This window comes from Chlorocebus sabaeus, chromosome 1 (assembly GCF_047675955.1).
Source record: "Chlorocebus sabaeus isolate Y175 chromosome 1, mChlSab1.0.hap1, whole genome shotgun sequence".
NCBI classification, from domain to species: domain Eukaryota; kingdom Metazoa; phylum Chordata; class Mammalia; order Primates; family Cercopithecidae; genus Chlorocebus; species Chlorocebus sabaeus.
In genome coordinates this window covers 115863258-116006012 of record NC_132904.1, presented here as the reverse complement: position 1 = coordinate 116006012, position 142755 = coordinate 115863258, and the positions used below count along the sequence as shown (strand labels likewise).

At 52.8% G+C, this 142755-nt stretch overlaps 1 protein-coding gene, 2 long non-coding RNA genes and 1 other non-coding gene across 4 annotated transcripts; 1 reads left to right on the top strand and 3 right to left on the bottom strand.

Annotated features, from left to right (window-relative positions):
- Window positions 1–40349: 40349 nt before the first annotated feature.
- LOC140712964 (uncharacterized) lies at window positions 40350–51206 on the bottom strand. Its single transcript, XR_012094832.1, has 5 exons — window positions 51104–51206; window positions 49969–50122; window positions 46323–46413; window positions 43162–43273; window positions 40350–40543 (listed from the first exon to the last, which is right to left on the bottom strand). It is a non-coding gene; the product is annotated as an uncharacterized lncRNA (long non-coding RNA).
- On the top strand, window positions 50316–118994 carry NECTIN1 (nectin cell adhesion molecule 1). Its single transcript, XM_008021207.3, is given in 7 exon segments — window positions 50316–51298; window positions 101045–101404; window positions 101962–102164; window positions 102166–102265; window positions 102601–102718; window positions 104522–104673; window positions 114513–118994. Coding segments are annotated over 7 exon segments (1560 nt in total). The 5' UTR covers window positions 50316–51219; the 3' UTR covers window positions 115061–118994.
- On the bottom strand, window positions 65322–69854 carry LOC140711501 (uncharacterized). The gene is made up of 3 exons (XR_012092752.1): window positions 69727–69854; window positions 66713–66836; window positions 65322–66130 (listed from the first exon to the last, which is right to left on the bottom strand). It is a non-coding gene; the product is annotated as an uncharacterized lncRNA (long non-coding RNA).
- A 4644-nt stretch (window positions 118995–123638) lies between the features above and the next one.
- On the bottom strand, window positions 123639–123744 carry LOC119626690 (U6 spliceosomal RNA). Its single transcript, XR_005242835.2, has one exon. It is a non-coding gene; the product is annotated as a U6 spliceosomal RNA (small nuclear RNA).
- Between the last annotated feature and the right edge of the window lie 19011 nt (window positions 123745–142755).

Genomic DNA, 142755 nt, shown 5'->3' with positions numbered 1-142755 from the left:
AGCGAGACCCTGTCAGAAAGGAAGAGAGACAGAGAGAGAGAGAAAAACCCTGTAAAAGAAGGAAGGAAGGAAGGAAGGCAGGAAGGAAGGCAGGAAGGCAGGAAGGCAGGAAGGCAGGAAGGCAGGAAGGAAGGAAGGAAGGAAGGAAGGAAGGAAGGAGAAGAGAAGAGAAGAGAAGAGAAGAGAAGAGAAGAGAAGAGAAGAGAAGAGAAAAGAGAAGAAAAGAAAAGAAAAAAAAAATCAGACTAGAGCAACCTGTCAAGGTCAGATCATAGAGGGTCTTATACGCTGGGCCAAGGAGTTAGGTTTTGGACTGGAGCAGTGGCTGATGGGAGCTGGGCTTTAGAAAATCATCCTAACAGCAGCAGGTGACATGCACAGGTATGGGCGATGGGAGGGGCTCCTAGCAGCTAGGGGAAAGCTCAGGCAGAGGTCAGAGCCAGGCGGAGGCAGCAGGACTGGAAAGGAGACAGTATGTGGGAGGGATTATGCGGGAGATAGAACCCTCAGGTTTTGGCCACTGACCAGAAATGAGAAGTGAGGAAGAGGAAAAAGCTTGGAGGCCTGGAAAAGTTTCCAGCTTTCTCTCCCCAGCACAGACTCAGGAAACCACACACATGGAGTCTCAAAACACCATGAGACTGTGTCTACCCAGCACAAAACACCTGGGAATCCCAACATTCAGAAAGGCCCCAGATGCCATGTCTCCAAATATTGGGATAGTCATTCTGCCTTTTATCTAGATGCTTGCAAAGGTCATAGGAGTAATCGAGCTTCCTTGCCCCCTAGCCCCTTCCTCCAGGGTCCCCCCATGCCACTGTGCAGGGAGGCAGCAAAGAGCTGATGTGCAGGCAAAGGGGAGACCAAGCCCCTGCTCTCATCAGAGGCCTCGCTGGTATTTTTAGTGCCGCAATCAAGAGCAGGGCCCGCCTCTGGATCGGCTCAGGCAGCCGGGGCTGGGCAGGACTGTTAAAAATGGAACAGCACATACTGCAATCAGTGGTGGCAGGCGAGGGGCACCCGGCAGGGCAGCAGCTGTGGCATCTGAAGCTCTTGGCCCTGGAGTCTGGAGGGGATTTGGGGGAGCAGCCTCTGCAGAGCACGCTGGGCTTCCATGCCCCGATGCCCTGGCACTGCTTCTACCCCTGCCCTTCACGGTGCCAGAGTTCCCATCCCTCGCAATGCACGCCCATTCTTTCCCTGAAGACCTCTCTGAGATGCTCAACTCCAGAGCTCGGGTGCCGTGGGTGAGACAAGGAGGGAGCACAGGCCAGTGATGTCAGCATGGAGCATGGAGGGGGTTGGACAGAGTGAGATGCCTGCTTCCCTGTTCTCGTGGGAAGCAGAGCTGCCCTGAGAGCCCCTGCCAGAACTATGTCCCTCCCGGGGCAGCAAGGCACAGTCAGCATCCCAAGACAGCAGCAAGCTTATCATGCTACAACCCAGGAGGCCTGGGTTTTGAGCCATTTCTGCCACTCTGTGACGGCTCTGGGGCCTCAGGCAAGTCACTTTCCCTCTCTGGACTCCATCACGTTATCTGTAAAATGACAAGACTGAAGTGCAGCACAGATGTGACAGATTCTCTGCGCCAACAGCAAGCTGAGTGCAGAGTGACAGATACTTCCGAGGCCTGCTCACACCGCACCCCTCCAGCCCACAACAGAGAACGTCCAGCGATGGGCAGAGCTTGGGGCCTGCAAGGGGGTCTGCCCTCGCTGCACCCCTCCAGAGCAGGAGCCCTTGGACAATCTCTAGAAGAGGGACAGGATGGGATGGTTCTGTCATCACTATCCGGCCCATCCAGGAGCTGAGAGAGCTCTGTGGGGTGAAAAGAGGACACGAAAATGGGTAGGGATCACTCCAGGACACTGAGTGACCACAGAGGAAGGGACTGTAAATGCCGAGCCTCATTTTGCAAACACTGGAGCTACAGTCGAGCAGACAGGGCAAAACGTGACCCAGCCAGACCTGGGCCGGCTCGGAAGCACGCACAGACATCTGAAGGCAGGAGCCACATCGGCTTTTTTGATGCTACCCTTGGAACCTGGATCCTTCAAGTGCCCTTTCCACAGAGGCCTCAGGGTCCCAGTTCACGCCAGTGGAGCCCTCAGCCTCCCAGGCAGGCTGCCTGCTGGAAGGAGGAGTCTGGTGGTGTTTATTGAATTTGTGTACCAGCATAAATCTGTGTCGACCTGCCTCAGAACGGTGTTCAGATGGCAGATGTGCTATCTTGGGAAGCATGTGTCCCTGCCTGTCCAGGACCTTTCTACTCCCCCAGCAAGACAGATTCAGGCCTGAATCTGCCCAGGCACCAGCTGGGCACCTCATGTGAGGAGGTGCCTTGAGAGGTCATTCCTTTCATCCCTCAGCCTCACACCCCTGGCCACAACTACACCAAGTCCGGGTCTTCTTAAGGACATGCCGTGCACAAATGTGCTCTGTATCTGGTGGGCCCTGCAGATGTTCAGCAGCTGGAAGACTCCCTGCTGAGCATGAGAAGCCCGCTATTGCCTTCCCTGCTGAGGTCAAGTTGAGCCTGTGATCCTGGAGCTGGCGGCAGAAGAAAAACTCCAGTTCACCCTGCTTGTCTTCTGGCTACCCTGCAGGCACCAGATCCTTCCACTTGGAAGGTAGGGAAGTCACTATATCGGTACCCACACCCAGGGTGTCCAGACTAGAGCATCCCAAGGCTGGCATGTGGAAGAGCCACATATGTCACCATGGTGTGGGTGGGTGGTGCATCTCATGTTTCCTCAACACCTCTGAAGGCGGGATGAGAATCTGCCGTCTGACAGCCTCGGGCCCCACAGCCTGCGGAAGGCTGAGTTGCACACCTAGCACTGCAGATGGCTGGGCTAAGTGAGGGCTGGAGGAGCAGATAGGGGTGCAATGGGCATGCTCAATGCTGCTCGGCCTGGGAGATCCAGCAATGTCCACCTCCTGGAAGCAGCAAGAGAAGAGTTGAGCTTTTTACCCCCACCATGCCTGGCCTGCCCTGTTGGGCAGTGATGAGATTGGTCATGATCCTCTGAATTTGGGGAGGCTCTCTGCCAAGGGCTCAAAGCCCCCCAAAAGCTGCTGGAGGATCAAGAGAGGAGCTGATTGGGACTGAAGAGGGTAGATTTGTATCAGCCCAGAGTCAAGGCCCAGCAGCTGGGAACAGGGAAGGTGGCAAGCAGCCAGGCCATGTCATCATCTGCCAGAAAGACCTCAAGGGCACAAGAACATTCTGAGGGCTGTCCCCCACTGGAACAAGATCTGTGAGTGATGTAAAGCTTTCTGGCAAAGGCAAAGGAAGTTTCCAGACCACCAGGACCAAAGAGAAGACCTGCAAAAACCGAGTCTGTTCTCTCAGCACCACCCCAGTCCAGAGCCCTCTCCCTGTCTAAGACCATGGTGAGCACAGCAGGATAGCACAGTGGCCCATTGTCTGTAGACTCTCAGATGCTCCTGGGCACAAAGACCCCATCCATATGGCCAACAGGAGGACCTGGATCCCAAAAAGACCTTGACAGGCTGGGGTAGCAGTTCACATGTCCCACAGTAGCAGAGAGTGGGAAAGGGACAATTATATTCTTACGAAGTTCAGCTGCACCATGAAATAGAATGAGGTCATGTCTTTTGCGGGGACATGGATGGAGCTGGAGGCCATTATCCTTAGTAAACTAACATGGGAACAGAAAAGCAAATACTGCATGTTCTTAAATGATGAAAACTCATGGACACATAGAGGGGAACAAAACACACTAGGGTCTCCTTAAGGGTGGAGGATGCGAGGAGGGAGAGGAGCAGAAAAAAAGAACTATTGGGTACCAGGCTTATCACCTGGGTGATGAAATAATCCATACAACAAACCCCATGACACAAGTTTACCTCTACAACAAACCTGCACATTTGTTATAACCCCTGAACCTAAAATAAAGGTTAACAAATAAAAATAAAGCAGGTTAAAAAAAAGTTTGGCTGCACAAGTTACAAGAAGGGCTAGAGCCCATTTCTCTGCATGTGGAAAATAGACTCAGGGTTTGGTTGAAAGCCAGCTTGAGACGCGGTAAGAACATGGTGAGGCCACTATCATCTAAACATGGGAATCTTGGGTGGGGCTGCACTGCTAGAATATTGGCCAGAAGGAGCAAGGTCAAGGCCTCGTGCCTCTGAAGTTCCATGCTCAGTCCCGGCTCTCCCACCATAAAGGAGTCACTGACACCCCCAGCACCTCCGCAGAACAATGAAAGCATGTGGGGGAAGAAGCTAAGGTCATGTCCTGTATTTAATTTTACAAACATGTGACTCTGTATCCTGAGCATTCTTTCAAGTCCCCAGCACAACTATTAACTCACTCTACCCTTGTGAGGCAGGCACCATTATCAGCCCACTTGGGGGGATGAGAGGCTAAAGCACAGCAAGCTGAAATAACTTGCTCAAGGTCATCCTGCTAGGAAGTTGTGCAGTCAAGATTCAAATCTGGGAAATCTGGCTCCAGAACACATGCTCCAAAACCCACACTCTGCTGCCAGCCTCATAAGAAGAGCTTAGCAAACAATGGGGAGTCTTCACCCTACAGTGGGAAGAGGCAGTGGCAAGCAGTGGGGCAGCCCATTGCAGATGTAATGTGTAGATTCTGTTCTGGGTGACCCAAGGCAGCAGCCTGGGCACTGGGAAGTGTCTGGGGAGGCCAGATTCAACTCTATGAGGAAGGAGGGGTACGACTCATTTTTGCCTCCACTCTGTGCTATTTCCAGGGTTCCCATGCCCTCCCACTGTCCGGGTTTTTCCTTGGGTCCTAGGGCAATTGTGCCAGCCCCAGATTTTTCTAGGGATCTCTTACACGTTTGTTTTATCTCCCCAACTGAACTGCATGTACTCTGAGGCCAGAGACTGTGCTTTAATTCTCTCCAAAGTCTCTCCCACGGTCTACTTCCACACTAGGTACTTGAAGGACTCATGGAATCTCAAGGTGGGAAGTGACTTCCTCAAGTTCTCATGCTCCATTTCTCATCCATGCAGGATTCCCCTTTGTGTCAGGTCAGCTACAAGAGTGTATTAACTTTGGTCACCTCCAGTAATGGAGAGCTCAGTACCTGAGCTCAGTACCTCACTCAGGGTACCTGTTCCATCAGTGGGTGCACAGTTCCAATTAGAATGAGAGTGTCTCGATATTCTAGGACAGCTTGTGGAGGGGGGTGGTATGGGAGGAGGAAAGGATGATGCAAGTAGAAAGGGGGGCCATATAGGCTAAAATCTTTTATGCAAAAGAAAATATAGCACCTTCTATTTGTGGGAACCCTGAGATAGCAGGTTAGAGCCTTCTGGTGCTACAGAGAGGAAGCAGAAATGATCCCCCATCCCCTTCTCAGGAGCAGGTGACAGAAGCAATGAGGACCAGTCCCAGCGGATGGCTACAGACTGAGGAACAGCAAAGATGAAGCAGGAACCCAAGATTCTGCCTCTTGGGGCTTTCTAACCTGTTGATACCCAGAAAAGAGGCCAGGGGTGACTCTTTGTGTGCCACGCACTCAGATGGCAAGTTCTCAGAGCCAAAAGCTATTTAAACGTGCCCTCCACCCTACCTGGGGCTCCTGGAGCACTGTGAAATGAGATAGGCTGCAAGCAGCCAATACACCATGGATTCTGAGAATAATAATATAAACTGGCTCACTAATACATTTTTCATATTGAACACACATTGAAATGACACTATTTTGGATACATTGGGTTAAATCAAATATATTATTAAATTTTTAGAAGACCATTTTAACTATGGCATCCCCATTGTGGAACAAAGACAAAATCCCTGTTAGTTCTAAGGGGTCAGAGAGTCAGCACCCGGACGTTTAGGAGAGAGATGGCTCACGGCAGTGTGAGGAAGGGGTGGGGCGATGGCCTTGGAGAAAGCATTGAAGGCAAGGGCAGAGATGGGCAAATGTCAAAAGGGGGCCATTCATGGCATGGGGGAGTGAAGTGCACTGAGAAAACTGGGCTGGGTGGGGAAGGAGTTTGCTGGTGAGGACAGGAGAAAAGGAATGGGGTGATATCTCTCAATGGGGGCCCGTCAAAGGGCCTGGCTTTGTCCCCATCCAGCTCCATCCAAACTTCATTCTCTGTGGCCTGTTTCCTCAACATTCAGTCAGCAATTAGTCATTGAAGAGCACCTGCCCCCGGCCAGGCCATCTGCTAGTTGTGAGGGGAACAGCAGTGAGATCTACTGGGTTCCTGTCCTCAAGGAGTTCTCAGGGGGATAGTCAAACAGGCAGAAGACTTCTGTGCTTGTGCACTGACTTTCCCAGACCCAGGACCAGCCATTTCAGCCCTGGCATCAAGTCCATGAGTCTTCCTCAAAGGAACAGACCAACCCCTAATACCCCCTCCTGCCTGCAGACCAATCCTAGCCAGCCAAGTCTTCTGAGAGTCTAGTCTTGAAAGCCCAATACTCTCTGTAGTCTGGGGGCCCACACCTGGGAACTCTGGGCCTTGGCATCCATGACCACCAGGCCTGCAGCCTGGTGGGGGCACCAAAGGGCATGAAGAGCCTCCCTGCCTTCTTAGGCTCTGTCCAGGGTGCTGAATTCACTGAGCTGACTGGTTTCTCCAAAGGAGAGCAATACTGCTTGACTCTGCTACCCAACCCAATATGCCTCAAGAAAACAGAGCCCACGGACCGTAGCCTACATTCTCACATCTGCCAGATCTGGGTTCCCAGACCTATCTCCTCTGACCTAATTTCTCCTTCAACCAAACTCACTGAAGGACCAAGCAACAGAGGGCAGGATGACAGAAGCTGGGCTCTGCCCTCTCCCCAGCGTTCCAGCTTGATCCAGAGGAAGCGACAGAGGCAGGAAAAAGCACCCGTGGGTCCTCCTGAGTTAGAGTCTGTCACTCATTTACATGATTTCTTGGATTTCTCAAAAATACAAGGGGAAAGGAAGACCCCACTGTCATATCTTACAAATCAGAAATTGGGCTTGGAGTTCTGCCTGTATACTAGTAATTCAGCCATACACACTCTGCAGCCCACCCCACCACACACGCATGGGCACACATGGACACAATGAAAGGGACAGAGGAAACAGCCCATCATATAGAGGTCGCCTCGGTGTCAGAGGCTTTGCCACATCCCTGACCCAGTCAGTAGGGCAGCAGTCCATTCCAGTCATGATGACAACAAGACCCATCACTTAGAGAGGAAACTGGGCAAAGCTGCTCGGAGATGGTATTGGAGAGGCTGTCCTTGTGGCTTAAATCTCCTTCACTAAAGATTTGTGCCCTTATCACCCCCACATCTCTGAGATGCTCAGTGACCATGGCCTGCTTCCAGAGTAGAGTAAAAGTGCAGCAGGAGAAATGGAAGCTGGATATGAGACTGGCCTCTAGAATGGGAATCAGAAGAGGCCAGGTTTGCACGACCTTGAGCAAGTCAAGTTTCCTCTGGGCCTCCATCTCATCCTGCTAGTAAAGTGAATGATTGCTAGGGTTCCTGACAGTCTCATCCTTTGGCACATGCTGTTCATGTTGGTTCTGATTTGCACGTTGTCAGCATGCCCAGCTTCAGAGGGCAAGTCCATGTATAACTCTGAAGCCTGGCACTCTGACAACATACACATCAGAACCAACATGAACAACATGTGTGCCAAAGGATGGCAAACCTGTCTGCTGGAAATCAGCCTGCCACTGCCCTCTATGGAGACACGGGAAGAACACTGCCTTCCTCCCATCCCATGACATCCCACAGCATCTCTCTATGTCCATTGTTAAAGGAGAACAAACAAAAGAGCCTGGCACAGTGCCTGGCTCATAGCAGCTGCTCCAGGAAGACCCAACTCCCCTCATGTCTTGAATGTTTATCTCTTTTCTTGTAGGATGATGGAGACAGGGGAAGTGGAAAGAGGAGGGAAGAACAAGGTCAGGGAGGCTGGGAGAGTAAGAGGGACTATAGCTGCCATCATTAATCACCTTCCATCACAACCTGCATCTTGTGAATCAGCATCTGTGATGCTGATAAAGGCTGCTGGAGGGATGGAGGTGACACAGTCACAGGCAGGATGTGATTGCATGGGGGAGGAGGCAAGGTTGAGTCCTGCTTTCAGGGCTTAATCTCAGTTGGATACACACACACACATGCACACACGCACGCACGCACAAACATTGCCATTCCACAGGCTGCAGAGCCCCCTCCTCCTGCTGCCACCCCATCTGTGCTCAGGCTGCAGCCCCCTCTGTCTACTCCCCATGGCCAAGAGGACAAGGAAGGCAAATGCTGATTAATATTTTGCACATTAAGAATTCTATGAAGCCAGTCCCATTAGAGAAGCAGAGACTGTGTAATGAGGCAAACTGTTGTAGTGGAAAGTACATGAGCTGGCCTAGGACACATGTGCCCCCTCCTAATCCTCACCCAAGACCTGCTTGCTGAATGAGTAGGCATTGATTTGTTCCCAGTAAAACTTGCTGCCCGCTAGCTGTGTGACCTTGCACAACTCACATCTCCTCTCTGGGCCTCAGTTCCATCATCTGTGCAATGACTGGGTTGGATTACAAGATCCCCAGAGCCCTTTCTTGTTCTAAGAGTCTGTGATTCTCTGGTTCTATAAGCTATTTGCATGTCCCAGCAGATGGCCAGCAGCAATAGTCATTGGTAGAGTTGGTTCCCATCAATTCCCTGTAAGAAATGAGCACATACAGCAAATGCTCTTTTTGGCTCCTATCCATGCAACAGTTTATAATAAAAATTCTGAATTATCAACTGTTTTCATTATAAGCAAGGAAGGGGAGAGCAGAGAGGCACAGAATTGCAGGTGGACTCTTCACAGCTCTTCTGTTCTGCTAACAAGGAGCAAGTACCTACCACTCCTTCTCATCTTTAAACATCCAAACACATTCTCTCTCTCTCTCTCTCTCTCTTTCTCTCTCTCTTCCTTTCTATCTCTCTCTCTCATACTCTCCAGAGTAGTCTATTTTCTCTCTCTCCCCTTTTCTCTTTCAAAATAAATGAATGAATGAGTGAATGAATGAAGTTGAATATTGTGATAGGCAGAATTCTAAGATGGCTTCAGGATTCCTGCCTCCTTGTGTAGATGCTCTACCACAATCCTCTTTTTTTGCTGTGTGGGTGGGCCTTGTGAGTATGATGGGGTGAGGTAATTAAGGTCTCAGCTCAGTTTATTTTGAGTCACTTAAAAGGAAGATTATCCTGGGTGGGCCTGGCTTAAACAGATGAAAGCTCTTAAAAGAGGAACTGACCCTTCCTGAATGGAGAGAGACAGAGTCTCCTGGCGGCCTTGAAGAAGTGAGCTGTCAGGCGAGAGAGCCTGCGAGAGCTACATGGTGGGAAACTCTGAGAAGCTTCTAGAAGCCAAGAGAGATGGGATGACAGCCAGCAAGAGAATGGGACCTCATTCCTATAACCACAAGAAACTGAATATTGCCAACAAGCACATGAGCTTGAAAGAGGATCCCAAGCTCCAGAGAGGAGTACAGACCAGCCAACACCTGAACAGCAGCTTTAGGAGATCCTGAGCAAGAACCCTGCTGACCTGAGCTTGGACTCCTGACCCACAGAAGCTGTGAGGCAATAAAATGGATGTCATTTTAAGCTGCTGTGTTTGTGGTCATTCCTTACTCAGGCATAGAAAATAAACACAAATATCTAATCAAAACACCACCCAAATAGCATCTTCTAATGGGACTTTGTCTGGATCCTCTCTGACGCCAAGTACAAGTGCTCTGCCGTCCCTGCTGTTTGGGAGCTAACCAGGACCCCTCCCTCCAACCCTAATTGCTGAGACTAGGCCACAAAGACAGCAGCTCCTCTACCCAGGGCGGGCTGCCTTTTCCCACATGAAGGCGATGACATCTGTCCAGCCCAGTGCCAACACAGGATGGCAGAGACTACCCCAGGGGACAAGTGCCCTTCCACTTCTCCCGGCCAATGTGGTGATGGCAGGCAAATTACTCTATTAGCTTCCAGGCCAACTGACAGCCAAGCCAGGCGGTATGTCAACAGCCTCCAGGAGGGTGTCCCACTCCCACCTTCCACAGTGGAGCACCTTAGCACCCAGTTCAGAGGCCTGCCCTCTGCCCTTCCTCCTCTGTGTCCTCCCTCCTGCCCTCCCTCTCTGCTTGACCTTTGGGACACAAGCCCTCTCTGCCTCTGCCTGCCACTTCTGCCCTAGCGCAGCAGGAGTCCTCAGCCAATGTGACACTGAAGGGCAGGGAGCAGAAAGCCAGCGGAGGCTTTGGAATGTCCTGTACGGAGGCCCTGGGGAGCTCTCTTTGGTTAGGCTTCCAGAAAAGAAACCTCCTGTGGGTGGAGCACATGACCTATCCCCTTATCCAAGCATCTCCCCCAGCCCTCGCCCTTCCTCCTATGTGGAGCCCAACTCCTTCACTGATTCACACAGGATGAGGGTGAGCAGGACGAACTTCTGGAGGTGAGGAAACCTATGCACAGTTCCCAGGGCCCGGAGTCTTCATCTACCCACTCCCCCGTCAACTGAATATGGCAAGAGGGCTGCTGTCCCCCAGCCCCTGAGAAAGACAGCTACTAATTACGCCTTCCCCTAGTAAGTAGCCCAGAACTTTTCTGTTTCCCTGCCTTCCTTCTTTCAATCTTGGTCCCACCTCCCCATGGAGTCAGATAAGAAGTGAGGAATGGGACTAGATGGGGCAGTGAGGTTTCTGAAAGCTTAACCAAAGACAGATTGAAAGACCCCTACAGTTTATTCTTTTATTAAAAGCAGAGAAACTGCACTGGCGTTACCTCCAGCCACTTGAGAAACAGGGGTACAGGGGAAAGGGATTGGTTCATAAGCCACTGACCCTGAAAAAGAACTTCCTGGGGCTGATTTAGTGCCCTTGGGGCTTGTTTGCACATGTCTTCTAATGCCCCACCTCAGGCTGAGGTCCTGAATTCATAGCCACCCCCTACAGTGACCCTAGGCCCATCCATACCATGTCCATTCCCTCTCTGAACAGAGGGGCATTTTCCCTTCCCCTGCATTTTGCACAGGCTGGGTCAGAGCTTCCTAAAGTATGGTCTCTTGATGATGTAGATCAAACTCTTCTAGGGGCCATGTCAAAGATACAGATTCCTGGCCCGTTTAATAAATGCTCCAAGTAAGCCTCATGCACACTAAAGCTTGAGAGCCCTGTCTAGTTTCTCTGCAGCCATCACTCTCATACTTTGCTACCAAGTAAATATTTAACAAGAGGGAAAACCATGTACGAGCAAGATCATGGGTTTGACCCACTTCATAGGTTATCTGGTACCGGGCAATTTACTTAACCTCTCTCTCGAAGCCTCAGCTTTCACAGGCATAACCTGAGAACATCCACGTTTCTGTATTCTCAGAAAGATTAAAATAGCATCTATTCACTCCACAATTATACATTGAGCTCATACTCTGTGCTAGATGCAAAGATGAGCCTGACAGTCTCTGTTCTTCTGGAATTCAATCTTGTAGGAGAGCAACACATAAAAAGTAATTAATTAAGAAAACAAGAATTTGTCAGCTAATACAAAGGGCTGTGCAAATAATTTATAATAGTGTGATGGTAAACTACCAAAGTTCACTCAAGAAGAAAAAAATAAGCTGAATTGTCCTGTATCTATTAAACAAATTGAAATTGTAGCTTAAAATCTTCCCATGAAGAAAACCTCAGACTCAGATGGTTTCACTAGTGAATTCTAACAAACATTTGAGGAAGAAATAATACCAAATCTACACAAACACTTCTAGAAAATTAAAGAGGAGGAACTACTTAAAAACTCATTTTATGAGACCAACATTACTCTGATACAAAACCAGACAAAGGATGCAAGAAGATGATGGACTGATATCCCTTATAAACATAGATGTGAAAGTTCTAAACCAAATTTTATCAAATACAACTCAACAACATATAAAAAGATAATACATCATAACCAAATAGGGTATATCTCAGGACTGCAAAATTGATTTAACATTCAAAAATCAATCATTTAACTGGGTGTGGTGTTGCGTGCCTGTAATACCAGCTACTCAGCAGGCTGAGACAGGAGGATCACTCAAGCCCAGGAGTTTAGGGCTGTAATGCACTATGACTGTGCCTGTGAATAGCCACTGCACTCCAGCCCAGGCACCACAGTAAGACTCATCTCTTTAAAAAAGTCCGTAACATAACTTGCTATTTTAATAGATTACAAAAGAAAAACCATATTATCACCTCAGTAGATGCAGAAACAGCATTTGACAAAATCCAACATCTATTTCTGATTTAAAAAAAAAAAAAAAAAAAAAACTCTGAGCAAACTAGGAATAGAAAGAAATTTCCTTAAACCAATAAAAAGCATCTATGTCCTTCTAAAGTACAGTTAACATCATATCTAATGGTGAAAGACTGACTGCTTTCCCCCTAAGATTAGGAACAAGGCAAGGATATCTGCTCTCACCACTTCTATTTAACAATATGCTAGAGATTTTAGCCAGTGCAGTAAGGCAATAAAAAGAAATCAAAGGTATCCAGATTAGAAAGAAAGAAGTAAAATTATCTTCATTCACAGTTGTCAGGAGAATCTGTGTAGAAAATCCAATAGTGGGTAGGAGTGGGGCTACAAAAAAAAAAGGAAACTAAAGAAAATCAAATAGAATCCACAAAAACTAATAAGCAAGTTTAGCAAGGTTGCAGGATATATGCCCAGTAATACACATAGCAATTGTATTTCATCACCAACCACTTGAAAATTGAAACTTTAAAAAATATCTTTTACAATAGCATCATGAAGTATGAAATACTTAAGGATAAATCTGACCAAAGATGTGCAAAACAGGTACACTGAAAATTACAAAATATTGCAGAAATTAAAGAAAACCTAAATAAAAACAGAGATATACTGTGTTAATGGATCAAAAGATTCAATATTGTGAGAACATCAATTTCATCCAAATTGATCTACAAATTCGATGCAATCCCAAAGCAAAATCCCAGCAGGATTTTTAATTGAAATTGACAGTCTGATTCTAAAATTCATATGGAAATCCAAAAAACCTAGAGGTACCAAAACAACTGTGAAAAAGAACAAAGTTAGAGGACTCATACTACTTGACTTCAAGGCTTATTAGAAAGCTACAGTAACTACAGTATTGTGGTATTGGCATCAAGACAGACAGACAGGTTCATGGAACAGAATAGAAAGACCAGAAATAGGCTCATACCTGTCTGGTCAATTGCTGTTTACAACGGTACAAAGGCAATGTACTAAAGAAAGGACAACCTTTCAACAAATGGTGCTGGAATAATTGGCCATCATATGAAAAAAAGAACTATCCGTACAGCATACCATATATTCATAATGCAAAATTGTTTTGTACGATAAATGTAAAATACAAAAGTTAACTCAAAATGGATCATATACGTAAATGTAAATCCTAAAACTAAAACTATATAAATTCTAGAAGAAAATCTTCATGACCATGAGTTAGGCAAAGATTTTTCAGATACAACACCAAAGCACAATCTATAAAGGAAGAAATTGATAAATTAGACTTCAAGAAAATTAAGAACTTCGTTTCCTTGAAAGACACTATTAAGAGAATGAAAAGACACACCAGAGACTGAAGAAAATATTTGCAAATCACATATCTGATCAAAGACTCGTATCTAGAATATTAAAAGTATGTCCTACAACTCAATAGTAAGAAATCAAACAATTTCAAACTGGCAGGCAAGATATTTAAAGAGACATTTCACTAAAGAAGATATACAAATGACAAGCAAATGAAAAGATCCTTAACATTATTAGTCATTAGGGAAATGCAAATTAAAACCACAACGAGCAATCACTACATAGCCATTAGAATAGCTAAAGATAAAAAGACTGACCATACCAATTCTTGTCAAGCATGTGGAGGAATGGGAATTCTCATACATATAGGGATGCTGGAGGGAAAGTAAAATAGTACAACCACTTTGGAAAACAGTACGGGCAAGTTTCTTAAAAAGTTAAGTATGGCCAGGTGTGGTGACTCACACCTGTAATCCCAGCACTTTGGGAGGCCAAGGCAAGCAGATCACTTGAGGTCAGGAGTTCGAGACCAGCCTGGCCAACATGGCGAAATCTTGTCTCTACCAAAAATACAAAAATTAGCTGGATATGGTAGGGCATGCCTTTAGTCCCAGCTACTCAGGAGGCTGAGGCAGGAGAATCGTTTGAGCCAGGGAGGCGGAGGCTGTAGTGAGCTGAGATGGCGCCACTGCACTCTAGCCTGGGAGACTGAGTGAGACCCTGTCTCAAAAAACACAATTTTAAAAAAAGTTAAGTATAATACAGCCCTTCCACTCCTAGGTATTTACCAAAGAGAACCAACTTATACACAAATGTTCATGCAGCCTTATATATAATAGCCAAACCTGGAAACAACCCCAACGTTTATTAGCTAGTGAATGTGGATAAACAAAATGGTGGCATGTCCATATAATGGAGTGCTACTCAGAGACGTAAAGGAATAAACCATCAACACATACAGCATGGATAAATCTCTACTGTGCCGAGTGAAAAAAGCCAGACCTTCCAAAATAAAGAGGACATCTTGTACAATTCCATTTATATGAAATTCTATTAAATGCAAACTAATCTATAGTGACAGAAGGCAGATCAGTGGTTGTGGGGGCTGGTGGGTGGAGAGAAAGGGAGGGATTACAAAGATGGATGAAGAAACATTTGGGGGTGATGGCTATGCTTGCTATCTTGATCATGGTGATAGTCACAGGTATATGCATATTTCAAAATGTCTCCAATGCAGTGTTATACGTCTGTTTACTGTGTGTCAGTTATACCTCAATAAAGCTATTTTTACAAATGCAGTGATAGGATAGAGTGTCTGGTGACCACCTTAGATTATTCATCAGGGAAGGCCTCCCTGAAGCGATGACATTAAGCTGAGCTCTGATTGACAAGAAGTAACAGCCAAGCGGGGGTCTGGGGAAAAGCATTCCAGGCAGCAGGAACAGCACATGCAAGGCCATAGAAGATGAGAAGGAGACTGGCCTGTTTGAGGAAGAGACAGGTTCATATCCAGGCAGGGGCAAGTGGTGCAAGGCAAGGTCAGAAAGGCAGACGAACCCAGGACAGTGGGGCTTTGCAGACCAGGCAGGAGATTTGGTTTATGTTCTAAGCAGGTGAGAAACCACTGGGTGGATCCTAAATAGAAGAGTGACATGATCTGTTTCTGATTATTTGGAGTTTTAAAAAATCATTTTATTTCGTATAAAAGGCATGTATTACCTACTAAAAATAAAATACATATTTAAAACCAGATCATTCTCACTGTCATACAGAGAATACACTGCAAATGCATAAGAGTAGAAGCAGGAAGCTCTGTGGAAAGGCTACTGCAGTCACCAGACAGAAGAAGGAGGCTGGGGCCAGAGTGGTAGCAGTGGAGGTGGGAGGAGGTCTCTGAAATCTGGTTTTGAGATAGGGTCTAGAGCACATACTGGTGAGTGGGGCATGGTGGAAAAAGTGGGCTTCGAGGCTGGTCCTGCATATGTGTGTGCACCTGGTCTTCAGGACGTGGCTGCCTTCTGACCTCCATAGATCCTCTCCATTGTTTCCTCCCCTCGGCAGCCCAGAGAACGTGGGACATACCGAGAATCCTCTGGCTCATCCACTTGTGATTCATCATGTCTTTCTCCCTCTCTGGACAAAGATCTCTTCTTCCTACTGCAGCACCTAGTACAGTGCCTAACGCAAGGCACGCATCCAACACCTGTTTGTGGAATAAGCAAGTGAAAGGACGAATGACTGATGAGCTATTAATAATTAACTCATGGGAGTGAGGGAGGTAAGGAAGACATTTCCACCTGCTCTGGCCTCAGTGTTAGACTTTCTCCTGCCCTGCCCCACCCCCAGTTACCTCCCCGTCAACTTCAGCAGCCCCGCTGCTCTGTCTACCCAGAAGCTGCAACCGCATGGCAGGCTGCTGGGCAATCAGTGCTGGCCGGCTCCTGCCAGCAGGCCCTGACCTAGTTTGAGAGCCAGTCGAGGAGGATGATGTCACAGAGAATGCAGCTCCTCAGACTGGGGCTTAGTGAGCTGGCTCTGAGGCTGGATTCAGCTTAAATGTCAGAAATTTGGATAGCATGCTATCCACAGGGATATCAGAGAAAGATGCAGACAGGACTAAGGGCAGAACTAGTAGCACTTTGGAGATACTGTTCTCTTCTGGGCACCTGAATCTGGTTTCCAAACCCTTTTAAGGGCAGCCTGGATTGTGCGCTGTGAGACCTGTCTCCCACGTCCCATGGGGAGGTGTCAGAAACACTGGGGAAGGACCAGGGGGATGGGAAGAGCTCCTCAAGTACCTCTCCAATGACTTCAGTCATTATTGAGTTTGTGAATTCAAGCATTTTCTGGCCAGGTGTGGTGGCTCACACAGTGGTTGAGGAAGGAGGATCACTTGAGGCCAGGAGTTCAAGACTTGCCTGGGCAAAATCGAAAGACCCTGTCTTTACAAAAGAAAAAAAGAGAGAGGGAGAGAGAAAGAAGGAAGGAAGGAAGGGAGGGAGGGAGGGAGGGAGGAAGGAAGGAAGAAAAGAAAGAAAGAATAATTTTTAAAAATGTATTTTCCAAACATTTAAATATCCACAGGGCAGGCCAAGCACAGTGCTACTGCTGTACTGCTGAGTGGCGGGGTGGTTAGGACATCGCCTCCACTCTCAGTGGCTCACTATCGAGGGTCAGAGAGAAACATCAACAAAAAAAGCCAAACCACAAGCAGTTAATTGTTAAAACAAAGAGATGAGCCTAACTGTGTGGCCAGCTCAGTGGAGCAGAAGCCTGGGAGACTTCTCAGTGGAGGTGGATCTCAGAGGAGAGACAAAGAATGCGTGGAATCTCTCTCAGTGGCCAAGGGGTACAGCCAATCCCAGCAGAGGGGTCAGCACAGGCCAAGGTCTCAAGAACCAAGGGAGCATGGTACATGAGCGGCAGCACAAGTTCATGGCCAGAGAACCGCCCTCGTGTGGGGAGGAGGGAGAGGTGGGCTGCACAGGAACACAGGGAACATGACGCCAGACAGGCAGCGAGTGCTGTGTTCAAACGTTCAGATGTCGTTCTGTCAGCAACGGGGAGCTAGTGAAGGGTCTGGAGCAAGGAGGAGACCTGGACAGCGTTCTAGGGTGTCGGCAGCCTGGTGGATGCTGTGGGGGCCAGGGTGTAAGATGGGAGGTGGGGGCGCTGGGGAGACCTGTGTCCTGGTGGGCAACCGTGAGGTCCAGAGCAATAGAGCTAGAAGGGAGGGCGCTGGGCAGACCCTGTGGGGCAGCTCTGGCCCCTGCACTCTGGGGCTCAGCTTGTGCCCAGCTCATGCTCTCTGCTCCCACCCATCACTCTGCACGCTGGGCACCCCACAGAGCCCAAAAAACCCTTCCCTCAGGGGTATGAACATGGGTCCTTTTTGCCCTCCCTTTGCCACCCCAACCTCCAGCCTCAACTTGATGCTGTGTACGGAGGAAATGGGAAGAGTTGCAGAGACAAAACAGGAGATGAGCAAGGTGGAGTGGGGCCCACTGTGGTAGGAATGGGCTGCCAGGTCTCCCTGCAGGCCTAGGAGGGTCTTCTTTCAGAAGCAAGGTCTGAGGTTCTCCCCATTGCAGCCCACCCTTGCATCCGGGCTTCTGCTGAGCACCACCTTTGAGCTGAGCCCACGTACAGGGGTCCTCAAGGCTTGGACTTTTCCCCACTAAACAATGAAATAGGAGCCTGGTCCCCCGGGGAGGCCAGATGAAACAGTCGAGGGAAAAGGCATCCCACCCCCGCCCCCAACATTGAACACTCATCCCTTTGGAGTGGCAGCTCCCAAAGGCTGGGCATCCAGGAGGCCCTGACTGCATCCCCAGGGATAGAGAATGCTTCTGAGTGGTCTCAAGCAGGGGGAAGGGAAAGTGGGGCTGAATCTCTTAGCTAGAGGGAGTAAGCCCTGAGTGCCCACTTAATGCAGTGTGACACCCAAGCCCCCGAGGCAGCGTGAAGAGTCCGCAACATAGTAACTGACTCTGACATCTCCCTAGTGCCCTTGGCATGCACCTTCCCAGCCTCCTCTACCCCAGGATCCCGGAAGGTCAGGGCCAGCCAAAGGATAGCCTTGAAGCCCCGCCGTGGTCCAGGAGGTTTACATTCCAGGGGCCGGCGTGCACCTACACCTGCACAGGTGGGTCGGAGAAGGGGATTCTCCCAGGTCTGTGAGTCAGCTGGGGCAAAGGGAAGGAGTGCAGGTGGGGCAAGAAGGCAGATTTCAGGGTGAGGACAACCGAGGCAGGTGAAGAAAGGCAGTTTGGTGCCATAGAAAAAGCCCTGAGAGAGAGGAGCCCAGGTCTCATCCCAGCTGGGACACTCCCTTGGGGTAAATCACCTAACCTCCCTGAACCTCAGTATCTCCATCCATACCATAGAGAAAATAATGTTCCCACCACATAGGGCTCTTGTGGAAAACAAAGGGGATGATACACAGGAGAGGCTCATTGAAAAGGAAATGCTGGGCAGGCACGGTGGCTCACACCTGTAATCTCAGCACTTTGGGAGGCCGAAGCGGGAGGATCACTTGAGGTCAGAGGTTTGAGACCAGCCTGGCCAACGTGGCGAAACCCCATCTCCACTAAAAACACAAAACAATTAGCCAGGTGTGGTGGTGCGTGCCTGTAATCCCAGCTACTCGGGAGGCTGAGGGGGGAGGCAGAGGTTGCAGTGAGCCGAGATAGTGCCACTGCACAAAAAAAAAACTCCAGAAAGAAAGGAAGAAGAAAGAGAGAGAGAGAGAGAGAGAGAGAGAGAGAGAGAGAGAGAGAGAGAGAGAGAGAAAGAAAGAAAGAAAGAAAGAAAGAAAGAAAGAAAGAAAGAAAGAAAGAAAGGGAAAGAAAGAAAGAAAGAAAGAAAGAAAGAAAGAAAGAAAGAAAGAAAGAAAGAAAGAAAGAAAGAAAGGAAGAAAGAAAGAAAGAAAGAAAGAAGAAAGAAAGAAAGAAAGAAAAGAAAAGGAAATGCTAAACAGAGGTCAGTCCAGGTTGTGAAGGGATGAAGCTGGAGCCTGTGACAGTATGAGCCACCAGGGAGTGGTGGCTGGAGGCAGCCGGGCTAGGCAGCAGGACCAAACTCTCCCTCCAGCAGACAGAGGTGGTGGGGGGTGCTTGCTGAGACTGTCGTGTGGGTCTGGCCCCATTCCCTACCTTGAGGCCTGCAGGGGCTCAAGACTTTGGGCGAGTCTCTTCCCATAGTGTTTCTTAGCCTTCACAACTGAAGGAGCAGGCAGAGATTAGGCAGGGGGTACCTCAGGGCCACAAACACCCCACCCCTGACCCCACTCACCCTGAGCCTTTCTGGTGAGCAGCTTTAGAATCCACTTTGACCTTCAAGAATAAAACCATCCTTCTTAACAGAACCACTTGATGTGTTCCATTGTATCAAGTGGAACCAAGTAACAAAGCTGAGTCCCCATAATGTCCTATGATAACAGTAACAATCATTACTAGCATTTGGACGCCCTGTAGAATTACAAGGCACCTGCCTGTTTAATTGCCTCCCTTAATTCTCACTGCAACCCTAGAAGATAGGTGGTGAATTATGATCCCCATTTTTCAGTTGAGGAAATGGGGGGTTCAGAGAGCTAAGTAACTGGCCTGAGCTTACACAGCTGTGCAGCAACAGAGGCAGGCTCTGAGCCCCTCTGGAGCCACCATAACCCCGTATGCATCGCTAACGCCCCTGAGGTTCCTCACAGAGCCCTGCAGATGCTTCATCTCCTAAATAGAGAGGATCTGGACTGGGAAGTGGTGAAGCTTCCAGAGACCAGCATGGGCTCCATTCTGTCTGTCTGAGCTGTGCAATTCTGCTCCTCCTGGGAGATGTAGGGAGGGAGGTGACCACACCCCCATGTTGCCAGCCGGCATCTCCTAGGCACCTGCTGTGCGTGGGGTGTTAGGGAAGATGCCTGCAATATGGGGATGAGTGCAACACAGACAATCAAGGACAAAGACGGGAACTGTGGGATGCAGACTCACAGCGCTTCGCCCCTTTGCAGCATCTAACTCAGGCCTCGCGTTTCATAGATGAGGAAACCGAGCGAGGTGCAGACAGGCTTCTAGAGCAGGGTAGGCAAACTTTTTCTGTAAAAGGCCAGAAACTAAATATTTTAGGCTTTGCGGGCTGCATATACGTCTCTACAGCATATTATTCTTTGATTTTTTTAAATAATCCAACCTTTTAAAAATGTAGAAACTATTCTTAGCTTAAGGGCTACACAAAATAGGCTGGTTACAGGCGGAGTTCTGCCCCCAGGCTACAGTTTGCCAAACTGGGTTCTAGGAAATCATGTAGCCAGTTGCTTCATGAGCTGGGGTTCATTCAATCAGCCAGCCAATATTTGGAGCACTTGCTCCAAGTGCTGTGCCAAGACCTGGAAGGAAACATCACATGCTCCATGCCCTCAAGCTGCCTGCAGTTTGGTGGGGGAGACAGGTAAGCAAATCATATCACCTCAACGCATAGTGGAAGGCTATGCAGGACAGGACACCCAGAGGAAAGAAAAGCGAGCTCTTTGGGGGTTTTCTGTGTGCTCCCTCCAATGAATGGTGGCACGGGTCAAAGGCTATCACAATCTCTGTGTACTTATCTGTGCCGTCCCCGAGTCTGTATGTTACATAAGGGCAATGACCTGTGTCCATTTGTCCACTACACTGTTCCCAGCACCTCAGAGAATGTCTAGCAATAGCAAGCAAGCAATATGTGCCGAAGGAAAGAACGAATGAGTCGTACAACGAAATAGCTAGAGCCCTCAGTGCGAAGGTGGGGTGTCTGGTGAGAGCTATTAGAGGAACTCAAGAGACTGAGGGATTGCTCACTCTATCCCCCTTGATTGTTGAACAAAGTATGTTTGTGGGGCCTGGAAATACAGCCCCGGACACCAGAAGCCTTCTTACCGCTCTGTTTTCTCTCCAGCCCCCTCAACCCTCCTCCCACCCTGGCCCTCTTTGCTGACTCATACAGCAGCCGCTAATCACACCCCAGCCAAGCGTGCTTAATTAAGCCCCAGTTACCCACAGCTTCTGAGCAAGAGGAAAAGACGGGACTCCGGTGGCGTGCCCATCCAGAGGGAGCTGGGTCGGGTGTGGGATTCGGGGAGATGCATGTGCATGACAGCGGGGCACTCACTGGGAATCCGGTAGTAAAATAACAATAGCTCATATTTATAGAGCAGGTACTCTGTGTCAGGCATTGTGCTAATCCTTTCTGTATATTGACTTAAACCTCCTCATAGCAAATTTATGACATAGTATTACTTTTAATTGCAAAAACCGCAATCACATGTGCACCAACCTAATACTACTATTACGTCCATTTTACAAATGAGGAAACTGAGGCTCAGAGAAGTTACATGACTCACCCAAGGTCACACAACTAGTAAGTAACAGAGTTGAAAGGACTCCCGTTTTCCTGTTTTCCATAGTAAGGGGAAGGGAGTGTTTAGAGCGAGGAAGGCAGCTTTGTCCAAAGCCCTGACCCCACTATCTGGTGACCTGGGCTCCTTCTGATAGCAAGACCCATCCTGACTCACACACAAGGGGGCAATTCCATCTTTATCTCAACCTACATTTATCATACACCTACTATGTGTCACACTCTGGGGACACGAGTCAAAGAGACGAAGTCTCTCCCATAGGAAACTCACAGGCCAGTGGGGAAGCAGCACTATAACTATGCTGGGCCTTTAGGGTCCACTGGTGCCCACGGATGGGGCAGAGGCCAAAAAGTAGCATGCATTGCATTCCTACCTGTGCCAGACGCCAGGGATGGCACATCTTTTACCTTTCCTTCATAACCTAGAGTATATGTATTTTTGGTGTGATTACTCCACACTACACCATATATTCCATGACATGAGCCAAGTATCTCAGGGTATGGCACAGTATTTGGCATGAAATTAGTGCTCAGTAAATATTTTTAAATGAATGACTGAATAAAACATAGCTCCTGCCCTCGTGGAACTTGCTGTCCAGGCAAGGAAATCAAGATATAAACAGATGATTGCAACGTGGTGTGATGAATGCAACAGGAATGAGAAGACAGCCTCCATCCAGGGAGCTGTGCAAGGCATCCTGGGAGAAAGATGCTGAGGCCAGGTCTTGAAGAAAAAACAGTAGCTTCCCAGGGATATGGGGATGAAGGGCCCTTGGGGCTAAGAAGACAGCCCTCACAAAGGCAAGATGTGACTTAGTGGAATGAATAAGTGGATATACTGCTTGTTCCTTTCAGAAAAAAGACTGAGCTGGGCACAGTGGCTCACACCTGTAATCTCAGCACTTTGGGATGCTGAGGCGGGAGGATAGCTTGAGGCCAGGAGTTTGAGACCAACCTGGGAAACATAGCAAGACCCCCATCTCTACAAAAGCTAAAAAAAAAAAATCCAGGCATGGTGGCATGTGCCTATAGTCCCAGCTACTTGGGAGGCTGACATGGGAGGATCACTTGAGCCCAGGAGGTCAAGGTTGCAGTGAACCATGATTGCACCACTGCACTCCCACCTGGGTGACAGAGTGAGACCTCATCTCAAGAGAAAACAAAAGAGAAAGAAAGAAGACTGTATGAGCGTCCAGGTCTGAGTGGGTTTGATCTGCCTGGGCCTGGGAATCTTACAGATGTGGCAGCCTTGCCCAGGACAGGACACCTCATCCCAATGCTAGGACACATACCTCTAGCATGTGGGTGCATGGAGAAACTCCACGTGGCTTCGTGGGGCTGAATTATGGGTGGGGGAGGTGAGGTGGAGGGAGGTAAAGAGACACAGCTGGAGATAGGCGCTGGGCCCAGATCCCAGGGGCCCTGACTGCCATGCCAGGGAGATTGGACCTTGTTCCTTAAGCAACAGGGGTTACTGAAGGATGCTGAGCAATCGAGCATGTATTCAATTTGTGTTTTAGAAAATGGCTCTGGCACGAGTGTGGAGGTTGGGTTGGGAGAAGATGAGCTTGGGGACAGGTACACCAGTCCGGAGGCTGGCGAGGGACTCAGGTGCTTTCAGTGGGCAGAGCAGTGAGGATAGCAGGCAGGTGAGGAGAGACACAAGCGTGACATGGAATGGGCAGAACTGAGTGACCATTTGGCTGTGAGAGAGGAAAGAGGTCATTTAAGCTCTCAGAGTCTCAGTCTCTGCCTCTATGAAATGCAGATAAGATGATCTGCCCAACGGAGTCATTGTGGTCATTCACAGAGATAAAGGCTAAAAGGCCTGACCAGGGTCTGACAGGTGGCAGATGGTCTTTTCCTCCTTGTATCTTGCTGTGCCTTTATGCCATGTCTTATGCTTTTTTTTCACTTTTAAAAAATTGTGGTATATACAGTATAACACAAAAATACACATAACATAAAATTTACCATCTTAGCCATTATTAAGTGTACTAAATACATAATGTGCAACCATCATTACTCTCCAGCTCCATAACTCTTTTCGTCTTTTAGAACTGAAATTCTGTACCCATTCAATGATCATTCCCCATTCTCTCTCCTCCCAGCTCCAGGCAACCACTACGCTACTTTCTGTCTCTATGATTTTCACTACTCTAGCTGCCTCATATAAGTGGAATCATACCGTGTTTGTTCTTTTGTGACTGGCGCTTTTGCTTGGTATACTGTCCTAAGGTTCATTTATGTTGTGAGTCAGAATTTTCTTCCTTTTTAAGGCTGACTATTCTATTGTAGTAGGGACCACATGTTGCTTACCCATTCGTCTGTTGATGGACATCTGGGTTGCTTCTGTGTTTTAACTATTGTGAATAATGCCGCTACGAACATGGGTATACAAATATCTCTTCAAGACCCTGCTTTCAGTTCTTCTGGGCATATGCCCAGAAGTGAAATTGCTGGGTCACATGGTGATTCTATGTTTAATTTTTTGAGGAACTGCCATACTGTTCTCCAGAGCAGCTGCACCATTTCACATTCCTACCAACAGCGCACAGGGGTTCCAAGTTCTCTACATCCTCACCAACACTTGTCATTTTGGGTTTTTTTGCTAGTAGTCATCCTAATGGGTGTGAGGCGGGCCACGTCTTATATTTTTGCATCACGCAGTAGAGTCAAGCTCAGAAGAAATGAACAATACTGGCATAGGTGGGCAATGTCCCCAAGGCTAGAGCAGCATTCACAAGCAGAGGCATGTGCCCTGGCAGCAAGATGGGGTGTCCTGTCCAGGGCAAGGCTGCACACATCTATAAGATTCACAGGCCCAGGCAGATCAAACCCACTCAGGCCGGGCTGCTCATACGCCATCTTCTTTCTGAAGGGAGCAAGCAGTGCGTTCACTCTTCATTCCACCGAGTCCACTGGGAAAACAGAAACCACCCTAGGCCTTTCAAGCAGAGGGATTTAAACAAGGGATTTGGTTGTACAGGTAACAGAAGAGGTAGAGCAACCCAGATTAGCAACAGCAGGGAGTTGTCCCCTTCCTGGGGGTGGAAGGAGGCAATGTCTCTAGGAGCCTCGATGCTGAGGTCATCAGACAGAAACTGGAGCCACTGCAGGCCCCCTACAGGGAGGTGAGCGGTGCAGGACAGGGCTGATCAGCAGAAGCCAGAGGAGACACAGATAACTGCAGGGACATGGCCTGAAACAGACAGAGGGAAGAAATATCCTGGCTTTTCCCCTCCTCCCACGATCCACCTTCTTCCAGTGCCTCCTCTGATTGGCTGAACCAATCTAAAAGCCAGAAGGTAAGGAAGCCTGGGAAATGCAGCTCCCAGCAACACCAGACAGGGCAGGGAACAGGAGACAGATCTGGAGCCACCGGCAAGTGATCAGCCCACTCATTCATCCTTTCACTTCCTCATTTGTTCGGTCAACATTTGTTGAGCACCCAGGTGCTGGGGACATGATGACAAACAAGAATTCTGGGTCCTGTCCTCACCAAGTTTAAGGCCAGCAGTGCCTGGACCGTACCCCTCACTGCCCACCCCTGTTGGCCAGGGGCACCCTGTCACCTAGCCTGGGGGCAAGGGCTGCTGCAAAGCTTCTGGGGACCCCTGGGAAGCTCCCAGGGTACAGAGAAGATGGAGCTGGGCTCTGCTTAGGCTGTCGATGTGGTGGAGCAAGGAGCCCAGCTGGCTCTGCCTCCTCCTCAGCTGAAAGCTCAGCTCAGAACACAATGTCTCCAAAAAGAGAAGAAAACCCTTAAATCCCACTGTTTGTCTTTGGAGCCTGGGAAGCGAGGATCTAGTGAACATAAAACGTGCGGGCTGCTCAGAAGTTGTCTTTGAAACCTCCCCAGGCCGGCTTTGTCAAGGAGCAGCATTGCCTTTCAAAGCTGCCGGGCTCCAATCTCCCCTCTCCCCTCTCCCCACTCAACCATAGCAGGCAATGGCTAATCAGCGGGAGATGTTAAACGCTCCCTAATTCGCAGAAGTCCCCAGGCTTCTGGGGAACTGGTAGCAGGGCCAGCGAGCTGGGTGCCTCCATTCCTGCTCGCCCTGCCTCACACCAGTCTCACCTCAGCCCGGGGCCCTCTGAAGGCTGCTCCTCTACATGAAGCTCCCTCCTCCCTCACGCTGGCCTGTGCTCAAACACACCTCTGCTTCCCAAGTTGTGTCTTCTCCTGGAATCTGCCTCTTCCAAGAAGACCTCCCAGACATAACACACAAGTGATGACCAACCACACCCTGGGTCTCCACCCTCAACCTGGCTTTTCTCCACATCCCTCCCGCTGTGTCCAGGCCCAGGGGCCCCTCTCTGGTCACCACTCAGCATAGCCTCCCTGAGGGAAAGGGTCTCCCCCTTACCCCCAGATGAAGTGAGCAGGTGCCCCTGGCCAAAGGGATGGGCAGTGCTGGGCTTTAAGCTTGGCGAGGATGGGACCCAGAATTCTTGTCATTTTCTCCCCAGCACCTGGGTGCTCCAGAAATGTAATGAATGAGTGAGGGAGTGAAAGGCTGATCATCTGCTGTGGCTCCCAGATCCACTGCCTGCTGTTCCCTGCCCTATTTTGTGCATTTCCCAGGCTCTCTTACCTTCTGGCTTCTGGATCCCTGATCCCTGAGTATTTACGCCAGCCAAGGGGAAGGACAAGTGAAAAAATCCATGGCTTCACCACACAGACATCCACAGATAGGCAGTCTGGCCCAGAGTCATGACCTGACAGTGACGTACTTTCTGTGACCTTGGATAAGGCACACCTCTCTCTGGGCTTCAACTCCTCATCTGTAAGGCAAGGGGGTTGTACTAGACCAGCAGTTCTCAAACTGGGATGTGCGTCAGAGTCACCCAGAGAGCCTGTTGAACATGAGTCACTGGGCCTACCCCCAGATTACTGACTCCACAGAACCTAAGAATCCGCACTTTGAAGATGTCTTCAGGTGATGCGGATGCTTCTGGTCTCGGGGACTACACCAGGAACCAGTGGGCTGGCTGGCTGGATTTTAAGCCGTATTTGTCAGAGTTAGAAAGGGCTGCAGGATGCTTGCTTACTCACGGGTATGTAGAAGTGGTCATGGGGGTGAGCGTGCTGTGCCAAGCTCCTACCCACCTTAACACACGCATTTTGGCTTTAATCAGTTGTGTTTGTTTGCATGTGCAGGTAAGCGTGGTCAGAGCTGAGATTCCACACATGAAGTGAAATGTTTGGAAACCTGCTGACTAGGCTAGAAGTCAGGTGGTCCCTTCGAGCACTGACATTCCAGGGTCCTGTGATCACTCCACACCCCTCCTGGGCTGTTCCTACTTCCCTTTTCTTTCTCACAGCCAAGGAGGGGGTACAGCAAGAGCAAGACTCAGGATTTGGGTCTTTAATCTTAGGGGAGGGGGTGTGGGGAAAGATGGAGAGGTGGGTCATTGTCCTAGGTCACTGTCATCAGTAGGTACATTTCAACCCAGCGACGTGCCATGGAGTGAAGTGGGGTGAGCACACACTGCAGCACACACAAGGAGGCTACGTCCCACCTGAGATGGGGAAGTTCCTAGAAAACCCAGAGTAGCTAAAGCCGCATTTGCATGTGCATGTGTGTGTCTGCATGCCTGCACATATGTTGTCCGCATAAACAAATAAGTCACAGAGAGGGAGATTTTAATTGGAATGATCAGGGTGCAGCTAGACTCTAAAGTAGAAGTCTCCTAGATGCTCAAAATTTTGGAATTAAACTAAAGACCTTTAATTCCAAACTGACATATCTGATGAAGAAACTGAGGTTCTTCTGGAGCAAGAACCAAGGTTTCTGACTCCTGAGTCCAGGCTCTGGCCCCTGATCTAGATGGATGTCAAAGTCTCTCCCACGTACCAGAATGACATCAGCTGAAATCAATGGATCATGGCAAATGGACAAAAATTTTCACAGAAAAGAATCCAAGGCAAACAAACTCCTTTCCAGCCCTACTTGTCCCCACCCACATAGCCATTCCCTGGCCAGCTGCTCCCGCGGCTGCCACTTCCAAGAGGGGGCCTGCCCAGCTCCGTACCCAGCTGGGAGAGCCTGCATGGAGGCTGGGAAGGGGACCCAAAAGGTTACACAGACTGAGAGGTCAGTAGCAGGCCTGCTAGAGCCCCCTCAACAGTCAGAGCTCACAGGCAGGCAGAGGGCACTAGGCAGTGGGGAGAGAAACAAGAGAAGAAATAGCACAGACCCTTTAAAGATAAGTGGGGTTCTCCAGGCCCCAGAGCTGTACATGGATTGGAGTGAAAGACCAGAAGACAAGCAGCTAAGAAGCAAAGGGAGGGACAGACTGAGGGTTGTGTGTGCATATGTATGCCTGGGTGCCTGTGTGTGACACACAACAGAGTGATTATCAGATCGGGTACCTGTGTTTATGCAAACCTAAGAGAGACCAACAGACAGCAGAAAATTATGGAGGCTTAGGAAGAAGACACATGCACACACACACACACAGAATGAGAGAGAGAGAGAGAGAGAGAGAGAGAGAGAGAGAGAGACAGGCTGGATGTGGACAGGGCTGGGAACAGAAGAGCCAAGGGGAGCACCAGGAAGTGAAGGGCTGTCAGAGTGAGCCCAGTGCAGGCCTGTTTTTGTCTGTGATGGCAGGCTATGACAGAGGATGATGGAGCATGTCTGTGCATGTGTGCAGTGTGGGTGCATGCCCCAGTAATCTGGAGAGTGAGAAGACCATGGGCACCCTGCAGTCAACAGCCCACAGGACTGGACACCCCCAGAAGCATGTTCCTATACTTCTGGGGCAAAGCTTCCCCACTGTCCCTTTCTTCGGATCTTTTCTAACAGTCCCCCTACTCCCAGCCACTACCCAGGTCCTCTCCTGCCTTTGCCTCCCACACTTGCCACCCTACCCCTCTGCTAGGGAGTTTCCTTCTTCCTCCCCAGGGGTTAATGTCACCGGAATATGACAGTCCCAGCCCTGGGACAATGATCTCTGCTTTGGGGAGAATGGATGGCATCCCAGTTGGTACAGCTCCAACCCTAGCCCCCCACCCCCACCTCACCTGTTTCTGTCTCCAAGCAGTGGATCCAGTACAGACCTTGGGTCCTACAATCCTGACATCAGAGTTCATCTCTGCCTCTTATACCACACGACCTTGAGCAAAAGGGCCTTCTCAAGCCCCCATTTTTTCTGTTAATGAAGAAGAAGAATAGGGTTCTTGTGAGGATCAAATGAGCTAATGAGTTAACAAATGTGAAGCCCCTGGCATTGTGCCAACCACAAAGTAGGTACTTCCCTTTCTGGTCTCTTTAAGTCATGCTCCAAGAGGGTAAGTTTCTGTTAAAAATTCCCAGGGGCTTCCCAGGTAGCAGCATCTTCTTGAAATCCTGAAGGTCCAGGAACCAAGCAGCTAGGAAGAGAAATGTGGAGGGGGATGCAGAGAGGGAAACAGGCACTGCTGGGGACCGATATGACAGGAACCAGGGACCAGATGAGTAGACTCACCTCCTCAGTCTTCTCCTGCAGTGACAAAGAAGCCCCTGCCCTATCAGCAGCACCTCCAGGGACACAGGAGGCAGAGGTCAGGAAGGGAATTCAGGGGATGGTGTGCCCATGCCCCGTCTCCTTGCACTTCCTTAATTCCAAAAAGAGAGAGCCAACAACCAGCCCCAGATTAGACAGATCTGAGTGCACAGTCACCCCATACTGCTCAGCACCTGACTGGGAGGAGACGGGAATGGGAAGGAGACTTTCTCCAAAGGGCTCTTCATGGGCCTCCTTTCCCTGTTTAGACGATCGGGAGCCAGGGGTGTCCTGCTCATCAGCACCATGTGGTCTAATGCAGAGGAGCCACACCATTCGCTCCCTCCCCAGAACTCATTTGTCGAGAGCAGCATACATGATAAATATACAATGTGGGCCAGGTGCGGTGGCTCACGCCTGTAATCCCAGCACTTCGGGAGGCTGAGGAGGGTGGATCACTCGAGGTCAGGAGTTCAAGACCAGCCTGGCAAACATGGTGAAACCCTGGCTTTACTAAAAATACAAAAATTAGCCAGGTGTGGTGGTACGCACCTGTAATCCCAGCTACTCAGGAGGCTGAGGCAGAAAGATCACTTAAACTCGGGAGGTGAAAATTGCAGTAAGCCGAGATCGTGCCACTGCACTCCAGCCTGGGTGACAGAGCGAGACTCCATCTCAAAATAAATAAATAAATAAATAAATAATAAATAAATAAAGTGTTTTATTCGTTCCTTCATTCCTCTAAGGAGGCAGTAGAGCACAACAGCTAAAAGCATGGACTCTGAAGCCAAACTGCCTGGCTTGAATCTCAGCTCCACCAACTGATGGCTGTATTACCTTGGGCAATTTACTTAACCTCTGTGTAGCTCAGTTTCCTCATCTGTAAAATAGCGACAATATCAATAGCTACCTCATAGGGGTATTGTGAGGTTTATATGTGTATGTCAAGTGCTCAGAACAATGGCTGACATGTAATAAAAACTAAGCAAGTGCCAGCTGCTATTGTCATATACTCGGTCATCAAGAAAGTATTGAGCACGTATGTCAGGGTCAATTCCAGGCTCCAGATCCCATAATGAATCCTCTAGATGCAGCCTCTGCTCTCATGGTGCTTACATTTTTGTGGGAGAGACAAACTTTCACTACTCGTGTAAAAATAACAAACCGTGACGAGAGCTACAAAGACCAAGGATGCAGAGCCCTGAGGACCTGTAGGGCACTAACTGAGATTTGCAGGTCAGGGAGGAGCTCTTGGGGGTGATACATGTCCCTGCCAGGTCTGACTATCCTGAGGGTGCCATCAGCATCAGCAGACACCCAGTGGGGACAAAGCCCAGCCTGTGCCCTTCACAGGCCTGGCCACAGCATGTGTCTGCTCACACCCTCAGTGTGAGAAGCCCAGGCAACACCAACACTCCTACATGCTATCTGCCACCTGCCACTGCCCCACTTCTGGGTCCCAAGGTGGCCTGGGAACAGAACCAGGATTCCTGCTCCGAGTCCTCACATTATCCAATCAAGAGCAGGCACTCTCCCTGTGGGATTTCCTGGCACAATCTGGCCACCCTGAAGATCCCAGCTCCCCCTCAGGAGTCCCACTACCTCCTGTAGAGACTGTGCTCAATCTGACCCCCAACCAGGAAGATGAAGCAATGGATTGTCCAAGGTGCCTTACAGTTCGTTCAGCAAATGTTTCCAGGTGTCTCATTCTATCACCACAACTTCATGCAGTGTTTTGATTATTACTCTACCTATTTTACAGGTGAAAAAACAGACTCAGAAAGGATAAGTTACTTTCCCAAGGTCACAGAGCTTTTAAGTGGAACAGCTAGGACTCCAACCCAGGTCTGCTTGATTGCGGTCTTTGAAATAACATGAGTGACTATAATAATAGCTAATCCTTCTACAGCACTTTCTACGTGACAGGTATCAGCCTATAAACTTTATATGTTTAAATCATTTCATCCTTATAATAACCCTATTAGGTAGGTGCTATTGTTATTCTCATTTTACAGTTGAGGAAACTGAGGCACGGAAAGGCTAAGCCACCTACCCAAGGCCAGTTAGATGAGGCGTGAGGCAGAGTCACCATGAGGAGAGTCAGAGAATGGTGGCACTGGGAACGGCCTTAGCAGCCCTCAGTCAGAGGCCCGAGGGGAGGACAGGACAGACTTGAGGCTGTGGTGGAGCAACCCTGCACCCCCGGTGGCACCTGCTGCTCCACGCACTGCCTCTCTGACCATCCGTCTCCAAGGATACAGGGGCCTAGGTTGCCCTTGGAGTCTGCCATCCCCTCCCCCTTCAGTTTGCCCACACTAGTGAGGGCACGGGCACAGCCTTGTCCCACTCCGTCTCCCTTCACCCAGCCCTGTTGCCCCCATCAGGAGACAGCCCTCTGCAGCAGAGTCAGGTATAGCCAAGAGTCCAAGGCTGTCCCACCCACAGTGGCAGAAGAGGCGAAGGAGAAGGGTTGGCTCATGGCCAGCTCAGAGGCCTCAGGAAGGGTGGTGGAGAGCAGCAGAGAAGCCCCTCCACTCCACTCAGGTCTCTCTCTCCAGGTGACCTTGATCCGGCACAGTGGGCCTATCCTAAAAAACCAGGCCCCAGAGCGGGGCAAAGGGCACCCTTGCAATATCATAGCTTCCACCCAGAGAAGGGTGCAGACCACGACTCTCCCTTGTCCCAGATACCACTCCCCTCCCCCACCCCAACTCCAGAGACACCGCTGCCCTTCTCAGAGCCAGTCCCTCTCCCAGGCCCTTTTCTGTCCTTCTCACCACAGCTCAGGAAAGGGCGTGGGGTGAAGGACACGGGCAAGGGGCAAGGATTCAAGGCAGCAAAGTACTTAGGAAACTAGAGAATTCCTCTGGCTTTTGTCTTTTAACCAATGGCACCATCCTGGCGCCGCCACCTGAAACTCATGGGGGTCTCCGCCGCTTTGGCCTGCATGCTTTCTATGAGCTTAGCCACCTCTTCCCTAGCAGGGAGGGGAATAAGAGGAAGGTTTGTTCAAGAGCTGCCCCTGGCCGGGAAGTGGAAAGACCCCTCCAGCTGGGCCAGGCAAGGTAGAGCGGAGGGAGAGAACACAGGAGTGGAGGCAGCACGTGCCACAACCCATCAAGGTGACCCTGGCTGTTTCTCTCCCTCCTGCAGGTCCCCAGACACAGCTCTCCAGAGGTCTAGTGTAGAGGACAGAGCGAGTGCACAGACAGAAAGGAACCCTCAGGGCGAGGCTGGGAAAAGGCCCCAGGATGGGAAGGCAGGGCAGACGGTTGGTTGTGGAGGGGCTGTAGGTCCCACCTTCAAGTTGCACTGAAGCACCTTGAGGAGGCCTTGTGCTGAGCTGGCTTGTTTCTGCCTCCCAGCTGGACCACAAAATGGGAGGAAACATCCCACAAAGTTGCCAAGCTGCCTCTGTGGCCGGAAGTGCTGCCAGGGGCTGCTGCTTCCCTCTCTAATTGCTCTTAATTTCTATGATTTGCAGGTCTCAGGCTCACGGAGGGCTCATTCCCCATTGCGATGGATGGGCAGGCACAGTCAGCCTGGTGAGTCAGCCCCTGCAGGCTCCGATGTGGCCCAGCCAGGTCCTGCAAGGTATAGGGCACCCACCTTTCTCCTCCTCTACCTGGGCCCAATCCAGAACCCTGGGCCACAAGCCCCCACTGGAGCTCCATCCTTTCTCCTGTTTCACCTTTACAGGAGGGTCCCGCAGCCTTTCACACAATAATAGGATGAGGAGAGATGATGCACTTGGGACCTGGGCTCAGGTTGGAGCTCTGTCATGTACCTCTGGGAGCCCCTCCTAGGGCCTGGCATATAGTAGGTGCTCAATAAATACAATGATCCTCCACTGCACCACTGACCTACAGGGGACTCGGCCTTCTACCATGTGAAACTTGGATATCTCCTTGTGACAGTGACTGAAGTACAACTGTGGAGTCAGGCTGCCCCTATTTGAATCCTGAATATGCGACTGTCAAAGTAAACTTGGGCAAGTTACTTAGCTTCTCTGTGCCTCGGTGTATTTATCTTTAAAATGGGGGTAATAACACTACCCACCTTACATCCATCTTTGTGTGAAAAAGTTCAAGTATGTTGTGATAGGCAAAATAATGGACCTCAAAGCTGTCAGCACCCTCATCCCCAGGACCTGTGAATATGTTGCCCTGAGTGGCTAAGGGACTTTGTGGATGTGTTGAGAGAATGGCCCTTGATATGCAGAGAGGATCCTGGATGCTCTAGGTATCCCCGACCTAATCACATGAGTCCTTAAAGCAAAGACCCCATCCTGGCTGGGTTAGAGAGACAGGTGATAACAGAAGAAGCATCTGAGAAAGAGATGCATCATTTGCTGGCTTTGAAAATGGAGTGGGGAGGGGAACCACAAACCCAGGAAGATGGTGGCCTCCAGAAACCAGAAAAGGCAAGAAAGTGAAATCATCCCCGGAGCCTCCTGAAAGGAACACAGCCCTTCCAACATCTGGATTTTTGTTTGCTGGTTTGTTTTTGTTTTTGAGATGGAGTTTCACTCTTGTAGCCCAGGCTGGAGTGCAATGGCACGATCTTGGCTCACTGCAACCTCAGCCTCCTGCGTTCAAGTGATTCTCCTGCCTCAGTCTTCCAAGTAGCTGGAATTACAGGCGCCCGCCACCATGCCCGGCTAATTTTTTGTATTTTTAGTAGAGACAGGGTTTCACGATGTTGGCCAGGCTGGTCTCGAACTCCTGACCTTGTGATCCACTTGCTTTGGCCTCCCAAAGTGCTGGGATTACAGGCGTGAGCCACCGCGCCTGGCCTCACGTTCTGGATTATTAGCCCAGTGAGACTTGTGTCAGACTCCTAACCTACCACAGAGCTACACGATAATACATTTGTGTTGCTTTCTGCCATAAGTTCAATGTATGAAGTTTGTGAGAATTTGTTACAGCAGCCACAGAAAACGAATACCTATGTGTAAGCACTTAGAGCGGGGTCTCTGGCACACAGTAAGAGCTCAAGAAATGCCAGCTCTCTGTTGTTATTATTATAGCACTGCGGTCACACAGGGGAGAGGACATTCAGTTGCTCCACTCCAGGGCAGTTTCTCTCTGGTGTGAACTCCTCAGAGCCCACAGCTTGCTTCACTGGGTACTGGAGACCGAAGGCAAGACCAGGGGGCAGGGACATCCTCAAAACAACACGTCACTCAGCACAGCCACTACGTGGGTATCAGACAGATGATCAGACTCCTGCCGTCCCTTTCTTCTAAAGAACAGGAGTGTGGGCACCCTGGAAGAAAGGGGTGGGAGTGCCTGGCACAGGCATGATGACATTCCTATAGCTGTCAGTGCAGAGAGGACAGCCCCGGGGCTTAATTGCACCCTATCCTATCCTCACACAACTGGGGCTGCCAAGGAGACAGAGTGGCTGGGGCAGGCGTGGTCATTTAAATGGTTTGCCATCCTAATATCGTACCTGCTGGGCTGTGGGGGGATGGGCAAGGCCTACAGTAGGAAGGACTTCGAGTCAGACAGAAGGAACGTGGGATTCCTCAGAGGATCCAAGAGAATGGGAAGGGCTGCTTCTGAACAGCCGTGGGCTGGCAGTGGGGCCAGGCAGACAAAACGGTCTCCGGAGGCTCAGTCCTTGATGGGTTGTGGGACCCCCTCACAGAGCAAGCCCCTCCCAATGCCCACTCCCACAGTCCCCTCACTCTGTCACCCCCCAACCAAGTGAAAGGGAGGCTTTGCCCCCACAGAACCCCCAGCCTGCCCACCTCCCCTTCATCCTTGCAGAAGCCTTTCGTCTCGAGTTTTCCTCCTCAGTGACCCCCACATCCTCCCTGGCTACTGGGGGGCCTCAGAACTCTGTCCCCAACAGATCTTCTACCTCTGAAGGCCCAGTGAGGTCCAATTTGGTGACTCCTCATAGTCCTTAGTCCTAGGGTAAGAGCCTTCACCTCAGACCAGACTGAGTCCAACACAGACACCAGACTGTCTGCAATACCCACAGGCCCTGCCCCAGGAGACAAGGGCCACTGGCATTAGACCTGTGCGCAAGAGCTGCCTTCGACAGCAAGTTCCCTGAGGGCAGCATCCATGCCTCTCTAGTAGGCCCACGGTAGTAAGGGAACAACCACTACAGAGCCTGCAGCCTCTCACAGAGGGCCCCGGAGAAAACCCAACCCCTTGCCATTTCCCCCAAGAGGGGAACTTGGCAGAGAGAGCCACTCCAAAGAGACCACAGGAGTGAGCAAGGCTGGGGAGCAGGAGAACCACCACTCCCAGGGGTACCTTGAATGCAGCCAAAGGGCCCACTGTCGGCATGGACCCGCCCTTCTCCCCACCAACCTCCCTTGATGCATTCCCACTGCTCTCTGCCCTACCTCCACATTCATGGACCACAGCACTTCTCCCTGATCCTGCTTCCATAGCCTTTATCCTCCACCCCCGAACTCACAATCTCACTTTCTGCTAAAGAAACTCCCCTTTCCATCTCCCCTCAACTCCAACTCTAATCACAGGGCCACTGCTAGTCCCTGTGATAACTTTGTGCAAGTTAGAAAAAGTGCCTCTTTCTCCAGGTGGATGCAGGCCTGATGAGAAGAGCATAGACTGGATTTCAGCCCCCAACTCCTTCTTGGCCAGGTGTCCTTGCACAGTGCACAACCTAGCCACCTGCACACAGTAACCCAGTTTGACAGACGCAGGGAGTACACCGATTGAAGGGCCTCGATAGACAGCCCAGCCATGGAGACTCAGGAGAGTGGACTAATTTATCCATGGTAACAAGGCAAGCTGGTGGCACAGTCAAGGTCAAAGATCCAGGTATCATGACTCCCAATCCAGTGCTCATTCTGTCTCCCCACTCCACCTACATCTCACTCTTGGGAACAAATAGCAAACCCAAGAGAGCAGAACCTGTGAAAGCAGCGCCTGGGGAAGCCTTCTTGCACTAATTAGAAGAGAAGTGATAACCTCATCTCAAGCACTGTCTAAACATAAAATTGAACATAAAACTTTCTGAACCGTGTACCACCTAACCCTTGGCTGGTGTGGAACGTAAATACAGATCGTCCCTATTTATTTCCCATCTACCAACCACATTAATCTCATGCTACTTCATTGTGAGTATGGCCCCTATGTCTGTCTAGGCCAATATATCTGTCTTGGCCTGGAAGCACCCAGACGGAGTTTCCAGCTTGCAAGGAACCCCTGAGCACACTAGTGCTGAGAAGATGGCTTTTCATTCAGGCGAAGGTGAGGGCAACGGTGATGAAGAAGAAAGGGGATGGGAGGGGAAGGAAAAGGTGGGGCGGAGGAAGAAGAAAGGCAATTCCTGATGTCTTAATTTCATATCCAATCTTCCCCGTTGCCTCTAACACCACCAAGCTCTGCTTCCCAGAAACGGTGGTGAAGATACACACACATGCCTGTGCATTCTTACTTCTCTCTGTGTTTTTCTCTCTGTCTCCATCTCTCTCTCTCTGGGCAGTGCCTGCAATATAATGTGGTGATTAAACTCAGGCAGAGCCAGGCTTCCTGACTGTATATCAGGCGTTGCCACCTCCTCGCTGTGGGACTTCAGGCAAGTGCCTTAACTTCTCTGTGCCTCAGTTTTCTTTTCAACACAATGGGGATAACAACAAACATGACCTCATAGAGTTTCATGAAGATTATGAGAGTGAATATACGTGCAGTACTTAGTACAGTGCCTGGTTAAGAAGGTATTCTGTAAGCACAAGCTGTAACTATCTCAGGGTGCTGTGTTTTTGGCATCTCGTCCTGGCCCCTTTTTCATGCATTTGGGATGGGGGTGGGGAATTGTCCAGGTTGCTGGCACAGTTTCCAGCTCAGTATTCTAACAGTCAGCAGAGATGGGCTGCCTGGAGAAGAAGTGAGCTTCCAGTCACTGGAAGTGATCAAGCAGAATCCAGATGAGCATTTGACATGGATATGGCAGAACAGGTGAGGAAGGAGGGGGAAGGCCTCTTGCAAAATTCCTTCCTCAGAGCCTGGGAATGTGTGAGTAAACCCACATCTCCAGGCACCTGCATGGGCACAGCCTTGCCCGCAAATGAGGACACATGTACAGGGGCACACTTTCTGCCCTGGCATTGAGGAGCAAGAAGTGTTATAAACCAAGCAAGCCAGCACCCCCACCTATGCTCTCCCTAGCCCCCAGCCAATTCCTGTGTGCACACAGGCATCCAGGTGGCGAGCGGAAGCTTTGAGGGTGGTACCAAGTATTTATCACTCCTAGCTCTCTTTTAACGGGTACCAACTGCCAGCCACACCCCAACCACCACAGCCCAGTTATGAGGCAGGGCTGGGGGCAGGAGGCAGGAACGGGTTAGATAGTAGGGTGTTCGTTCTACTTCTGATGTGGGTGGACTGATAGGGAACCTGGGAAAGTCCTGGCCTCCAAAGATCAGGGTGCCCAGAATTCAGGTGTTGTGGGAGGGAAGGCCTTTGCCCATCACGGAGGGAATTAAGCAGGCATTTGTAGAAGGGCCAGGCACCCCACCTCCAGCAAAGGCTCAAATTCAGCTCCACCTTCAGGTCCAAGCAGCTTCCTTTAGGGGTAGGATAAGAAGAGGGATTGCGGAAATCCTTCCTGCCTAAACTCTCCTGCCCTGGCCTTCTCCTCTCCTCGCCGCACCGCGCACGGTCTCCAGCCCTCCTTCCGCTGGGAGCCGCGCCCCCATTAGCCATTCCGCGCTGATAAGCTCGCGCGGCCGCACACTCAGACCCTCCCTCAGCCCGCGATGCATTACTGCATCTGATTTGTCTTTGCAGCAGCTGCCACAGCAGTTCTTCCTTCCTAACAATATTGGCTTCGCCTGATATTAAAAAGGGGCCGTAAGTGCCACCGAACATCTTTGCTGGGGAGAGGAGACCGCACACTAGGGGGATGGGGAGGCGGGCCCGCCCCGAATGAGCCTTTTGCTGCGGATTCATCCAAAGGCCGATGGGCCACTGGCAAAAATTAGGCAGGGGGTGGGGCGAGGGGTTAGGGAGGAGACGAGAGCCAGGAGGGGGCGAAGAGACGACATCCGGGAGGCGGGGCTTTCCCCCAGGCTGGCTCGCCCAGCCCTACGCCCCCTCGCACCCCTGCTCACCCACCCCCGGGCCCTGCGGAGTGACAGGCGCTGCAGGAGGCGGGGTGTGCCTGTGTGTGCCTCTGTGTGTGTGTGCGCGTGTCTCTGTATATGTGTGCTTGTGCCTCTGTGTGTACCTGTGTGTGCCTCTGTGTGTGTGCCTCTGTGTGTGTGTGTGCGCCTCTGTGTGTGTGTGTGCCTGTGTGTGTGTGCGTGCCTCTGTATATGTGTGTTTGTGCCTCTGGGTGTGTGTGCCTGTGTGTGTGTGCCTCTGTGTGTGCGTGTGTGTGTGCGCGCGCGTGTCCCCCCAGCCTTCCTACCACAACTCGGCCGCTCTTCCCAATCAATGGCCTCTTTGTGGAGGAGGGACTGGAACGACGTGTGCGGGGGAGGGGTGGGAGGCCGCCTCCTGGGCACCCGGCGCGCCCGACCCGAGCTGACAGTCGTGGGGCAGGGCTCCCAGTACCCCAGTAAGAGTACACTCCCCCGAGGATCTCCACCCTCTGTGGACCTAGAGAATGGGGCCGACAGAGGCGGTGGCTAGAGCCTCCCGGACTCTGCGCTATGGGGCGGTCGCAGGTCCCACACCGGAAAGCACCGGGACGCGCTCTCCCCGGCCCACGACCGCTAGGTGGCGCCGTGCCCGTCCCGCCTCCAGGAGGCCCCGCAGGGTCCCGGACGCCCAGGGCACCTGGGCGTCGTGGGGAGGCGGAGAGGAGGTGGAAGCAGCATTCCCGCAGTCTCATTCATTCGTCCATTTGTCCATGACCATTAAATTGGACAGTCGGACAGAGGGACAGGTGCACATCCTTCTCTTGAAGGTCTAAATGCCCAAACCTCAGAGAGACTAGAGAGATACCCCACAGGAAAAGTGAATCATGCCAAAGGCCAAGCAAGAGGTATATCCAGTGCACTAAGTTCAGAAACAACCGTGGAATTCGACAGCACAGAACCCTGAGATGGGTTATCTTGACCATTCTGTGCCAGACCAATCAGATGGGGAGAGCCATTCATTCCCGCCAGTGCCAGGCCCTGGGCTGGACTTCGGACACTCAATTGTGACCTGTCCTCGGGGAGTTTATGGACTAGTGGGGGAGAAAGAAATCAGGCAGATAACTACACAAATAATTCCCTAGCTACAGCTGTCTTGCACATGCAGGTATAGAAAAAGGGAGGAAGAGTCAACCCTCGCCCTGGGTTGCCTGCTCCAGCCCTAACTAGGGTTGGAAGTAGGGGTCTTTGCCTTATGAAGAACACAAATCACTTCCTCTTAGTTCAAAATAGAAATAAGAGCAGCGGTCCAACATCTGAGGCACAGTCAAGGCAAGAGTGACCATTTTTCGGGGGTAAACTGGGGACCACAGGAAAAGAGCCTTGAGACCAAGCACTTAATTCTATGTGCAGGGCATGGTGCATGATTACTTCTTTAACCTTTGGTCCACTCTGTGGAGTGGATGTTAAGCCTACTTTACAGAGGAGGAGACTGAGGCCCAGGGAGGTAAGAGACTGGCCCAGAGTGCCAAGAGCTAGTTTATGACAGAGCTGGAACTGGACCCTATAACTGCCTCAGGCCCAAGTCCCATACCTCTTCTGTTATAACAGCCTGCCTCTGGGACCATGTCTGGATGTCCTGCTAGGGCCAGAGCAGTAGGGTGGAGGGAGATGAGAAAGAGAAAGGGGCTGGGCAAATGAAGAAGCCTCCAGATTGGGGTCCTCGTCACCACTCCCAGCTCATCACAGCCAGCCCTTTCTCAGCATCTCCTGACCCAAGCACCACCCGCTTAACATTCTGCTCAGTTTCCTCTGTACTCCGACTCCAAATGTTTATCAACACATGCTGTAATGTAATCAGCTCCTGGGAAAATACACACCAGGTAATGGATGCTGATAAGAGTGTCAAACAGATGTCCCTTCCCTGCCCCTCCCTCCCAGCCAGAGCTGGCACACCCAGGAGGCTGGGGAGGCATCTCTTGCCACACCACCCCTCCAGCCCTGGCAGTGGAGGCATTCCTCCAGAAGCTGCCCAGGCAGGCGACAGGGCCTGACCCTGTGGGGCCCAGCATTGTGCCAGGCACTGTGCCATGGACTTTGCACACCTCACAATAGCACTGTAAGTTTGGTGTTACTATTCCCATTTTGCAGATAGAGAAACTAAGGCACACAACAATGATGAAACCAGAGTGAAGAAGTAGCAGCATCAGAAGCAGATTAAGGGGCCATCACTCCACCTCTCCATTCATCATCAGGCCACCTCCCCACTGAACATGGCCCTTTGAAGGAAGCTGCCCTCATTACCGTTCTAAGTTGTTGGATCTAGGCCTGTATGGACTTGGCAGGTCAGGTGGTGGAGGGCTTGCAACCTGTTCCTCATGTCTGGCCCAGACAGGTAGGAGACAGGGTCCTGAACCTGTCCTAAAGGCTCAAGCAGAAGAGGGAGGCTCCCACTAGGCATGTGGGAGCAGAAGGGAATCCAAGTGAAGGGGAGAGCCTTCTTTGTCCTTTTCTCCTCCCTTTTTCTCAAATTAGAGCTTAAGGACCCACACATGGACCTAGACAGAGGGGAAAGTGCACAGAGTTGAGGACAGCCCTGATGGAACAGGATCCCCCCACCCTCAGGACCTTCTAGGACCAGCTGTCTGAGGCTGGGCAGTCCGAAAGGAAATCGGTATTTGCTTTTCCCTCCAACGCAGTCAATTGCTCCTTTCATCTGACAGGGAGTTGTAAATGAGACTTTATGGGATTTCTAATGATGGCGGTTTCCCTTTATCAGCCTCCAATTCCCACTTCTCAGCTGGGGTTGACTCGGGGAAATGTTTTGACCAGGAATCAAGAATCTAGCAGGCCCCTGCCCTGGCTGCTGCTTTCTGTAGTGAGGACTGGAAGTTGTCAAATAGGCATGGGAAGCTCACTACCGAGAAGTCAGATCTGAGTTTCAGGCCACCTCCCAGATGGCGAACTTCACCCCTCTGGCTTCTGTTGCTTCAACCGTAAACCTGGAGTAATAATGCCTGCTCCACCCACCCGTCTCACAGGGCTGCTGCGAGGATCAAATGAGATTACAGGCCTGAAAACCCTTTGAAAAATATGAAGCAATCATCCACCTTGGTTTTGCTATTATTATTATTGTGGTGGTGATTGTGTGTAGGTGCAAATGGGAAAGCACATTATGGCAACCTGCATGTCTTTGTGAGTGAGCTTGTTTGTGTACATGGAAGTGTATGTGTCAGTTTGTGGAAAGGTGGAGCTCTTGTGTGTGCACCTGGGTTTAAAAGAATGTATGGGGCAATGTGTGTGTGTCTTGTGAGTGTATCAGTAGTGTATCAGTATATGTGCACATATTAAAGTGTCTTAATATAATAATAGCATGTTAAAATAGAATATAATAGTCCCATGTGCCAGGCATTGTGCTAGACACTTGATATGGATGCTCCTTTTTAACTCTTGTAATGTGTTTGTAAAGACATGAGGAGGGGTCTGGGCCAGTATAGGTGTGCAGGCATCTATGTGAGGCTGTGTATAGAGCACTTGTGACATCCATGTGTCAGTGGTGGAGGGGCCTGTCTCTGATGAAGGTAATGGCATGTAAAGTAATGCAATGCCTATTCATCTAATCTAGGTAGCAGGGAATCTCTCCATGTGCTCACCTGAGTTTCAATGAAAGGATGGGCATAAATGTCAGTGAATCTGAATGTGTGTGCGCATACATGTGTGTACATTCACATGCATAGGGGTGCACACCGGCCTCCCTGTTTCTAGGCCGATTAGTATAATTGTTTGTTCATCGTTAGCTGCCTGGGTTGCGTGAGCCCCTGGCATGCCCTGAGCGCCATTGCCACTCAGCCATCAAACCCACACAGACACACTGTGGTGACAGCAGCATGCTTGGGAGGGAGTGCCACTCTGCTCTCTGGAGTCACAGTCTGTACCAGGCAGCAGACCCCTGCCAGGGGAATGTCCAGATTGACTACACCAGGTTTGGAGCTGCAGAAGCATTCCACAGATGGGCTAGGCTCAGAGCCTTACAGCAAGACAGACAGAGCCCAGAGGACCTGGGCCTAACAGGCAAACCAGTGCCTGGACCAGGAATGCCATCTGAGCACAACACAGGTTGGGGCTGCTGAGTGGCCAGGTATAAAACACGCTCACTCTGCTACAGCCCTACCGTGCACGGCTCCCTGCCACCCTCAGGATAAAGTCCAAACTCCATAATGCAGCACAAAAGCCCACATGACATGGGCAGGTGACTCCCCAGGCCCTCTCTCACACTCTTCTTTTGCACCACACCAGCCAGACTGAACGAACTACTCTCAGTCCTTCGGAGCACCCAGCCTCTGGGCCTTCTTGCTGCCTTCTCCTGTGCCCGATTTCTCTATAACATAACATCCCTGGCCAGCCAGTCCTCACCCCTCAAGGGGGCTCTACTCATCTCTGCAGGAACACGTCCTGACCCTTCCTGACCCCTAGACTAGGGAAGGGTCCCTGCCCACCTGACATTCCCGAAGTCCCTAGCTTTCCCTGCTGTCCACTTCCTTATGGATCCTTGCCTCCCCCATTAGACTTGGGTCCCAGGAAGGAAGGCAGTGTGTTGCAGCCGTTCACGGAATATCCAAATGCGTAGCACAGATCTGATTGTAGGTGGCCCATACATATTTCTTGAATGAATTATTGTTAAAAGCCAGTTGTGAGAGACCAGTTGTCTTAAGCTCTCCATATACAAATCATAGTATCCATCCAGACAGGCTCTTGGTCTCTCAGATCTCAAGGCTGGGGAGAAACACCCCTTTCCCCACTCCCCTCCTCCATCCCACCCCACCAGTGATAACCATCATCCCCAACAGGTGTGAAGATGGCATACACAATGCTTTTACAAAGATCCTGGGAGTCGCCAGTGTCATCTTACAAGTGAGGAGACTGAGGCTCAGAGAGGTATTAATAGCTCATTAATAGGGTGACCAACTTGTCCCACTTTGCCCAGGACCTTCCCAGTTTTAGCACTGAAAGTCCCGTGTCCTGGGAAACACCCCCTCTTCGGCCCCAGGTAAACTCCAGGTTTCATGGTTAGTAAATGGCAGGTCCAGGACTCAAACCTAACTCCAGAACACAGCATCCTCTCCCTTGGTTGCCTCCTGGGCAGCATGTGGTCTCATGTTCCTCAGAATTCAGTTACCTGCATGGGCATTTTCTACCCTCTGGATGTCACCTGCGGGCCACTTGGCAGCCTCCTGGATCAACTCTTTCTAGAAACATGTACTCAGGACATACAGGGCATTAATATTAACCTAAATCAAATATAATTCAAAAGCTCATTTCTTCAGGAAAAGCACTTTATATAATATAGAAAAAATTAAATCTATTATTAAAGTAGCCTCATAATGATATTTAAGTAAATTTTAAATAAGATAAAAACTCTTTACCCACAAATTATTTTCATTTCTCCATGTCGCCTTCACGTTTTCTTTTTATAAGTGTGTATTTTTACAGAATTATAATGCAGTCTATGGATAATACTTGTTCTTTTCACTTCACATTATAGAAGTCTGGGTTGGATTTTCCTCATTTGGGATTCTCCATGTCATTAGCATCAGTCATTAGCCCAGATCACGGGGAGTCTGGGCTCAGGACTGCCTCCTTCCCAAAGCACTTCTTCTTCAGCAGGGATTCCTAACTCAAGGCCCCAGCTGGGCTTCAGCAGGTTGCCATGCAAACACTGTCCATGTGCGTATGTGCAGTTTTCAGGGAGAGACACAGCACTCATCGGATCCCGAAAAGGTCTGAGACCCAAAGGGTCAAGACCCACAGCTCCACAGCCCCAGCCTCACGTCCCCACTCCCAGGCAGGCGTCCACCATGAGCTTTTTTTGCTGGGCTTGGGCTGATCCAGGAACTCTGCTCTTCCCTAACAATACCTTCTATTTCTTGGTTTCCACATAACTTGCAAGAAAAATCTGGTTCCTCTAGACAAGTAGTCCACCCTGATAATTATCCTGACTATAACACCCATCCCTGGATATAAGAGCATCATCAAAGGGAGGACAGTGTGGGTGGGAGGTTGAGTATCTTCCTTTCTCAAAGCCCTTTTCCCTTTTGTCTTTCTACATAAGGTATGCTCCACACAGAAGCTCCACTCCGTCCCTTCCCATCTTCATGACCTAAGCTCTCTGGTCTATGTGGACCCTGGATGAAACCCTCTTTTCAGTATCACTGTTGAGCTTTTAGTGCTCCCATCCCTTATCAGGAATGCTGCCTCTACTCACATCCAGAATTCTTTAGGATTTGGGATGTCGTGATTCACAGGAGTATATTGAGGGCCTTCTGACCAGATACAGGGCATAGACCAATTTCCCTTCTTTCTGGAGAGTTGGATGGTTCCAGATGGAACTGGGGCCTTCCTATCACCGCTCAGAGCTCAGCCCCAAATGCCATGCAGATCACTGGGACACCATAGCCCACAAGGGAGAGGCTGGTGTCTGCTAACCGTCTTGGCAGCACTTCAACACAGTGGATCATTGGACTGGGGAGTGGGTGCAGCTGTGTGTAGTTGCTCCATCCCCAAGAGCAATGGCAGCCAAGGCTCTGCAGTGATCTCCGTAGGAATAACAGTAATTAAATGTTGCTAAGCGCTGTGGGATACAGAGGCACCATCATAATCACCACAGCCACCAGCGTGATGATCATAGTAATTAGGTGCTGTGGCTTCCCATCCACCCTGGGAGCACTGCCTGAGGTGAGGTTGCCCTCAGGTTAGGGCAAGAGGGTAGCCATGCCAGGTGGGTCCTCTTTGGGGTTGGCTAAGGCTTTAGCCATACTTTCTTCATGGGATTCCTCTTCCTTTCCTCTCCCCTTGCCCTCAGCCTCAACTGACACCAGGGTGAGCACTGGGGACACAAAAGGGGATGACCCCCATCCAGCATACCACTCCAACATATCTTCTCCTATTGACAGATTTCAGGGGATCGGGGAATCTTGGGGAATTCTTAATGGGGTTCCTCTCACATCAAAGTGAACTTTATTAGCCAATTTCTGAATGACACAGAGGGGCCTGGGACATGGCCGGGAGGGGAAGTCATTATTGTATTGACTTTGGGCCTTTTCCAAGCCCAACAGCTGCCTCTCTGAAAGAACCTGTGGAAGTCAAGGGAGGGCTCAGAGGAGAGTTTCCTAGGAATGGCACCTTCCCCAGGGCTGATCTTTTGTCTAGTTGCCCCCTCATTTCTCCAGCCCTGAGGTCAGTGAGAAAGGTGAGCCCAACGGCCTGCTCTTCAAGTGGGCTGTCATTCCTGCAGTTATCAAATCTCAGGGCCAGGAGGGAGCGTGGAACTCACTGCATCCATGCTCCATGCCAGGGCAAGAAGCCCATGCACAGCATGCCTGATGAATGGGCCTGCAGCCTGAGTCTGAAAAGTGACTGAGAGGTCAATCCATTGTCATTCAACTAAGATCCCTCAACAGTCTTGCCTAGACTAAACTGAAATCTACCTCCTCCAAAAATATGACTATTGGTCCTGACTTTTCCCTATGAAGACACATAGATGATGCTTGCTCCTTTCTCCCTGTAGATTTTGGAAGCTTCGTAGTCATAATCCCCTTAACATGCCCTTTGGCTTTCTCAATTGTGAAATCTGAAGCCAGCTTCCAACGTCTCTCTGCAGATAACTTCAGCTCCCACTGTACCGCAATGACCTTATTATAAACTTCCACCTTCACTACTCCACCCCAAAACTTCTACCTTCACTATTCTCTTCACCTTCCCTCCAGGCTCGGAGAAAGATGGGTCTTCTCCTTTCCAAGGCTGACCCCTTCCCACCCTCAGTGCCCCCCGACCCAGGGCTTGCTCCATAAATGACAACCTATTTTACTTCTTACACTTGCTTCTCCACTCCCTCACTGTCCACTAGCTCTTCTCCTTCTGACTACAAAATGCTCAGTAGCTTTTGATGAAAAAGGAGAAAATAAGCCTCTTGGTCTGTCTTGCTAACCCTCTCCAAGCTTCTCATCCACCTTGCTCATTCCGTCCACCACCAAACTTCTCAAAAGCAGAGAGGACACCTGCTGCCTCTGATTTTTCACCTTCCAGTTGCTCCTCCTCCCACTTTGATCTGGGTTCAGCCCCTGCCTGGTCACCAACATCACTCTCTCAAAGGTCACTGGTGGTTTTGCCACTGCTTCCAAAGACCCCTTCTGATCCCCACCTGCTTTCTGCGGCATCAGACACTGTTAGCAACCTCCTCCTCCTCCTCTATTAAATCCTCTTCTCACTTGGCTTCCATGACAACCCTCTCTCCTCACTCCCCTCCTCCTTCACTGACCAATCATCATCTGTCCATCCTACCCACGTTGTTGCCAGATTAATCTCTCGAAGCACAGCTCTGACAGCTCCCAATAAGTGCTCTGTTCAGAAACCTTCCATGGCTCACCACTGCCTGCAAAAATAAATAAATAAATAATAATGGAGTTGTAAAATCATGCAACTATATGTAATTCATAATATACAATAATCTGTCAGGTTTTCACATCTTTTTAAGCAGCAGAATCTTCAGAATCCATTAAGAGATATCTTTCTCAGAAGCCCAATTTTCAAGCACATGAAAACACATGCTCTTTAAATGTGGCTCCTATTGAGCCCAGGAAATTCTAGGGTTTCCAAAACACAATTGGAAAACCAGTGAACAAATTAAACTCCGCAGTCTGCAGATGAGATAACTGAGGTCCAGAGAGGGGAAGTGATTGGCAGACAGTGGCCACAGGATGTGAGTTAATCAACACATTTTCATTACAGCCTATCAGGTACCAGGCATGTCCTAGGTGCTAGAGATATAGCAGAGAACAAGAGCAACATGATCCCTGCCCTGGAGGAGCTGACAGTCTAATGGGGAGTGAATCAGGCACTATAAACCATCACTAAAGTGGTCCCAAGTATTCAAAGCCTATAGCAGGGGACGATTGGAAATCCCAGTGGCTCCTCATCGAAGCCTCGGAGCAGGGTGAGATGAGGCTGCAGAAGCAGGCATGGGCCCTTAGGCCTTGTTGAGGACTTGACACTGGTCTCAGAGTCTGGCAGGCCAAGAAGTCATTCCTGGCATTGCGACTTGACCATCGGCATTTGAAAATAACCCACTGCTAAATGTAATGTATCCTGGATTAAATTATGGAACAAAAAATAGACATTAGTGGGAAAAAAACCTGGGGAAATCTGAATAAATTCTGTAGTTCAGTTAATAGTATTATACTAACACTAATTTCTTGGTTTTCATAGATGTACCATGGTTCTATAAGATGTTAACATTCGGGGAAGATGATTGAAGGGCATATGGAACTCTGTACCATTTTTGCAACTCTATTGCAAATCCAAAATTATTTCAAAACAAAGCTTATAAAATATATATAAACCATTTTCAGAGAGGGGAAAACTGGATGTGGGGAGACAGATGACAATAATAATGATGACTAACACTTAAACAGTTTTTCCTGTACACCAGGCAGTGTTCCATGCACTTCACATGTTTGGCTCATTTAATCCTCACAACTTCAAGAGGTAGGTGCTGTTATTTCTCCCTGTTTTACAGAGAAAGAACCTGAGCACAGAGAAGTTAAGTCACTTGCCCAAGGACACACAGCTATTGGGTGTCAGAGCTGAAGTTTAAGAATTCCAGGCAGATTAGCTCTCCAGAGTTCCATGTGCTGGACCATTACATTTTACTCCCCACCTCAGTGCAGACTGGCTATACTGTCAGTATTGTAAAGACCATGAGTGCAGAAGAGGAAGAATCAACAGAACTGGAATATGGTGGTTTAGGAAGAGGTAAGAAGCAAGAGTGACTCCGGGGCTCATAGCTTAAGAGCAGGAACCAAAGCCTGCTTTCCTGCTGCTTGGTCCTGTGTTTCTTCTTGTCACTAAAGGAAACCTTCTGGTCCTTTTGCATTCTGTTTGTGCCTACCTGTCCCTTTCTCTTAGACATCCCTAAAACACAAAACAAACTGGACTGCCTGCTGTCCTAACACAGGTGACACCTCTTCCACCTCCGCGTACCTCCATGTTTTTGTACAAGCTGTTCCTTCCACCTAAGATTCTCTCTCCTGCCTCCTTTGGTCCAAATTTGATCTGCCTTTCAGGGTCTCAGTTAAATGTCCCCTCCCCCAGCAACATTCCCTGCTTGTTTAAAGATGATGAGTGAACAACCATACTATATCACTTACTTGCTTCCATCTTCTCCACCCAACCAATCCCCGGGCAGCCACATCTTCCCCGCTGGCCGCACCCTCTTTGGAAGCTCATTTAAGATCAGAGGATCAAAGAAGCCTGACCTAAAGATGGAGAGGGTGCAGCTGGGCACAGTGGCTCACGCCTATAATCCCAGCACTTTGGGAGGCCAAGGAGGGCAGATCACCTGAGGTCAGGAGTTCAAGACCAGCCTGGCCAACATGGCAAAACCCTGTCTCTACTAAAAATACAAAAATTAGGTGGGCATGGTGGTACACACCTGTAATTCCAGCTACTTGGGAGGCTAAGACAGGAGAAACTCTTGAACCTGGGAGACAGAGGTTGCAGTGAGCTGAGATCACGCCACTACACTTCAGCCTGGGCAACAGAGCAAGACTGTCTCAAATAAAATAAAATAAAGATGGAGAGGATGGGAGAGTAAGAGCAGGGAACAAGAAGACATTGGTACATCTGGGATTGCCCCTTCAAACCCATGCCTTCAGCTCCTCAATGTGCCTGGCACAGAGCTGAAGGCCACCACAGTGAATTCAATTCCACCCTGGCCCTTAAAGCACTCAGCAGCCAGATGGGAGATTCTTGGCTGCCACAAACTAAATTTCATAGCGTGTTCCCCAGTGTAAAACCCTCCGGGCATGATTCACCAATCTGCAGGCCTCTCCTTTCCTCAAGTCTTAGGCTCAGCCTACCATCAGTCAACCCTTTGTGGGCCCCCGTTGTGGGCCCCCTACTCCCCTGACTATTGCTTACCTTCATTCCTTTCCTCGTGCTGACCCTCTACCTTAAATCCAGTGTCTTTTATGTCTCTGCCCTCCAGCACTTACCTTGGTCTGACAGATGACTCACAGAGACCCTGTGTTCCCTTCCCTGAAGCCTTTACACCAACTGCACCCCAGGCTAAACTGGGTACTTTTTCTGTGACCCACCAAACCCACACAATCCCATATCAAATATTTGTTTACAACATCCGTTTCTAGGTCTGTCTTCCCCCTCCCCCTCAACTAGATTGAGTTCCTTTAGGGCAATGATAATGTCTCTGTATCCCCAAGCCAGGCACTGTGTTTTGATACAAAGAAAGCCCAGGTTACATTTGTTAAATGTAAAAGACCATACAGTGAGTGGGTGAGTGTTCATGAGAATGCCAGATCTGACTACTTCAGCGAGAAACCGAGACACTCCAGGGCCGGAACCCAGACAGTGGGAATATGGTGCTGTCTTTGCCCCTTCTACAGTGAAGAACCAGAATTTACATGTTATCAGAAACAGCCACTTCCCCTCTGCTCCTGCCCGCCTAGAGGGCTGGGCAAAGGGTAGAGGGAGCAGGGTCCCGCCAGCGTCTGGGGAGAATTCAGCTCTCCTTAGTGGGAAACTCTGTCTGTCTTCCTCCCCCAGGGGGAGGGGATGGGGATAGAAGGACCAGAGCAAGGGGAACAGGGCAGGCCTGGAGGGCGCAGTCGCCTTGGCAGAAATCCTACCACACCCGGATGTGGTGGGTGGTGAACGGGATGGGGCGGAGAGTCCCTGCCCTGCCAGGGACACTGACTGGACGATCCACTTTAGCGGGAACCCCACAAATCTCTCAAAACTAAGGTCCTGGAAACTGGAGGAGAGCTCGGTTTCAGGCTCTGTTTGGGCAAGTGCGGGGCGCGGGGTGCTTCAATTTTTGGGAAAGGAACCCCCGAAGGGAGCAGGGATTAGAAAAGAAACTCTACCAGAAACCTCAGTGGGCCCGTCTCACCCACTCATGCCCACCACCGACTTCTCTGGTAGCTCCCCGTCGCCCTGCGCACCGCTGCCTCTCCGTGGAGCCTCCAAGTGGTGCAGAGGAAAGGGATCTCCGGAGACGGTTCTGTTGTGAGCCCTGCCACGTTCCGCCCCGGGCGGAACTCTTCTTTGGGCCTTTGTTTCCTCGCCTGTGAAATGGGAGCAGGGTGGGAACAGAGGACTTGCAGAAGCCCTGCCAGCTCCGACGCTGCTAGCCGGGATTCTCCATCCCGCCCTCTCCTCCACAGCCGTCCCCAGACCGGTCCTAACTCCACCCCCACCCCCTGCGCCTCGGCTTCGCCGGCCGCTAGGGGTCACTGCCTGCCTTTGTCAGCGGAGGAGGAGGGCAGCCCGCGCTCCAGCCGGCTCCCCAGCTGGAAGGCGGCCGAGGGGCAGCTCCCGAGCGAGGGTCCTGAGCCGGACCCCGCGGCCCGCGCTCGCGATCTGCCTCTGCTTCGGTCGGGAAGGCGCGTGCGCTCGGGCTCCGACCGGGCCCCGGTGGGCGCGCATCGAGGCCAGGAGGGGGTTAACGCTAACCCCTCCCCTCTGGCTGACATCACGGGCGAGCGGGTGAGAGGCTGGAGCTCGACGAGTGAGAGAAAGAGAGCGAGAGCAGCGAGCGCGGCTCCACATTGTTGCGGATCGCCGGCACCCGGCAGAGCGGCGGCGGCTGGGACGCACGGCGCCTCGAACCCGTTCTCCTCGCGCCCAGCCGCGCAGCCAGAGCCACCCGGGCCGCCGGCCGCCGAACCCGGCGCCCGCCGCCTGGGCCCCGAGCCTTCCACGCCGCCCGGGCGCGTCCAGCCACCCTCGGAGGACGGACGGCCATGGACGCTTGCAAGTTGGAGCCGAGCGGGAGGGTGTGAGCGCGCCGGGGCCAGGAGCCCGCGCCGCGCAGCCGGGCAGCCGGGCGCGCCGGGGGTGGGTCCCTCTCCCCAGCCCCGCTCTGCGTGGAAGAAGAGGGCGGGGACCGGCGCCGGGAGGAGAGCGGAGGAGGAGAAGGGGCATGACTCGTGCAACTTGCGGCGGGCATCTGCCGAGCCTCTGAGCCGGCGACGGCCCGGGGCCCGGACTGCGGCCGAGCGGATCCCACCCAGCCCACCCCGCCCCGGCCGACGGCTGCGGCTGACCTGGATCCTCCGAGCGCCCGCCGGCCGCCAACGATCTTCCTTCGTCTTCCGGGCTGGTTTCTGCAGCGCGAGGAGCGCTGCCCTCGCCGCCCCTCTCGCCGGACCCCCGGCCCCCAATGGCTCGGATGGGGCTTGCGGGCGCCGCTGGACGCTGGTGGGGACTAGCTCTCGGCTTGACCGCATTCTTCCTCCCAGGTAAGCGCGCTCACCTCTGCGTCCCCACCCCCATCCAGTGCCTCCCCGGGGCTGGGAGCCGGATGGCGGGCACGACTGGATTGTGGGGAGTGAAAGGAGCCAAAAAAGTTGGGTCACGGCTTGGGTAAAGGGGGTGGGAGGTGGCACGGCGGAGAAAGAGGTTGAGAAGCCGAACAGCCTGCCCTGCAGGGAAGCAGTCGGATGCACGTCTCTGTGTAGCATGAAAGCACTTTCTCCGCTCAGTTCTTCACAAAAATAATAATATGTAATAGCGTTCTATTTATTTAATAACCAGCTCTCTGCTCGGAAAGCAGTTTGGAAACACTGCGTGTTACATAAATGCAAAATAATCACCGTAATCACCGTCTCGGGGTGGGAGACAACAGCCCCAGGGGGAGGGCGTCAGTCTCGGAGCTGATGGGTTGCGGGTTTGGAGTATGGCGGGGGCGGGGGGGCTTCGTTTCTTTCGGCGGCCCCTTTGCCAGACGGCTCAGGACGCTCGGGCCCCCTCCCGCCCCACACCGCCCCACAGCGGGCGCGGAGAGCCGGCTGCTGCAGCAGAGGCAGCTCCTCGCTCACCTGCGGTTCCTTTCCTGGAGGGTGAGGCCGGGGCAGCCTGGGATTGCAACCTCCGGGCCTGGCGCGGGACCGGGCTCCCCCTTGGAACTCTGCTCCCAGCTCTGGGGGCTCTCCCTGGAGGAGATGCCGCGGGCTTCGTGCCAACCAGGTAGCTGCATGACCCACTTTCCCGAGGGTGCCCCGCGTGTCCTTCCTCGAGGTGCGGGCTGCCGGCAGCCGAGGGGTTAACCTCGTGCCCGACCCCGGGGTGGCCCTGGTGGCCCATTCTGACGGGTGGGGTGGGCTCGGAGGCTGGGACCGGCCCAGGCATATTGTGCTGGGGAATGAACTGGAAAATGCGTTTAGGAGGCAAATCCGACCGAGTCCCCTCGCCTGGATTTAACCCTTTGTGTCCCTGGAGAAGCTGCTGAGCTCGTCGGCTGGCTGGACACCAAGCGCGGTCAAGGGGTGTGGGGAGTTCCTCCAGCTCCCTGGGTAGAAACCAGAGACGACCTGCAGCTCTAGCAAGATGGGATTTTGAGGAGCGGGGAGGATCTTGACTGCAGCACGTGGTCCCCGCCTTGGGGTGGCAGATTAGGGGGTCAGTGTACAGAGACTCTCTCCTCATGGGGCAGGAATATTAGATCCCGAGTTCCTACAATGTGCGATGCTGCAGAATGGCCAGGCAGTTTGTTATCGAGAAACCAGTCTGGCTGCCTAGTTCCGGGGCTAGGGTGCACTCCTGGAAGGCAGAAGCCTGGCCTCATTCCCTTCTATGCCTCTTCTGCTGCCAGCCAGCTCACTAGGAGGCCCCCGCCAATCTCCCTGAGTGGTGGATGTCTGGGAAGCAGTTTGTGAAAGCGGGTACTGGGGTGCCTCCACCCCTGAAGCCTGGGGTGCTGCCCTGCTGGATTTTGGGGGGGTAGGGAAAATCCAGGGCTCACAGGTGTCACTGCTCACCCTGCCCCCAGAGGGTGGTCTTGGTGAGAGCCAGAGGTCTTCTCACACTGGATGGCCTAGGAAGCCAGCCTGAGATACAGAAGTTCCAGCTCTAGGACTTGCCTGGCCACTGGGATTTGAGCTTCCAGGAACCCTTCAATTACATATGTCCTCATCCAGAACCCAGAGAAAGGAGAGCTTCCCAGAGCTCTAGTTGGTCCAGCACACTAGGGGTTAATGTAATCCTGGGATGGACAAAGGGTGGTGGGAAGGGTTGGGAGAAGGGGAAGGAACCCACCCCATTCTCCCCTCCTTTTGTTATTCTCTTTCCCCAGCTTTGTGATCCCTTCATGGTTAATTCCTTCATTGGGGACTAGAGGCCTGCTGTGTTCCACCCACTCAGGAAGTGGGAGCAGGGAGGTGAACTCACCTGGCTCAAGGTGGATACAACCCCTGCCAAAAATCCACATGAAAGGGTGGGATGCAGAGAAAGGAACCAGGGTTGAGAGAGGTACTTAATAAATGCTCTTCCATCGACTATAATTGACTGATGGATAGCATCCATGCACCCAAGTTCCCAAACCGCCCAGCTCCTCTGCCCAGTGCCTGGGCTCCTGGGGCCTTCTCTGCTTGCTTGCTCTAGGGTCCATGAGTGCAGAGAGGCAGGTGGATATGCTTGTGCCCAGTCTGACACTTGGATGGAGGCTGGTTGGCCCAGAAGTTGCAAGTCCACATCCTACTTTGCATCACCTGCCAGCTTCCTCCCCATTGCCCACTATAGCATCTCTCTAGGGACTTGCCAGTCTGATGCTCTTTGCAGGGTTTTCCTGGGCTGTGACAGGGAACCTGGGTCTAGGGGTTTGAGGAGAGGAAGAGGGAGGGGCCTGGAGTGTGTGCGATTGCCCCCAACTTCAAAACACTCCCAATCTGGCTATTGAAGTGTAAACACAGAAGTATGTTTTCAACAACACAGACTTCACTAAGCAGTGTGGTGAAGCCCCACAGGCCTCTGTTTCCTGAGATGACAATCTACGGTTTCTTCCTGTTAACTTAGAGGAGTGGGTCAGTGGGGCAGGTGGGTTACATCCCAAAAAGAGATGGGGGAGCCCAAGGAGGAGGCGGAGAACCTGCCTGAGAAGCAGGTGCGTTAAGCTGCTGTCCCACCTACACCACACCCTCCCTAATTGGCTTCCCTACACCTTTTGTCTGGAAAGAGAACACACACCCCAGGTGTCATGCACACCCTCGGAAGACCTGGCGGGTCACAGCATACCCCTCTCTGCAGCCTCTCTCTGCAGCTTGTGCAGAGCTTGCTGCCATGTGGTCTTTGAAATTCCAAGTGTCGGGGCTATTGGGTTATTTTCCTTCCTCTCTCTATTTCTCACATACAGTGGTGTGCTTCAGCTTGCTGGGCAAGGCATTATGGCAAGACCAGTTCTGCTGGCCTGAGGTTTGCAGCATGTATAAGTGGGAATCTCCTTACCCATTTATAAGGCAGCACTGTGGAGTGCCTTGGAATTGGATTCTAGGACTCCGTAGTCAAGACTGGAGGGGAAGAGGAGATACTGCAGAACTTGGGCCCAGTTGCCCCAGCTGAGTGACCCGGAAGGCATCTCTTTAACCTGAACTTGTGAGCATATGGGACAGGTAGCCCTCGTTGCCTGAGGCTGGCTGAGGTTAAGAGTGTTATCAGTTCCCTTCTCAGCCACTCACATTTGTACAATGAATCCACCTTAGCTACTGCTTGACCACCAGACTCTGTTGTATGTTGCCAGGATGGTTGAGCTGGCCAGAACCCTAGTGCTGATGTCTGAGCAAGTGAGCCCGGCTTGGGCGGGGGGCAGAGGGTCAGTTCCAGTTGCTGTGTCTATGATACTGCCATTGTTTAGCAGCTGACTAATGTTCATTGTTCAGCACAAACAGAAAACACCCAAGGGAGGTGTGAATGTATCTTCGATTTTTCCGATTGTATCTTTTCCTGGCTAACCTGGTGAATTGAATGCCTCCTACCTCAGAGAGGGACAGATAGAGAGGTGTCAGCATATTCACCTGTTTTGCTGATTTAAAAAAAAAAAACAACTTTAAACATTAGCCAGTGTGCCAGGCTAGAATGGTCATGAGCCAGTTGTGGAACTTAAGCTGTGACATTTCTGACAGTCTGCATAGGGTCTCACCTTTAGTATAGAGTGTGCGTGCACACACGTATCCAGGGCTTTGTGTGTTTGTGTTGGTGATCTGCCATTCACTGTGCATGTGCGCATCTGTGGGGACTAGGAGTAGGAGGTGTATGTACTTGTGTCTGTGGGTCACTATGGGACTAGGGCCATAAATATGTAACATCAAATGTATATTCACATGTAACTGACTGCTTAGAACTTTCTGACTAGGACTTTGTGAGTGGTCCGGACTTGAGAATGCGTCTCTTATGTGTCAGACTGTCAGTGAGGGTGACTTTGGGAGGGCACCCAGGATTTGCCCTTGGTTCGCTCTTCTAGGACACACTACCGGCCCCTTTGGCAGGTGGGAAGCCTCTATGCCACTTCCTTTTTCTGTTCTGCCCTTGGCTTTAGACTGAGCCTCTGCCTCCTCACAGGGAGATGCTGAAGAGCTTGACCACACCGGGAGAGAGATTCCTCTCTTGTCAGCCTTCTGTTGTTTCCCTGGCAGGCAGAGCAGCACTGGAACCTGGCATTACCTGGGGCCTGGCCTGCCCGACGAGTTCTCATGATCCATGAACGGCTGGGAGGGGCAAAGGGAGGCAGTTTTTCAGATCCTAATTTGGCATCTTTGCTTCCTACATGGGTACTTAAGAATCATGGTGTGTGTGGGGAGGGGAGGTAGCATACTCTGGGCATTTGAAAAGGGTGTGAGCATGAGCTTTGGTCCTCCATGAGGGCCCTGCAGAGCTGTGTGTGCCCAAGTGGGCAACATACATGTGCCTGGAAGCATCTTGGGTTCGTCACGCAGAAAGCAGGAGTCCCCTTATTGGAAAAAGAAGTGGGAATAAGGGACAAGGAGTGGGGAAGAGGGCGGTCCTGGGAACCCAGCACCCTGTGCCCAAGCCCAACTGGAAAATGTTTCCCCATGATGCCCACCCCTGTCCATAAAGACCAGGTCTGCAGAGCCAGCAGCAGATGTGCTGGCTGGGGCAGGAGGTAACTTAAGATCTGAGCAGGGATCACCTTGCAGAGGGAATGCCCTGAGCTAGAGATAACACCCTTTAGTCCAGTTAACCCTTTAAGCTCTGGATTCTCTCATGCTGTTGGAGGCTAGGAGATGCGGAAAGGGAAGAGATATGAGAAAACACACACGGAACATAATATCTGTACCCCAGCCCGTTCCACAAGGAGAGATGAACTCGGTGTAACAGGAGAGACCCGAGACGGACACAAAGAAAGACTTTCTGACAGCAGATTGTAGAATCTTCAGGGCAATAGATTATCCCAGGTTTGCCCTGGGTGGGGGACGGGGAGGCAATAGGTATGTATTCTCAGGGAGTGGGGGGCTTGTGGGAGGTCTGCCTTTCACAGCCTCCCAGGAGAGAGCAGAGCAGCAGTGGTCCCTGGTGCAGGGAGAGCAGCAGGCAGCTCAGTTCCTCTCCCTACAACCTGGTGATCACCCCATCTTGGCAGCCCAGCATAATGAGATAGCAAAGTGGCGCCCACTGGCCTGGGTTGGAATCCCAGCTCTACCAATTACTAGCTGAGTGACCTTGGTCAAGTCACTTTATTGGCCTGTTTTCCCATCTTCTTTTTTTTTTTTTTTTTTTTTTTTTTTTTTTTGAGACACAGTCTCCCTTTGTCCCCCAGGCTGGAGTGCAGTGGTGAGATCTCAGCTCACTGCAACCTCCACCTCCTGGATTCAAGAGATTCTTCTGCCTCATCCTCCCGAGTAGCTGGGACTACAGGCATGTGCCACCACACCCGGCTAATTTTTTTGTATTTTTAGTAGAGACAGGGTTTCACCGTGTTAGCCAGGATGGTCTCAATCTCCTGATCTCATGATCCGCCCACCTCAGCCTCCCAAAGTTTTCCTATCTTTAAAATAGGTTTTTGTTAATACAGATTCCCAAAGAGGTTTGTGAAGATGAGTTTGAGAATGTTGTATGAAAAGTGCTTAGCACATTGCCAGGCATGTGGGCACATGCAGTGAAGTGAACTTCTATCCCCTATGCCTTCCCTCTCAATGGTCCTGGCTCCTCTGAATCTGCTACTCATGTTCCCTTGAGAGAGAGCCACTCAGCTGCCTGCACACTGCTGACCTCACTTCCCGTGTCCCCAGCCAGGTGCTACTTGGGAAGCGAGTCCCTGCCCCCACTTGGGAGCCTGGCTGTCTGTGGGTACCTGCATAGGTCCAGCTGAGGTGATTGAGGGCTACCTAGGCAGCAGGTGCTGTGCGGCCTTTGTTCTGCCACATGTCACTGAGGGCTCTCCCAGCACCTGCCTCGCTCCCTGGCTGTGGCCCAGCTGGGGCACCATTGCCTATCTGGAGGCTAGCCACGGCCGTAAAGAGGAACTGGGACTCAGCCCCTGCCTTCCTTCACTTCCACATTTGAGGGGAAGTTGGGCAACAGCACCCTCTCTCCAGGACTCCATTTGCCCCGTGAGATGGTATCAGCCAGATGGGTAGAGAATCCCTGCTGGGGTCACCTCCTTCTCACTGACAGAAAGTCCTTTCGGCCTGCTGTTACAGACTGATTCCTTTTGCAAACTGTCATAATACTGTCTGTGGCACTCCATAGCCACAGTTTCAGCTGAGCCTCTCAGGAGCCCCATGTGAATGGCATTAGTGTTGTATTAGTTCCATTTTAGAGACAAGGAAAGTGAGACCTAGGTTTAGTAACTTGCTGACCATCTTATGCTGTTGTGGCCAGATTAGACACTGGGTCTTCTGACTGCAAATCCTATAAACCAGAAGGATGAAAAGATCGGGGATGGACAGACGGAAGAGGATGAACCGGGCCAGTAGGATGTTAGAAAATGTCCATGGGATGGTCCTCTACTTTACCAGCCATGACCAGCTCACACTCCCCCAACAGCAGGGCAGAGCCTGGCAGCTCCCTGGGGAAGTGAGGAATAAGTTGAGGATATAGGTTGGAGGGTGGCCCAGCCGGAGCTGACCACAGAGCCCAGGTTGGTGTAGAATAGAGGATGCCTAACAGTGGAACATTCCTGGGGGCGGGGGAAGCAATGTCCTGGAGCATCTCTCTCTGGGTATCTGGGCTGAGACATGGGCAGGGCCCCTGAGGTGTGAGCATAGAGCCCCAGGGCACAGGCAGGCACAGTGCCAGGGTGTGGGCCTGGCCCGGAGCAGAGAGCAGGTGTGGACTAGACAGCGTTGTGGACTAGACAGAGCAGCAGAGAGGCACGGGGGCTGGCGCTCTCCTGGACAATCCCCCACCCACTCTGGTCAGCACAAACCCCAATTTCATTCTCAGTTTATGAGGAGTCTCATTACCAAGCCACAGACAATAAAACCCGCTAGGCCACTCTGGCCCGGATCTCATTAGAGGACATTAGTTCCACTGGCTGGTGGCTCCACTGGGACACAGCTGCGGGAGTTGGGACACAGCTGCGGGCGTGGCCCAGGCAGCAAAACAGGCCAGTGGCCATGGGCACCAGAATGTCCCATTGGGAGTCTGAGTTCAAGCTATGGGCTTAAATGGAGTCCCTCCCCACAAAGACCTGGAATGCTTGCTTCTCAAAGCTAGAAACGCGTGTCCTGCCTGCCCACTTGGATGCTCAGTTCTGCCCCCTGCCTGAAGAGGAGAAGGACACGGCTCCCTTCAGGGCTAAGGAGCTGGCCTTTTCTGGGAGGAGCTGGGTGGAAGCTCAGCAAATCATCATTCCATGGAGGAGGGCCCTTGGGGACAGGGGACAGCACAGCCTCCCACACTGAGTACATCTGGATGTGCTCTGAGATATACGCCCTGGCACCAGAGATGGACTCTGGAGTCCTCGCAACAGTCTTGGCCTGAATCTTGGCCTTTCTGTCTGAAAAGTGAATGTAAGGAGTTGGGGACCCTAGAGAGGAAACATTTCCCCTCATCTATAGATGGAGTTTCATCCATGGCTAAAAGAGCCAGCCACTGTGGAGAGCCAGCAGGTAGCCTTGGCAGGGGCTTCCTAGTCCCACCCCTCCCTGGCTTGAGTATCTCATCCTCACTCATTGTGCTAGGGCCTTGGATTCCATCTTGTGGTTCTTCCCACCAAAGACAGGAGGATTTGTTTCTTAGCAGATTCTGATGCCTGCTGGCCGGCAGCCTCCTCTCTGCCTGTACCTTCCCCTGTGCTTTGCATTCCTCCCCTGCAAGCCCACATACCTGCTGGTCATCAGAACACCACCATGGCTTGAAGGATGTGGCCATGAAAAACAAGACAGGAGCCAAGGCAAGCGTGTCCCTTCTCGATGCCTCAGGCTTGTGAAGGAAAATGAGCACCACGCCCAAATAACTGGCTTTTAGCACACACAGGCTTACTCGGGGTGCTCCCATGGTGGGGGGTCACACGGGTCAGCCCACGCTTCTGCAGGTGCCCGCCAAATGAGTCAGTGGAGATGGGAGCGCCAATCTGCTAGGGCAGATGTGAGTCTGCCCTGCTGTGGAAGAAGGGGCTGCGTGGGCTCGTGGAGCGCCCCTGTGAGGCAGCCCCTGCCAGCAGCTGGTCTGGGGTACATGCCCCGGGTGGGACTGGGGAGGCAGCTGCTGTGACTGTTCTCTGTGCCCCAGGCACCCTCTCCCTCTGTCCCAGTGTCTTGTGGACAAATGCTGTCAGCTGCTAGGACAAGGGCAGTGGAGGAGGTGCCTCTGGTCCTAGCCAGCTCTGCCACCACATCACGTGGGTCCCACTGCGGAGGAGGACGGTGGCACATCCTCAGTCTGCTGCTCCAGTCTGCCCACACTGCTCCTTGGGTGAATCCACCTAAAGCACACCTGAGGGGCATACCGCCTCCCTAACTGGTCCCCCACTGCCCTCCCTGCACACCATGCTTTTCATGCCCAGCATTTTCCCGCCTCAGTGCCTTTGCACATGCTGTTCCCCACATTCCCCCTTATTTCTCATAAATATGAAATCTAAATACTGAGGTCAAGAGCCACTTCTATCATGAAGCTTTCATGACCCTGCCCCCCAAGCTAAGGATAACTTCTCTCATCTCAAATCCCCCAGTACCTCATCCATGCCACCCCTGCCACCAATTACTCTCCATCCTGCTATCCAGTCACTTGGGCCTGGGATTTATCTTCATCACAAGACTGAGAGCTCCATTGCTGATGAGGCTTGGTTTCTCCAGGCCTGGCACAGGGGACCAGTAGTCCATTCTGGGTGGATAGACAGTTGCTTGTTTGAACCACTGATGAGGATAATAATAACACACTTATATTGAGAATTCCTGGATGCCAGGTACTGTTGTAAACATCTTACATGTAATTACTTATTTAATCTTCATAACAGCTCATATGGAAGGTACTTCTGCTTTCCCCAGTTTTATATGTGGAAAAATGAGGCCCAGATAGAGCTTAGGTAACTTGTCCAGGGTCACGCAGCTAGTAAGTGGCAGAGTCAGGATTCTGATTCCAGAAATCAGGCCCCATGTCCATGATTATACCATGTGGCTAAGCTGCCTCTCTTCCTGGGGGGTGGCAGACAGGTGATGGAGGAAGACAGTTTCCTAAGCCTTGAGTCCCCACAAGACCTTGCTTCCAGAATCTCTTCCCATCCCCACATAGCACCTTCTTATGCATGTTCCTGTCCTTCCATGGTGCAGCGAGAACCTGGTGGTGTCGTTGTACATGCCCAATGCGTTTGGGGAGTTATTAGTGCTGAATCTTCAGAGAGTCTTGGCACGGGTTGAACATCCCTAATCCAAAATCCAAAACTGTTGGCGCGCCAACATGACGCCACAAGTGGAAAATTCCACACTTATCCTCCTGAAGGGGCGCAATCCAAAGGCAGTCAAAACATTATTTCATGCATAAAAGTATTAAAGCCACTGTATAAAATTACCTTCAGGCTATGTGTATAAGGTGTATATGAAATAGAAATGAAATTTTATGTTTAGACTTGGGTCCCATCCCCAAGATAACATTTTACATATACAAATATTATAAAATCTGAACAAATTTGACGTCTGAAACACTTTGGGTCTCAAGCATTAGGGATAAGGGATATTCAACCTGTATTACTGGTATATCCTGCCACAGATACTGTTGTGTCTTCGGAGTATTCCGAAGTGGCTGTGCCAGAGTGGAATGTCTGATGTTATCACTGTTGCATCTCCTGAGTCTTTGGGCATCACTGATACCATTTGGGCACCCCCACACACACCATGTCTTATGGTGAGACCAGAGGCAGGTATAGTAGCTCCTCTGAGATAATCTGCCTGGTCCCCCAGTGGGTGTTCCCAGGCCAGCCCTAGATCCTGGGTAGATCCAGGGCTCAGCAAGCTGATCCTATGCCAGAGCCTGTCCTAAACTTCTGGAAGGTTTCAGGCCCTCTTGCCCTCACCCAGAGATCGCAAAAGATGGCAAGGGAGGGGCCCCTACCAGGGAGTGTGGATGGGGAAAAGGATTTAGGGTGTTCACCTGTGCCGCCTGCTTTGATCTCCTGGGATAAAAGGGTTGGTGCTTCCTCTGCCTCAGGCAGGATCAGGACAGCAAGCTGGAGAGAGAGGCATTGATCCTGGGTCCAGGCGTCCTCAGCTTCACAGGCAAGGGCAGAGAACTATCCCAGAGAAGAAGATCACGGGGGCAGAAAAATCAAAGCCCTTCCCCAGGGTTGTGGCTGAGGACTAGGAGTTGACTCCAGATAGTCCCTGTGCAGATTGTCCTCTCGAGGGTCACCCAGGGTGATGCTCCTCCCAGCACATGCTGACCCTACAGGTCACCATGCAGGCTCAGGCCTCACAGACTCCCTTGCTTAATTAGGAAGGTAATTCGGCTGCAAAATAGTCATCTGATCTGTGCCGACGCCAAAGCGAAATTCCTCCTAGACCCTCCGCTGTTCTAGATTATCCATGCTCCGTTAGCTTGAATTACCACGCGGCCTCTGTGGCCCAGACACAAGCCAGAGCTATGCAATCAGCTCCTGGGGCTGAATCTGCCCTGCACCTAGGAAGTGCTTGGAAGCAACAGGAGTTAGGAGGGCGTAGGACCTGCCTGACTCCCATCCAAGCCCGAGCATTGCCCAGCCAGCACGAGAGGACCAGCATTGCCCAGAGGCCCCTGCCCCGGGGCCTGCAGGTGCCTGCCAGGCCCCCGAGCTTAGCCACTTTTGTGTCCCTCTCCTCTGCCTGCTGGGACCGGGCCCCTTTGAGGGTTTTGGATCAGTGGGAGAGGCTTTCTGCAGCAACTCCTAGGCATAAATTGGAGCAGAGGCAGGGACAGGCATCTCCCTGAGTGTAAATAACAGCCACACTGCACTGGATTATTTTATCATGATTGCCCACCTCCCCGGCCCCCGAACTGTCTTGATCTCATTGGCCTAGATTGCTGCATCTCTCACAATGATGGAGGGGTGCCTCTCCCTTCCCAGGCAGGGTGGCCAGCCTTGCTATTGAGGCACCCTCCTACCCAGCAACTCCCCAGATTTATTCCATGTCTTTATGGTGCCTGGAGAGTCATCAGTGTCCTGGGCCGGCAGAGCACTCTGATGATCTCCACTGGCATGATGGATGGGCCTTTGGGGGAACGTATGTGACAGCCCCCTGCTCCCGGCCTGCCTCTGCCCTGACCACAGCTCCGTTCCCCACCTTCCCAGAGGTCAGATGATGGGCCTCGTGGCCAATCCTGAAGGGGTGGTCATAATGGAAGAGGGAGACAGCGTCAGTCCTCGGCGCCCACCTCTCAGTACTGCTGCAGCGTCTTTCTGGCCTCCTCCCCAGGCTCTGCTCACAAACACCCTTCCCAGGAAATATCCCCATTACCCTCTCTCATCTCCCATCACTCTGTTACTGCTAGCCCCTCGGCACTTGTGTACACAGTGTGCGCTGTAATGATAATCTGTGCTGGTTTATGTGTTTCTTTACAAGTGTTTTTATGTCCTCTGTGTGTGTATGAGGAAGGTTTATGGTGCGTGTGCGTGTATGAGGTCACGTGCTGTGTGTGTGTGTGTGTGTGCATGCGTGCGCGTGTGCACGCGCCTGCTTCTGATTAGACTGTGATCGCCATCTTCTCCCACACACAGGTGGGGGGCTCTCACCCCACTCCTGTGGTTGGGGGCACACCCTAGCTACTAAGGGTGGGCAGAGAAGGAGGGGGAGCCAATCAAAGATGATGACTGTCCGGGCAGGGTCTGCGCTGCCCCCCAGCTGCCAGTTAGAGAACCGGCGAAGGTCAGTCTTAGATCATTGTTTTGTCTACAGGGTCACAAACAACTGGTTTGACTATTTTCCCCAAGAAATTGACTGAACCCAGTGGTTATTTTGGAGTCAAATGATCTCAGCCTGTTATGACTTACCTGTGTCAGTGGGTATATCTGTGTCTTCTCTAAACAAGTTCCCTTAGCTGTACAATGGGATGAGATGATAAGGGGCTGGAAGGAGTGAATAACACATGTGGTGTGCTTAGCACAAGCAATAATTTGCTTGATCCGGAGAAAGTCTTCACACCACTTGGCTGTTGTGAGCTACCACTCAGAGGGACTCCCAGTCTGGAGAAGGAGGGTCCGTTCCCTGGGGCTGGGGAAGCCAGGCCTAGGAGCCGTCCTGGCTGTGTGTGCCCCAGAACGCTGTGGGGAGCCTCTCTGCTGGGCTCCTGTGACTTCTCCAGGGTGGTCAATGTGATCCACCCCCATCCCCAGATGATCACCTAGGCAGGTGCCTCCTGTGCTCCCTTCTGAAAGGGAAGCAAAGGTTTCACTCAAGGTGCAGAATTCTGGTTGCCCCAAGTGCCCAGTGCCAGTCCCTGTATGAATCCCACCGCCCTGGAAGTGTTGTGGGAGAGGCAGACAGGTTCATCCCGGCATTCACTCAATATGTGCCAGGCACAGAGGTGGGAGCCGTAGACAGCAACAAACATAATATCCAGTCCAGCACTGCATGGCATCCACGCTCTGACCTCTGACCTCACACACAGCAGGTGCCCCCTGAGGGTGTCATCTCTTTCAGGCAGGAATGCAAGTTGGATTGAGGCCTGGGTGGATGGTGAAGAGATGGAGCTGGGGTCTTGTGGGTCACGCCAGCATAAGCCCCTCACTCTCTTTAAGCCAACCTGCTTGGACATGAAGGGACAGTGACACTAGGCAGGGGCCTGCATTCTCCTTCATTCTGCAAAGATGTGTTAAACACCTGAGCCCACCAGGCACAGTGACTCACACCTATAGTCCTAGCATTTTGGGAGGCCGAGGCGGGTAGATAACCTGAGGTCAGCAGTTCGAGACCAGCCTGGCCAATATGGTGAAACCCTGTCTCTACTGAAAATACAAAAATTAGCTAGGTATGGTTGTGTGTGCCTGTAATCCCAGCTCCTCAGGAGGCTGAGGCAGGAGAATCACTTGAACCCAGGAGGCGGAGGTTGCACTGAGTCGAGATCACGCCCTTGCACCCCAGCCTGGGCAACAAGAGTGAAACTCCATCTCAATAAAAATAAAAATAAAAAAATAACCTGAGCCCGCCTGTTCTTCTCCCAGACCCAGGTCTGGAAAGAGCCTCCCAACTGGGCCTGCAGCTGAAGGTACCTCCCTGCCCTGCAGGGGAAGGTGGAGAGGATGTCAGAGAATCCTGGAGCCTCAGCATTGGAAGGGAAATCAAATGCTGTAGCACCCCATTCACTTCCTAAAACCCCTAACCACATTCCAGCCTGTTGGTCATCCTCCAGCTGCAGCTGAATCCCTCCACTGAAAGGGTACTTACCACCCGCCATGGAAGCCAGGACAGTTCTGACTGCCCCCAGCTCCCCCTTCCCCCTGCAGCTCCCTCCCATTAGTGTTGGAATCTCATGGAGCACATGTGATCCTGCAGGCATTTACAGACAGCCCCGGCCCCCATCTCTCCTCTCCTGAGTCTCACACACCTCACCATCTCAGGTGGTCCCCTCGGATCCCCAGTAACAGCTCCAGATGTGGGCTGCCCCGCCCGGGGATGTCAGCCTAGGATTCCCAGTCGCCACAGCTGTCCCAGATCTAGGAGGAGGCAGTGTGGGTGGGCCCTCCAAGCTTCCCTACCTCCCTCTATCCCTTTCCCAACCCCCACCCCTTCCCACCCCTGTTTTCCTTTGGATTGATGATAAATTTCAGTGAAAGATCCGCTTATCTCCAGTAGGAATTAAGGAATTAAGTTGGCGATGGGGAGAGAGAGGACAGGGAGAGGGAGCATATGCAGAGGGTCAGGGTACAGAGGGACCGTGGGCAGGGCAGGGCAGGACAGGGCAGAGACGGCGGGGCTGTGGAGCAGTCCCCTCTGCCTGCATCAGTTCACCCTGGGGTGGGCTGGGCTGCACTCCCCACCTGCCTGCACCGTCGTGGGGGATGGATGTGGTGACTCATGGAAGGAGGTGCATCACAGGGATCCTGCAGGTGGGGTGATCTGGCAGCCTCCTGTGTCACCTGTTGGTGCTTCATGCTATGGTGCAGTGGCTCTGTGACATGATGGCCCTGGGAGGGCGAGCCACAGCTTGTGGCAGGGTGGGGCGCCCCGCTTTTGGCATTAGGATACAGAGGCACATTCTGCAGTTGGAAGTCCAGGGGCCACCAACCCACAGGTGGCTCATGAGTGCCATCTAGGCACTAATGCAACCCCCAGGCAGGTCCTGGCTGCCCCTCAAAAGGGGCCCACCCCAGAGGCTGCTGCTCCTGCCTTTTTGCTTCTTTGGTGGGACTGACTGAGTTTGGGTTCCTAGAGCAATGGCTGAAGGAATCTCTCACCCCTGGAGAGTCTGAGCTTCGACGTATCCTCAGAGCAACTCAGAAGCCTCTATCCTGAATACCAACGGAGGCCACTCAGGGTCTGCAGCATCCCTTGCCCCTGAAGCCCAGAAGACTCTGGTTAGAGTTTCTCCCCAGGTCCCCAGGCTTGCTGCTCCTTGGCACCCCCCGGCATCCGATGTCTCACTGGCAAGCAACACCAGGCCCAGGACTGCAGCCCCGAAAGGTGCCTCCCCTCGCCAAACTCTGAGGCTAACCCGGGAGAGATGGGAGCTGCCCTCCGGAGGGTGGGGGGTGAGGAGGTTAGAAATGAAGACAGGGTGGGCCAGAGGACATGACTGCCCCTCAGGTCATCCAGGCCAAGCTTCTATCCAGGCCTGCCCCAAATAAGTTTCAATCACTGCAGTCCCATTCTTTTCTGACACCCCCAAGGCTGGGAGTAGGGGTCAGTGTTCAGCAGCAGCAGCCACCAGGGCACCTGGAGATAAGAGGAGATAGGGGCAAGGCTGGGCAGAGACAGTCACAGTCAGGGTTAAGGGTAGGGAGTGGGGAGGGAAGGGGGAGGCGTGGCACGCTGGGGAGCTTAACACTCAGGAAGCTCGGGGGAGGCCAGGAATTGGGGCCTCAAGTCCAGGAGTCGAACTGGTTAATAATTAATAACTCTGGTTAATAAATCATGGACTTTTTTTTTCCTAATTTCAGCTTCTGCTTCCACCCCACAACCCTAGAGATCTTTCTGGGCTCTGCCCAGACCTCAGAAAAGAAGCCCCCACCCCCATCCCTGCCCTGGGCTGTCACCTCCCAGGCAAGATTCGCCCTCTGTCCCTCCACAGCCCTCCCTAGGCCTCTGCCCCCTCCCCCAGCTGGTTTCTGGCCTCCAAAGCCAGTGTGGTGTTTAATCTCCAAGAGAGATTAGTGACCTGCTTTCGCTGCCCTCCCCCACAGGCTGCTTGGATGCCCCTAAATATTCCCTGCTGGAAGGGCAGGCCCCCATGGCCACCCAGAGAGCGTCTCCAGGTGCCCCCCTTGACAGTGCCACCCACCCCACCCATTGACCCACTTGGCTACAGGCCCTTTCTGCTGGCCAGAAGGTGTCATGGGACACCCTGTGGGTAACACTGCCCAAATGCCTCAGGTGAGGTCAGTCAGCACATGTTCCTTGGGCATCTACTATGTGCAAGGCACTATGTGTCAAGAAAAAGATACTTTAAGCAACTGGAATTGAGGTTAAAGGCTGATGCACGTGAGCGGGGACCTGAAGACCAGGTGACTCCAGGACTGGCAGTTAGGGTGAGGAGAAAAGCGGACACTGGGCATTTTGCATCTCTAACTCTGGGATGCTTCCGTCAACAGTCAGGCAGGTTTCTGGGTTTCTGTCCCTTTTGCAAGATTGCACCAAGGGCAGAGATCTGCTTTTGTAAGGCTTGTGGTGGTCAGGGAGAGGGAGGGAGGAAGGAAAGGGGAAAGGGGTAAAGAAGTTGCCTGCTTCCCCTTCGTTTGAAGGTTTTGACGTTTCCCTCTTTTTGAAGGGTTGAGGCAAAAGAGTGAGAGGTCCCTCTCCCGTCCTAAACCTTGCACGTGCTGGGGCTGAGAGTATAGTAGTGATGGATTAACTGGCCTCAAAACAGGTGAGGCCCTGTCTCCCAAGTAATCTTCGCACAAAGCCCCCAGAGATTTACTTAGGTGATGAAACTATGCCCGGGGCTATGGTAGAGTCATGGGGGCCTGAACTGGGAGAGGGAAGGGGAGGGGAGGCTTCTCTGGGACCGTGACCTTGATTCTGAAACCTGGAGGCTGAGAAGGAGTGGGCTGGGACGTGACCAGGACAGCCAAGGGAGACCCAGCCATGAGCATGCCTGGAAGAAAACTAGCGCCTCCGCGGCCTGTGGACTGGGACTTGAAAAGAATAACCCCCCAATCTGTCCTCTCTGATTTCAGCCTGACCTGTGCGCAGTCCAAGCCCAACTTGTCCAGAGCCACCCTTTCCCTCTTTTTCCCAAGACACAGCCCTCCCTGGGCTCTTCCCATTTCTGTGATGAAAGCCCAGATCTGCTGTGCACCGGAGCCGTGGCTCCCGCCTTCACCCCTGCCTCTGATTTGCTGTGAGTTCTTATCCCATTTCTGCAGGACCCCTCCCCAATCCTAGCACCACCACCCCCATCCCGCCATTCCTATGCAGTGTGACAATAAAAAGTGTCCTCAGACTTTATTGAATGTTCCCCGGAGGACAAGAGCACCCCAGTTGAGAAAACACTGGTCTAGGCCTTCACTGCAACCAGCCTCCTCTCCTAAAACTGCTTTTTCACTGACTGCTCTGCACTCCCACAACTTTACACGGACCTATTTTAAGTTCCAGTCAAAATAAACTGCTCCCAGCTTCTCCAGTGCACTCCTCGGCCTTGGCTCCTGATGATGGCTGAGCCCTAACACACCCACCTGTGAAATGCAAGGCTCGAAGACACCAGCCCCTCTACCCCTTCTGTATTGTTTAGTATTTACTTTCTGTCCTCCCCTCACTCTGTGCCTGAGCTCTTTGAAGGATAGGACCCAGCCTTAAAATCTCTGCAGACCCTAGCTCAGTGCCTTGCACACAGTAGGTGTCCCATAAATGTACAGTAAACCGATGGGAGCTGGCTAGCTTCACAACCCCGATAAGCTATGAGGTTTCCTTCTCCCATGCCCCTTTCTTTCTTTTTTTTTTTTTTTTTTGAGACAGAGTCTCACTCTGTTGCCCAGGCTGGAGTGCAGTGGTGCAATCTCAGCTCACTGCAACCTCTGCCTCCTGGGTTCAAGCGATTCTCCTGCCTCAGCCTCCCAAGTAGCTGGGATTATAGGCACTTGCCACCACGCCTGGCTAATTTTTGTAGTTTTAGTAGAGATGGGGTGTCACCGTGTTAGTCAGGCTGGTCTTGAACTCCTGACCTCAGGTGATCCACCTGCCTCGGCCTCCCAAAGTCCTGGGATTACAGGCGTGATCCACTGTGCCTGGCCTCCCGTGCCCCTTTCTTTCTGTTTTTTGTTTGTTTGTTTGTTTTTGGCAACCCTATTTAACCCCCATGCCGAGAAAGGAAAACTGATGCTTCCCTTTTACTTGACACCTCCCCTCCCATCTTATTTTGTTTGCAGTAAACAAAATCATCTTTTTTCCATTTGCTCAACATTTATGAGCACCAGGAAACTGCGGTTATGTGTGTATGAAGTTGTGCGTGGATGTGTGGTTTGACAGGCGGGTGCTGTGAGATGGCACGGTTCTTTGTGCGGGGTGTTCGTGTTTGAGTCAGAAATTATACTCTTCACACCAGGGCTTGTATGGGGTCTTCTCTTCCACGAACTCCTCTACACTTCAAACTCCTCTCACACTGGGCTTATGCCCTCTGTAAGCTCTGACCTTTCAGTCCACCATGCCTTTGCTGTTCCTGTCTCCTCTGCCTGGAGGACGCCTACTTCACCAGCTGGCAAACTCCTACTCATCCTTCAAAGCCTAGTGAAATCTTACTTCCTGGGGGACACCTCGTGTTTCTCTAATTCTCCTCCCCACATTCATCATTTCTTCCCTGTATCATCAAGGCACTTTGTGACCAGTCCTACCGCAGCAGTGATCATGTGAGTGAATTTATTCTGTGTCCTTGATATCCTTCACATGCATATACACACGTATGCAGTGTGTGTGTGTGTGTGTGTGTGTGTTTATAGCCCTACTGGCAGGCACTTGGTAGATTCTTAATACATGTTTATTAAATAAATGAGAGTAAATTGCTTACTTGGTTTTCCAAAGCATTTTCTTTGTACTATGTTAGAGGAGTGTCTCTGTGCAATGGCTCTGCCTGACCTTCCCGCGCTGCTCCCACGTGTTCCTGAGCATGTCGACCTGTGTGCATACTGCAGCATGCAGCTGCACATGTGTGCTTGGGTGTGCGTGTGTGCGTGCATGTGGCTCTGGTTCAGCACTTCTGTAAATGGAAAGCTGTGGCTGCCCCTCCCCAAGCTGACATTCCCTCAGCACCACACCCCCACCTTTGAGGATTGAAGGGGTGACTGGGTGGTGACCTCCCCCAGGCAGATTTCTCTACCCACCTGATGTCCCCCTCCCAGAACGGTGACCCAGGGCTTCCCATCCATCCTAGGGGCTGAGCTCTCTGCAGCCTCATCACATCACACTCCCTTCCCTATCCATCTCTGCCCTGTTTAATTGGAATTTGGCTAGTGGAGACCATCTGTTCTATTCCGGCCTGTTTCCATGACAACCAAGTGGCTTGAGACTGAGGTTTGTGGTGAAAGAAGTGGCCTGGGGGATGCTGGGAAAAACCAGCTAGGTCCTCCCCCTCCAACCCGCTCCGCCTCGCCCTGCCCTCTCTCCATAAACCCAGAGTGAAAATAAAGCTGTTCCCTGCCTGAGAGTTGGGGAGTCCCCGAGCATCACTCTCCACCCCCAGCCCCCAGCCCCCAGCCCCAGTCTTTCCCAGGCTCCTTTCAGGCTTCCCACACAGGGCTCCCCTCCCTTCCCGCTTCCATTCAAGAGCGCCTTCTGCCCTTGCAGACTAGGGAACTAGCCCTTCCCTTCTCCCCCCACCCCGACCCTCCACCCCTGGAAGTGAGTGCTTCCTCACAGCCTGGTTACAGACGCTCAGGGCCCAACAGAAAAGACTCTTCAGAGGGTAGTTTCGGCTTCCTCTGCGCCCCTGCCCCTGCAGGCTCTCCCCCGGCCCCAGGTAGCAGAGTGGCCCAGGCAAGTGCATGGCAGACAGAGGCGCCCTGGACCCGGCATGGAGCTGGTGATCCCAGATTCTCAGGGGCTGAGACAGGCTCTGGTACACCGGGGGTATGAGTGAGGGGGTCTCTTATTTCTGAACAGACAGTTCTGTTTTCATGGTGTTATTTTCTGCCCTAATTTCCCCATCTATGGCAAAGCCTCTTCGTGCCTGTTCTATTACCAGGGGACCCGCCTGTCTTCAAAAATAGGTGGTGTGGCTTGTCAGGTGACCGTCTGTCACTCTGGTCCCAGGCATCTCGTGCAGGATATGTGTGATACGTTGACTATGCAGGCGGGCCTGCGGAGTGGGGTGTCTTGGGATCTCTCTTTGCCCCCTCTGACAGCAAAATCAGTCCTGGGCAGACTCAGTCCTGGGCAGTCCTGAGTATGGAAGCTGAGTCTTGAACTTCAGAAGGCCGGTGCTCTTAGCGCTGCGCTGAGCCGCAGGAGCCCAGGGCCCCCACGCTTGGGGGTGCTGCAGGCGTGCAGAGGTCTTCTGGTAGCCTGCCTGTTTCCAGCCTAGCCCCGCCATCATCCATCCTTCTTCATGTGCCTCTTTTCTTCTTTTGTCTTTGTTGAGATATAATTCACAAACCACAAAATTCGCCCTCCTAAAGTCTACGATTCAGTGGCTTTAGTATATTCACAGGGTTGTGCAGCCATCACCACCTCCTAATCCACAGCATTTTCATCACCTCGAAAAGAACCTCGGTATTCATTAGCAGTCACTCCCCATGTTCCCTCCCCCAGCCCCTGGCAACCACTCATCTACTTTCTGTGTCTCTGGATCTGCCTATCCTGGACATTTCATATAAATGGAATCATACAGTATGTGGCCTTTTGTGACTGACATCTTCTACTTAGCATTCCACGTGCCTCTTTCCAAAGCACAGATGTGACCATGTCACCACTTTGCTTAAAAGGCGTCAGTGGCTCCCAGTTGCCTACAAGGTGAAGTTCAGACCCTCATCTAATACAAAGCCCTTTTACAATTGGCTCCTATCTTGCTTTCCATTCACCCTATATTCCCCTCTCCTCTGCCCCAAATATCCAGTGCTTTAGCCACATCCAAGCTTTTAAAAACACTCTTTCCTCTTTTCCTCTTCCCCTCCTGTTCCTCTCTCTCTCTCTCTCTCTCTCTCTCTCTCTCTCTCTCTCTCTCTCTCTCCCCCTCCCTCCCTCTCTCTGTCTCTCTGTCTCTGTCTCTGTCTATCTCAAGGACTCCTGCTTATCCTGCAGGACTCAGCTAAAATATCTCACATCTTCTGTGGTGCCTCCATCACCTTCAGACAGAATCACTCCTCCTTTTGAGCTCCCATTGCTTTGGGTTTGTATTTTTAACAAACAAATAAAAACTGCGTTTATCACTCAGTCATTGTTTGTTTTCATGTCTGGGGCCCCTGCTAGACAGAGCTTTTAAAGCAAAACAAAATGTCTTTGTCTTTTTTATTCCTCCATGCTCCTACCTCTTGCCACTACCACTGTCACTTTCACCCAAAAGATGCCAGCACCATGCTTGGCACATTGTATGGGTGTGGTAATGCTTCGTGGATTAAAGCAGGGGGAGAAGAGTGTTGAGGTGATGGATATCCCAGCCGTGATTTGATATTTTGATACCTGCCTACAATGTGTAATTATCAAATCAGGGCTGGGATCTCGTGTGCCCCCAAAATATGTACAACTATGATATATTAATTAAAAATCCAAAAAAATAAAAGCAAGGGAAAGAACCAGAGATAGTAGATTTAATCTGAGAGAGGCAACCCTATAGAGGAACCTGGAGGAAGGAGAAGATTCTGCAGCTTGGCATAGCAGGGACAAAGTGGGGTCTGACTGGACCTGGGAACTGCCTATGTGGGCAGTTGGAGTGGGGAGATGGTGGGGAGGGGTCATTTCCCCTGTTCGACAGCCTTGTGGAGTGTCATGGTGGTCACTAGCATGAGAGATGGGGTGGAAGGTTTGGCAGGGGTGGGAGGAGAATGAGAAACAGCCATAAAAGAGAAGATGGGGGTGACCTTTAGCAAGAAGAGGGGAGTGGTGGGTACAGGGGAGGGTGATCCCAGCAGGCAGAACCACTTGTGCAAAGGCCCCAAGGCAAGCGAGAGCCAGTGCCTAAAAGACCCAGGAGTGGAGTCCAGCGTGCGATGGGGAGAGAGGGCAGCGGTGAGGTTGGGCTGGTGGAGTGAGCAGCAGCCTGGTCCCGCAGAGAGCTTTAGGACAAGGTGAGGGTGGTGGCCCTTACACATGTGTCTGATGAAAACTTCCCTGTCCTTCAAGGGTCACTTAAGGGTGAACGACCTTTCCCTGTCCACCCCAGCCAGCAGGGACGGTAGTGGGCCTACTTCCCTTGCCAGATGGAAACTACCAGAAGGCAAGTGATAGATTCTAACCCCTCTCCTTCCTCACCCAGCTCCATGGGGAGAATTGAGGGACAGGGGCAGATTTGGGTTCCCTGCCACATACTAGCTTTGTGCCCTTGGACGCCCTACACCAACACTCTGGTCTTCAGTTTCTTCCATGAATACTGACCCACTGAGGACAAAAGCGGGATAATGATATAAACCTAGAGGGAGTTCATGAGGATTAAATAAGATAGTGCATACAAATGCTCTGAAAGGGCTGTGCCAGCATTTATTCTCCTGTGTGCTGTTAGGACAAGGTGACAGGGAAGGAAGCAGAGGCCCAGGGTCTCTGGTTTGAAGGAATCACCAAGGCCTCTGCCCTCTTTTGTGTCGTTGTCTTTGATGACATTTCCAAGGGATTAGAAGCCCTTGTGGGGGCAATATCATGCTGTTTATTTGAAATCGACTTGAAAGCAATCAATACTATATTTTCTGGGGGGAAACACAAATTTAGCTTCCACCCTTACTCCAAGGGTGCAATGTGTGCAGAGAGAAGATACAGTGGCGCCTGGCTAGCAGGTCCCTCCCTCTTCCTAGGCAACCAGCAGTTCTCAGAGCAAAGGAAAATGGGTCCTTCTTGGTGCTCGGGGGTGAGTTGGGGTGGGCCCAAAGCTTTCTCCACTGGGAGTTACAGGAGCAACAGGCCCTCCCCACGGTGGGATCCAGTTCCCAAGGAGGGTGCCAAACAGACCTTCTGCCCCTACAAAAACAAACCTGTCTAATTGCCTTTAATCTTGGGCTGTCGGTCCGCTGGTGTTGGTGCTGAATAGTAAGAGGAGATCGTATCTTTCCCTTTGAGTGAAAAGTTATTTGATCTCTGTGTGTCAGAGGAAAGCCTGTGCCCAGGGAAGAGGTGGGGACGGAAGGGGAAGGTGGAAGAAGAGAGGAGCGAGAGCCTGGCTGGCGGCCGAGGGGAGGCTGCAGCTGAGGGCTTTATTTCTCCCAATAACAATCATAAATAAAGGGGAACAAGCATCTCTCTTGTCTTGGCTCAAGGCCATTGTTTTGTGCAGGGCTTCCTCTTCACCCCTGCCCCTCCCCACCTCCCTCTTGGGCCCAGGATGGGAAGACAGCTTGTCTGCAGGGAGAGGGAGTGGGCTGCCAGCTGTCTCACCTGGAGGGGTGGGAGAGGAGGGCTCTGTAGACCTTGATACAGCCCCTGCCCCGCCTCTGGCCTTGGTGCTCCCTCCCCAGCTCTGCAGAGGCCGCCAAGATGCCCCAGATGATTGCAGTTGCCTCCACCAGTCTCCTGGCGTGCGATCCCTCCTGTTCCTGCTCAGCAATTGTGAGTGGTCTTGTTCAAACAAAGCCGGGTCACAGATCTCATCCCTCCACTCATGGCCTCCAACAGCACAGTCCAGCTCAGGGGAGAGGCCTGGCCCTTGCATCAGTCTCCTCCATCTAGCTACACCGGCCACACTTACCAGATGCACTCCCGCCACAGGGCCTTTGCACCTGCTGTCTGCTGCCTCTGCCGGGAATGTTCTCCTCCCAGGTGGCCACGTGGTTGGCTTGCTCACCTTGTTTTGTTCTTTGCTCAAATGTCTCCTTTCTCAGTGAGATCTTCTGGGCATCTTTGATCTAAAATTAATTAATCCTACACACATTTTGTCTTCTTTATTGTCTGGTTGCCATTGCTAGAACATAAGTTCCATGAAGACGGAGAATGTTTTCCGCTTTGTCCAATGCTGTATGTCTGGGACCTAATAGGTACTGAGTGACAGCAGGAATATTTTAATAAACGAATACCCTAATGGAGAGCTGCTGCCTCCTGCGCCTGCACACCCTGTTTCTGCATGCACTCACGTGAAGTCTCCCTGAAATTTCTGCTCATGAAGGCCTAATCTCGAGCCCTGCCTGGCCAGCACACACTGCGGCTCCCTCATGGTTCCACCCTGGCCTGTGATGTGGGCTGGCCTCCCACAGAGCCTTATCATCCTGCAGAGCTTTATGGCATCTACACACTTCTCTCACCTTATCTTCCTAGCACTCTCTGGGGTCAGGACTATCACCCTGGTTTACACTTGAGAAAAGAAAGTTCAGAGGTTAATGACTAATTTGCTTGAAAATAACACCACATGTAAATGACAGGGCCAGGACTCAAACCGGATCTTAGCCAGAGCTGTCCCCTTGCTGTCCAAGGTCCCAGCACACCTGGCTCCCCTCCCTGGCGTGCGCAGTCATGGCTGAGCTCTCAGCCCTTTTTCTGCATCTGCTCACCTGCCTGGAAGAGCCTCCTGGGGTGGAGTGGGGCATTCTCACCGCCACCAAGGCCTGCCTCATACCCCACGGAGGAGAGGGAGACTCATTCTGAGCCCTCCCAACACTTAGTAAACCAAGTTACAGATGCGGCGGCAGAAGCTGGGAGCACCCAATGGACCTCTTCCTACCCTCAGGTGAGGGGCTGAAATCCACGCCCTCTTACCTGGAAGCCCTTTCCTCTACCTCCGGGCTCTCCATCTCAAGAAACACGGGGATGGGCCGGGCGCAGTGGTCACACCTGTAATCCCAGCACTTTGAGAGGCCGAGGTGGGTGGATCACTTGACATCAGGAGTTCTAGACCAGCCTGGCCAACATGAACCTATTTCTACTAAAAATACAAAAATTAGCTAGGTGTGGTGGTAGGTGCCTGTAATCCCAGCTACTTGGGAGGCTGAGGCAGAATTGCCCGCCTGGGAGGTGGAGGTTGCAGTGAGCCGAGATTGCATCACTGCTCTCTAGTCTGGGCGACAGAGTGAGACTCCATCTCAAAAACAAAAAAAAAGAAACACTGGGGTGGTCCTGGATATAGACCCAGAAGGAGGAAGGAGACAGCCCCTGCCTGCGGGTTCATGTGCAGGAAAATGATGGTGGGGTGTGAGGGGTGCGCCCAGCTGTGCGACCTTGGGTGAGCCTTCTGAGGCAGCTCCTTGCCCGGGGAACCGTGTTCCTGGGTGCTAAGCTGGGGAGATTTGCCAGGAGGAACCATTGTCTTGGAGAAGAGGTGGTAAGAAGGAACACTAAGGCGTACTCCGAGTGTGACAGGACGGGCATGATAAAGGCCACCTCCTCCCTGAGAGCACTGTTCCTGAGCACCTGTGTACCAGCTCTGAGCCCAGCACCCTGGATGCAGTGGAGTTGACAGGCTGAACGGGCTAAGCCACGCATCTCATTACCCCAGCTATAAGCTACCTTGCATTTTCCATGGTCAATCCTTTTGGGATCTCCTGTAGAGTGTGGGTGATGGGGGACTTTACCAATAATCCAGGGCGATGGAAATCCAGGGCACAAGGCAGACAGGAGGCTCTTTGCCATCGTGGGCCAGGTGTGCTTTCACGAAAGAGCGTCAGCCTCGGCATCGGGAGTCCTGCCTCAGCCACTTGCAGGTCAGGTCACCTCAGGCACTCCCTGGCCTCAATTTCCTTATCTGTACAGCGAGTAGTTTGGGCTAGTTGCTCCTGGGGAGCTCTTGGAGTCTCCTGGCCCATCCTGGGTGCGCAGGGGACCTGTGTGACCAGCTGCTGTACTCCTACCACTTGGACAAGTCCAAGGCAAACACCGAGAAGGGTACAAGAGAATGTGGTGTTATGGCTTCTGAGGGCCAGCCAGCCTGTGAGCTCTGGAGATGTCTGACTGCCCCTTGCTGAAAGACATTTTTCTGTCCCTTTGGTGCCAGCATGAAGGCCCTTCCTGACTACCGGGCCTCCAGCACGTGGGACACAGAGTGGGTCTAGGCAGAAGAACTCATGGTCAGATCCTCTGCCAGGAGCATTTCTCAAACCCACGTGGTTCCCAACCCTTCCCACTGGAGCTGGGGAAGCTTTGAGGCACCTTGGCCTCCTGGTCATGCCGTGTGTCAGTCACCTCTCAATTATTGATCACCTCCCACGTGCAGACCCTGGGAGGTACTGGGCATCAGGTTTGAGCAAAACAGGTGCCATGCATGTTCTCATGGAGCTCACAGGCTGGTGGGGGCCAGACGCTGAATATGCTTTTTGAGTGTGGCAAAGGCCTGAGCCTGGTGGAAACATAGAGCAAGTGGGGCTTAACCCATTCTGGGGGACAGGGATGCCTCCCAGAGTAAGGGATTTTACTAAAGGCATGAAGAATGAATGGGCCATGGAGAAAGAGGGAAAAAAAAAAAAAAGGAAGAGACTGTGGAAAGCTCCTGCATCTGCCAAAGGTGTGGGGGCCACAGCGCCAAAAGCCACCATCTACTGAGCAGTCCTGTGCCAGGGTCAGCTTTCAGGGCTTTGCTTACAGAGCTTTATTTAACTTTCCCTACAGCCTTTGAGGGAGTGATTATTCTCTCTCTATTTTTATAGATGAGGAAAAAATGTCACAGAGCTTGCAAGTGGCAGAGCTGGGACTTGAACCCAGGAGCCTGGAGTCAGAGGCCTCTCTGCTGTATAACTAGAGACAGTGGGGATCTTCAGCAAATGCCCCTGGAGAGGTAGGACTCGAGCGGGGCAAGTGGCAGGGCCAGACTAGGCCCAACCAGAAGCAGAATGAACAATGCACTTCTTCCCAGCAGCAGAGTTAGCCTGGCGGTACACAGATGGCTTCGGCCACAGCCCTGGACTGGCCTTGATGGCATCTGGTGGTGGCTGACCCACTCCCAGGCTCTGTATCAAAAGACTTGGGGAAATGGACTTGCTCTTCAGCAGAAGGGATGGAGATGAAACCGCAGGACGAATTTCCCAGCTGTCACGACCATACGCTATTAAAACAGGCAGCCGAGGGAGGTGGAGGCCCTGGTGGGAAAGGTTAATGCCTTGGTTGCTCAGAGCTGCTGGAGAGGTGAGTGAGGCAGGGGGAGGTCCAGGATGACCCCTCCAGGGTCTAGAGATGAGATCGCGTCACACAGATCAAAAACACTGTCCCACAGGAAGAGAGCACTGTCAGCTGTCCCCAGGCTGGTGCCACCCTCTTCCTGGGACCCTGTCTGCCCCAGCCCTGCCATCGGACTTCATTAAATTGCATTTTCCCAGAGTAGGGCAGGCCGGTGACAGAATGAGTCAACGCCAGCTTGCTACAACTGTCACCCCTGGAGCCGGCGGGCATAGAGGGAGATAATTGGGAGTGGTTTGACAGCTTAATGTCTGGGGCTGGCTTCCTGGAGCAGTGGAGGGTAGGGATGGGGCGGGAGCCAGTGAGGAGGAGGCAGGTGGATTTGGGCTGCCCCTGTCTTCAGATTGACCACCCCCCCACCACCTTTCCCCTCCATTTCCCTAACGGCAGCTTGTTGCGCAGGAAAATAAAGCACCGGGAAGGAAATGAGTTCTGGAGAATAAATTAGTCTTTCTTTATTAATTTGTCAGAACTAATTAACATCTCCCCTAGGTTTGTCTCCTCTCCAGATGCCCCCCAGAGCCAAGAGGAAGGGAAGAGTCTGGGAGAGGCCAGGTTTGGGCTTCGGAATCCCAGCCCTGGCCTCTCCCTGCAATACCAACCCCAGAGCAGAGAAGGACAGAAGAGGTGTCACTCAAAGGGGGGCCTGTGGTCCCGTTCTAGGGACTGCAAGCTGAGAGGGCCCCCACAGTGCACCTTGTCCGCTTGCCTAGGATTCTGAGCCCCAGACACCCCTTGGCATTTTGCCTCTCTGTGCTTGTGTCACTTCAATGCAACAGAGTCAGTGCCCACCTCATTCAGAGTTGGTGGGAGGGTGGCCTGCGACAAGCACTGCTCAGAGAAAAGGCAGCTCTCGTTATTTTGAGAGACAGAACTCCAGTAAAGCTCTGGAAGGTTCTCAGAGTTCTTTCATACTCATGAGGTCACTTTGGTTTGACCCTAGCAATAATCCCAAGAGCTATAAGAAGCAATAATTTGTGTTCCCATTTCACAGATGACACAGCTGAGGCACAGAGCAGTTGCATACATTACAAGGCCACACAGCAAATGGCTGGCAGTGGCAGGATCAGTGCTTAGCTGAGCAAGTGCCCTGCTCCCCCACCTCCCCTCCTGAGCACACACCCGTACCCCCACATCTGCCCCACTGTAGAGACCTGACTCACGGCTGGGAGTCTCACTTACTAACAGACACCTCACTTCCTGGGTGTAAGTTCAAGGTCTCAGCCCGGGAGCCACCCTAAGCCACAGAAGCTCCAGTGCTACTGTGGGCTGCTCTTTGACTTGGGCAAGAGCCTGGATTTGTTTCGCAGAGTTGGTGCCTTTTCTCATATACCCCCCATCCCAGAAAGGGGCCCAGCCCTGGTTTCAGAGAGTCACCAGTAATAAGAAGCGCCTCTCAACAGGCGCAAGAAGCCCTTGACAGAGCCACACCTTGCATACAACACCTCGAAGGGTTGCAAAATCCATTCTGTTTCATATCCCGCCGTGCTGTGATTACATCCCAGAGGGTTCATTTCCGCTGAGCTACAGGACCCTGGGAACGTGGAAGTGAACACTCCTCACCCACCATCCCACCCCCAGGCCTGAGAGCTTGTCGCCTTCCACACCGGCAGCCTGTTGGAGGGTAGCTGCAGAGCAGAGACCCCCAGGCTGGCCAAGCCAGACGGAATCTGAAGGAAGGATCAACCGAGCGGCCTTCCTGTGTTTTAAATGAGGAAACTGAGGCCTGGAAAGAGAAAGCCACGCAGTTCACTGGCTCTTGGCGGCATCAGTATTAGTACCTGGGTCTCCTGACTCCCAAGCCAGGCCCCTTTCATGAACTAGGTGTCTGTACTTGACAAATGACATTGTAACTAAATGAATTTATCCCATTAGGGACTCTTAGAGCCAAGAACAGGCAACCTTCCAGGGAAGGTGGGGTGTATACCAATGATGTCAGACCAAAGGTCAGTGTCCAAGGCTAGGTCACACCACACCCCCTCCCTGCCTCAGTGACCACAAGGGCAGATTCTCCCCCAGGCCTCCTGGCAAAACCCTCAGGCGGGCCCTCATTCCAGCAGGAGGCGCAGGGTCCTGTTCCAGGGTCTCGAATCATGAACACAGTGTAGCTACAGTGCCTCTTCTCCGGTAACACAGTTCCCTCTCCAGAGTTTGTTTCATTTGATGGTCTCCCCAGACCTCAGGGGCTGGGGTGGTGGTGGTTCCCACTTTAAGAGGGGGAACAGAGACCAGAGAGGTTGTGATTTTTCGGCAGAGCTAGGCCTGGAAAGCAACCCCGTCCTCTGAGGCAGGCCCGGGAGAGAAAGGGTGAGCCGGTGGGGTACACACTACACTTGGAGTCAGGAGACCTGGGTTTGAATCCTGGCTCTGCCACTAACCGTGACCTTGGCAACCCCAAATGCCACTTAGTCTCGATGTCTTCAGCTGCCTCCTAACACCTGCCTTGGAAGGCTAAGGACTTCATGAGCGCTCCAGGGAATGCATCCGAACGTCTTTCAAAAGGCCCTACCCCAGGCTTCTGCCACTCTCCCTTGCATGTTTGTGGGTGATGAGGGAGCAGGCAGGGATGGAACCTCCAGTCATCCTGTGACTCCAGCCAGGCCTCAAGGCCCAGCCGCGCCTGCCCGCCAGAGGGCCCAGAGTGCAGGGCCCGCCAGAGGGCCCAGAGTGGGGTGGGCCGCTGGAACGGGGGCCTCTGCTCTCCAGGACTTGGGGCTGGGCATTGACAGAGCTGGGTGTGGCCGGCCTGGAGAGAAGGAACTCAGGGAGAGGGAGGAACTGGGCTAGTTGGCGTCTGCTGGCCGGCCGTGGGAAAGAGTCCCAGAGTTCCCTTGAGGACAGTCAGAACTCTTAGACTCCAGGAACTCAGGAAAGAGACTGGGAAAAGTCCCCTCAGCTCAGGTCAAAGCTCCAGCACTGGTCCTTGTTTTCCTGCATCCTTAGGGCTCATCACATGCCACAGGATAATCACAGGCCTGCGCTGGTACCTACCAGGGGGCCGGCTGGCAGAGACACATGGCACTTCCCCTTATCTTCTGCAGAGAGGATGATCCTAGCTCTTTGCAGAGCTCTCCTGGGCCCCTACCCGAAAACCGTAGGACTCCAGGACCAGGGCAGGCACCACAGGCCAGCGTGAGGATGCTGACTTGCGAGGAAACAGTCGAGCTGTCTGACACCCATTGTGGAACTTTGAGGCTGCCCATTTTTCTGCAGCCTGGCACAGGGCAGCTTAGAGAATCCACACAAATGGGAGTAGCCGTGGCCTTTGGGGAGGGCCTGGAGCCCACTTTGGGATGCTAGAAAGGGTCTTGCTCTGACCCTGAGGCATAGTCTCAGCTTGCAGCCCTGTCCATGATCCTAGGGTACCCACATATCAGTTCGCCACCTCCAGATAATTATTATGTGTCAGGCACTTGGCTAACCATGTACATACATTGTTTTACTGAATCCTTATAGCCATTTTGTGATAAAATATTAAAAACTGGGGTTTCCTGTTACAGATGAGGAAACTGAGGCTCACAGGGTAAGGCAGCTTGCCAGTGAGTGGAAGAGCCCAGCCCCAGGTTTCTCCACCGTGTGAACTCCCCCTCTACTCCCCATTGCTCTCTCCTTACGGGGAGGAGCTACCTGATCCCCAGCCCTGGTTCCTGGTCCCACAGGCCCAAGCACACCACGGGACAGAGTGTGCTTCCCTTATAATAAGAGGAATTGAGGGTAGATATTAGGAAGAACTTCTCCACTTCTCAAGGGTACAGAACATTTTAGCAGTTTCCCAGGGGGAAATGGTAGAATCTCATATGCTGAAGACTGTGAAAGAAGGGGACGAGATGATTTGATCACCTGGGTGGGGGTTTTTGGAGTAAATCCTTGCCAGCATCGGGGGTGGTATATGACAGTACCCTTCAGATGGGAAAGTCTAGCAGCTCAGGCCCCCAACTCTGGCGGGGTATGACCTCTATCTGCTGCCACCTTGCCAAAAGGGTCAGGCATGGGAATTGCTTTTCCAAGAACTTTCTGTCCAAGTCCACTTGGAAGCCTTTGCCAACTAGTGCCTGGGGCGGCATGTCAGGCAGGGCAGGGCCTGGGCCTGGGCAGGTGTGGTCCCCAGCTACCTGTCTGGGCACCAGTTGGATCCACACCGAGAGCTCTGCCATGCCAAAATCCCAGTTTTTGCTCTTTCTTTTCCTCTTCCCTGTCCCTGGTATGGAGCTGGGAGAAGACCCAGGTTGGGCAGGACACTGAGGGCTTCAGCCTCTGCAGCCCACCCTGCCTGTCCTCTGGGGAAATCAGTCTTCAGCAAATTTGTTGAGAACTTATAATGTACACACCAGTGATTAGGCGCTGCCTGCCTAGAAAACTGGAATCTGGTCTTAAGAGAGGGTTCTAATTGACGAGGCAGAAAACCAAAGGGCAGTGTCAGTCTGAAAGGAAGCACAGTGGACCACAACCAGAAGACTCAGGTTCTGGATTCACCACCCTTTAGCTATACAACTTGGCAAATGTCTCAACCACTGGGCCTCAGTTTCTCCCTCTGTAAAATGGGACTATCAGTCCTTGCTCCTGAAGGTGGAAGTGAAAATAGGAGATCCTAAAAGGGAAGCACTTCCGAGTGCCTGTAGATAGAAGGTATTCAGCCAATAGTGGTGGAAATAAAATAACTCGCTGTCAGAATTCTGGGAAGCAGGAAGCACAGATACTGACCACCAGTATTTATTTTTAGGGTTGAGGGAGCCTGTGAAGGAGAGGGGCTGAGACTTATAAAAACTTGGGCACATAATCTCTCTAATCACTTTGAAGATGAAAAGTTGCTGTGAAATGCCAACCGTGCTGACGGGACCAGGGCTGAAGGAAAGATGAAGAGACACAGCAGGGCCAATTGTGTAAACATAAAATGCATATTTTTTAATTGCTTGAGTTTACATCTCATAAAAGAAAAAATAATAAAGTGCAAGCCCTTGCCATTCCCTACCCCCCTTTCTCGGCTGTGAGTCAAGAACCAGTTCCCACCAGTCTTTCTGGGGTTCAAAGCGTCTCCCCGCCCTAATCCTCACCGCGACCTCCCCGCCCCCCACATCTATTGTGGGTGAGAGGGCCTTTCCCTGAACTGCTCGAGCGCTGCCCCTCCCAGGCCTGGCTTCTGCCCGCTGCAGTGCGCAGCACACAGAGTGGGCAGGCCTGATAGGTGGGGAGGGGGCTGGAGAGACAGGATGCCCTCCTTCCTCCCCTGCCAGGCCTCCTGTTGATCTTAGTGTGCATTGTGCGGGTGACATGGCATGGCTATCTCACTATTCTCAGGCCTCAGCACCGGTTCTTCCCTAGACAATGTGGCAAGATGCCTTCCAGCCTCGCCCCTATCCGCCCCTATGCCGCCAGCAGTCCTGCTTTCCGGGGCCTGCCTGAGCCTGTAATCCAGGAGAGGCGGATGCCTTGGACCAAAGACCCACTGAGCCAACCCTGTGCAACTCCCATCCTGGGGAACCCACCCTTGCTGGGTTCCTGCCAGCCCTGGTCCCTGTGTCCTCAGAAATGGGACAGACCTCATGCCCCTCTCTCTCGCCCCCAACACCCAGCCCTGACTCATCTCCCTCACTTCCCACTCAAGCTGTGTCTCTGGGACATGTCAGGACAGGGCACCTGGTTCTGGTCCTACAGGCTCAGGCTCTGCCCGCTCTCAGTGGGGGTGGGGCAGATGTGGAGGATTTGCTTTGACCTGCTTCTTCAGCTTCCCTCCCTCCTCCAACCCCACCCCGGGGCGGGGAGGGGCGGGTTGAACTCCAGAACACCTTCTGATTGCACTGACAAGAGGCTCGCTCCTCTCTGTTATGCTGAAGTCTAGCTGGGGGGTGGGGTGCTGCCCATCTTCACCTTACTCTAGGCAGCCTGGGTCGCTGAGCACTGCACAGCGGGCACCAACCTGCCCTCCAAAGACCGACTCTTACCTTTGGGCTGGGTGCAGTGGCTCATGCCTGTAATCCTAACAACTTTGGGAAACTGAGGCCGGTGGTTATCACTTGAGGCCAGGAGTTCAAAACCAGCCTAGGCAAGACCCCAACTCTACCAAAAATTTTAAAAATAAAATCTATATCTAGACTTACTCAGATGCCTTCACCCACCAGGGCTGTGAGGCTGCCTCTGCTTTGTTGCCTCTTCCTCACCCCTTTGGCACCAAGAATGTAGAAGAAGGGTCAAGAGACTTGGATTCCTTTTGGCTTTTCAATTAGTTTATTATATAACCTCATGTAAGACACCCACTTTTCTGAGTCTTAATTTCAACATCTACAAAATGGGTAGCACCTTCCCTCTTGATTATTCCAGGATCCAGGAGCCTCCTGGTAAAGGGGGCTGGAGGAGAGTGATGGGATCAGCACTTACAAACCGACCTGGGAAGTAAAGGAGGGTTCTCCCACTTCCCACTGGAGGCATGAATTGAATGCAGCCCCCACATATGCAGCCCATCAGCCTTTCTCTTACAGAGAATCTCATTTTGGTAAATAAGCATGGCCCTCACCAGGGATTCTGGTCCTTCTTTGATCACTCAGCTTCCTAAGAAGTCTTGATTAAAAGATTGCAGTGACCTGAGAAGCCACCAGGCACCCCCATCCGTGAGTATGTTCTCTGGGATTTGACTCTGACTCGCAGTTCATTGAGCAGACCTGGATCCAGGGCGTCAGGCTGTGTGCTGGGACGTCGGGGGTGAGCACATCTGTCTTCATGGCACAGCCAACACTGTGTGCCAGGGAGAGCTGTTTGAGCAAGGAGCCAGGTGCTGTGGGAACCTGAGGTCAGAGCTGGTGGCAGTGTGGGACCTGAGTGTTGAAGGGTGGGTAGGAGTTTTCCACTGGCAGCGGGGACTGGTAGGGAGGGTGGGGAACTGGGAGGGGTGGGAGAGGGAGATGGGAATATGGGCAGGGACAGATTGTGAAGGCCTGATAAGTAGTTTAGATTTACCCCAAGGCAGTGGAGAGCGACTGGGGACTTGTGTAACAAGATCTGATTTGTATTTAAATCCACTTATTAGCAGTGTGGCTTGGACAGATCCCTTCAGGAGCCTGAGCCTCAGTTTCTCAGCATACTAGGGAGACGGATTACCTAACGTAATACCCATTAGACAGTGAGTGCTCAGTAAAGGTGTGATATTTTCAGTACTGTGATTCCAGATAAGAAACAGTAGGAGCCTCACCTCCCTGTGGAGTTGCAGGAAGCCGAGGGAGCTGAAGGGCTGTATTCTGGACCTTCAGAAGGAGAGTCAAGGGGCTATATTGATGCGACTATGGTTGGGCCCTGGGAGGGGGAGGGCTGAAGGAGCAGCTGGAGAGAGGAGTTCAGTGCACATGGAGGGCAAGATGCCTGGGGGGCAGCAGGACACCGGGGTTCAGGCCCTCAGCACAGAGGTATCATTGTGGGCCTGCCCTGGAGTGGACCGTGGACCAAACCAGCATCCCTATCCCCTTGTCCCCGCTATTTCTTCCTCCCGGGTTCCCCTCCCCAGAGTGATACAAAACCGGTGTGTCACCATCAAATTCAAAGAGCAAATGTGTTTGCCCACCCTGCCCTCCCCAGCCCACATCACTTCAGGCCAAGGCAGGCAGCTGTGAGCCAAGCAGGAAATAGACAGAACCTTCTGCAGTGAGAGGTAGTGACCTTCCAGGGGACCCAGGCCTCCCAACTGCTCTTTCTCACCAAACCTGGCTGCCTCCTGGCTTGAGCTATTTGCTTATCTGGTGACCCAGAGACTGGGTCTTTGTAACCACAACAAGAGAGGCCACCACAGTACATTTCTATGGGCTAGTGTTCGGTTGATAACTCTTGCCCAGGTGCTCCTGGGCCGTGATCACACTACTGAGCCAGCCGAGCCATGGCGCCAAGCCATCCAGGCTCAAGTCACCCCTTCCCACCCCTCTTCTCCCTGGGTCTGGCCCTGCCAGCTCCTGCTTCCCCTGATTCCCACCAACTTCTTGGCAGCCTTGGAAGAGTTCCCCTTCTCTGCCCCTCCATTTCCCCCTCTGTGAATGGGGAGCCGAGAGCAGACGGTCCCTGTCTCAGAGCTGCCAGCTGACCGATGCTCAGCCTGGTCTTTCCTCCCGCCCCAGACTGGTCTCACCCTGAGTTCCCTGTCCCTTTGACTTTCTTATTTATACACAAAATTCACCCACAATGTTTTAGTTTTCCAATCAGATCATTAATTACTCCAGTAATTAAATCTAATTAGCAGTGGTAGGGGCCTTTCTGAGTGAGGAGTCATTAGCCAGGGTGAAAATGCACGGGGCAGAGAGAAAAAGAAAACCCACCCTTTCCCAGCATTAAAAATGAAAGCAGGAGTCGGCGCTGCAACACGGAGGGCCCCTATTAAAGCTGGGCCTCACTCATTAAGCTAATTTGGTGTGCTATCCCAGCAGCCTCGGCTGGGGAAACCCGGCTTCACCATCCAACATTAGAGGTGTGTCAGAGCCCCCCACTTGTCTTGGAGGCTGAGCTGGGCCTCCCAGGACCCCAGTGCCCCAACTCAGGGAGGGGTGTGAGGAGCCTCTGCTGACTCTTCACAAGCACCTGCTGCCACTTCCTGGGCTTCATGGTGGTCATGGCCCAGAGTGGGAGGGGCTGAGTGAAAAACGAGGAAAAGAATAACAGCACCTTCCATTCCTGGGCCTTGGGAAAGGACAGAGCTTGGCAGTCACTCTCCTCTCTTGGCCCGAGGCTGAGGGGACTCCCCACCTGGGGTAGTTGTGAAGATTAAATGAGATTTTACATGTAAATGGATGACATCACAGGTACTTGGTACCTGCAGACTGTCATTCACCCTTTAGTTTTCAGAGGCGCTCAGCATTCCTTTTTCACTTGGCCCCCACCACCCCACAGCCCCGGGAGGCAATGGGTGCAGGTGCCACCTCCAGGTTTCACAGGTGGAGGAGCTGAGGGCCAGACAGAGAGACACACACCCCGAGAGTGGCAGGGTTTGTACTGGAAGTCAAGTGTCTGAGCTCTGGGACGAGGAGGGAAGGGGAACAGGGGAAGAATGGGGGATTTTCATGTCTGGAGTCTTCAGTCATATCCTTGTGCTGGGCTGCCGGGATTGCTAGCCCCTGTAGTCCTGGGGGAGGTGGAGGTGTCAGCTCAGCCTCCCCTAGAGTGAAGGAGGAGAGGCAGGGGCGGGGGCATGGTGCCTGCCCTCTCTACAAGGAGCTCCCAGCAGCCCCAGCGTCAGCCTCAGGCCAGCACTGCCAGCAGACAGGGGCTGCTCACCCAGGTCTGGTTCAGAGGGTGCTGGCCACTCTTTTCCCCAGGAAGGGGAGAAAGGGAGGCCGTGGAGCCACGAGTGTGGTGAAGAACATCACCTGTGGAGACAGACTGCCCCGATCAGAATCAGCCTTGCAGACTGTGTGACCGTGGGCAGATGACTTGACCTCCCTGAGTTTCCTCATCTCTAAGACGGGGACAATCTCGCTCCTGGGGTGTTGTAAGGAGTAAGTGAATTAATGTGTGTAAATACCCAGCCCCCGGCCTGGCACAGATCAGCAGTGCACGTGTGTTAACTGTTTTTGCCATCCTTTGGGAGGGTCCTGGCAGGGAACCTGACCCTTTTGTACTTTTTCCCCCAGGGAGGGAAGGAGGGGAGCACTTGAGCCCCAGCTTCTGCGGCTGCTAAGGGGGATGGGCCCAACCTTGGGGTGGCCGAAGGAGGCAGGCAGCACTCTTCCCAGATGTGGCAAACATGGGGTCCACTTCCCACCCCTGCCACCCACACACACACACACACACACATCACACACACACACACACATCACTGCCACAAGCCACTCCTGGGCTTTCAGGGGCCTCTCTGCGCAGAGCCAAGAGGGCATGGGAATGGAAGGAGGGAAGGGAAGGGAAGCAGGTGGCCACCGAGGCTGAGCTGCATCCGCAGCTGGGCGCGAGCCCCAAGCCTACGTGCTGGCTCCTCCGTGAGGCAGGATGCGGAGCAGGCCCTGGCACGCCAGCCCCTACCCAGTGACTCCTGAAACCCCGACAAGTCTGAGCTGGAAGCGGGGCTGGGCGAGGCTCCTGATAGATTTGTGTTGGGCAGAGGGATGGTCGGGCGGGGGAAGGATGGGAAAGACCCCACTCTCAAAACTCTGACACCACGGGGGATGCTGGGAGGGAGCAGGTGGAGCTGGGGACAGGTGGCCAAGCTCAGAGCTTCTACCTTCTGCCTCTCAGGCCCCTCACCCCACATGCCCCTGCCTGGCAGGGCAGGAAGAAGACAGGCCGCGGCGGCAGAGGGATGTGCTCCCCTCAGCATTTTGCCAAGTGATGATTTCAGTGCTGCCGAGAAAGAGGGAGGAAGGGAGGATGACAGCCGGGAGCTGGGAGCGGGGCAGGCCAGGCAGGAGGGCTCCCAGAAGACTCCTGGGACTGGGGAGGTCATTTTATACAGGAGTTCTCCCTCCAACCGAATGGGGTGGATGTGCTTCGGCCCATTTACAGGTGAAAAGTCTGGGTTTCGGGCAAGTTAGGAGGCTTGTTCATAGCTTCTACTGCTAGTTAAGTGCCAAGGCTGACATTAGCACCAAGAAAAACGAGGAAGCCTCTGCCTTCCCACCGCCCATTCAGCCTTCTGGGCACTGGGGAAAGGGACAGCCCAGGGACCTGGACGTGCCCACAGGCCCTGCTGTGGCGGGGTGAGAGCAAGGCAGAGAGCAGACAGCACCGTGCCCCCTGCAGGCCGACCACCCACAGGGCAGCCTTCAGCTCGGCTGGCCTCTCCCAAAAACCCCATGTCATGACTTTCTGAAGACTCCACTTTCTCTGCACAACCAAGATGGGGGACTCTCAGGTGGAAAGAAAACTGTGGGCCGTGGCTGCCTGCCCTCCGGGGTGACCCCAAGCTGGGGCTGGGTTTAGACCTGGAGCTCCAGAGGAGCTGCGCTCAGGCCGGCTGCTGCACTGCGGGCCACGCTTGGAGTTTGCTTCGTTCTGTGGTTAAATCAGGAAGAAGTTAACACGCGGGTTGGGGTCATGACCCGGGTTTGTGTTGTGGTCTAGGCTGGCACTGATGTTGAGACCTGGGCGGGGGCTACTCTTGGGATTTCTGTCGGTGGTTGGGGGGAATGCTTTCAGTGGTTAACACTGGGGCAAGTACATTGAGTTGGGGTATTCCAGCTCAGGCTGGTGTCCTCAGAGAGGGTGGATGAGTTTAGGAGGCCCAGTGCTAGTTGAACAAAACGTCATTGCTTGTGTTTGGAGGATAACTGCTCATTTTCACAGGACCCTTGGCCAGGGGAGAGAATCGGGGTTGGGGTGGTAGCTGAACCGGAACGTAGGTTGAGGTGGGGAGTGGCGTGAAAAGTGAGTGGCTTCTGCAATGATGGAAGGGCCGCTCAGAGTCCCTGCCCTGGTCCCCGAGTTCCCCCACCTCTGTTGCATCCTGTGATGTGGACCCTCCCCACCCCAGGCCCCACCCAGATGCTACTCAGACATAAGCCTGAACATCTGGGCATGGGCTGGTCTCCCCTCTGTGGGGTTTGGGTCCTCTCATCCGCCAAGGGAACACAGGGCCAGCGGTTTAGCCTCCTCTTACCCCAGCAGTCCTGAGGCCCTGATCTGCTGGTGCCTGGGGGACCCGCCCTCCTGGCCCACCTCCAGCAGTCCTGCTGGAGACCCTTTGGTGGGGGTTCCTGGGGCCACACTAGCTGAAGAAGTCAAGAGAAAACTCGACTTTAAGCCTTTCAGTTCCGTTTCCCATCCCCCCTTTTTTTCTGGCCCCAGACCCTGGTCATTGAAGTGCATCAGATAAAGACTGCTTCCCCCCGGCTCTGAGGTCCCTGATCCAGGAGCAGAGCTCATGGGGCGGCAAGGAAGCAAGGAAGGGTTTGTTGGGGTTTTTTTGGGTTTTTTTTGGATGGAGACAGCCCTGAGCTGGGAGACATGGAAAGAGAGGCTGGCCTGCTGGGGTCTCAGTCCATGGTTGTGCCACCTGAGACACTGCAGGGTAAGGTTTCACCAAGGAGGGGCTGTGAGGAGAGGAGCTCCCGCTGTCTGCTCCAGCATCACAGCTCCCTTTCCTGGCACCGCCTAAGTCCAGGTACAGAAGAGGCCCTGAGCACCTTGTGCCAAGGCCTGGTGCAGTTCTTGTATCATCCGTACAGGGAAGGTTCAGCAGAAGGCCCAGCCCCACCCGGGAATGTTACGTCTAACCCAGACCTCGTGTGCAATCTAAGCACAGTATCGCTCATTGGGTCCAGACCGGTGAGTTCTGCCCAGAAATGAAACAGCAGGTTTGGTGCCTATGCAGATCCTTCCTTCTTCTCAAGCTGCTTTGGAAGCAGGTGGAGGGAAGAGATTGCTCTGGGGCTCTGGTCACTGATTCCCCACTTACTGTCCAAGAGTTCAAGGTGACCACTGTGCTGTGGCTACAAAGTATTATCTCAGGGGTCACTGCAGTGGGGATTGGTGAGACCAAGGCCTTCTTGAGGGGATGGGGTCGAGAGCCCTCCGTCCCAATGTCACTCCAGTGGCCCCCCACCTGCTGCTCTGGCAGTGTGCACAGACCTCCTAGTCCTGCTGCCTGGTTGGAATGTGCCGGGCCAACCTTTTGAACAGTCAGGTTGCCTTCTCCTCATTGCCCCTTCAGCAGCAGGGCCCCACCCACACCCTGAAGCCTGAACCAATAGTCCCTCACTTCGCAGCTCCCTCGCACAGCAGAGTGCCTCTGGGCAGGCAGAATTCTGACTCCAAAGCCTGGCCTGGGAGCAGGAGGTGCCTGGGGCATGGATGGAAGTGCTGGGAGTGCCAGATGCCAGCCCTGGGTGGGACGGGCTCAAGGGCTGGTGCTGTAGGGTCCGAATGCCACAGGGAAGGTGTGCGTGCACATGTGTGTGCTGCTCCTGAGGCTGCGAGGCTGGAACCACATGCAAGTCTGCAATCAGGCCCTCCTGTGTTCAAAGAAAAGCCAGGAGAACCAGGCCCAGGGTGAGGAGCGCAAACGGCAAAACTTAATGACTTTAATATGAAAGAATTTGCCACTAATTAAGCACAAACACTCCACTAATGCACAGAACACATGTTGTGGATTTCACTTAAGCAGGAACCAAATGAGGTGAAAATCCTTCCAAAATGATAGCATTTTACCAGCCGAAGGAAGATGCTGCATGACTTTGTTTCAGCTCTTAGAAACCCAGCCCAGCCCCTACCTTGGTAGCCTCCCTCCCCTCCCTGTCTAAAGGTGCTCACAGCACCCTCTGCATGTCCCCTGTGTCCCTCCCCTCGCTGCCCCTATCTACCCTCTTGCATCCTCTGAGGACATGCATTCCACTCTATAACCCATATTCTGACAGCCAGCTCCCCAGAGGGCCCTGTTCTCTCTACCTGTCTCCCCGAAACACAACTCCCTGCCCCTCCTACACAGCCCAGGCTCTCCAGACAGGAAGACCTACACCCCTGTTCCCAGCCACCTCTGGACCCTCTGTCCCTGGACAAACAAGGACAATTCCCCACCAGAGTGCCCCCCAACTATGTTTCCCACTCCTCTCTGCACCAGCTTGCCACAGCCAGCCCTGCACGTCCATCGTGAGCTCCACCATCCCTGCCTGAGCTTTACTCCCTTCCTCTAGGCCAGTGGTCTCACCTGGGGATGATTTTGCCTGCCATGGGAGATGCAGCAACGTCTGTGGTTATTTTGTCCTCACAAGTGGAGGGGGTGCACTTGGGTAGAGGCCAGGGATCTTGCTAAGCTTCTGCAACACACAGGACAGCCTCCACAACAGGACAGTCTCCCCTGCAAAATGTCATTAGTGCAGAGGTCATTCGTGCCCTAGGGGCGTAGCCTCATCACTGCAGGGGCCTGCTCAGGATCACAGGGTGGGCTTAGAGCCGGGATGGGAATCAGGGAACCAGCGCATGTGATTTCTAGGTAGGTTCTTTCTCCTAGCGAATAATACAACTGCTTGTGTAGCATGGGCCAAGCACTATGCCAAGAGCATAACTGAATTATTTCACTGGATCCTCAAATCAGCCCTAGGAGATAGTGCTATTATTGGCCCCATTTTATACATGAGGAAACTGAGGCATGGAGAGATTAATGCACCTTTCTCGAAGTCAACCAGCTAAAATGCAGCAGACACAAACCCAGGTCTATCTGAATTCAAAGTCAGAGCTCACAGATTACTTTCTACACCCCCACCCGTGTTCCTCTTAATCTCTCCTCTGTTGGGCCTTCTACACAATCGCTAGAGCTCCCACCCCATCCCTATTAGAATGAACGTTCCCTGCAGGCAGGCATTGTATACCTTCCCCCACTGCCTTCCACTCACCCCCACAGCCGTCCGAGCAGGCAGCTGCCCATAGCTGGACAGGGCATCGGGAGAGTTGGGCACTGGGGTGGCTCCACAGGCCCCTCCTGGGATGAGGCAGATCGAGAACCCTCTGCTTCCAAACAGGTGTTGAACATCAGCATGAAGCCTGCGGGGCTGAGACAATGCAGATGTCAATACTGAGCTTTTAAAAGATTCTCCGGGGAAGCCTGGGGAATTCTCCCTCTGCTTTCTCGGCAGCCCCCCGCCTCTCCCACCCCCACACTAGCCTTCCAAAGAGGCTGCTGCCTACACTCCCCAAAATGTGTCATTAAAAATGCACACTTGCCGAGGGAAATCCAGGCTGCCGTGTCTGCTACGAGACAGTGTTGTTTGCTGCAGCTGGGGTGGAGAGGGTTGGCATCAGCGACAGACAATGGAACCTGCCTGAATCTTGGCCTCAGAGCCAGGGGGTTCCAGGTTGGCCAGACCATGAAAGGCTGGGACAGCAGAAGCCCCAGCAGTGGTGGGAGGGGCGATGAACCGGGGAGTGCAGACACAAACAAGGCTAAGATCTCCAGAGCAGGGCTTCAGGGATGCAGTTTGCTTGGGTGAGAAAAATGTTTGTCACCTTGTGGTCTGGCATGAGGAAGGAAGAGGGCCTAGGTGCTGGGAACTGGGGCAGAGGAGAGAGGAAAGGAATTGAGAAATGTCTCAGGGAAGCAAGCAGAAGACATGGGGTTGGAGGTGGGCAAGGGATCGGGCCAACTTTCCCCCTGTTGGGACATGGCTTCCTGCTTTCAGTCAAGGAAGGAGAAGATTCAGACCCTGACCTGCTTCCCTTCCATGCAGGTGTGAGGCTTCACTCTCCATTCCTGCCTTTTGCATAATGTACAGTTTCCAGGAAGCTGCAGTCAGACCTGAGAAATGGCTAACCCTGGCTCAGGCCCCCAGCTGCTCACAGCCTTTTCCACCTGCCACGTGAGCCCTCTGTGTTTCCCATGTGCCAGGCACTGGGTTGATTGAAGTCCTGGCCTTTTCCAAACTCAGTAGGAGAAACGCTGTGACAGGTGCACGCTGAGATACTGGGACCCTGGGGGTGCAGGAACACCCAATCCATGATGGTAGGAAGAGGAGAGCTCTGGGAAGTCTCCCCCTTGAAAGTCATCTCTAAGGTGATTCAGGGAGGAATGAAAAGGACTTGCGCAGGTAACGGGGGAGTGATGCAGTTTTAGCCGAGGCAGCAACCTGAACCAACAGGATTGTTCAGTGTGGCAAGGAAGAGAGAGAAAGTTGGGAGAGGAAGTGGCTGGAGGATGGGGATGCCCATGATAGGGTCTAGAGCCCGGAAAACCTTCATCCTGAGGGCTGCAGTATACCATGGGAGGGTCTGAAGTAGTAACTGATTTGCATTTTACAGAGATCCCTCTGGCAGCTGAGTGAAGGACTTACAGGGCACAGCTGGAGGCAGGAGACTGTAGACTTAGCATGATGCAGAGTGGACTAGGGAAGGGATGATGTTGGCCTGGACAAGGGGCAAGCCTTGGGGAAATGGAGGGAGGCATGAGATGGCAGGTGCTAAGGTTCAAAGGGAAGGGCTAGTGCAAAGTCTTAGCCCAGGAATATTGAGAAAATAAGAAAGGGAGACTGCCGGAGGTGAGGTGGAGGGAGGTATGCACTAGCAGGAGGGGGCTTAGGAAGTCTGAATCGAGACCAGTGGGGCTGGAAAATCAAGAAGAATTCAAAAACTGTTGAGGAGCTGGCATCAGTAAGATTTGGTGATTACCTGACTGTCGGAGAGCTCCTGTGTGCTCCAGCTTTGCCATGCTGTGGCCTGGATTTTCCTGGCATTCCACTTAACCTGAAAGAGCTGGGCAGTGTACAGAGGCAGAGCAGCCACTTGGTAGATAGGTCTCCAGAAGTTGATCCAAGGCAAAGGCACAGCTGGGTCAGAGAGAGCTGGACAGGTCATGTCCAAAGTGCAGTCCCCCGAGGTAATCAGAGCCAATACTCCCATTTTACAGCAAAGGAAACTACTCTATGCAAGGCCATATAGAAAAACAGTGACCAAGTAGTGAGGACCAGAGCCCGCCTCTCCCAACGTCCAGGTGAGCAGAGCAAAGGTGGCAGGTACAGAAGAATGGTCCAAGAGGACGCCTTGAAGACTAGAGGCGGGCAGAGCCGAGAAAGGCTCTGTGTTCCTGGGTTGCCACAGTGGAGTCAGAGGCTGGCTCAGGACCAGCCCCACGATGGGCGGTGGGGATGGGGCAGCCAGCATGAAAGAGGCCTGCAGGACAGAGTTCAAGTGTCCTCAGCCACCTGGTGGGAGAAGGCAAAAGTCAGCTCCCTGACTCATCTCTGTCCCCCAGCCTGTCCTGCTGGAGGGAGGCGGGACTTGCCAGAGCACCGCCATCACTGCTGCCATCCCGGGCTTCTGTACTGCCAGGGAAGCAGAGCCTGGCCAGCCTGGCCTGTCTGGAAGATCCTGGGCTCCTGCGCTGGCTCCTTCTCTCGGGGCTTTTCCCAGGCTGCCGCGCCCCCTCCTCTCCCACACACTGTGCTCACCCGCCCAAGGTGCTGGGCTCCAGTCCCACAGCCCATCATTAAACAGCTCAATGTGGGGAGTTGGGGGATCATCAGGCAAGAGGAAAACATTGGCAGTTTTTGTGACCCCAAAGGAGAGGCGGAGGCACTGACTTGGATGGTAGCAGTTAGCCCCTGACTGTGGGCTCATGGGATGTTATCAGCACCTCCCACCAGCCAAAGTCTCTGCACTGCAGGCGGCAGGGGACACAGAGACGCTAGACTAACAGCAGTGCAAGGCCAGGCCGGACTCAAGTCCAGACTGTGCCCAGCCCCAGAGAAAGGTGGCTAGAGCACCAGGACAAGAACTGGGTCTGCTGGGTCTGCTGGGTCTGCTTCTGCTTCCTTGCTGAGCCCTCCTCCCCATCCTGAGTGTAGAGGAGAGTCTGGAGGCAGGACTGGGCACCCATGAATCTCCTGGACTAATGGGGAAATGAGACAGGACAAGCTCAGTGAGAGCCCTGCCTTCTGGGTTTTGCTGACAGAATGATCGGGGTCTAGGTAACACTGATTGGCAAAACCTGTGAAAGGAGGGGACCCCAGAAAGGGGGTGGGTGTCCCGATTGCACGCTCCTCCACGTCGGCCTCTCTCCCAGGTGGAGCTGGCCTTGGCTTCAGAAGGTATGGAGCTGGCCAGCCCTGGGAGTTGACATTCGGGGAAGCGGCTGCATGGGGAGGAGGGGGCCTATACCCTTTAGGTCACTGTGCTGCCTCAGCAGGGTTTCAGATGGAGGCCCTGCCCCTCCCAGTGGGTGAGTCACTCCCACTTACCACTTAGCCGGTTTCTCACCGGACATCCTGTCCCCTTCTGCCAGTTCCTGGGGTGGGGATGGGAGCATCCCTGGAAAGCCCTAGAAATGCATCCCGAAGAATATCGATTTCATAGAGGCCCTTATGGGGGAGCGCAGCACCCACCTTAGACACACACGTGCACACAGACCCACTCCCTCTCTGCAATGTGCCACCACTTTACTCCAGGCCAGGTCGGCCGCCTCTGCCCAGCCACTTCAAGGCCCCCAGGCAGAGTCTCAGGAAAGGAGGGGCTGGGGTGGGCTGACACAGCCAGTACAAAAGAAGCGGTTCATGCCAGGAAGCCCCGAATCCCCCTCGCCTCACCTAGGTACCCACTTTCACCTACCCCTGAGCCCACTTCCAGCCTGCTTTGCTAGGAAGAGAGGGGTCTGGGATTTAAAAGGGCAGGAAGAGAAACTGCTGGAAGCAGGTATGTGGGGAGCGGAGTGCGCCACACCCCGCTGCGTGGGAACCTGTGGCCCTGGCCTGCGGATGAGCTCCACGGCAGGCAGGGCCTTGGGGAGCAGGTTTGTCCACCACAACTGAGGAGCCTTTGTGTTTTGTTGCTGAGCTCAGGCGTTTGCAGGTCTGTGACGTCTCAGGGGGCCGGCCTGAGGCCCGTCATGCTGGCTCAGCACTTCTGGGAAGCGAGGCAGCCTGAACTGCCCAACCTGAGCTCTAGTGGGGAAACTGAGGCACTTGAGAACAAGCCCCAGGGGCATGGGTCCCAGATCCTGGAGCTCATAGGGTGGTCAGGGAGAATATAGGTAGTGCTTGAAGTCAGAAAAAAAAAAAAAAAAAGACTGATTCTTTTGATATCTGTGGGATACAAGAGCCCCTCGGCTGAGGGCACAGGTTCTATGGATGCCTCTGCCCTTCACTCCCCACCTCTCTGGCTCTTATTGCTCAGCACATTGTAGCCTCCTGCAGGTGCCCCCCACCACACACACACACACACACACACACACACACCCCTGGGATCCCCAAAGCCCCTGTTTCTGACCTGTCACCTGACACCCAGTCAGGTGACCTGCAGATGCAGTGGCCATACCAGTATTGTAGCTGGTGTTTGTGCCATTTCTCACAAGGGGCAAAGGAGTCACTGAGGTTATATTCTAGGAGGGACACCACCCAGAAGGAGGCCCCAGGGAGTTAGATTGAGCCAGAGTCTGTTTTTGTGGCAGGGTGGGAAAGCACTGGGCTGGGTGCTGCTGTTCTGTGTCCCTGGGCAGGTGACCTAATCCCTCCAATCGTTGTAAATGATGGATTGCATGGTCCATTAAGCTCCAATATGCTACCATTTTAGTGGTCCCAGTTCCCGCATCTGGGCCAGCCTCTGCTTCTCATGTAAGAGGGAACCTGCAAGGAAGAAAAGAGGATATGTTCTGTGGACCAGCCTTGACTGCTTAGGGAATCAGAGAAAGTCAGCAGGGAACTCCCCAAGCCCTTGACCCTGCCGGTGTCAGGTGCGACATGGTCAACTCAACCCAAGGCCAGGCCTGCTCCTTTCATCTCCTGCAGGGGCTTACAATTGGTTGGGAGACAGTAGACAGGCTAGACACATATGCCAGGAAGTAGAAGATAAAGGGGTACAGGTCAGTGTTATATGTTATTGGGGTATTAATAGAGCTGTCAGCTGAGTAGGAAGAGATGACAGTCACAAGGGAGTCCTGGAAGAGGGGTGCCCAGTAGCACTCCCTACAGTGTCCAGTATGGAGTAGGTGCTCAGCAAATATTTGTTGAATGAAGTTCCAGGGAGGGAGGCCTATTGCTTCATAGATGAAAGATGATGGTGATGATGATGATGGAAGCTAGCATCTAATGAGCCTTTCATTTGTCCTAAGTGCTGCTTTCTGAGTTTCCCATGGACTCCCTCTTTTAATCCTTACAGCCGTTTTATAGGGCAGGTATTAACTATTATAATCCCCATTTTGCAGATGTGCAACCTTGGTACAAACTGAGCTACAGAGAGGTTAAGTCATTTGGCCAAGGTTGCACAGTTCATCAATGGCAGAGGTGGATGCAAACCCCTACTGCCTGGCTCTTAACAGCCCTGCCATGCTGCCTGAAAGGGTGGTGACGGAACAGCCTTCAGAAGGTGGGAGACGTCAGCTCAGCTTTCAGATTGTCAGGGCTGCAGTGTCTGGAGAAGCTTGGACAGGCAAGAAGAGGGGCTGTGCAGTCTTTAAGCCCCTGTTTCTTCTGCCTGTCCCTGAAGCAGGCTGCCTTTAATAATCCTGCCTTCTCATGGCCCACCTGTTCTGGGATGCTTGCTCCCATCCAGCTCTTTCTCTTTCTTTCTGGTGGTGATCCCTACTCCTCTGTTGACTCTGGCATTCTAACCCCGCCTGTTAGAGACACCTGGACTCTGCTCCCCTCTGAAAACCTCCCAATCTAAAGAACGAGAGTCCTCCCCAACCCTGAGTCCTTGGACCAAGGCAGGCAGCCCCTAATAAGAGGCTTAGGTTCCCGGACCCTAAGTCTGGAGTGGGGAAGTGGAGTTTTTAGGCCTTTCAAATCTTCCAGCACCTCCCAATTTCAGAACTCTGGGATCCAGTCCCCACCCTTAATGACCCCAAGCCCCTTACTCCAAGAGCTGCCTTATGCTCACCACACCCCCACCCCCCCAGCCCTGCTAACAGTCAGATGTAGCAAAGAGGCAAATGCCAAAGTGAGTCTGTACCTGCTCCTTAAAGATCCTCCCCTCTCCACCCCACCCTGCCCATCACCAGGGCATAAAGGGTCAGGGCTAGGGGCACCTACTTGGTGCCCAGTAAGAGAGAGGCTAGGGACATCCTTTACTTCCCCACCATGTGGTTGCTTCTGGGAGTGCCACAGTGGAGGGAAAAAAGCAACCTCCACCCCAACATAGACATGGGCTTGGGGAGGGCCGCCCCTGCCTGGTGAGAGATTGGTAGATGTAAGGGGGCCTCTGGGGTGCCCGGCCACCTCGCAGCGCCCTCCCCACCCCATGCCTGGCCACTATCAGCCATCTCCCCTCCTGGCATTGACAGAGCTCTGAGGGTGAGGTCACCACTGAAGATGTAGCCAATGAATGTTAGCCTGTGCCCCAAGGACTGTGCCCTGCCTGCCTCCACACCTTCAGGGGACGAGAGGAGACAGGATTGCAGGGGCTCAGAGGGCCGTTGACCCTTGCGGGTCCACCATGCATGGCACCAACCCCGAAATGGCTCCTGGAACCCACACCCCTTCCCTGTGCTCTCACCTGGGGCCCAAGCCCTCCCAACTGGCTTTTCCTGTTCCTGGCTTTGTGTGGCGCAAGTTCCCCAATTATGCCCACATTATCTCAGCCGCTGGGCAGCCTCCAGCAGGCTGGGGGAGGGGTGGGGAGCACCCAATTATCCTGCTGGAGAGGGCCTAGGGCTTAGCTGCTTGCCAGTTAGCCCGTCAGCAAGAGTGCTGGGCCGTCTGGCCCACTGACCTCACCATGGGACTGTTTCTGGAGTGGGGCCACAGCTGCACTGGGCTGCCATCAGACAGTTAGGGCCAGGACGACCACTGGGACTTGGGAGGCCAGCCTACTGCCTTACAGAGGAGGAAGATAGGGCTCAGAAAGGGGAAGTGACTGGCCACGGTCCCACTGCCTGCTAAAGGCAGAGGCAGGCTACAGCTTAGCCCTCCCAACTCGTGGCTGGATGCTTCTCCCGTTGTATTCCCAGCCCATGGGGCCTCTGCCCAGGGAGCATCAGCTCTGAAGCACCCCACAGGCTGGCAGAGGGGACAGCTGGAGGGGCGAGGCTGGGGATAGGCCTGATGGGCCTTGAAGGGCTGCGTGGATGTGAATCAGCACAGAGAAGGGGGAACCTCAGGGAAACTTTCAGAACATGGCAGGGCCTGACTTGGTGAAGCCAAAGATAGACTTATTCAGCAAGTATTTCTTGAGTAGCTACTGTATGCTGAGCACCAGGGATACTGCAGTGACCTAGAGACCTGGCCTGTGGCATCTCGAGCAGAAGAGAGGGGAGCAACTTACTGCACTGACCATGGGTTTCGGGGCCCTCAGAGGAGCCTGTGCTGCAACAATGTCCCCGTCATGCCGAGGAGGCGAGTGAGCATAAGCCCCAAATTTCCACTCTTGGATCCCAGACTCCTTTGGTCATTTAGGCCCTCCCCCTGCCTTGGGTTAGTACAGGGCCTGGTGTTATTGATGCTATTGATGACGCTCAATAAAGTGAGTGAAGTAAGGATACAAAAACATGAGGGATACAAATGACAGCAAGGACACGGCTTGTGGGGAGTTGGCAGGACTCAGGAGAGAGCTGGAGGGTACAGCCTAGTGCTGGGGACAGCTGCCCCACGATAATGGAGCTGAGCCAAGTTCAGGGGTAAGGAAGCCCAAACAAAGGACATTCTAAAGGGGATAACACAACCCATGCGGAGAGTGGAGGGAATTTCACTCCCTCCTTCTTGCAAATGTCTGCTCTTTTGACTTCCATTGCGATTTGTGTAGTAACAAATATTTACTAGCATCTACTATGTGTCAGATGCTGCGCTGGGCACTGGGGATACAGAGATGGAAAGGACAGACGCTGCCCTTGGAGGAGTTCACAGTCTGGTGGAGAAGTCAGATGTGTAACCACCACCTTCCAAGGCAGGAAAGAGCCGAGCTAGAGGTGGCCAGGTTAGCTCTGGCGGGGAAGATCAGGGAAGCTCCTGAGGTGGCCTCAGGGGGCCGTCCACAGGTGGAGAAGGGGAAGGGCCGTCTAGGTGGAGGGAGCTGCCTGGGTAAAAGTCTAGGAGTATTGGGTGGATAGGCTCTGTGCTCCATGGAGGCCGGGACTGAATTGCTCCTTGATATGACCCAAATGTTCATGCTAGATCCTGGAATATGTCACTCGGCAAATCGCAGCTGAATAAATGGGAGGAAGAGGGAAGGAAACCAGGAATGTGGCATGTTCTGAGGATCGGCCCAGTCTGATACAGTGAGAAAGTGTGGCTGATGGAGAGAGGTGGACAAGAGGCATGTGCAAGGAGGTCTGGCCAGGAGAAGGCATTTAGACTTCACTGTGAAGGCCATGGGGAGCTAGTGGAGGCCCGGCCTTATGCAGTGCTCACTTCCCTCTGCCGAACTGGGTAAGGGGGCCCAGCCAGTGCACCAGGGCATGAGGATTCAGCTGTGTGGGAGAAGACAGCAGGGTGGCCATGATGACAGTCACCGTGGGCCTTCAAGCTCACCCAGAGCCTCCTGCCTCTGACGCACCTTCTCATCCATCACGCCATTTGGTTCCCCCAGTAACCTTGTGAGGTAGAGAGGACTGGATTCTCTGCCCCACTTAACAGAGGAGGAGACCAAGGCCCAGGAAGGCAAAGCAGTCGGTGCATGGCTCCCAGGCTGGGGCTCTGCTCGAAAAGCAACCAAAAATGAAGGTGCAGACGTATGTTTACTAACACAGAGTGATGTTTATAATCTATCACTAAGGGAAAAAGCAGCTTATGGGGTAATATGTACAGCATGATTCTGACTTTTTAAAATAGATAGATGGTTATGTGGATATACACAGATAGAAAGTAAAAGAAGATAGATCCTTCAAGATTATCCTGAGCAGAAGGATCATGGGATGTTGTCACTTTCTTCTCATGATTTTTCAGTGTTGCCTAGAGTGTTTTTATAACAAGTAATTAATATTTTTACAGTCAGAATAAAAACAATAATGACTGCTATAAAAGACAAGACCAGAGCACAGGGAACTGTGTGGGTGGGGGGAGGCTACGCCTGACACTGACCACTTTCTGCCGTCCTCCTGGCCAGGCGCCCACTCCCAGGTGGTCCAGGTGAACGACTCCATGTATGGCTTCATCGGCACAGACGTGGTTCTGCACTGCAGCTTTGCCAACCCTCTGCCCAGCGTGAAGATCACCCAGGTCACGTGGCAGAAGATCACCCAAGCCACCAATGGCTCCAAGCAGAACGTGGCCATCTACAACCCATCCATGGGCGTGTCTGTGCTGGCTCCCTACCGCGAGCGCGTGGAATTCCTCCGGCCCTCCTTCACCGATGGCACCATCCGCCTCTCCCGCCTGGAGCTGGAGGATGAGGGTGTCTACATCTGCGAGTTTGCTACCTTCCCTACGGGCAATCGGGAAAGCCAGCTCAATCTCACGGTGATGGGTAAGCTGCCCTGGGCCCCCTCGCTGTTCATCCAGAGGCCTGTTACCTTGGGGCGTGGCCATCCTCAGGATGCCTCAGTGACCCCAGACATCCCCCTTGGGTGGGCATGCTCCCATCATTCCAGGCATGAGGCTTCCAGTCCCTTCTAGCCAGGCCACCCCATGATTCACTAGGGATTAGGGGCAGGGGCTTAGCTCTAGACAGTGGGGAACGTCGTTCTTCAGGTTGAAGCCCACGAGGCACTGTGCAGGCGGCAGCATCACACACCGCAGTAAGGAAAGGAGCCACCTGCACTGCTTGCCTTAGACATGCCGGGACTCTGGGAGACCTAAGCTCGATGACGAGGATATGACTAGTAGGACAGAGAGGACATAACATTAGACATGATGAACTTCCTGCAAGAGGTTCTGGGACAGGCTTTGATGCAGCACAGCTGAGAGGCAGGGATGGCCAAGGGGACCTGAAGACAAGGCCTGATGGACACCATACACTTTTGGCCAGTGCATCTTGGACGAGTCAACAGAGCTAGTCCCATCACTCTCTCTGCTTCCTCACAGCCAAACCCACCAACTGGATAGAGGGTACCCAGGCAGTGCTTCGAGCCAAGAAGGGGCAGGATGACAAGGTCCTGGTGGCCACCTGCACCTCAGCCAATGGGAAGCCTCCCAGTGTGGTATCTTGGGAAACTCGGCTAAAAGGCGAGGCAGAGTATCAAGAGATCCGGAACCCCAACGGCACGGTGACGGTCATTAGCCGCTACCCGCCTGGTGCCCAGCAGGGAAGCCCACCAGCAGTCCTTGGCCTGCATCGTCAACTACCACATGGACCGCTTCAAGGAAAGCCTCACTCTCAATGTGCAGTGTGAGCAGGGCTGGCTGCCAGGGGCCTCCTGGGGTGGGCGCCACTGTCCCTCCTCCCTCCTCCTCTCCTTTCTCCTCCCTTTCTCTTTCTGGGGGTACTTTCTTCTCCCCTCGTGTCTCCCCCATCTCCTCCCTTTGTTCATTTTCTCTCCTCCTTCCGTGTCCCCCTCCTGTTTCCATTCCGGGGCTCTGTGATCGCCACCCTCCCTCCCACACTTCCCTCTCTCCTGGCTGTTTCCATGCCACTGCTCCTTCCATCCCTTCCTGGCTGAAGCTCCCTTGTTGTAAGTCCCCCTCTCCTGACCTCACCCTCTTCAAACATCCCTTGCCCCACAGATGAGCCCGAGGTAACCATTGAGGGGTTTGATGGCAACTGGTACCTGCAGCGGATGGATGTGAAGCTCACCTGCAAAGCTGACGCTAACCCCCCAGCCACTGAGTACCACTGGACCACGTAAGTGCTGCAGGGCTGGCCAGTCACCTTGGAAGACGGCTGGCTGGACCACGGGTGATGGGGGGCAACCACCCTACCTCCAGGAGCCTTAGACAGGGAAGAAATTAGGGTCTGGGCTCAGTGAGAAGCGGGGCCATGAGAGAAACCCCCACCGCCAACACACACATATACATTACGTCCGTGTGTGACAGTGTCAGGGTCAGTGGAACAAGCCATTCTGCCAGAGGGTTTCCCTTGTGATCTGCTTCCCTCCCTCTTCCTAATAAAGAGTTCTGTCATTTTCCTTTGGTGATTCAGCCTGAGTCACTCCAACCCCAACCCCCCAGTATTTATTTTTATCGAGGTGTCCCCCGGGAGGCCGGTGTTCTGGAGCATCTCAGCTCTGTCTTTGTTCCTATGCCTTCTCTCTGGCACCCCCAGATTCTTGGGGAGGAGGCAGCAGCCAGCCCAGAACGCCTGTGCTCATGGAGCACGTGCCCTGCGGCCCGCCATCGCCTTCTTGGCCTCACGGTCTTCACCTTGACCTTGAAGGGTCCTGTCTCCCCTCCAGCCGGCTCAGACAGCTGGGGCCAAGGCTCTTCCCAGAGAAGAGCTGGATGGAACACACACAAAGACAGGAACGTGGGGAACCAAGGAGAAGGTTGATATGGGTGGCCAGGAGACAGCTGCCCAGAAGGAGTCTGTCCCCTTTTTCTGGGGGGCAGAGGGCACTGGTGTGCCCCACCTGTGATCCTCCACTTCCTGGAGTAAATAGTGCTTCTGAAGGTGTGAGTGGGCAGAGCCTGCTGGCCGGGTTCAGCTCTGAGGACCCAGGAACTGGTAGGTTCAACAGAATAGCTTTGTGGCCGCGGGGGTCAGGAGGAAGGAAGAAGAGCCCTTGTCTTTGGCAAATTTGCAAGTCACTTCCCCCATGAAAAAGTCCTGTGACATTCCCAACAAAAACACAAAGTAGTGGAATGGAACATACTTCCTATCTCATTACCCGAGTGGCTTGCCCAGGGCTTTTGCCCCAGTGGTTCTACTTTAGGTTCTCCTAAAGTAGAACCAAGGCATCTGTATTATTATTATTATTATTATTATTATTATTATTATTATTATTTTGAGACGGAGTTTCACTCTGTCACCCAGGCTGGAATATGGTGGCACAATCTTGGCTCACTGCAACCTCCACCTCCCAGGTTCAAGCAATTCTTCTGCCTCACCCTCCCAAGTAGCTGGGACTACAGGTGTGCACCACCACGCCCAGCTAATTTTTGTACTTTTAGTAGAGACGGGGTTTCACCATATTGGCCAGGCTGGTCTCAAACTCCTGACCGCATGATCCACCCACCACCTCGGTCTCCCAAAGTGCTGGGATTACAGACGTGAGCCACCACGCCGGGCTGGCATCTGCATTATTAACCAGCTGCCAAGGAAACCAAGGACCAACAACCATGAGACGTGAATAGAAAGCTAGAAAGAGCGCTTTACCAGGAGTCCCGAGATTTGGCTGCAGCTCCCATGCTGCTGCCTGTCAGCTGTGGTTCCCTGGCCTTGAACCTCAGGTTTCATCTGTTAAGTGGGACCAGCACCTACTTAGCCTGCCTATATTCCCATATTATGATCAAATATGAAAAGCTGAATAATATAAAACTACTAAGTGAAAGAGATTGTTAGTATTATTTTTCTTCCTTCCAAGACAGATCCTACCACACAAGCTCAGCAAAAGGTCTAGAGGGCCTGGAGCCAAGTGGGTGACCCAGGAACAGCTTCTTCTTGAGGCTGGAGAGTCATAACCCTACGCGTGTCTCCCAATTCCCACAGGCTGAATGGCTCTCTCCCCAAGGGTGTGGAGGCCCAGAACAGAACCCTCTTCTTCAAGGGACCCATCAGCTATAGCCTGGCAGGGACCTACATCTGTGAGGCCACCAACCCCATCGGCACACGCTCAGGCCAGGTGGAGGTCAATATCACAGGTAGGAAGCTCCCCAGCCTCTCTGCACCCACGGTTCCTTCGCCACCTGCATCCCTCAACTTTGGGCGGTGCCACTGTAGGAAGATTATCTCCTTTTCCAGCTTCTCTACTTCTCCCTTGAGCTCTGGCCATTGGTTTTGCTTTGCTTTTCTCTTTCTTTCATTTAAGGGCATAAATGAGACAGTCACGGTGACCCCCAATCAGAAAGGGGCAGGAGGAAGGCTCCGGGAGGGAAGAAGGAAGTGCTGTTTACAGCAGTGCTGTTTTGGGGGCCAACAGAGCCTGCCCATGGATCTGCTAGCAGCACACACCATGGGATGCTGGCGTAGTGGGGATAGGTTTGCAGGTGGAGCTCATCTCCTCCAAGGTCTGCACCTGTGGTTGAAGACCTCTTCGTGAGCCAGAAAGTGAGGCTTACCTCAAGCAGGGAGACTGGAGAGAAAGCGAAGATGTAGCCCAAAGCCATAGTGCTTTGTGTGCCCTGCAACTGAGCTCTCCCTGCAGCTTTCTGTCGACTTACCTATCTGGGCAAAGGGAAGACAAGGGTTAGGATGTTCTGAGGAGAGACTTCACCTGGGACATGAAAGGAGCATGGGCTTGATGTCAGACAGCTGTGACCCTGGACAGACCCTCATCTGTAAAACGGGGACAGTATGATGTGCCTTGAAGGGCTGTTGTCAGAATTCTACATGATGTAGGTCAAGTACCTAGCACAGATCAGTCTGTCAATAAATTGCCAATGCTCCATGATTATTACCCTGACCTCCATCATTATCATTATTATTAATGGAAGCATCAAAACAGGTCCACACAGGGGTAAACTGCCAGCACAACTTCACATGGGGAGTGTCTTTTACAGTGGACCTAGGCTAGCTGCAGGGTGGCAAAGGGACAGAGGGCCTTAAAAGAGTAAGTGGTGTCCCACTGTGACTGAGATATAGGAAGTAACGTGCTCAGGGACACACAAGACTGGTCGGCAGTTCCTGGGCTCCAGCCACAAAGCTTGGGCAAGCCATGACAATTCATGAGCTCTGAGCCAGTGTCTCTGGAGTGGGAGACCTCATTTGTGGGTACATTTAGGGCACAGTTGCAGAAAGAGCCATGTGAAGTTGTCCAGGGTCCACGCCTACCTGTCCCCAGAGCCGTTCTGTCCCCTCTCACCCAGGGGCGGCAGTGTGGAGCCACTTGCTGTTGTCTGCAATCCCTGGCCTTGGCCCTGAGACTGGTCGTATGAGGAGGAGCATCAGGGTTGGAGCCTGGGGAAAGCTGGGGGGTTCCCACGGGTTGGCAGGCGGAAGGGGCTGGTGTCACACACTTCTCCCCAGCGGGGAAAGTCCGAGTAGAGCTCAAAAGGAGCCTCAGGGTTACCCAAGCTCCAGCCCTGAAATACTGGGGGAGTCCAGGGGGAGGTGGGAAGGGCAGGGCCTGTGTTCCATGTGGAGTGGCCCTAGAGAACATGACCACCCCTCAGGGAGGCACTGTCACACGGGGGACAGCACAGACCTGGCCTGAGTGTTCACACACTGGCTCTTCCTAGCTGTGTGGCCTTGAGCAAGTTCTTCACCTCTCTGAGCCTCAGCTTCCTAACCTCTAATGCGGAGATACTCACACTTGTCTCAGGCCTCTTACGATCATGCAGTACTCACTGCGCAGCGATACCTTCCCCTGATGGTGGGCTATTAACACGTGAGGGGTGTGGGCTGGGGGCAGGGGGGCCAGGCCACCTAGGGTCCCAGCTGGAAGAGGGACACAACATGGCTCTTGCTGACAGCCCCGTTAGGCAGGAGCCAGGAACGCATGGCACTCACTGAATCATTGATAGGCCCAGGAGCTGAGTGGCTGGTCTCCCTCGGACCGGACTCTCAGCCCCCTCCGGAGGACTCAGGGAGGTGGCCTGAGCCTTCTCAGGGCTGTGTGTTCTTGTGCTCTCAGGCAATTTCCAAGCAGCAGCTGACCTCACCACCCTCCATCCCACATCGGCCAGTGCCTGCCACATTCTCTGGGGAGCCCACCCTGCAGGGCACAGCCATGCCCTTGCTCTAAGCCCCACTGGTCCAGAGGGGATGCATGAGTGAGAGGGATAAGTGGAAATTTAATTTTTCATTCTGGCCATTCGTTCAGGTAATAACTTTGCCCTGGGCGCATCTGGAAAGGGAAATGAGGAGTGACTGGGGCAGGGCAGAAGGTGGGCAGCAGGGGGTGTGCTGAAGGGACACACGTGTGCAGAACACGTGTGTGCTGGGCCACTGCACACCTGCGCAGACTCGCTTTGGCACGGCTTCTTGGGGCCCTGGGCCCCCAAGGAGGGAGCACTGAGTGGTTGCTGGGAGATGAGTGAGTAGGCTGGGCTGGAGGGCGGGGCGCCCAGGCCAGGGAAGCATGGGAAGGAAAATGGCTGGAGCAGAGTGGGCAGGGAGGAAGAAGCAAGGCCTTCTCTCTGTTGGCCACAGGGAGTCTCTGAAGGGCTCTCAGCCAGGAAGCACCATGGTGAGGTGTGTGGGTTAGACTGAGCATTCAGGGGGTTGCATGGATGACACCAGGACACCGGTTAGGAGCTGCCACCATGAGTGCGTCCCTAGTGGGAAACAACAGGCCCAGGCTGTGGCTGTGGTGATGGGGACACTGAGGAGATGGACCCGACAGAATCTGTGTGTGCTTCTGTGGGCTCAGGCCCCAGAGAAGCCCCTTTTAGAGGCTCTTATACAGAGGAGCAGTTTCATGGGGTGGGCCCAGTGGTGACAAAATGAAGCTCCCTCCCTTCTCCCTCTGGGGTAATGACAAGGCGGGGAGAGGCCCAGGGTGCAGCCTCAACCAGACTGAAAAAAGCAAATGAGGCAGGCTCTATCCCTGTGGGTGTCAGGAGGAGGCGGGCCGGGCCTCTCCAGCTGGGACCCAGCCTCTCGCCACTGCCAAGAGCAGGGCAGGGAGGCTGCCAGGGTGTAGGATGTCCGTCCCCACTCCCATCCCAGGGTGCAGGGCGTCTGTCCCAACTCACATTTCCAGTGAAGCCCGGGCTCAGCCCTTGCGGGTGAGGATCACAGTCTGCCCGTCAGGCCTGGAGTTCTTCAGACCCAGAGCTGTGGGCCTTGAAGGCCAGTGTCCTGGAAGGGAGGCGGGTGTGAGCCTGCGAGTGTGCTTGTCCAGCCATGGCATGGACATGTGTCTCTGGGCGTGTAAATGTGAACCAGTGTGAGCAGGCTCCGGCTGCATGCTGAGTGTGCACGTGGGAGCCTGTGGCTGTGCCGTGGCAACGTGCCATTCTCTGAGCCGGCGAATGGCAGTGTGTTGGGAGGTCTGAGAAGGCAGCTGCATCCGTGCCTCTGGGAGGATTCGGTTCTCCCCCAGCTTGCTGAGGCCCTGCCTGACGGTCTGACACGAGGCACAGCTGCCGCAGCTGCAGATGGACAAAAGGGCTTCCCAGAGGTGGACCCCAGGCCTCCCCACTCTCCCTGTGGCTGGCTGCACTGCATGCCGGGAGTGTAGCTCTTGCAGCTTCCGGGCCTAATCTGATGCCAGAGCATTTCCTGCCTGAGGAAGCACCAGGCATTGGTTTTGGAGGCAAACCCAAACATTCTCTTTGACCCCAGACCTCCAGATCCTAGATCCAGACTGTAAGCCCTAACACGTCACTGTACCTCAGATCTATCCAAAGCCCCCAGCACCAGCCTACCCACCTCAGGGAACCAGGACCCCAAAGCCATGCAGAACCCCCACTTCCCCACTGTCCTGACCAGCCAGGGACCCCAGAAGAGAAGCTACAACCCTTCGGGAATGGGGACAAGCTGCTCCCTTTGTAAGAGGATGTGAGGGAGGCTGGCTGGGCCCCCGCCAGCAAACATAAATGACCCCGCGGCCTGGCTCTTCTCTCTTCTCCCAGCTGCGGCCCTTGCAGCTCTGCTCCTGGCACAGAGACAGGAGCTACTGGCTGAGTGTCACAGCTGGAGAGGTGGAGGGGGAGGGGAGGACGCTCCACTCCACCCCAGACAGCCCCTTCTGCTTGCAAATGAGTTAGGTCCCCACGCTTCTCCTTTCTTCTCTCCCTCGCTCAGTATCCTCACTCGAAAGTCTTTGATGCTGGAAGGTCATCCCAGCCATTCTGCTGCTGCTACACAGGCCCAGCCCTAAAGTAGCCAAAATAACCAGGGTTCTATTTGATCCCAAAAGATCCCCAGGAAAGAGTAAACCTCCTTAGAACTTGGGGAAAAAAGTTGGCCAGGTGCAGTGGCTCACACCTGTAATCCCAGCACTTCGGGAGGCCGAGGTGGGCAGATCACTTGAGATCAGGAGTTCGAGACCAGCTTGGCCAACATTGTGAAGCCCCGTCTCTACAAAATATTAGCCGGGTGTGGCAGTGCATGCCTGTAGTCCCAGCTACTCAGGAGGCTGAGGCACAAGAATTGCTTGAGCCTGGGAGGCAGAGGTTGAAGTGAGCCGAGATCGCTCTACTGCACTCCAGCCCAGGCGATGGAACCAGACTCTGTCTCAAAAAAAAAAAAAAAGAAGAAAAGGACTTAGGAAAAAAAATTAAGCAGAAGTCCTGAAGGAGAAAAAAACCTAGCATAATCTGGTCCCAAGCCACCACACCACTCCTCCTGTCACCCACTCCAGAGAAACAAGGTCCTAGTGGGCCCTGTGCAGGTTTATCTGAGTCTCCCCTGAATACTTGCTCCACCTAGAACAAGGCTCATCTCTAAGACATAATCTTGCCATTGTAGAATTCATTCTGTCATTCAACAAATATTTCTTGAACACTGGCCACGTGATAGGCAATCTAGGTGCTTGGTATAAATCCATGAGCAAAACAGACAAGAAGTCCCTATCCTGGTGGAGCTTATGTTTTTGCATAGGAGGAAAGACAATAGATAAAATACATTTTTAAAAAATACGTAGCCTGGGCGCGGTGGCTCACGCCTGTAATCCCAACACTTTGGGAGGCTGAGGCGGGTAGATCATCTGAGGTCAGGAGTTTGAGACTAGCCTGGCCAACATGGTGAAACTCCGTCTCTACTAAAAATACAAACATTAGCCAGGCGTGTGGCACATGCCTGTCATCCCAGCTACTCAGGAGGCTGAGGCAGGAGAATCGCTTGAACCCGGGAGGCGGAGGTTGCAGTGAGCCAAGATGGCGCCACTGCACTCCAGCCTGGGCGACAGAGTGAGATTCCATCTCAAAAAAAAAAAAAAAGTAGTAATTTTGAAGGTGAAATTGAGGAGGAAAAAAAAAAGAGCAGGGTAAGGGGATCCCAAGTGCTGTGGACCACACAGGTGGAATGGGCTTATGAGCTGCAGTTTTAAATAGGGTAGTTGGGGAAGGTCTTGATGAGAAGGGGCTGTTTGAGCTGGGTCCCAAAGGAGGTAAAGGAGAGAACCTGGGGCCCCTGGGGAAGTGGCTTCCCGGGGGCAGAGCAGCCTGTGCAGTGTGTGCCAGGAGTGGGGCAAGCCTGCAGGAAACAGGAACAGATGACTTCAGAGGTGGGGCGGGGCATAGGGCACACAGAGCATGTTAAGGCTCTAGGGAGACTCATTGGAGGGCTCTGAGCAGATGTGACTTACACTTTAACAGGATTTGTCTGGCTGCTGTGTGGAAAACAGTCCACAGAGGGAAAGGGTGGAATCAGGAAAGCAGTTAGGCAGCCATTGCAGTCAATAATCCAGATGAGAGATGAGGGTATCTTGGATCAGGGTGGTAGTGATGGAGATGGTGAGAAGAGGTCAGGTTCAAGGTGCATTTTTTTTTTTTTTTTGAGATGGAGTCTTGCACTGTTGCCCAGGCGGGAGTGCAATGGCACAAACTGGGCTTACCGCAACCTCCACCTCCCAGGCTCAAGCAATTCTCCTGCCTCAGCCTCCCAAGTAGCTGGGATTACAGGCACCCATCACTGCACCCGGCGAATTTTTGTATTTTTAGTAGAGATGAGGTTTCACCATGTTGATCAGGCTAGTCTTGAACTCCTGACCTTAGGTGATCCATCCACCTAGGCCTCCCAAAGTGCTGGAATTACAGGCATGAGCCACTGTGCCCAGCCTGCATTTTCAATTATAACTTACAAACTACTTGGGATACCAGTCATTCTTGTGAAACAGATAAGACCGTACACTCTACCATACTGCAATGATGTGACTTGAGAGGTCCAGAAAATTCAAACTAGTTGAGGAAAATGTAGGAGAGCTTTATTTTTTATTGGGTCTCTGCTGTTGAAGAAAGCACAAAAGTAACAATAGTGAACTTATAAACTACTGCAACACACTGAAATGAGTCAATCCCAAATGATCATGAGGCTGCCACTTCCTCAAACCCTGTCCTCATTCCTGCAGAAGAGAAGAACTTTAACCATTTGAAAACTGGCAGAAGGACCACAGGCAGGCATGGTAAATTCTAATTTGCATTTATTTGCAATTTATACAGGCTTTACTATGCTATGTCAGTATGTGATTAATGGAATGACCTTAGCAATTGTTGCAACCAGAATGAGAGGTGCAGACCATTAGTACATACAAATTCGAAAGAGAAAAAGATCATGGTAAACTGGAGAAGAGAAGGCTCCTGAAGAAGGGGCTGGAGAAGTGCAATAGGCAGGGAGGGACGATGAGGAAAGGCATTCCTGGCGGGGCAGACTGCATGTATAAAGGCTTGTAGTAAGGAATCAACTTGGATAACAAGGACAGCAAGGAAGGTGAGTTGACCAAACCCAAGGTAAGGTTGCATGATGGAAGCTTTGAAGGCCAGACTGCACAGCCCAACAGGCAGCTGGGGAGCCATTGCTGATCTTTGAGAAAGGGAGTGGTTGTGTCTACACAGTGAAGATTAACCTGGTGACTGTGGGTGGGGTGACTCAAGGCAGGCAGAGGCAAAACAAAAGTGGGAGATTTAGGAATTGACCACGGCAGTAAAACCTGGCATAAGTTGCATGGTGGTGGCAGTGGAGACGGGGAGTTGTGTCGAATGGAGAGGGTTTGGAAGGAAGACGGCAAACCGGGTTGGTACAGACGGGTTTTGAAGTGGTGCTGAGAATTACAAATGAGGATGTGCTAGAGGTCAGGTTTCTAATGTGTCTGCCTAGAAGACAGTGATATGAGACTGTCTTGGAGGCAGGAGGTATGGGGTTCATGCTCCAGTATGTTGGGAAACATGGCATTTGACGTGTCCCTCTAATAGTTCACAGTGTGCATGAGAAGGTAACAGGCTCTGATGCTTTGTCTAAGCCAACATTTCGACCCCCGTATTTTTGCTGGCCCTTTGAGCCAATGGTTTGAGGTTCCATGGGCCACAGTTCGGGAGATGCTATGGAGATACAGTCCCAGAGTTGGGCGAGAACTATGTACCCTAAATAATTTGGAGAGCCAGCAGGATAAGGGTGACTCCAGAAGCTGATACTAGTCTGTCACTAGGAAAGAAAGCAGAGTCAGGGCTGAGGGTCCCAGGACAAAGCATCCAGCGAGACAGCTGGAGCAGAGAGAAGGAGCAACACAGCCGGAGATAGCACTCAGAGAGGAAAGCCGAGGACCACAGAATCTTGTATTGGAAGGAAAGGGACATGTTTCAGAAAAATGGCAGCTCCCTCCATCTGGATGCTGCGTTATCCTCCTGGCCTCTCCAAGTCCAGCCTCCTCCAAGAAGCCTTCTCTAATGCCAAGACACACCACCTCGTTCCCCTGCACCCTGCACTTCCCTGCCAGTTCCCTTAACATCTGCACGTGCTGTCTCTGAGTGTCCTTTGCTTCCCCGGCAAGGCTGTGAGTTTCTCGTCTCCCATGACTAGCAGGATAGATGCTCAGTATGTTTGCTGATTGGAGGGATGGTTGAAGAGAGGAAGGCAGGTGTAGACAGGAGAGATCATTCAGATCGGAGTCAGAACTGAGGCGGGGCAGGCAGGCTGAGTACGGAGGAGGCTAGGTTCTTCCCAGCTGCCTCTGGGGTACCCCTGGTGGAGGCTGCTCCCACCTCGTGGGGAGCAGTTGTGGGGCCCTTTTGAGAGCGGTAAACCGATGGGACCTGGTGAGCAGGGAGACGCTTGAGGTTCCAGGGAGGCTGCTGCGGAGACAGGCGGTCAGGACGAAGATCCCATTAATATGTACTGGGCAGCTGCTGGCTTACCTGCACCGAGGATGGTGGTGGCAGGTGGGGAGTGGGGTCCTCCATGGCGGTGTTCCTTTGCCAGCGCTCACATGTACAGGAGCCCCTGGGCGGTCCCAGCTCAGCCACGTGACCTTGGATGAGTAAGTGGCCTCCCTTCCTTGAGCCCTGTGTTTTCGTCAGCCCTTCCAGCCCAAATTCCTGGAAGGCCTTTCCTCTTTCCTAGAATCTCCACCCTGCTGCGGCCTGCCGAGTGGGACAGCACCCCACACATGCCCCGGGAGGAGCATGATTCCCATGGAGTGAGAGATACTGAATCAGAGAGTGAGCAGGCAGCAGTATACCGGCAAACTGGCCCTTTACGTGGGCCTGGAGCGAGGAGGCCCTGGAGTGAGGAGGGCCTGAGCGGCTGAGGTCAGCCTTCTGGGCTTGCCCTAGACCCGCAGCCTAGTGCCTCTGACTGAGGCCAGCTATGGTCTCCGGTGCCACCCTGTGGTGGTGCCAGGAACCGTTTCCCTTAGCCTCACCTCAGGGCCTCTTTGGCCTGTGGAATGGCCCTGGTTTCAGCCACCTTCCCAGGCCCTGTAAGGCAAGGGAAGGGGGAGTGTTGGCCAAATAACGGTACTGTGGCCCGGCCCCACTGGCACAGAAAGCCACCCGTCCAGCCTTCTCTCCCATCCCACCTGCTTCCTTTCTCTTCTTTTCACCTTTCCTGCCTCCTTGTTTCGGCTGTGTCCACTGAGCATACAGATTTGCCCATTCACGTTCATCATGTCAGCACAGGTGTGCGGGCCCTCCCGGCATGTGCTCTCTGAGTGACAGGCTTGCTATGATGGCAAGGGTGCGTGCCTGTGCCTGTGCCCACTTGCGTGTACTCGACATTGCCACACACGCACACACGCACGTGCTTTCACCCCCATTTCTGCCGTCCTTGCGCTGTGCTCGTGCCCTGCCATGCTGGTGTCTTACACTTATAACCCAGGCTGGCAGCACTGCCAGGCCCCCACCTTGCCCTGCAGGCCCAGACCACAGCCAAGAACCACAGCCCTGGTTTCTGGCACCTTGGCAGCTGATTGGCACTCACGGGGCATCTCCTGAGCCAGTGCCTGGGAACCTGTTTTCCCTGTGCCCTGCAGGCAGACAAAATCAGGTGCAGAACACCTAGGTGGCTCCTGGTTCTGGGTCTTGGAAGCCAAGGCGATGGGGTTGGGACACAGTGACTGCCAGGTGTCTGGCAGAGGGGTATCGGTGACATTTGTGCACGTTCTATGTGCAGGAAAAGCAACGTTGCATTATTGCTGGGTGACCTCAGGCAAGTTATTTAACCTCTGCAAGCCTCTGCTCCTCGGATATCCAATGAGAATGAATGGCATACCTCCTCAGGGTTGTGGCAGTGAATGGCCACATCGAGTGGACAGTGTGCTGAAGCTGGCAGTAGCACATGTGTCTCACTGGACCATGAGTGGGGATTCAGCTGGGCCAGCACTACACCAAGGACAGTGGGGATGGAAGGCCCTCGTGCTGTGGGTACTGCCTTCTGCCTCTCCTCTTGCCTGTCTCACTCCAGCTACCAACGCTGCGGCATGTTAGGGCTCCAGGAAGGGTGGGGTGCTGCGGGGCCTCGAACTGGAGCTGCTCAAACCTGGGGTGCAGACAGCCTGTCCTTCCTGGCCTCTCCTTTCCCTGCCCCCCGCCTCCCTCCCACCCCTTCGACACCCCAGGAGCACACGCTGATGCTGTCCCCTCCATCTCTTTTCCTCACCCAGAATTCCCCTACACCCCGTCTCCTCCCGAACATGGGCGGCGCGCCGGGCCGGTGCCCACGGCCATCATTGGGGGCGTGGCGGGGAGCGTCCTGCTGGTGCTGATTGTGGTCGGCGGGATCGTGGTCGCCCTGCGGCGGCGCCGGCACACCTTCAAGGGTGACTACAGCACCAAGAAGCACGTGTATGGCAACGGCTACAGCAAGGCAGGCATCCCTCAGCACCACCCGCCGATGGCGCAGAACCTGCAGTACCCCGACGACTCGGACGACGAGAAGAAGGCCGGCCCGCTGGGTGGAAGCAGCTATGAGGAGGAGGAAGAGGAGGAGGGCGGTGGAGGGGGCGAGCGCAAGGTGGGCGGCCCCCACCCCAAATATGACGAGGACGCCAAGCGGCCCTACTTCACCGTGGATGAGGCCGAGGCCCGTCAGGACGGCTACGGGGACCGGACTCTGGGCTACCAGTACGACCCTGAGCAGCTGGACTTGGCTGAGAACATGGTTTCTCAGAATGACGGGTCTTTCATTTCCAAGAAGGAGTGGTACGTGTAGCCCCCCTTCCAGAGCCTCTGTCTGTGCCCGCTCCTCCCCAGGCCCTCCCCGCACGCCCCCCACCTCCCACTCCAGGAGCTAAACAGAGACTTGCCCAGCTGCCCAAAACCAGCCCCGAACTCCTGGGGGGTCAGGGGAGCCCAGGGCAGCCACGACTTGGCTTTGTGTTTTATTTCCTCCCTCTCCTCCGCCCTTCCCCATGGTGTTGTGTTCGACTGTGGCTTTAGTGTTACTGTATCTTCCCTTTACGGGCCCCACCCACGGGCCCCACCCGCCTGCCCTCTGTGTAGGGAGCCCTGTTCTCGTCTTGTGTACCTGGGCGTCCCTCCAGGGTTTGGGGAGCCAGCCTCCCCCGCCCCCCAACACTGGAATTTGTTTGTGTTTCTTCACTGGGGGTGGAGGGCTCAGGGGGCTCTAAGAGGGAAAAGCCCCCCACACCCCCAGATGCTGCTCCTCCTCCCGGGGAGAGGGATCCCAACACCCACCAGTGAAAGCTGATGCATCCAGGAGTTTGGACCTTGGGTCTGGACAGCCTGTGTACCCAAAAGGTAGGGGGAGGGGTGCGGCTTCTCCCCAGTTCCCAGGGAGTCTTGTTTGTGAAGCGGGGCCTTGGGCAGTGTTTTCCTGCTGAGGGTGGTTTTGCATTTTTTTTCCTCATTGGCCCACAGAGAGTGGAGTTGGCCTAGCTCTGATGTGTTCCCTCTTTATCCCCAATGTGCGCCCTCCATTAGGGGCTCCAGATGGGCTCCGGCCCACACTTGCTCCTGCCTCTGCTGACACATGCACACACACACACACACACACACACATGCACACACACACACACACACATGCACACACACACACACACATGCACACACATGCACACACACACACACACACATGCACACACACACACACACATGCACACACACACACACACACACATGCACACACTGCTCCTCTCTGCCTGCTCTCCCCTGGGGTCCCATGCCCTGCCCCATCCTGACACTGCCCAAGGCCCACCCATCTATTTCCACCTGGTTCCCCCTTTAAGCTGAGAATGGGGGCAGCCTATAGAAGCTTCCAGAGATGGCTGAGACTGGGCCCTCGGTGCCTCCACCCTAGGATCTCAGGCCCACCCCAAACTGCTTCTTACAGCATGGAGGTTTCTCTGATTTCTCCCTTATCTAGCAACACTTGGTTCTGTTGGCTAGTCAGGGCTGGGATCCCAGGGGGAACCACCTGCAGGAGTCAGAAGTGAAGAAACATCCACACAGAGGGCAGTGGAGAAGGAAGCCCACATGGCAGAAGCTCTGCAAACACAGTCTGAGGGACTGAGGAGTCCATAGGATGCCTCACACACAAAGGCCATTGTCAAAGCCTGGGGCCTGGCAGAAAGTGAGGGGGGTGGGGCCGCTAGGCCACCTCCTGCACAGCCATACCCTGGTCCCCATTCTGGGATGAGGGGAGGGCCTGGGAAAAGCCCTCCCTTTGAGTGCAGATTCCCTTTTTGAATGGGACATTGAGTTCCTATCAGCCACCCCAGACTGGGTCTTCCCATGTATGTAATGGAGGAAGACCCCTCCCAGCCCTCTCTCAGTCCCCCAGCTCAAAGTGCCTCAGTTCCTCCATCTGCTCCCAGATTCCCCGGCACTCTAGACTTTAGACAGGCATGCCCATGGGAAGGACCCTGGGATGGAGAGGCAGGCTTCGCAGCCCTTCATGCCTGCCCACTGGGATCCCAGTTAACTCACCCCAGGGTGTCAGGGGCTCTGCAGGATGGCAAGTGTTGGGGAAGAGGGAGGCAGACCACTCTGTGCCCCACGGGCACTGACCCACCCTGCCATAGGCTTCCTAAGGGAGCCCCCCAGTCCCTCCCCTCCCCTCCCTGGTGCTGCTATTGAACCCCCAGCCAGCTCCATTTCTGCCCTGGCAACCCTGGGCCCAGCAGGTGGGCCATCGTTGTCTGGCCCTCACTGCCCTGGCCCCTGCCCAGGCTGCCCAGTAGCCACGTAGCAGAAGTCTGAAGCCATGCCAGCCCTGGTGCGGCTCTCCCCTCTTCACATTTGGGGTACTGGATGGGGTGAAGTTAGGGGAGAAAATTATGGGGTCTTTCCAGCCACAGGGCAGAGGGAGGTGGAGGAGCTGGGCTGCTTCTCCCTGCAGTATTAGTGTCCTCCATGGCAGGGGACCTTTTCCACATTACATCACTGCGCCATCCCACCTTACACCCCCCTGGCCCCTCTGCTTGGTCCCCTTTTCCCCCAGGCAAGAGGCAATCCCAGGGGCCTGCCTGATAGAGGCATTTCCTGTCCCTGTCTCCTCCTGCATCTCCTTTATCCTGCACTGCCACACCCTATTCCCCATTCTGTGATGGACTTTGAAGGCCCCAAGCCCAGCCAAAGCACTGAGTTCCCCCTTAAGACACCTCCACACCCTCCCTACAAGCAAAGCACAAATTTTGGGGTCCATGTAGCATGGGCCACGTAGGAGGCTCCTGACTTGCCAGGGGCCCAGCCTCAGCATACCCACCGAGCAGCTGCCAGCCTGGGCTGAGCGTGGGCATGAGGCAGGGGTCAGCACTTGGGCCTAGGGATGTGAGGTTTTCTGTGCACCAAGTTTGTGGGAAGGTGGGCACTGCTGCTGGACTCACAGACACAGTCAGCTGGCAAAAGGGAGGTCTACCCCAGCAGAGAGATGAGGACGTTTGGCTTCTCCTTCATGCCCACAGCATGAGCTGAGCTTCTGCTTTGCTGGAAATGAAATAAACTTGGTATTAATTGTGCCAAGGCCTCCCCAGTTGTCATCCTGCCTCTTGTTGCCCTCCCTGTCCTTGCCCCCGCCCCACACCCATGCCCCTGTTTCCTTACAGATTTTGATATTGTTCTAATGTGTAACAACCATCCAAGTCCCCTTTTATCAGAAGGGTCTGAAAAGCAGCAGCATAGAGTAGGTGAACACAGGCCTGCAAGTGCGACCACCTCGGACCTAGCACATGTGCCCACAGAGGACACACTCACACCTCCAACATACCCACGCACAGGTGTGTGTACACACGCACGCGTGCACAGCCAGATGGCCACTCAGCACAGATGTGGCAGAGGGAATGGTCTGATCCTGCTGAAAGCCCTTAAGGAGAAAAAAAGATTTCCCAGTGCCCGGGCTATAAGAGAGCCTCATAGGGGCCCTGTTTCCTGGGCATGTGCCCCCTCTGCCAGCCAACCCCCACGTGCCCAAGTCACTGGTGCAATAACTTTACTGCCTTCGTCAGAGCAGAGAAATTGGGAATTGTGTTAGGTGGGTGTGGGCAGCTCTGCTGAGCCAAGCAGACACGGGTGTCCCCTCCTCTGGGAGGAGGGGAGTGCTCCCAGGCCTCGGGTCCAGACAGAGACCACCAAAGCCTGACTGCCAACAGAAACCCTCTCCTAGTGAGGGGCAGGTGGGGGCACCCCAGGTCCCCACACCCACAGGGAGGCTTCACACACCGCCTACTGCCGGGGATGCCAGGAGGCAGGCCCCTCTGCTGCGGCCCAGGTGGTGAGGGTGCCCAGGCCTCTGCTGCTGCCACCGCTGCCAACACTGCCCAGCTTGCAAGGCCAGGAGGAGCCCCTGTCCCACTTGGTGCTGCTGCTCTTCTGACCCCTGCTGTGAGGAATGGGATCCTTGGTCGAAAAAAATTGGTTTTCCTTTTTTGTATAAATGAAAAGAATCCAGGAGAAGCTGCCACCCTACCCTCCAAGCGTGATGCGCTACCTTGCTTCGGCGTCTTGTCGCCCTTTCCGCCTTTGGTCCGGGGACAGCCCAGCAGATCCTCCTGGTTCTGACCTGGGGGTGTTTACATCACCCCCTTTTACTTGTATTAAAAAAAAAATGATGGGTTGAAAATGTATTGAGGAAAAAAAATGTACTTTTTTATAAATAAAGTGTTTAAAACAAACTGGTTTGCATCCCATCACTGCCCTGTTCCATGGCAGTGGGGACGGGGAAGGGGTGGAGCTGGACGGGGTGGTGCAGAGGGATGGTGAGGGGAAGGGACCCCCACCCTGTGCCCAGGTTCCAGGGTTCCAGAGGAGCAGGGGCCCTGAGGGAGACTGCTCACAGGCTGCTCCAGAACCATCTTCCATGCAAGTGAGAAGACTGTGGACTTTGACGGCAGCATCGTAGATGGAGGGGTGGGCGTCCACAGACAGAGGAAGGCCTTTAAGAAAGTAAGGCCTAAGAGGGCTGGGGGTGCACACAGCAGAGAGGGAGAGCCCTGCACCGGCTGGCGCCTTCCTGGGGGTATGGGTGCCTCCTGCCCCAGACTCCAGTTCCCCTGTCACCCACTCCTGCTGTCCTGTTCCTGCCATGTCCCCTCCTGTGGCTGTTTGGAGACGAAAACCAGCAGTGTCACACCTGCTGTGTTAGGTCCCTGGGGATGGAGAAGAGCTGAGAGCTTTATCCTTTCATCTTCTATTTCGAAGATACTGCCCAGCCCCAGCCCCTGCAAGCTCTCCCTGTGACCCACCCCTCCTGTGTCCCCCATTTCTCTCCAGGGGGCTGGTTGTTTGGAGAGAAGGTCTTCTTGTTCCTTGGTTACCTCCCCACTCTCCCCACCAGCGCCATCTGCTTCCCATCTCCTGGCCTGGAATGCAGGACAAATTGATCCTGGGGGTGGAAGTGGCAGGGGCTTCAGAGACTGCCCCCCTCCCAGCCATCCCTCCGTCACCCCCCGCACCCAGTAGCATCTCCTTTCACTGAAATCCACACCAACGACCCCTGGGAAAGGGAGGGGATAGGAATGATAGAGCCAAGATGGCTGCTTAGCAGAAAACCCTCCTGCCCGTGTGGGCAAGGTCACATCCTCCACACCCAGGACTGGGGCTGGACAGGCAGAAGTAGGCGTGCAGAAGGAGAAGTCAGCAGCTGTTGGCAGCTGGCTGAGCCTCCTCTGGAAGGCCAAACCCAGCATCCTAGGAGGGGCTGTGTTTAGATGTTGATACTCGAATGAGATGCAAATTGGTTGTTTAAGCGGTCACTTCCTCAGTTTTCCAGGCTGTCCGTTTAAGTTAATTTTTAATTTGTGCAGGCAATAAATGCTTAATTACATTATTAATATATTGGAAGAGAGCAGTGGACAGAATGTCCTAATTGGCATTTAACTAGAGTGTTCTGGCAAATTAGCCAAGACTCTCCAGCAGCGGAAGGAGGGCAAGTCGATTAGTCTCAGGCACAACCCCTCTGGACAGAGCTTTGGGCTGGAGAAGCCAGACTCAGTCCCTTCCCCAGGCCTCGGTGCCAGGATGTCCCCTTACAGACATCCCGGCCCAAAGGATACTGGGAGTCCAGGGCCATACTCTTAGTCTTCTAGTCCAGTTGGGCCTTAGAAGAACTTTCTGCTAGGCTGTGGCTCCTTCTGCCCAAACCACAACCCTCGCCTCCATCCCTCCAACACCACCCTCAGCAGAGCAGAGGACCAAAGGCCTGGAAGCAGCACCTGTCTGAGGGTCTAAGGTCCCCCTGGGATGTGTCCACCATATCCCTATCTTGGCTGGTGGGCCCAGGACTAAGCTCCTCTCTGGAGACCGTAGAGGCCTTTCTCTCCATTCCCCTATCCTACCCACTCCTGGTTGCATACGGTTAAGGAGATAAACCTGATGAACTGAAGAATTCATTTATTCATTTACAACACATTTTTGGCCACTCTGGGACTGCAAATCCTGTGACAGCCACACCCAGCATCCCGGCTCTAACAGAATTCAGAACCCTGGGTATCCCCGATTCCAAAATGGCCAGTGCCATCCTTGCCACAGGCTGTCGCAGACTTGTGTGTAAAGTGCTGGGGTAGCACAGGACAGGAGTGGGTCATTGTGTTTGGGAGGGTCTGGAGTGACATTTCACCTGGACCTTGAAGGATGTGTAGGAGTTCTCCAGACAGAGATCTGTTAAGAGTATTTCCGGCAGCCTTGAGAATTTACCATCTTACATTAGTTGTTCTAAAAGAGATCATCTACTCCAACACACTCATTCTGCACATGGAGAACTAAAATCTAGAGAAGAAACTATGACTTGGCCCAAGTGTGCGCCAAACATGCTCAAGGGCACAGCCACATCCTGAGAGCAGCAGGAGGGGAGGAACCCAGGGGAAGGGATGGCACCAGCCTGAATCCTGGGAGGATGCGAGATCTAGTACAAGCTTCTGTTCCCTCTCAAAGCAGCAAGAACCCCCAGTGGGATATAAACTGAGTTTGCAGGATCCCTATTGGTGTTAAGTGGAGCTGTCAGAGTCAGATGGGGCTCATCAGGGAAGACTTCCTGGAAAAGGTTCTATCTGACATGGTTTGAAGAATGAGAAGGACATGGATTGGGTGAGAAAGTTGGAGGAGGAAAGCCCTCTGAACACTGGAGGGGAGCTCCAGCTAGACCTGCTCCTGAAACCGGCACTCTGTACCAGTGCCCACAGCTGGAGGCTCTGCCCCCACATCCTTCAGACACTACGCAGAGCAGCACTATGCAGAGCAGTCCTTGGGTTCTACCCAGATGTTGGCTTCTTGGACCCCAGATCCTATTTTCTCCCCTGGTTTACAGGCTTGATGGCAGAGCCAGACCAAGTCTCTCTCTATGGGGGACTGCGTTTCCACTTCGTATCCCCAGAGCAATTCCCAGATGAGGCGCTGCCGGCAATGTCCTCACCCCAGCCTCCCCTCTGCCAACCACGCCTCCCACAGCACACACACAGCACACACAGACACTCCAGGAGCTGGGGCCTCATCTAATCTGGCCCTTCTGGCAACTTGGCATCCAAGCTCATCTTGAGCTCCATGGAGAAAAGCACAGGGCTGGCTGCCTGGCTTGAGAACCAGCTGTAGGGCATCAATCATCAACATACATCACAGGCCCCACTGAGCGCAGAGAACTTGACTCCGGCTACACTCCAGAATCATCTGGGGATTTTTAAAAATCAGGCCTCGCCCCACACCAATAGGGTCAGAGCCTCTGGGATTGGGATTGGGGCCTAGACAGACTTTTTTTTTTTTTTTTTTGAAATGGGGTCTTGGTTTGTCACCCAGGCTGGAGCGCAGTAGCACAATCACGGCTCACTGCAGCCTCGACCTCCTGGGCTCAAGCAATCCTCTTGCCTCAGCCTCCCAAGTAGGCTACAGGCACTTGCCACCATGCCCAGCTAGTCTTATTTTTATTATTATAATTATTATTATTGGGTAGAGACAGGGGTCTCCCTGTGTTACCCAGGCTAGTCTCAAACTCCTGGCCTCAAGCAATCCTCCCAAGGGGTCTCCCTATGTTACCCAGGCTAGTCTCAAACTCCTGGCCTCAAGCAGTCCTCCCAAAGTGCTGGGATTATAGGTGTGAGCCACTGTGCCTGGTAACAGGCTTTTTTTTTTTTTTAGACAGAGTCTCACTCTATCACCAGGCGGGAGTGCAGTGGTGGGATCTCATCTCACTGTAACCTCCGACTCCCTGGTTCAAGTGATTCTCCTGCCTCAGACTCCCCAGTAGCTGGGACTACAAGCATGCGCCACCACACCCAGCTAATTTTTGTATTTTTGGTACAGACAGGGTTTCACCATGTTGGCCAGGATGGTCTCCATCTCCTGACCTTGTGATCCACCCGCTTCGGCCTCCCAAAGTGCTGGGATTACAGGCGTGATCCACTGCGTCCAGCCCTAACAGGCATATTTTTAATAAGCTACCCAGGAGATTCAAATGGATAGCCAGCGTGGAGGCAGAGGCCACCCCAGGTGTCAGTCCTGAGGAAGAGGTGGGTCTTGAGATAGGAAAATGGGACTGAAGAGGTGGGGAGTTGGGTGATTCTGTGAATTAGCACACATAGGGTTTGAGTGCTGAATAATGCTATTTACTGTTGTCATCATTAATTGTCATCCGTCACTTTCATGTTCATCATCATCGTCACCTGTGAGACTTGGGATCCCAGATGACAGTGACTGCAATGGAGGTCACCACCTGAGGCAAGTAGGGGGCAGGATGGAGCCACACCCATAATCCTCATTAAGCAGGTTTTTGGGGTTTAGACCACCTATGGGCGCTTGGTCCCTGGACATCTTCCAGAAGGGGAAGAGGGATTATGAAAGAGCCCAGGCAGGAGGTCCCATAGGCCCTCTCTGAATGGAGCTCTTTGCTCCATGATGCTGTCAACCTAGGAGAAGTGAATGTGCTTCATGAAGGAAGGTGACGGTTCCCCTATGTCCCTGTTAGGCAGATGAGGGAGGACCCTCTGAGAGAGGCGGAAGGGGAGGGTGGCAGGGCCTGTGCTCTTAAGAGTCCTCCACTCTCTGCCTGAGGACGGGCCCAAAGGTCCCTAACAAAGGCCTCTTCCATTCCACAGTGAGTAAAGACCTCCTTGGGGATGACTGAACCAGGGACCAGCTGGCCAGGGTTCCCCAGCCTGATCTCCTGCTCATGCCCACCATCCCCTCAGTAGCCAGCTCCTTTTCATTTTGCAACACTCCTGGGACCCTCATCCCTGAGAGCCCCTATGGCGTCCAGGGCAAAAAGGGACAGCAAGTAACAGAACGGCACAAGCTGCCTTCCAACCTAGGCTGGCAGCCCCTTGAGGGCCGGGATCTTGTCTTTTTCTTTTTTAATGTGATGCTTCACAAATTTGCATGTCATCTTTGCACAAGGCCATGCTACTTGTCTCTGTATCGTTCCAATTTTAGTACGTGTGCTGCCGAATCAAGCATTGGGATCATGGCTTACTCATCCCCAGTACCCAGCCCAGAGCTAGCACAGAGTGGGTGCTCAACAGAGGCTGAACCAAATTGAACTGATCAAAATGAGAGTCAAAAGAGGCCTTTTAGCTGGGCATGGTGGCTCCTACCTGTAATCCCAACACTTTGGGGACCTGAGGTGGGAGGATCGCTTAAGGCCAGGAGTTTGAAACTAGCCTGAGTGACACAGCAAGACTTGCATCTCTACAAAGAATTAAAAAGTTAGCCAGGTGTGGCGCACACCTGTGGTCCCAGCTACTTAGGAGGCTGAGGTGGGAGGATCGCTTGAGCCCAGAAGTTGGAGGCTGCAGTGAGCTCTAATTGTACCATTGCACCCCAGGATAAGCGACAGAGTGAGATCTTGTGTCTTAAAATAAATAAATCAAAACAAAAGAGACCTTTCAGGTGGTGAAGCCCAATCTTACCCAAGACAGGGGTTTCCCTCCAAATGTGCCCAGCCTCTGGTGCTGGGCAAGTCATTGCCTCTCAAAATAAGCCCTGATGCCACAGGGCTACCCTTCTATGCGGACAAAATTTCCCTCCCCTAAGCTTCACCTGTTGGTCGTCTAGATATTTCCCTGGGAAGCTACACAGAACAACTCCATCTAGCCTTCTTGGGATAGTCCTTCAAATACTGGAAGACGGCTACTCCTCACCAAACCGCTTTTTCAGATATTTAAACCTATGCTATCGTCATCAGGCCACTTAGCAACACAGCTGTTAGGAGCCTGGGCTTCAGAGTCAGGCAAACCTGGGTTCAAGTCTTGACTCCATTAATCAGTAGCTGTGGGAAAGCATTGTCACAATGGCCAGCTCAGAGCAAGCCCTCACACCAACATCAAACAACCCCAGTTGCCTACGGACCAGTCGCAGTGTGGCCGTGTGTGTTCACCAACCACCACAAATGGACCCCTCTGGTGTAGAATGTTTTTTCTTTTATTTTTAGTGTGGGATTTTTGATAGTGGGAGAGGCCATACCTATGTGGAGTTAGGCATTCTATTTCCCATAGACTGTCTGTACCTTCTACTCAATCTTACTGTGAGCCAAAAATTGCTCTTTAAAAAAAAAAAAAGTCTGTTACCCAGGCATGGTGGCTCACGCCTGTAATCCCAGCACTTTGGGAGGCCGAGGTGGGTGGATCACCTGCGGTCAGGAGTTCGAGATCAGCCTGGCCAACATGGTGAAACCCCATCTCTACTAAAAATACAAAAAATTAGCTGGGCGTGGCGGTGGGCACCTGTAATCCCAGTTACTCAGGAAGCTGAGGCAGGAAAATCGCTTAATCCTGGGAAGCAGAGGTTGCAGTGGATCGAGGTCGCACTATTGCACTCCAGCCTTGGCAACAAGAGTGAAACTTAATCTCAAAAATAAAATAAAAAATAAATTTAAGCCTTTTTTTAAAAAGCCCCTGGGCCGGGCGCAGTGACTCACACCTGTAATCCCAGCACTTTGGTAGGCCAAGGTGGGCAGATCACAAGGTCAAGAGTTTGAGACCAGCCTGGCCAATATGATGAAACCCGGTCTCTACTAAAAATACAAAAAATTAGCCGGGTGTGGTGGCGGGCGCCTGTAGTCCCAGCTACTCAGGAGGCTGAGGCAGGAGAATTGCTTGAACTGGGGAGGCGGAGGTTGCAGTGAGCCGAGATTATGCCACTGCACTCCAGGCTGGGTGACTGAGCGAGATTCCGTCTCAAAAAAAATAAAAAAGGTGTTCCTGAAGAAACATACACACACAAACACACACACACACATACACACACAAACACACACACACATTGCCATCTCCTTCCCATTCTGAGGGCCAGGTATTAAATACTGGTCCCTGGAACTGGTCTGACCAGCAGGGGATGGGGGTGGAGGGAAGAGGAATTGTCTGTGTGTCCTCCCTGAACCTGGCCTACCCCCTCTTACACACTAGGCACAGCCAACCCATCTAACCTTAAGAGGTTGGCATGGGACACAGAGGGGCTCAATCCTGGTGGTTAAACTTCTGGGGGCAGGAGGGGTTGGGTGGATGGATGGATGGATGGATGGATGGATGGATGGATGGATATTTGGATGGGCAAGTAAACCTTTGAGTTGTTTTCATGTGTGCCACCTCTAAGCAGATCTTCTTAACTCTGTACTTGGTCTGCCTATTTACTCCCCAAATGTAATTTTCATGCATCTCTGCAATGTTTTATCTTGGTGATGAGGGACAGCATTTCAGCCTGTGGCATTCCTTTTGGATGCTGATTCCATCAGTTCGGTCCACAGCAGACATTTATAGAAAACCTGGTGAAAGGAAAGAGACAGGGCCTTAGAGTTAAACTGACCTTGATTAATCCCTGGTTCCACCACCTATCAGCTCTGCAGAACTTCAGCAAGGTGCCTGCCTTCCCTGAATTTTATTTCTCAATCTATGTGAGTAGACTACTGGGTTGTATAAAGATAGTTCATATATGGAGTAAGGTATTTGTAAAGCAGGTAATAGGGATACTTGCCACCGATGGCTGTAAGGATGAAAGGAGAATTGACTCCTTGTAAAAGCACTCAGCAGAACCCCTAGAACAGACTGAGTGCTCAGCTGCACTGAACTAGCATAGTATTCTTGCTTACTGTTATTTTCACCACTGCATATCTGCCCTAAGCGGGGAAACAGAACTTGTCATGGAAACATCAAGTAGTAAGACACTTGCCAAGTTCCAGGTGGGATCCCAGCTCTGTGCCTTCCTGGCTACGTCGTGAGCACCACTCCCTTATTTTCTCTCTGATTTACATCATCTCGCACCATGACCCACCAGCCTGTGGAGGGGCAGCACGGGTCTGGAGGAACCGGGATGTGCCCCTCAGGGCAGGGTTGGGTTGGGATCCCCGCACTGGGCCACCCTCCTGCAGGGGGCATGAGGCCAGCTGCAGGAACGTGAGGCCACATTCACCCCAGAGCAAAGGCTTCCAGTGCCTTTTACAGTTTCATCCACAGAAATGCCCCAGGAGCCACCTGACATGGGAAGCGAGAGGATGGGTCTCAACAGTGATCATTTTTACTTACCAGGATCCTGTGTAAGGTTTTGGTGCTTTGTTATTTTTCATTTTCAAGCTTTTTTATTGAGGAATACAGTAACAACAGTAAAGCACGTGGTAACAACAGTAAAGCACGCAGATCTTAGGGGTTCAGCTCCATTTGTACACACCCATGTCACCACCCCCGGATCAAGACTGTGAGTCATTCATGCTCCCTCCCAGGCATGACCCCCATTCTGGAACTTCACAGAAATGGAGTCATATCTAGTCTATTCTATACATAGAATAGAATCGAGTATACTATTTTTGCAGCTTTCACTCAACATGATGTCTGTAAACCTCACCCATGAGGTCTGTTGTCCATTGCTGTGTATTATTATCCCAAAGTGTGAAAAGGCCACAGTGTGCATCTCTCTTCTACCATCAGTGGGGATGTGAGCGGTCTCCAGTTTGGGACAATTAGGAATAAAGTTGTTACAAACATTCTTGTACGTAACTTTGGGGCCCATCATCCTCATTTCTGCTGGGAGTGGAACTAGGGTTAGTAGACACAGTCAGTGTTCCAGAGTGACTGTGCCAATGTCGCTCCCACCAACAGCGTATAAGAGTTCCCATGGCTCTGCTTCTCGCCCACTCTTGGTGCCATCCATCCTTTTAGTTTTTAGTCTTTCTGGCAAGGGCATAGTGGTATGTCATTATGATTTAATTTGCATTTCCCCATGACTAAGGATGTTGAGCACTTTTTCATATGACTATCAGAGATGTAGGATTTTGAAAGGTTCCAAGGCTTTTAAAACAGAGTGTTTGAAGGCCCCTGGAGCTCAACAGGAAGGGTTGGTGTGTATCTAGTCAGCCAGGCTGGGGCCCTCTAGGAGAGATCCCTGTTCTGGTGGCTTAGGAGGCACTGGAGAGGCTGGGACAGGATGGGTAGAGCCAGAGAAGGAGGGGGAGGAGATGTGCTCTGGGGGAATCCCAGAGGAACAGGAAGGACAAGCCAGCCATCAGGAAACAGGAGTCCTGAGGCACAACAGAGTGACTGGCATGAGGCCTCGAGGTGTCATGGTGACCACACCGGGTGGGGTTCACTGGAAAACCTTCCTCTGGTCCCCACAATTGATCCTAAGCAATGGAAACTTCCTGAGGGGTTCATGACAAAAAGGACAGGGGACAGTAAGCCACAGCAAATGAGATTTTCCTTGTTGACTATAATGGGTTGGAAGAAAAGGGCAGGTGGTCAGGGCTGGGTGGCAGCTGACGGGAGGGAGGTAATATGCTGGCTAGAGGCCTGGACTAGGAGACAGGGGACTGGGCTCTGCAACCAGCTCTGCCACTTCTCACCAGGTGACCTTGAGCAAGGCCTTGCCTCTCTGATTCCATGACCCCTCTCTGCATATGGAACAAAGAGCCAAGATGGGAGCCTGGCGGCCTCTCCCAAGTTGCTCCTGAAGACAAAGCAGCAGGGCTGGGTAGGAGGTCCACCCCGAAGCTCTTAGACAGCCCTGACAGTGATGAATCACCGCACCCCACTCCATCTCCCTGATCTACTGCAACTGATCCTGAGCCCAGGTGCCTGGGGTGATAGTGGCCAAGGGCAGCTTCCAGAGAAGTCTGGTGAGCAGCAGCTGCAGTGGGAGTGGGGGGATTGGGGTGGGCATGGTCTCATCCCTCACTGTGAGAGTGACCCACTCTGCCTTCCCTGCAGAGAAGAGAAGGAGCTGCCCTTCTAACAAAATAAACAATCCAAGCTCCCATGAGAGGGGAGCAAAGAAGGGGCTCCAGGGAAAACCATGGTAGGAGCAGGCTCCCCTGTCTCCTCCGACAGCCCACTTAAGGAGTGTGGGGTGGTGAGGACAGACCCCCCCCCCCCCTCCCCCCGCCAAGAAAGATTGCGGCTGTCTGTCTCCAGGATTTCCTCCACAGAAGTATCTGTTCACCCTAGGAAGATCTGCGGGCTTGATCAATGAAAACTGTAGGTCTCTCACATGATACTTTTTCTGAAGACACACCTAAGCCCCAGGGGGAATTAGAGCCCCCAGCTGGCTGGTGCTGGCCTTCCTGCAGGCTCTGGGATAAGGATAGTACCCAAAGTCCCCTGACTGGGAAGCTTCTCCCTCTGAAACCCTCTGCCTCCTCTCGTTTTCTGCTGTCACCTCCCAGAGGTCAAATTCTCCTTTCCAAAGCCTGGGCTTATGGGTGTCCTACTCCATGCCCTGTTCTTTTGTCCCTGTAATTCAACTCATGCAAACCCCAAGCAAGAGGTCTAACTACCTATCCAAGAATTACAGACCATTGGAATCAGATGGAACCTCAAAGATCATTCTCCCAACTCTCAAATGGGGAAATTGAGTCCCAGGAGCCTAACAACAGTAAGAATTCTTTACATTTACATGATGTTTGGAAATTACAAAGTGACTCAAGACATTTTAAAAACAAATAAGACTTACAATATCACTCCTTAAGTGCCAGGCACTGTTCAACATACTTTGTAACACTGAATCCTCACCTCCATCCCCAGAGGTAGGTATTATCACTATTACTATCACCCCCAACACAGGGACATGAAGACGTGGACAGTTTCCCAAAGTCCCCAAAGCCATTGAGGAGCTGGGCTTTACACCTAGGCAGTGTGGCCCCAGAAGCCGTGTCTCTAACCACTCAGTGACTCTACCCTCTGCCTGCTGCCATAGAAACTGGGACAGGCAGAGCCATACATGCCCTGGCATCAGGGCAGGAGGACACCCAGGAGAGGGAGACTGCACCAGCCTAACTCCACAGGGGATCCCGGGCCCCGTACAAGTTTTTGTACACCCATGAATCAGCAAATGCCCCAGGTGGGGTGAAACCTGAGCTCGTGGGAACCGTGTTTGGTATCAAATGGCATCATCAGAGGCAGGCCGGGCTCATGGGGAAAGACTTCCTGGAAAAGATGCTATGGAAGAGGATTTTGTAGAACAGAAGTGATCTGGAGAAGTTGTCGAATACACAGCACTGGGAAGGAGTACAGACCTCCATGTAGGTGCCGCCAGTAGTAACTAGAATAGACCAGGCCCCTTGACCTGCAGGAAGGGGACCTCGGCGCCATGATCCTCATCACCCAGGGGAGGTGACCAACGGGCAGGTCTGCCCAAGCCTATTTAGCTGATGATTCACCCGAGGCCCAGGGAGGTTCAATGCCTTGCCCAAGGTGACACGGCGGGGTGAGCAGTAGACTGAGAACTTGGACCCAGGCCTTCTGACTCCAAGCCAAATGCTCTTTACACTGTCCCGAACTGCCCCTTAGAAAGAAGCAAAGTGCCACCATGGCTCACAGTTTTCCTTTGGCTTGTATCTTACTAAATGCATTGAGCATCTACAGTCCTGCTTGAGTTAGTGCTCTGGGATCTCAAAGCACAGCCTAGACACACACAAATGCTGGTCGGTGGACCCAGTCTTGGAGTCATGCAGGCCTGGGTTCAATCATCAAGTCTGTCTCTTAGTGATTTGGGGAAAATAGTATAAGATGGAGACCACAATGCCTGAGACTCCCAGGGCTGCAGTGAGGGGCAAGCGAGATGCGATGCCCACTGCCTGTGCACAGAATTACGGTGTCCACACTACCCTACCCAGCCCACAGCCACCCCCAATCCCAGTCAGATCCAGCTTTTCCCCAAGAAGGACCGGGAGGGCAGCTGTCCCCATTTCTTTTATTGAGGTTGTTTGCCCTGACGTGAAGCTTCCCATCATGCTGCTCATGGAACTTGCCAGAACTAAACTGCCCCACTCCCCACCACATCCATAAATAGGTTCCGGTCTTGAAGTTCCCCAGATTCCTTGAGTCTTCAGTCACCCCAGCATATTGGAGCTCATCCTCTCCCTGAACCCATCAAAATACACACGCACTCTTCGAACCAGAACTCCGCCTGAGGAGGGTGGATTTGTGCCTTCCACCTTGGCCAGGCCAGGAGAAACTCCACGGGGTTCAACTTTATTTTAACAGAAGCATTTACATATCTAAATCCCCTCTCATTTTAATTACTTCAGACCATGCTGAGGTTATCTCAATATAGACTCGATTTGGGGGATTTTCCACAAGGACCTGAGGCCACAGCATGGGGTCCTGGGAGGACAGAGGGCCACCTGCTTAGATGGTCAGAGAGCTCAACCGTCAACCTCCATCACTCCAGGAAGACAGGAGGCCCTTCAGCTTCTGGCCTTTTGCTTTGGGAATTCTAAGCTTTTCAGGTCCCCTCCTCCATCCATTCCCTCCTGGGTGTGGGGGTCTGTCTTGCTAATGTGATCATGGGAGGGTGATGCTTCCACTCCCCCTGCTGATGGCTCATTAACTCCAGAATCACCTCTCCCTACCTTCTAAGTGCCCTGCAAAGGTGGACCTACCTGGAAGAAGAGGGTAAATAGACAAGCAAGAGGCAAGTTGGTGGGGGTGAGCTCTCTGTGCCAGACTAAGTAAGAAAAGAAACGTGGGTTTCCCTGAAGTTGGAGCACCACTGCCCCAGCAAGGCTCAGAATCCAAGTGAAAAGCCTAGAAAGCTTACACTCCCCTTATGTGACTTTGGAAAAGCCACTTTGCTCTTGTGCCTCAGTTTTCTCGTCTGTAAAATGGTTCTATCAACCCATGTTCGGCATGTTTTCTAGGATAAGCAAATACATGAGAACGCAGGTGAAAACCTTTTATAAACCACGAACTTCTATGCCAGCGTAAAGGATTATCACTATGCAATGACCTTTCAAGGTCATTTCCCACCAAAGGGACCCCAAGGCCCAGCTAGAATACCCTCAGTGGCCAGAACTTCACTTCCTCCTGAGTAGCCCAAACTCTGCCGGCGGGGCTGACCTTGACAGATTTCTAGCGAGTCTGCGGCTGGATGATCAATTACATCAAGAGAAGAAATAGGTGCTCCAGAAACTCTGCCATTCCTGTTTTCCTTACTTTCCTGGTAACATTCCTCTTTTTTTAATTTTTTTTTTTTATTTTTGGAGATGGAGTCTCACCCTGTCACCCAGGCTGGACTGCAGTGGCACAGTCCTGGCTCACTGCAACCTCCGCCTCCCAAGTTCAAGCAATTATCCTGTCTCAGCCTCCCAAGTAGCTGGGACTACAGGCCCACCTTGCCACACCTGACTATTTTTTTTTGTATTTTTAGTGGAGACGGGGTTTCACTGTGTTGCCTAGGTGTGTTTTGAACTCTTAAGCTCAGGCAATCCACCCGCCTCAGCCTCCCAAATTGCTGGAATTACAGGCATGAGCCACCGTGCCTGGCCTTTTTTTCTTTTTTCTCTTTTTCTTTTTTTTTTTTTTTGAGATGGAGTCTTACTCTGTCGCCAGGCTAGAGTGCAGTGGCACAATCTTGGCTCACTGCAACCTCCGCCTCCTGGGTTCAACCGATTCTCCTGCCTCAGCGTCCCGAGTAGCTGGGACTACAGGCGCACACCACCATGCCTAGCTAATTTTTGCGTATTTTTAGTCGAGATGGGGTTTCACCATGTTGGCCAGGATGGTCTCGATCTCTTGACCTCGTGATCCAGCCGCCTCTGCCTCCCAAAGTGCTGGGATTGCAGGCATGAGCCACCATGCCTGGCAACATTCCTCTTAAACAAATATTCATCTTGTCCCAGGTGAAATAAGGTGGAAGAACACCTTGTCCCCATTGGCAGTGACTGTCGTAGCAAGAAGCTTAAGCTGGCAGGATAGGGTGGCCGGTTGGGGGGGTTTGGGGGTTGTTGAGGACCCCCAAGAGCCAAATCCTGTTGAGATGGAGAGCAAGGGAAGAGCCTGAAAGAGCTGGATGTGTGGCCCCTCCCCAGGCCACCCCTCAATCCATCCAGGGAGGTCCTGTCTTGGTGGGGCAAGTGGGTGGGTGAGAGTCTCCTTGAGCACCCAAGACTGGGAGAGAGTGATGAGTCCCCAAAACAGGGAGCAGGGGGGTTGGGGGACAGGCTGTTTCTGAGACCTGGGGTAGTATGTATGTTGGGGTGGGGAGAGGGGCAGTTAGGCTGCTATTCCCTCCTCTCACCAGCCCAAATACAGGTTCCCTCTTCCTCTCCACCTAGCTCCAGACCATGCCTTATGGGTGGAGCCTGCTTTTGTTTTTTTGTTTTTTTGAGGCAGAGTTTCGTTCTTGTCACCCAGGCGGGAGTGCAGTGGCACGATCTCGGCTCACCACAACCTCTGCCTCCCAGGTTCAAGGATTCTCCTGTCTCAGCCTCCCAAGCGGCTGGGATTACAGGCACGCCCCACCGTGTCCAGCTAATTTTTGTATTTTTAGTAGAGATGGGGCTTCACCGTGTTGGCCAGGCTGGTCTCAAACTCCTGACCTCAAGTGATCCACCTGTTGTGGTCTCCCAAAGTGCTAGGATTACAGGCATGAGCCACCATGCCCAGCCTGGAGCCTGCTTTTGAATCCAGCACTGCGGCCCGGCTTCCAGATGCCCAGGGATTGTCTCCATGGGTGTTGAACTCACATCTTTCTGACTCTGCACACAGTGCCAGTGAGGCAGGGGTCCAACTCAACTCTTCTAGTGCTGTTGCCACCCGCGCCCTCCTGCCCCAGTCTCAGACCCAAGCCCCAGGAAGGGAGGACAGGAGTGTCAGAGTCCTGCCAGCCTAGATGAGAGGAGGCTCCCTCAGTGCCACCTAGACCCACTGGAATTCCCACCCTCGGGGAAAATGGAAGCTTCCTGGGTGTGGGGAGTCCCTGTGCAGTGGCCAGCAGCTGAGGGAGGGAAGGTGGCTGGAGAGACCTGACAAAGACCCCAGATACTCTCACGGCCCTCCCTACACAGGCAGCTTCCTGGGCTCCACCCCAGGGGTTTCATTGGCTGGGACCCTGGAACATGGCTATTTTTAGAGCTCTTCGGGGGACAATGACCCCAAAGCAATGATGTTTGGTTTCTGCAGAAATAGTCTCAGGCCCTGTGCTCTGCCCAGCTGTCCCGCTGGGTGCTGGACAGTGGCTCCAGGAAGTCTCAGCCATGGTGGGTGATGAAGGAGGATCCCGCTGGTGCTGGAAGAGTCTGGTGCTCATCTTCATGCAGCTGGCCCAGCACCGCCACCGCCACCACCACCACCACCATCACATCACCATCATCATCACCACCACACCACTACCATCAAACACACCACCACCATCATCACCATCACCACCATTATCATCACACCATCATCACCACCACCACCACCACTACCACCATCACCACCACTACTATCATCACCACCACCATCACCACCATCATCACCACCACCACCATCACCACCACCACCATCACCATCATCATCACCACCACCATCACCACCATCATCACCACCACCACCACCACCACCATCACATCACCATCATCACCACCACACCACTACCATCAATCACACCACCACCATCACACCACCACCATCATCATCACACCACCATCACCACCACATCACATCACCACCATCATCATCACCACCACCACCATCACCACCACCACCATCACCATCATCATCACCACCACCACCATCACCACCATCATCACCACCACCACCACCACCACCATCACCACCACCATCATCACCACCATCACCACCATCACTACCACCATCACACCATCACAACTATCACCACCACCACCATCCCCACTACCACCACCATCACCACCACTACCACCATCATCACCACCATCACCACCATCACCACCACCACCACCACCATCACTACCACCATCACACTATCACCATCACCACTATCACCACCACCACCATCCCCACTACCACCACCATCACCACCACCACCATCATCACCATCATCATTACCACCATCACCACCACCACCACCATCATCACTATCATCACCACCACCATCACATCACCACCACCACCATCATCACCACCATCACCACCACCATCACCACCATCATCATCACCACCACCATCACTACCACCACCACCACCACCATCATCACCACTACCACCATCATCACCACCACCACCATTATCATCACACCACCATCACCACTACCACCATCACTACCACCATCACACCATCACCACCACCACCATCACCACCACCACCATCACCACCACCATCATCACCACCATCACTACCATCATCACACCATCACCATCACCACTATCACCACCGCCACCACCACCATCATCACCATCATCACCACCATCACCACCACCACCACCATCACCATCACCATCATCACCACCACCATCATCACCATCATCACCATCATCACCATCACCATCATCACCACCATCACCACCATCATCATCACCACCACCATCACTACCACCATCACCACCATCACCACCATCACCACCACCACCACCACCATCACCACCACCATCACTACTACCACCATCATCACCACCACCACCACCATCACCATCATCACCACCACCACCATCACCACCATCATCACCACCATCACCACCATCATCACCACCACCACCACCATCACCACCACCACCATCACTACTACCACCATCATCACCACCACCACCACCATCACCATCATCACCACCACCACCATCACCACCATCATCACCACCATCACCACCATCATCACCACCACCACCACCACCATCACTACTACCACCATCATCACCACCACCACCACCATCACTATCATCACCACCACCACCATCACCACCATCATCACCACCATCACCACCATCATCACCACCACCACCACCACCATCACCACCACCACCATCACTACTACCACCATCATCACCACCACCACCACCACCATCACCACCACCACCACCACTACTACCACCATCATCACCACCACCACCACCATCACCATCATCACCACCACCACCATCACTACCAATATCACACCATCACTATCATCACCATCACCACCAACACCACCACCACCATCCCCACTACCACCATCACCACCACCACCATCATCATCACTACCATCACCACCACTATCACCACCACCACCACCATCACCACCAACACCACCATAACCACCATCACCACCACTGCACCAGTACCATCACACCACCACCATCACCCCACCCTGACCCTATTCATATTATTTCTGGGTGCTGCTCAGTGCCAGGCTCTCATGTGCTTACCTCACTTATTTCTACCCTTCCTCCCCTTTTTTTTTTTTTTGAGACAATGTCTCACTCTGTCACCCAGGCTGGACTGCAGTGGCACGATCTCAGCTCACTGCAGCCTCCGCCTCCCGGGTTCAAGTGATTCTCCCATCTCAGCTTCTGAGTAGCTGGGATTACAGGCACCCACCACCACGCCTGGTTAATTTTTTGTACTTTTAGCAGAGATGGGGTTTCTCCATGTTGGCCAGACAGGTCTCAGACTACCAGCCTCAGGTGATCCACCTACTTCATCCTCCCAAAGTGCTGGGATTACAGGCGTGAGCCACCGTGCCCAGCCCTCTTTCTCCCTTTTATAGAAGACTAAGGTTCAGCACAGTTAAGGTCACACTGCTAGAGAGGGGAGAATCCAGTCATGACTTTCCCACTGCACTTTGTGCTTTTGCAGATTTGGTGGGGTTTTTTCCCCATTAAGGAAGGTCTTTGTGAGAAGCAGATAGGGAGGAAAGAGTTAGAAACTGGCAGAGAGGGAAGAGGGAACCCAGAGGGGGTGGGAGGGCTAGATGTGTGACATATCAGTCACCCCCTCCAAGAGGACTGGGAGTCAGGTCCCTACATGGCAGGGTCCCTAACAGGGAGATAGTCCCTCTCCCCTCAGGAATGTGCGTGAAATCCCAGTAACTCTCTCCAGCTGGGCCTGAGCTTAGAGGGGGTTCAGAGTCGGCCTTGCTCAGGTTCCTTCTTCCTCCTAATGACAACTCAAGGTGTGGAGGGCAGGGAGTGGTGGGGCGGGGTGCTGGTGACATTGGAGATAGCATTCCAGATAGAGGGAACATCATAGGTGAAGTGGGAAGTGACAGTCCTCAACCCTTCCCAAAGGGGGTCACGGACACACACACACACACACACACACACACACGCAAGCTCTGGCCCCTAATCCTGAGGCCTGCACAGGCCTAGACCTGTTAGGGGTGTGTGGCCAGTTGGGGGTGTGATGGTGAAGGGACTAAGGAAAGCTGAGAGCAGGGACGAGAGAGGCCAAGAGGCAGGATGAGAGCAGCAGTGCGAGTCCCGGCTGCTTGGCAGGTCTGCCTCAGGAGCAGGCGTGTCCCTGCTCTCAGGAACCAACGCTCACTAGGCACCAACTGTCCACAGGCACCACACTTTAACATGCAGTATTACCTCACTCATGGCCAACAACAGTCCTGTTGTTATTTCATTTCACAGATGAAAACGTTGAGGCTCAAAGGGTTTGAGTGACTTGCTCAATATTAGACAGCTAAGAAGGTGGCCAGCTCAACCTTGAGCTATCTTCCTCTGCAGATAAACTGAGAGATGGAGGCAGTGTGGGGCATAAAAATGGCCCCAGGCACTGCACTGAGAACCAGGATGCCTGGGTACAGCCCTTACCTCCCTCATCAGTGAGCTGTGTGACCCTGAGCATTTCACCAACCTTCTCTGAGCTCCAGTTACCATCTGTGAACAGAGGCAAAGAGGTGGGGGCATCAAATAAAATAATGTAAGTAAAAGCACATGAAACCTATAATTGATATTATGATAATGTGACCACAGGTTTAACTCGGCCCAGAGAGCCAGCACAGGTGAAGCAGCGACGATTCCACAGAGTGGGGGGGTATACCGACATCATCACCGTCACCATCAGCAGCAACTTCATCCATTTCCATTTATTGAATAGCTAATAGCAAAAATAGCAACCATGTATTACATATTGACTATGTGCCAGGCACTGAACTAAGCACTTTATGTCTGCTCCAGGGAGATGGGCTGGAAGTCGAGCAAGGGAGGAAAGAGGGCAGGACTGCAGAGCCCAGGGCCTCCAGGCTCCATCCAGGAGGTCTGAAGAAGGGGACTTCAAGATGACCTCCACCTGAGTTCAGAACCAGAGCAAATTCTCTGTGGCCAAGGAGAAAAGGCTTTTTGCACGGAGGGGCCCAACAGAACAGACACAAGGCTGAAATACAACCCAGTCCAGGCTAGAGGGAGTGACCAAGAGCCCAACCCAAGGAAAAGGCCTGCACGCAGGGGACTCCCAGCAGCTCCAGTACAGAGCCAGCCCAGAGCCACCTCAGGCTGTAGACAAGAGGGTTAAGCCTCCTAGCCCTATAGCCTAAGAGGAGGAGAGGACAGAGGCCTGGCTGAGTCTGAGCCAAAGAAAGAACTCTGTGACTTCTTCGGTTTTGAGTCTCTAGGTGGGTTCCCGCACCACCCTGGATCAGAGGAAAGCACTTGAAAGATCCCCTTCCTGTATGAGCTTAACTGAGGAGGAGACGGGTATGTCCCCTCCTGAGCAAGGGGAGGGGAGATTCCCACAACATCCACGCGTGATGGTGCAGCAGCCAGCCCAGCTTGCAGTTCTGGGAAGATGCAATGGAAATGAGATGTTGAGACGGAGACAGAGAAAGCTGGAAACACCCAGCAAGGCACATGTGGGACAAAACGTGGGCCTGGCTGGCCTTGGGGGACAGGCTGAGGAGGTTAGCCTGGATGCTAAGGTTACAGGAGTACGGGGATCGCCACTGTTGTTCCCTGAGCAGGAAGGGTGTGCCAGAAGTCCTGATGGTCTGCAAGGTGCCCTGGCTCCAGCCCATGAAGTCAGAAGCTTCCTGTCCCTGTGGATGGGGTCCTGGGTTCTCACAGTTGGGTTTCAACGTAACAATTACCTTCCGATAAGACTTGGAGCCCTCCCAGCAGGGAGACTGCTGGAGTCTGCCCCAGACCTTCTGAAAACAGGAAGGTTGTCCATAATGCCTTGCCTCCAGCCCTTGCCTCTCTGGTCACTGGGGGAAAGTCAGTCCGGCACACGTGGGCTGGAGACATGGCCAGGCAGACTCAGCCACTGGATGGGCCCTGGGTGGTAAAATCAGCCCTTCCTCCAGTCAACATGACCTCCAGGCACCAAGTCCAAACACCCAGCCTGCTCTGAGCTCCTGGCTCCCCACAAACACCTGCGTGGCTTGCATCAGAGGAGACAAGCAGAGGGCAGACCAACCCAGGACGGCTTCAGGGGCAGAAGAGCCAAGTGGCTGCCCTGGGGAGCTCTGGGGGAGGTGGGTCCAGGAGAGCCCTGGTCAGTCCAGTTCATGAGAAAGGTAGTGTCTCTGTCTGCAGGAAGAGGCGGCATTACCTAATATTACCTAATGTCACCTATTAGAAATCTAAACCTCTGAGCATGCTCTGCCCGCTCCTCTCAGCCTCCCAATTCCTTGTCTTTCTCCCTTTGCAACCCATTTCCCAGCCATATCCAATACTTGGAATGTCCCTCATATACCCCACATTTCACACACGTGCCCCAGTAGCACTCCTCACTCTGCCTGCAATGTTCTTCTTGCGGTGAACTCCTACTATGCTATCAAAACCCTGCTCAGAAGGCCCTCTTCTCTGTGGGAAGAGACCTCTCTTACAGCATGAATCACAAAATAGCTTACTTATTTGTGTACGTGTATGCCTGCTCCATTAGTCAGGGGGCAAGCCCCTCACACCCGGCACAATGACTGGCACATAGAGGTGTGAGGCACACGTTTGTCTAACTGAAGGAGGAACAACAGGTAGGACAAGGGAGCATGCTGTGAAGCTAGATGTCTGGGCTCGCTTCCCGCCCTGAGGGAAGCCTGGGGTGCAGGAACACTGACATCTGCCTGAGAGGTAGGTGGTCGGGAGAAGCAGGTGAAGATTGCTGGCTACTTGGGTGTGACCCGAAGCTCCTCGGGCTTCCCTGGAAGAGCTGTTCCTGGAAGGGCAAAGAAGCCCCGATGGCACGCGGCCTGCAGCCCCCAGAATGAACCCGTCTGTGTTTACCTCCTAACCGTGGATTTCACTGTCTCAGTCTGAGGGACAGGTAAACCACATGTGCTGTCACCATGTGACAAGTGAGAGAACTGAGGCCCAGAGAGTGTCACTGGTGTGACCCCCAGAGGCCATCCTTGCAGCCTGAGCCAGGACTGAGCGCAGGCTCTCCCAGGGAAGCCATTGAGAGGAGCCCTGGCCCTGATGACTAACAGGACAAAGAGAGACTTCACTGGTCAACTGGACCCAAGTCCAGCTGTGGCCCTAGCTGTGGGACCTGGACAGCTGACTTGACCATTCTGCCTTTTTGCCGTACAGCAAGAGGCACATAGTCAACCTCCCAGGATCATTGCAAGGACAGGATCCAGACCGGAGCCTGGCGCGCAGTAAGTGCTCCCTGGAGGCGCTCCCCTCCCAAACTGATTCCAGCTCTCCCGGGCCTCACACTCCAGCCCTGGCCCAGGCCCTTCTCACAGCCAGACCCGGCTGCCTGTAGGTGATTGGGCCTGCCCTCAAGCCTGCAGAGCTGGGAGCCAGGGAACCAATTTGTCACGGTGTAACCAGAGAATGTCTGGGGGCTCAATGCCAGGGTTCCAGCTGGGGCCAGCACCCGGCCCCTTCCTCACAGCTGTCAAGGGGAGGCTCAGAGACAAAGCAACCAGGGCCCCCCTATTCAGGGAGGGGGCAGGCAGGGCTGTGTCTGATAAGGGATGAAAGCGGGGCATGGCAGGCCCATGCCAAGTGAGGGATGAGGAATACTAAGACCCTACAACCTGAGGCAGGGAGAGCAGCACACAGGTGCGGATCCCAGTACCCTCAGCCACTGACTACCTGGATGATCCTGAACAAATTACTTAACCTCTCTGAGCTTTATCTTGCTCATCAGGGACAACATTATCTCATTTTGCAGCTCAATATGTAGGATCAAATATGCCCCAAATCAGCAAAGGCACCTGGCACAGTGCCTTGCATGCCAGAGACTTTAGGCCAATTTCTCCCCCTTGGATTTCCCTTTTCTTATATCTCCATGTCTCATTTTCTCTTCACTAGTATTTCTTCCACCAGGGCAGGACGCTCCAGGTGGATGAGGCAAGGCCCACGGTGACAATGGAAGTCGCACTCATATGTTGAGAGGGTGGGACAGGGAGAGAGGGCAATTTGGAGGGAAAGAAATCAGAGTTATCCACTGTGGCCCTGGCATGTGTGAGGCCTTGCCCACTGCATCCCGCCCTGTTTAGCCTTTGGTTTTCCTAATGCCCACACGAGCGCATTCACAGACTCACTCGTTACATAGTCAGTCCTCTGTATCCACGGGTTCTGCATCCATGGAGTCAACCAACTGCAGATCAAAAATACTCAGAAAAAAAGAAAATGGATAGTAGTGTCTGTACTGAATATGTATACTTTTTTCTTGTTGTTATTCCTAAATAATACAGTATTACAACCATTTACACAGCATTTACATTGTACCAGGTATTACGAGTAATCTAGAGTTGATTTAAAGTATATGGGAGGATGTGTATAAGTTATAGGCAAATACTACACCGTTTTATATAAGGGACTTGAGCATGCTTGGATTTTGGTGTTCGCCAGGGGTCCTGGATCCAGTCCCCCAGAGATACCAAGGGATGGTTGTGTTTTTGTATTCACTGTAAGGATGATGAAGGGCCCTCATAGAGACAGCTGCCTCCTTCTCTTGGCAAAGTGGCTGCAGAGTCCATGAGGGGGTGATGGGTGAAAGCCTCTGAGAGAAGTTCCCTGGAGGCAGGACGTAGGGGCTGAAATCCCAGCCTTTTGTCCTGAACCTGTCTCTCCCTCCTGCTTGGATCCTATGTCAAGGTGTCAACCATGGGGCCAACCATGGTAGAAGAGAAATCTGAACTCTGTGCGCCAGACAGGGTATGTGTTCATTTCCCTACTGCTCCCCATCCCACCCTAGCCCTCTGGAAATGCCAGCCTGCCTCAGCTGTGCTGAGAAGAAAAGGGGATCTAGGTCTGGGTTGTGTCCAGGGAAACCGAATTCATAGCATCCAGCATGGAGGTGACCGGACTCAAGGTGAGAGCTCCCCCTAGTGGAAGGTGAGATTCCAGAGGCCCAGTGGACCCTCTCCCAGAACTGCCCACTACACATTCATTCAGTCAGGCCTTCATTCATTCACCACACTTACTGAGCACTTCTGCATACCAGGCACTGTGCAGGGCTGGGGAGACAAGTCAGACGTGCAGTCACAGTCTGTAGAAAAGAGACTGAAAGAGGCCGGGCTCACGCCTATAATCCCAGCACTTTGGGAGGCTGAGGCAGGCAGATCACAAGGTCAGGAGATCGAGACCATCCTGGCTAACATGGTGAAACCCTGTCTCTATTAAAAATACAAAAACAAAATTAGCTGGGTGCGGTGGGGGGGTGCCTGTAGTCCCAGTTACTGGGGAGGCTGAGGCAGGAGAATGGCATGATCCCGGGAGGCAGAGCTTGCAGTGAGCTGAGATGGCGCCACTGTACTCCAGCCTGGGCGACTGAGCGAGACTCTGTCTCAAAAAAAAAAAAAAAAAAAAAAAAAAAAAGAAAGAAAGAAAGAAAAGAAAAGAGACTGAAAGAGAGTTCAGGGGAAGTCCAGAGGAGGACCCCCATTCCGGTGGAGGAAGCAGGGAGGGCTCTCTAGAGGAAGCACATCCAGCTTAAACCTGCAGGATGGATTGGCCTGGCAAAGAAGGGGGAGGAAAGAGAGACCCTGGTAGACAGAGTGGCTCCTACTAGCACCTGAGCATGAGAGGAAGCAGGGGCACCCTGTCCAGGAGCTGCAAGAGGTCCAGGCTGGGGGCAGCATGGCGTTTCCTCCAGGAACCAGGTCGTGAAAGGCCTCAGCCCCAAGACGCTTTGATAAAGGCCACGAACCCTTGGAGGATTTTAAGTAGGGAGGTGGCCTGATCTGATTTGTAGTTTAGAACCATCACTCTGGAGCCAAGCACGGTGGCTCCTGCTTGTAATCCTAGCACTTTGGGAGGCTGAGGTGGAAGGATCACTTGAGCTCAGGAGCTTGAGACCAGCCTGGGCAACACAGGAAACTGCCTTCCCAAGGTGGCCACAGCCACCAGCTGTGGAAGGATGGATGCTGGGGCCAGA